The sequence below is a fragment of the Erythrolamprus reginae genome, assembly GCF_031021105.1.
Source record: "Erythrolamprus reginae isolate rEryReg1 chromosome 13 unlocalized genomic scaffold, rEryReg1.hap1 SUPER_13_unloc_4, whole genome shotgun sequence".
Classification (NCBI taxonomy): Eukaryota; Metazoa; Chordata; class Lepidosauria; order Squamata; family Dipsadidae; genus Erythrolamprus; species Erythrolamprus reginae.
In genome coordinates, this window is record NW_027248448.1 from 294,216 (window position 1) to 438,394 (window position 144,179).

Sequence of the window (144,179 nt, forward strand, 5' to 3'; positions counted from 1 at the left end):
TCCAATAGGTCTGTGGGGCGAGGGGGGGGGAGAGAAAGGCTGGCTCCAACTCCAGCCTCCAAGAAATCTCCTGGACCATAAAACCCATCACTCCCTGTTCAGGCCAGCCTCCTCCCCGGAAGAATCCACAAATGGGGGGAAGTGGCAGTCAGGCTCTTTTAGGGCCTTCGGGACTCCACCGCCAAGAGTCTCTGCCAAAGGGGGGACCCAGAAAGGCCCCTTGTTGACCCCCCCTGCCACCCCCAGTAAAAAGCCCCCAGCAGTACCTGCACGCCAAGTCTCCCCAGCACTTCAGCGAAAGGAAAAGTAATTGCCTGTCTGCCCCAGCTGGCCACTCCCTGTGTATTTGCTCCCAAATACAAGGGTGAAAAATGGTCCTGAGTCTCTTCTTTCTACAAACGGTCTCTGAGGGAACCGTCGTCAGTTGAGGGCTGCCTGTATTGATGCCCCCAAGGCGCCTCTAGATGGAAAGACCTTTTCATCACAGGGGCCACAAAAGGCCCAAAGCCCTTGAAGACGCTTCCCAGAGGGAGGGGGAGGGAGGGGGGCATGAGGGGGGAAAGGCCTCCCTTCTCCCCAATCTGTGGCCATCCTCAGACCCCAAAAGTCACCACAGGCAGAAATAGTGAGATTTTATTGAGACATGTTTCTTTAAGACATTTTCATTAGGGTGAATGTAGTGAAATTGCACTCTGGGTAATGTAGTTTTATATGTGACCACATCTGCCCCATTCCTATATTTATTTATCTTCAAACAAACATGTTCAAAAGGCCTTGTGAGAATGGGCCTAAAAAAACCATATGGGTCTTTGCCAGCTTTAGTTGTCCAACTCACTGCCTAAGGAGGCCAGTTATGATTTAAAGCAGGGGTCTCCAACCGCCGGTCCGCGGACCGGGACCGGGCCGTTGGGGGTTTTCAGCCGGTCCGCGGCGCCAGGGCCCCCTCGGCCTTTCCGCGCTGCCCACCGCCCGCCCGATTTGCCCCCTCTGCTCCTCTGCCACCTCCTGCCTTTCACCGCAGCTCCTCCCACACCCGGAACGCACGCCCTGCCCGCCTCACATTTGCCGAGAGGACTTTCGCCCCGGGCTCTCAGCAAGGGGGCTGCATGAGAGGCGGGGCCGGCGGAAGGTGATATTCAATGTCGGGGGCGCACGGGCGGTTTTGCGCGCGCTCCCTATCTCCCTGCTAGCCCACTCAGAATACTGTACAGTATTCAAAATAAGAAAAGCCTTCGCCGGGGGGGGGGGAGAGAAAGAGATAGCAAGAGAGAGAGAACAAGAGAGAGAAAGAGCGTGAGAAACAAAACAAGAGAGAAAGAGTGAGAGAGAGAGAAAGCAAAAGAGACAGAAAGAAAACAAGAGAGAGAAAGTGAGAAGAAGAGAGAGAAAGAGGGGGAGAGAGAGAGAAAGAGAGAGGGGGGGAGAGAGAGAAAGAGAGAGGGGGGGAGAGAGAAAGAGAGAGGGGGGAGAGAGAAAGAGAGAGGGGGGAGAGAGAAAGAGAGAGGGGGGAGAGAGAGAAAGGGGGGAGAGATAGCAAGAGAGGGAGAGAGAAAGAGAGAGGGAAAGGGGGAGAGAGGGGGGAGAGAAAGAGGAGATAAAGGAAGAGGAGAGAGAGAAAGGAAGAGAAAGAAAGAAAGAGGGATAGAAAGAGAGAGAGAGTGAGAGATGCTCAGTGAGCCTTTCTTTGAAGTTGCCTTTCTTTCTTTCTTTCTTTCTTTCTTTCTTGCTCTTTTTCTTTCTCTCTTTTACCTTCCCTTCCTCTATTTCTTCTTTTCTTTCTCCTTCCCACCTTCTTCCCTCCCTCCCTCCCTTCACTCATTCCTCTCTTACTCTCCCCTTTCATAAGTTTCCTTGCTTCCTTCCTCTGTTCCTGTCCCTTCCCTCTTTCCTTCTTTCTTCCTTCCTTCCTTCCTTTCCTCCCTTCCTTTCCTCCCTCCATTTCTTGCTTTCCTTTTCCTTCCTCCCTTCTTTCCTCCCTCATTCCCTTCTTTCACTCCTTCCTCTCTTACTCTCCCCTTTCACACCTTTCTTTGCTTCTTTGCACCCTTCTTCTGTTCCTGTACCTTCCCTCTTTCCTTCCTTCCTTCCCACCCTCCGTCCATTCATTCACCCATTCCTCTCTTGATCGCCCCTTTTACGGCGCCGCTGACAGCTAGCTCCCCCCCCCCACCGGGCCATGGAAAACTGGTCTAGCTGAAAGCCGGTCCCTGGTGCAAAAAAGGTTGGGGACCTCTGATTTAAAGGCCACAGCACAGACTGCCCCCTACAGGCAGTGAGAGGTACAGCTAAAGAATGAAAAGGCCCAGGGAAAGAAAGGCCCAGAGTGCTGACTGTGGAATTCTGGGAGTTGAAGTCCACTTATCTTCAGGTTGCTAAGCCAGCCAGTTTTTTCATCTAACTTCTCTCTGATTTTTGTGCATGTCTTTGTTTGTGTGTGTCTGTGTGTATGTGAGAGACAGAGAAAAATGCTTTTTTTAAAACCCTGCAAAGTTTTTTAAAAGTTTAAAGTTCACTAAAGTTGCATCAGCCCTTTTGTGTGTGTGTATCAGACAGAGAAAGGTGTTTTTTTTAAACTCTGCAAAGTTCTGGCAACTAATTTTTCACTAAAGTTGCATCAGCCCTTTTGTGTGGAGCCTTTGAGCTTTAACTTTCAAATTAAAGTTAAATACATGTTGTCTTTAACTCAGCAGGCAGCTATTTCAGATCTGTGAGATGCTCTGGCATTAATTGCCCCCTGGGATTTTGTCTTCATGCCAACAAATCTCAGATTTATTTGTTTCTTCAGCCACAGTTGCTGTGTATTCCCTCCAGGGTCAGTTTCAAGCATGGAGCTCCCAAACCTCTCAATTCTAGATGACCGATTTAATTCCATCTCTGCCCCTGCCATTATGTGCCATATGGGGATTATTTCCCTTTCATTCCTCTCAAGAGAATCCCCCAAAGTTGAATCATCCAGGGATCTCTCCTGAGAGGGAGAATTATGATCAAACTTTCAGCTCTGCTCTTTGGCTGAATCCTCCAGGGGAGACTTTGGGCAGAGAAATATGGAGTTTGGGGAGAGGCAGAGTCTGTGCTTTTGTATGTACAGTATATCTCTTTCCTTTCCAGGTGAAGCTGTGTTTCAATCAGGAAAGCAACTGGGTCATATTCTACCTTCTGAGAATCCGCTGAATTCTTCTAATTCTTCTTTAGGAACAGGAAGGAGATTGATTGAATCACCTCATGGATTATGGAGCTCCTGCTTCTGGTTGTGGTGCTGTTTTGGTCCCATCCAGTCTCTGGAAAGCTGAGAAGGAAATGCCCACTGAGTTTGGAGAACCAAGACGGAAAACAACCATGGAGCTTTTACAGCCCAGGAGACCATCTCATTGGTACAGTCCGCTCAGGAGTTGAGACATTGCATACAAAGTTGCTTTTCAACGTGGCTCCTTCTCTTCAGTTTGTTTTCCATGATCCGTAAGTCATTCAGGGTGATGGAGTTGCACTCCCTCCATTCTAACACTCTTCTTTTCTGTTTTTTCCTCATTTATTCTTATATTGTGAATATGTCTAATTTCCTGATTGATTTTGATTTCCACGGCTTCTCGTTCTTGTCTGATTTTGTAAAAGAGACTCAAAAAGGGGTCTGAGAAAAATCTGAAAGGGCTGCAGATTATTTTCCTCTCTCTGTTCAATCCTTAATTCATCATTTGAATCATGAATTTTATTTGAAGTTATTGGGGAATCAGTTGTAGTTGTAGTTGTAGTTGCCGTACCTCAGTCGATTTCCATATTTGTGTAACTGATCATTGATTTTGGTCCAGTAGGCATGTGGAAGATTATACACTGCTCCATTCATTCCAATCTAGGATGGGTTCTTTGAGTGTTCCCTTTATTTTTTTGAGTAGTATATATTAAAAGAAGTATTTGTTGTTGCTATTGATTATAATAACATATTTTTTACAATAGGGATATTTATAGTTTTTTATCTGGCATAATATTCATTTTCAACATTCAACTGATCAACAAGAATTCCCAGTTCATGCACAACCTCACACTTGGCTACAATATCCATAACAACTATGTGAGCACTTTCCACACTTCAGATGCCTTGCTGGACATTCTCTCCACTGGAGAAGCCAATGTCCCCAACTATGGCTGTGGAAGGAAGGAGAATCTTCTGGCTCTTCTTGATTCAGCTGCAAGGGAAATCTCCATCCAGATGTCAACGTTAGGAGGTACCTACAAAGTCCCACAGGTGTGTTTGTGCTTTTCTCCATCTGGTAAAAGTAAGTGGTGGGTGATGGTAGATGAGCAATAGATGCAATCATGTTTTCTGCATGGAATTCAGGAACTGATTTCCTCCATATTAGCCAAAATGTCAATATTCTAGCCCATTATGTTCATGTTGAGATTAATCATAAAAGGAATGATATTAAAGCAATACCTTCCCTGGAGAAGACATTCTACCAACTAGTTAATTGATCCAAGAATATCTCTAGTTGTTGGGGCCCCTATTGGCATCTTCATTTTAGAAGACAAGACCTGCCCTATCCACTCGGATTGAAGTTGGCAATAGTCACATTTTATGTAACTAAAATATGGAATAAAAAGGACTCTAGCAATTATAGGCCAAATGGACTAGCAGATATTGTGGCTAAAATTTATGCCATGATCCTCTTAGTTAAACTTGAGAAAAATGCATTCCTTGCAGAAGAACCAGAAGGTTTTAAGTAGAGTTAAAAGCTATGTAGATTTTAGAAGAAATAATGCATAAGTTAATGATCATATATTGGCTCAGATTGGTTGTGAAATATCTAATCTATATCAGTGAGAAAAAACAAGATTTGCAGGCTTTCTAGATGTTAGTGCAACATTTGACTCAATGAACAGAGAAATAGGATGGAGAAAATGGATTGTCCTCCAAATGGAGCTCAGCCTGTTGGCCCTTGTTGGAGAGGGAGGTTTGGGCTCTATGGGACCACGAGAAGAAGGATCTGTGCTTACCAAGCAGGGAAAGGAAAGATACATATTTGAACCCTTGCTATTCAGTATAGATATGAATGACTTACTAGGACTAAAACAGATCATAAATAAATGTTATTTCATTTACTAAATTAGTGGACCAGTGAAAGGCAGTGCACATAGTATACAGCACGTGGATTTCAGGAAGGCTTTGACAAGGTAAACCACAACCTATTTCTTGGTAAGCTAAAACTATGTGAGATAGGCAGCCTGATGCCCAGATGGAGTCAGCTGGTGGTCCTCAATGGAACTACGTCTGCCTGGAGAGAAACCAGCAGTGGGGGACCCCCAGGTTCCATTTTAGGCCCAGGACTCTTCAATATCTTCATGAATGATTTGGATGAGGGGAGAAATGGGGAAATCATCAAATCTGAAGACAACACTAAAGTGGCAGGAATAGCCAGCACCCCAGAAGATAAGATCCAGAAGGATCTAGATAGACTTGAACCCCAACAAGATGAATTTCAATGTAGAGAAATGTAAGGTTTTAGACTTAGGCTGGAGAAACAAAATGTACAATAACAGATTTGGTGAAATCTGCCTCAATTGCAGTAGTTGTGAGAGGGGTCTTGGAGTCTTAGTGGACAATCACTTAAAAATGGACCCACAATGTTTGGTACCAGCCAAAAAGGCCCAAAGCATTTGCATCAACAGATGGATACAATCATGTGAAGAAATAGTATAGCTTTATAATGCTTTGGCAAGACCATACTTGGTCCCTTCCATCTCTCTGATTCTCTAGAAATCTGCTTGAGATGGGGGTGGGACTAGATGATCTCTATGATTCTAGATGACCTCCTTAAGGTCCCATCCAATTCTGTAAGGGTCACCTGCTTGAGAAGGGGGTTGGACTAGATGCCCTCTAGTATGTTTTGTCATAACCGCCTGTTCCTTTTGCATCTGCCTCGACTTTAAGGAGGTCATCTAGAATCATAGAGATTATCTAGTCCAACCCCCTTCTCAAGCAGATTTCTACAGAATCAGAGAGATGGAAGGGACCACACAGGTCTTCTAGTCCAACCCCCTTTTCAAGTCGGTGACATCTACAGATTCCCAAACAAATTAACAAGTGTTGGAAGGGACCCTGGAGAGAGAAAGAGAGAAATGTAGCAGTGTGTTCCCCCGGCCAATTTAGCAGGTCAGAATATGACAAATGTGTATGGGTGGAAGGTCAGGGTGGGACTGGATGACCACCAAGGTCCCTTCCAACTCTTGTTAAATGTGTATGGGTGGAAGGCGGGGATGGCCCCCTATCCCCACTTCTGGAGCCTCCAAGTTTTTGCCTCTCTTGATACTTTCTTTAGTCATAAGTGCTCCACACATCGTAAAAATTCCAAAGATTACCATGAGGAGCAGGTCATAAAGGGGCCCCAGACTGTAACCAGTAACTTCACATCTGTCCTTTGCTAAGAGAATGCTACCTAGTGCTCTCTCCCACCCCTCTTTTGAGAGGACTGCTCTGATTGGGTTCCCAAATTAGCTTTTAAAGGATTAGCTTGTTGTGAGGCAGGGAGTTCCACCAGCCAATTTAGCAGCCCAATAATTTGACTGGAAGACCAATTCTCCTGCTTGCGAAGAGGGTTGGACTAGATGGTCTCTGAGGTCTCCTCCCTCTCTGTCATTCTGTTTCATTCTCCTGCTTGAGCTGGAGTTCAGACTAGATGGCCACTGAGGTCCATTCCCTCTCTATCATTCTGTAAGTCTCCTGAATGAGAAGGGGGGTCAGACCAGATGGCCACTGAGGTCCCTTCCCTCTCTATCATTCTGTAAGTCTCCTGAATTAGGAGGGACAGCCTAGAGGGCCACTGAGGTCCCTTCCCTCTCTATCATTCTGTAAGTCTCCTGAAGGAGAATGGTGGACAAACAAAATGGCCACTGAGGTCTCTTCCCTCTCTATCATTCTGTAAGGCTCCTGAATGAGAAGGGGGTCAGACTAGATGGCCACTGAGGTCCCTTCCCTCTCTATCATTCTGTAAGTCTCCTGAAGGAGAATGGTGGACAAACAAAATGGCCACTGAGGTCTCTTCCCTCTCTATCATTCTGTAAGGCTCCTGAATGAGAAGGGGGTCAGACTAGATGGCCCCTGAGGTCCCTTCCCTCTCTATCATTCTGTAAGTCTCCTGAATGAGGAGGGACAGCCTAGATGGCCACTGAGGTCCCTTCCCTCTCTATCATTCTGTAAGTCTCCTGAATGAGAAGGGGGTCAGACTAGATGGCAACTGAGGTCCCTTCCCTCTCTATCATTCTGTAAGTCTCCTGAATGAGAAGGGGGGTCAGACTAGATGGCCACTGAGGTCCCTTCCCTCTCTATCATTCAACTGATGAGTGTGTATGAAAGAGCAAACTCTCCCATTCTTTGCTTCCCAAAGTAGCATTTTGTAATAACCGTTCTGATTGGATCGCGGCAAAGTGTCCCATGTGGCCAAAAGGCTGTGGCTGAAGGTGGATTTGTGTGACGAAAGGGCTGGGGCCAAGAGCTAGGGGCCTTTGGGTGAGGGAGAGAAGGCAGCGACCGATCAGCTGCGGCGGAAGAAAGAACTTCGTCCAACTGGCCGAGGCAAAAAGTCCTAAACCCTCAGAGAGAAATCTCCAGCAGAACCAACCCCATTACGGCCTATGAGGTCTTGGGGTGAGTAAAAAGACTCCAGCTGCTACCCTCACAGTTGTACAGTATTGGGAATTTATACAATTTCTGCTATGTCTAAATTCAGAAAATATGGATATCGGCATAAATTCTAATCTATGAAAACTGACAGGCTCCGAAAAGATACAAAAGTTCAATGAAAGAGAAATCTTGGATTATACAACTGACAAATCGTATTAGGAACTGGGGTCTCCCTGTTTCTTTCTAACTGGAGAAGAAGCTAAAAAAAGTCCTCCAGAAAAAATCTGGGATACAGAAACAGAAAAAGATGCACGAATCCTCAAAAATTATAATAGGCCCTTTATTGGAATATAATACTTCACTCAGTATTTCAATATGTTAATCTAATTATGGTAAACTGCAGAGGTGGTACAGTAATATTATTCACAATGTTTATAGTTTTTAAAATTTATTCTTTTTCATTTTTATTATACAATCTTGCTAATATTCTGTCTTTAATATTTCAAAAAATGTCTAACTACAAATTGTTCCAATACATTCATGAGAAGCAGGTTGGATTTATTAAAATCTAATATTTTGGATTTGATCTGACCCGAAATATGACACAGAATTTTCATTGCTTTTTCAGATCAAATATGATGTTACTTCAGAGGCTCTGAGTGATAAAATCAAATTCCCCTTTTTCCACCAGATGGACATCAAAGAAGGGATCCACTACCCAGCCATTGTCCAACTGCTCCTCCATTTCAGATGGACCCTGATTGGCCTCTTTGCTTCAGACACAGAGAAGGGAGAGGATTTCATGAGGACTTTCCCTCCTGTGCTTGTCAGGAATGGAATTTGTGTGGTTCTATCACAACAATTCTCAACAACGGGATATACAGCTTATCTCAGGGATGCCCTCTCTAAGTGGAGACAAGTCAATGTCTTTGTTCACTTCATGGAATATGATTTCCTTTGGGGCAGAATTCTTCCTTTCCATTTAACATTTATGCGCTTGTCGGGACTCATTGAAGGGAAAGTCTGGATCTTCACAACTTTTGCAAATTATCCAATAAATAAGCGCAGACTTCTCAAATACATCCACAGTATTTTGAACTTTGGTTATCTGTTCAAAGAAAGGCCAAGAGATGAAGCCTTTGAACCTCGTTTCTTTGTGGAAATAAACTTTCAAGATCTTTATTTTCTCTGTTCTCTTTCAAAGAACGTCTTTTCTGTCAAAGGCCGCAGGAGATGCACCCAGAAAGCCCCACTGGAGACCCAGAGGAAAAGGAACAGAGGACAGGTCCCAAATTCCTATGACTTTTACAACCTCATGAAGACTCTGGCCCATGTCTTGAATGCCGCCTATTCCCCCAGATCCAGGAGGAGAAGGACGGAGGGAGAAAAGAGGTCGGGGTCTCCAAGGCTGCAGCCGTGGCAGGTAGGGGGTCCATGAATCTCAGATCCTTTGGAGGAGGAATCCAGAGGAGAAGGAGGGGAACCACCTCAACAGATCTGCCCAATTTAATTACTCAGGGAATAATGGTACCAAAGCAGTGTGTGTGCATGTGTGTGTGTGTGTGTGTATGTTTCCCAAGTATTTTACTACCACTGTGTGGGTGTGGCTTATTTTGTGGCTGTGGCTTAATGGTCATGCAACTGGGTGGGAGGGGCTTACTAGCCATGTGACCAGGTGGGGGGGTGGCTTCATGGTCATGTGATTCAGCAGGCGATGCTTGGTGGTCATGTCACAGAACAATTAAAAATAATACGATTTTTCTCTTTATCTTTCTTTTTCTTTCTCATCTATTTCTTCCTTGTTTCCTTCCTTCCTTCCTCCCTTCTTTCTTTCTTTACCTCCCTACCTCCCACCTATCCACCCAACCAACCTTCGTCTTCACTCCTTCCTTCCTTTCTCTCTCTTTCTCTTTTCCCCTTTCTTACTTACTTACTTACTCTCTCCCTCCTATCCCCTTGCCTCCCTCCTACCTTTCTTTCTTTCTTTCTTTCTCTTTCCCTTTCTTACTTACTTACTCCTCCCTCCCACCCACCCATCCAGCTTCCTCCATCCTTCCTTCCATCCTTCCTCTCTCTCTTTTTCCTTCCTTCCTTCCTTTCTCTCCCCCCCTCTTTCTTTCTTTCTTTCCCTCCTTTCCCACCAACCCACTCACCCAAAATTCCTCCTCAGTCCTTCCTTCCTGCTCTTTCTCCCCCTCTCTCCCCCTCTCTTTCTTTCTTTCCCTCCCACGCTCCCATGCTCCCACGCTCCCACCAACCCAACCACCCAAACCTCAGTTCTTCCTCCTTCCCTCCCTCCTTGCTTTTTTCTTTCTTTTCCTCCCTCCCACTCAATCTTCCTTCTCACTCTTTCCTTCCTTGTTTCCTCCCTCCCTCTTTTTTCTTTCTTTCTCTCCCCTCTCTTTCTTTCTCTCCATTCCTTCCACCCACCCACTCAACTTCTCCTCCCTCCATCTCTTTCTCTCTCCATTCCTCCCTTCCTTTCTCTTTCTCTCCCCCTCTCTCTTTCTTTCTTTCTTTCTTTCCCTTCCTACCACCCACCCAACTTCTTCCTCCCTCCCTCCCCCTCCCTCCCTATTTCCTTTCTTTCTTTCTATCCCTCCCTCTCTTTTCCTTTCCTGCAAACATGCACCTTCCCCCACCTCCGCCATTTTCTTTACTTTGTTTGTTTGTTTGTTTGACTTTTATGCCACTCCTCTCCAAGGACTCTTGGTGGCTGACAACATATAATAAAACAATGCATAAAATTTCAGGACCAATTAATTAAATATATATAATCTAAAACTAAAAACCCTAAGAAACTAGTCATTCCCATTCAATCAGTTTCTCTCAGTCCATCCATCGGCCACGGTGCAAGAATCGAATGGCCCCAGGCCTGGTGACATAGGTGAGTCTTGAGACTCTTGAGAAGGCAAGGAGGGTGGGGGCAGTACAAATCTCCAGGGGGAGATGATTCCAGAGGGCCAGGGCCCCCACAGAGAAGGCTCTTCCCCCAGGCCCCACCAACCGGCATTGTCTGGCTGACAGGACCCTGAGAAGACCAACTCTGTGGGACATGACCGGTCGCTGGGATTCATGCGGCAGAAGGCAGCCACGGAAGTATTCTGGCCCGATGCCATGTGGAGATATTGATATTTATCTGAAAGATATTGACAAACGGGAAGCATAGGGGGACACGGGGGGTGGGGGAGATCTGCTAAAACTCATAAGCTCAACTTATGCTACCAATGCGCCACTGTTTTCCATACTGGTAGCAACCCAATATTGCTCCACCCCAGAAAGAGGGTGAAAATTTGGGTCCATCTTACACACCCAATGTAGACCCACCCACCCACTGCCCCCCACCCTTTGGCCTCTGCCTCCCAGCAATTTGCCTCCTTGCAGCATACGGTAAACAGCCTGTTTCAGTTTCAGCACAGCCTGATGAACACAAGCATCCACACGACCCTCAGCTGTTTCAGGCTGAGAGATTCATATTGCTGCCTCCGTCTGGCCCATTTTCCTCCCATTCTGATCCCCACCACCCAGAAAATGGGGCGTGCAGAGGCGGCAATAGCCTATGACAATCCTTGCAGCCTGAAACAGCTGATGAGGCCGATCCAACCAACAATTCTCTGCTTGTGCTAATCAGGCTGTGCTGAAGCTGAAACGGGCTGTTTGCTGCAAGGAGGCAAATTGCTGGGAGGCAGATTTTTTCCCCTTGTTTTCCTCCCCCAAAAAAGTAGGTACATCTGATAATCCAGAGCATCTTATACTCATAATAATAATAATAATAATAATAATAATAATAATAATAATAATAATAATAATTATTATTATTATTATTATTATTATTATTATTATTATTATTATTATTATATTATTATTATTATTATTATTATTATTTATTAGATTTGTATGCCGCCCCTCTCCGAAGACTCAGAAATACTGTATTTGTCCTTCCCTGAACTTGATGTAGATTTTTTTGCAAATAATCCCCCAAACTTGGTGCCTGCAAGGGGACTTGGTCCTTGAGTTGATGTCTCCCCAAGCCAGAATGTTGTCTTCCTGGGATTCTTATGGCTGCCTTTGCCTTCTTTCCAAGAACATCTCCCTGCTGATTCATATTCTGTTTCCAGTTAACTACTATTTTGAGGTCATTTTCACAAACATGCATATCAAGTTTGGTGTCCCTCATCTTTCTTCCAGTCCACCATTAATGTTCTTATAGGAGACTCTATTGTTATGTGCTAAAAAAAAACCTAGATGATTTTTCTACTGCTTTTTACTCCTACACCCTTCTCTCTGTGAAAATCATTCATATTTTTTCTGCAAATTTTAAATTTTCTCTTATTTAAAAAGGTAAAAAACAACCTTCAAAAAATTGAACTATTACAAAGACAAAACAAAAGTAGATGAAACATATTTTAAAAATTGTATACAGTATTTAAAAACAGACAAACCCAAAGACATATACTGTATATTGTCCCCCAGTTGAATACTATAACCGAGGTCCTCAAACATAGGTGGGCGATTCTCAGTCCTTCAGATGGCTGGTGGGCGGGACAAGGTGGGTGGTCATGTGACTGGGTGGGCGTGGCCAATTTAACAGTCCAAATTTTTTTGACTTTCTCCTTCCTGAGCTGTACTTGCTCACCCCGAGGAATCTGTTTACTTAATAAGTCTTCGGAGAGGGGCGGCATACAAATCTAATAAATTATTATTATTATTATTATTATTATTATTATTAATAATAATAATAAGACCCACCCCCAAAGGGAAAAAGAGCACAAACTTTCTTGCCACTTGCCTAACTTCACTACAACTGCAGCTTCAGGCTCTTTAAAAAAGACCATTAAAAAAAGAATGAAAGAAAGAGGATTTCCTTCAAAATAACTCCTGATCACAGAGCACAGAAGTCCTGAGAGGCTGAGAGAAGCTGTCAATCAAGCCCCCAGCCCCTTCTCCTCTCTAGGGGCCCACATGGGTCCTTCCCCTTCGGTTCCAGCCAAAGGCTTCTGGCTTTGCAGAGCTGTGAGTGCCTGACAGCAGGGGAGGGGGCCAGGGGAGGGAGGGGAGACCAGCCTCCTTCTTTTAGTTATTTGGGATTTTAAACCAGAAAGAGAATTCACACTGATTTGCTTCTTGCCAGACTTGTGCCTATGTATCCACACACAGGAAAGCTACAAAAATTGTCCAGCAACCAATTGGGTGGATGTACTTTATATATGGCAAGAACCAAAGCAGTGGGTGAATTCTCCTTCAGGCCTTACGCTGTGGTTGCACTTCAGCTGATTTTGAAAAAGAAAAGAGACAAGGAGACATGTCCCCCACCCACCCACCCACCCACTTTGAAAGGGCTACTTTTCAAAGCAGACCCTCCCCTACTCACCCACCAGCAGCAGCTGTGTCATCAGAAGGGCAGCTCAAGCAGTGACAGAAGTGCCCATGAAGTAGATGCTCATGGGAAGATAAGGCCAATGGTGAGGGGAGGGGCAAGGGGCGGGGCTTAATTCCACCACTCCGTGCATGGGATACTTTGCATTGGTGGGCCATATCCAGTCCACGAACCCTAGTTTGAGGATTTCTGTATTAGAACATAGAATAACAGAGTTGGAAGGGACGTTGGAGGTCTTCTAGTCCAACCCCCTGCCTAGGCAAGAAACCCTACACCACTTCAGATAAATGGCTATCCAACATCTTTAGAACTTCCAGTATTGACTATAAGATGCACCTGTGCATAAGACACACCAAGATTTCAAAGAGGTAAATAAGAAAAAAAAGGTTTTGCCTTCCCTCAGCTCCCAGGATCATTTTCAGACCTCCCAAACCCTCTACACACCTGTTTTCACATGGAGCTGGCCTTAGGGAGGCCAAAAATGGCTGCATTCAGTGTATAAGATGCACCAACATTTCCACCCTCTTTTTGGGGGGGAGAAGAAATGCGTCTTATACTCCAAAAATATGGTATTTTGGAAGTGTAATGGTATCTGAGAATGACTTTAGGGATGAGGAGAAGAGAGGCTGCCTAGGGAAGGATCAGATCAGAGGGGAGAATCCTGCAGCTGCATAATGGGAGAGAAAGAAACTCAGAAAGGATCCTGGCTAACTTTTCAGGCTGAGAAAAGAGTTGGTGGGAGATTTGTTCTTTCAGATTTGCAACATTGGGTTAATGTCGCATTACCATCAAGTAGAATTAGCACATCTGGAGGTGTTTTCCATCAGGATGACCAGGGAGAAGATTAGCCTGACACCTTTCTTCTTGATAAACCCCGATGCTTTCTGGGAATCTACCTGTGGTTTCTAAAGAGTTTATGAATCATCTTTTTTCCCCTATCTATGCATTTTATTTCTCATCTGCTCTAGAATGTTCCCTATAATTGACCAATTGTGTCAATTATATTTTCTCTATATTTTGTCAATATATGATTGACAAATTTTTGTCAAACTTTTTCATTCATTTTTTGAAGATAATGGCAGTATTATTTAACCATATTTGGAGATGAGACAATTGTAGAAGAAAGACTGAATATGGGATATGAAACAATGTTTTCTGTATTTCAAATTCCTGGATGTTCCCATTTTAGTTTCATCCCTTTCTGGAGAAGAATGAATACTGGAATATTTCAGAATATAAACTGTACTTGGACCAAAATGGAGAGATAAAAGCAGATCTGGGCATTGGCTACTACTTGGTTCTCCCCATGGAGGATCCCAGCAGAAAGAATCTGGCGCGTTTTATAAGGCAGAGATTTTCAATCAACCAAGATGCTCTTTCACGGCTAAAGTTGCTTAATAAGGTGGGAGAAATTTTCCTGTCTTTTCTCTGTTTTCCCAAAGCCTGAGGTCCCATTTCAAGTGGGGAAAGCCTAGAGTCTCTGTTCTGCCGGCTCCTGGCATGAGCCTTCAATTAAATGTAAAAGTAGCAAAAACAGACACACACACAGGAAAAGGCAACAATAGTTTCTTTATCCAAAGAAAAATAGAAGAAAAACCCTCTTTTGAATTCAAAGGGCTCACTTGTAAAAACAAACAAACGTGAATGCAGTTAAATAACAAAAGCAACAAACTCAAGTCAATTAACCAGTAGCTGTGAATTCGTCACAGCTACGCCTCTTCAGGTGTTGTAAACTCACTATGATTTATGGTCAGAGTGCTGAAATCTAAACACAAGGTCCTGGGAAAATCCGGAACGGCAATGCAAAATCCACAAGCACAATCAGATAATCTTCCACACTGCGAGGCCGGCACACTGCCCATTTAACAGCAGCCCTAATTACTTGAACCCCATCCAACCACAAGTGAACTCTCTTATCTCTTGTAATACCTATGAAGCTGTTCTCTTCTATGCATAGCTCTACGCATGTGTGGGTCTATCACTGCTTCCTCATCAGAGTCTATCAAAGATAAAGAGGATGATGACTGGCTTCTTCCTGGGCTGCCTGCCAGGCCCCCCTCTGAAGGTCCCATCTCACAGTCACTCCCTTCTTCAGATGATAATTCGCTGCCCGAAGCTGTCAGCAGCAAAACAGACCTGTGACATTTGGATGTTTCACCCACATCCACCCCCACAATCCTTGGGGCAAGAGCTGGGCCATAGCTAACCACAACAGTCTCCAGGGTAGTTGGCCTTCAGTGCCAGTTGGTGTCATCTAATGGATGTTCTTCAAAAGACAGGACCAAAGTTGGGCAGCTTTGCCATATTTTATGGAAAACTTTCGAGATCTTACTGGTCAGAGGGTTCTTTCTTCATCACAGTTTTATTCTACATTAAAAAAACTGAATGAAATAAAAGTTTCCTAAACCTTTTACAGTAAACTTTATTCTCAGTTTTAATATGAAGATAGCATAATACCTAAATCTTTTTTCCGCAATTCCATCCTTCCAGACTTTATTAAATAGAAAAGTACTTTATCGCAATGTTAAATTCCAAAAGCAAAAGGGAGGAATTAAATGAAGAATCTACCCGTTGTTATACCTCCTGCATCTGTTTAGAAGAAGTCAGAGATTTCATATTAACCTCAGTGAAGACCAGAGGCTAATGGTCTCCTTCCATTTTTACCTACATTTTCTATAGAAGGAGAGTCCTAACCTATTTCCTAACACATTCTCTTTTTTCTGCTTAGTCTTTCCCTGAGTCCAAATGTGTGGAAAGTTGTCATCCTGGATTGGTCAAGAGGGCTCGAGAAGGAGAGCCCATTTGCTGCTACGACTGCGTTCCTTGTCCGGAGGGGACCTTCTCCACTCAGGAAGGTGGGTGACACTGAGGAAAATGGGAGGCTTGGTGGAACTGGATCCATCCAGAACATTTTCAAGAAAGTGCAAGTTAAAAGGAAGATTGAAGCAAACCTATTTTTTTCTTTATTTGAAACCTACACAATTTCTTATCTAAAAGGAAGTAAATCAAAAAGACTTTGAAGGAGGGCTGGGAAGAGACGGGAGGAGGGGGTGGCAGACTGGTCAATCTTTATTAACAGCAGAGGAAATATCTCTTCTACTTTTTAGTTTGGAGAAGTGCTGCTAAGTTTACCTTTCTAGGACCATCTGAGATCGTTGACACTTGATGAATTCTTTCAGGTCCACCTTCTGAAAGACCTGGCAATTCACTGTATATTGGCCTCCCCTTGAGGATCACTGAGAAGGTCCATCATGTGGTGTTGTGGATAGTTTTGGGGGGAACTCCTTACACAAATATTCTGGCTCTCATATCAATCCATCGATCAATGAAAATAGAGCTGGAAGGGACCTTGGAGATCTTCTAGTCCAGCTCCCTGCTCAAATAGGAGAACCTATATCAGTGATGGTGAACCTTTTTGGCCAACCGAGTGGCCAAACCAGAAGATGCAGATACAAATGCTGGAGCATTGGAAACTCAAAGACTAGCTGGACGCATGCAAATGCCTGTTTTGGCCATTTTTGGCCATTTTCTGGCTGTTTTTCAGGTCATTTTTGGTCCGAAAAATGGCATGAAAACTGTCTTTCTTTTGGCTGTTTTCTGGACCATTTTCCAGGCTGTTTTCAGGCTGTTTCTCAGTGCTCCACTGCCTGCACTGGAAAACAGAAGATCAGCTGGCAATGGCACAGATTCCCAGAGTGAGGGCTCTGCGTGCCACCTCTGACACCCGTGCCGTAGTTTGCTATCATGGATTTATATCATTTCAGATAAGTGACTGTCCAATACCTTCTTTAAAGCCTCCAATATTGAAGAAAACAAAACTTCTGGAGGCCAGCTGTTCCACTGGTTATGTGTTCTCACTGTTGGGAAATTTTTCCTTAATTGCATATTGCTTCCAGATGTTATAGGATACTCTAGGCATCCTCCAAGTCCCTTTAACTGCCATGGGGCAGGACTCAGGATGTTTGGCTAAAAGATGATATGATTCATTTTTAACCTCTAATAATGTAGGTTCCTATGAAGATTCTACACACTACACAGAAAATAATTAATATCATATGACTCCCCTCAACTTCATATAGCTAGCTACATTTTTAAAAATACCCTTCATAGCTCTTTTTAATGAAATAGTTCAGAAATGCTTATTGGAAAATGTTCCTGGAATTAGGTGTTCTCCAAAAAAATATTTATTGTAATGTAAAAAATCTATAAAAGAAATATTCCTTTTTATTTTTTAGATACTGAAAAATGCAACAAGTGTCCAGATGATAAATATCCTAATGAGCACAGAGTCCAATGTATCCCCAAAGTTATAACCTTTCTGTCTTATGAAGAATTTCTGGGCATAATCCTGGTCTCTTTTGCCCTACTGTTGTTCTTAATCACAGACCTTGTTTTAATCATCTTCATTAAATATCGAGAAACCCCCATTGTCAAAGCCAACAACCGGGACCTCTCCTACATCCTCCTGGTCTCCCTCCTGCTTTGCTTCTTGTCTCCTTCTCTCTTCATTGGTCAACCAAGAAAAGCCACCTGCCTTCTCCGACAAACAGTTTTCAGCAGCATCTTCTCAGTTGCCGTTTCTTCTCTCTTGGCCAAAACCATCACGGTGGTGCTGGCTTTTCTGGCCACAAAGCCAGGAAACCAAATGAAGAGATGGTTGGGGAAGAGCTTGGCCAACTCCATCATCCTCTCTTCTTCTGCTGTCCAAATTGTCATCTGCTCCATCTGGTTGGCAGTTTCTCCCCCCTTCCCTGAATCTGACCTCCACTCCCAGCATGGAGAGATCATCCTGCAATGCAACGAAGGGGATGTTGTCATGTTCTACGTCACCCTCAGCTACATGGGCTTCCTGGCTGCCATCTGCTTCACAGTGGCTTTCCTGGCAAGGAATCTGCCTGGGGCCTTCAACGAAGCCAAGCTGATCACCTTCAGCATGCTGGTCTTCTGCAGTGTCTGGGTGACTTTTGTGCCCACCTACCTGAGCACCAAAGGGAAATACATGGTGGCAGTTCAGGTCTTCTCCATCCTGGCCTCCAGTGCTGGTCTACTAGGTTGCATCTTCATCCCCAAGTGCTACATTATCCTTCTGAGGCCAGACCTGAACACAAAGGAGCATCTCACAGCCAGAACAAATGTAAAAACATGATATATAACACCATTGTTATATTGGAAAAATTATTAATGTGATGTTCATTTGATTTCCATTTAGATAGTATGCAGGAGTCAAAGAAAAACATATCTATATGTTTCAAAGTGGGAAATTGTTGAACAATTCGAATTCTTGCAGCTCCGTCCCCTTTCAATAAATCTTGCTCTGTAAAATTCAGAGGAATTCAGCTGTTCAGCAACAGCTACTGAATGTGAAAGCTTATAGAAAAAAATGTGGGCACTTGTTACTATTGACCACAGCTAAAAGTGTTTGTGAGAGAGAAAGAGCAGGAAAAGAGATCAGGATGAAGCTGTTGGCACCAAGTACCAGTCTGGTTGCCTGATCCTCTCCATGAAAATGCCAGAATTGTGTGAAATGCCATGTTTGATCGGTTCTCAGGTTGGAAGGGAAATCTTGATTCATCTTATATTTTAAAAGTTTTTTATTTTTATATAATTCTTTCTTGATTTCCTGATAAAACCTCCTTTACAGAAAGTGATCAACAGAACAGCTGTTTGGGATTTCAGTTTGAGATTATTATTATTATTATTGTTGTTGTTGTTGTTGTTGTTGTTTCTGTACTTTGTACCAAATTTTTTTTAAGTAAATTAAAAAAAATAAAGTTTGTAATGAAATTTCCACTGTTTTTTTCTTTCAAGCAGAGAAATAAAATAGCAGTTTTCAGATCGTTTAATTTTCCACTCTACAGTTTCTGCCTAAAGAATTTTCTCTGCTCCGCTTCTAAGCTTGTATTGTCTGTGAAGGGTTGGATACGATGTCCAGAGAAAGGAGACCTAGACACTCTCTGCAGGAGGAGGTTGAAGAGATCCTGTCTAAAGGCAGATCACAAAAGTTTAATGCTGCATAATATTCCTCCAGGTCCAAGAAGGGGTTGAATAAGGGTGGCAACCAGTGGTGGGATTCAAGTAATTTAACAACCTGTTCTCTGCCCTAATGATTTCCTCCAACAACCAGTTGGCCAAACTGCTCAGAAAGTTCACAACCGGTTCTCCTGAAGTGGTGCAAACTCGCCGAATCCCACCACTGGTGGGAACATATAGATTTCTGGAAGAGGCTCCCATGGAAACTGTCCTGCTCTCCAACCACACAGATTGCTGATCAATTGGGAATCAATGTCTAGGTCTCAAAATGGCTCCTAATAGCGAATGGAATCCCTTTGCAACGTCCATTTTAAGGAGATAAGAGATCAGATGAAGGTCAGTTCAAGATGCACAGTGACCACACAAATACTAGCCTTGTACAAGCCTCCCCGCTCCTGATTGTGTGTGTGTGTGTGTGTCTTGGATTCCTCTGTTGATAACACAAAGGCGTGACTGGATTATTGTTGGGGCAGTGTTTTGGTTGCGTGTTGTATGTGGGGGAAGGAGAACAGTGGAGGAAGAGGGGGGAGGAAGAGAAGGAGGGGGAGGAGGAAGAAGAGGAGGGGAAGAAGAGGAAGAGCAGGACGAGAAAGAGGAGGACGAAGAAGGAAGAAGAGGAGGAAGGGTGGGGGCTTAAAGCCCGGGAGGGAACTGAAGGGAACGTGGGAGCAGCAGGCGAGGGGTGGGCAAAGCGCCCAAGAAGGCAGGCAGAGGAGCCGCAAGAGAAACCAGTTCACGCAGCCAAAGATCTGCGGAGATTCTCCCGGAGCGGCTTCAAGGGCTCGGCCGGCAGCTTTGCCTGGAATGTCTCAGGTGCTAAGCAGGGAGGCTGAGGGTCCCACCTGGATGGGCCACCAGGACAAAGGCTGCAGAAAAGCAAGGAAGTCTTCTCTTCCCTTTCACTCCCCCCAATTTAACCGCCCCCCTTTCCAAAATAACTCTGCCTGAGTTTTAAAACTAACAACTCCGAGGCTTTTCGCCCTCTCATCACTGCCTCACCCACAGGGGGCGCTCGCCCTCCCTCCCAGGCCCTCTCACCCGCCATCCTTCGGACTTCAGCCACGCAGCCAAGTGGAGCAGAAGGGCCCTTTGGGGAAAGTGCAGACGGCCCCCTCTGGGCTGCAACTCCAGCCACTCCATTGTCGTCCCTAGGAGACTTTCTTCCTCCTGTCCAACTTCTCCCCCTGGCCCTCCCGCTGGGTCCCTTTCCCTTCTTCATCACAGTTTGATTCTAGGTGACAAAAACCGAATGGAATAAAAGTTTCTTCAATATTTTACAGTAAAACTTTCTTCTCAGTTTTAATATGAATATATCGTTGTACTTACATCTTTCTTCCGGCAACTCCATCCCTCCAGACTTTATTACAGGTGAAACTCAAAAGATTACAATATTGTGCCAAAGTCAAATTTATTTCAGTAATGTAACTTAAAAGGTGAAACATAACAGATGAGACCCATTACATGCAAAGCAAGATAATTTCGACATGATCGAAACATTTAAATATGTTAAAGGGTTAAATAAGGTCCAGGAGGGAAGTGTTTTTAATAGGAAAGTTAACACAAGAACAAGGGGACACAATCTGAAGTTAGTTGGGGGAAAGATCAAAAGCAACATGAGAAAATATTATTTTACTGAAAGAGTAGTAGATCCTTGGAACAAACTCCCAGCAGACGTGGTAGATGAATCCACAGTAACTGAATTTAAACATGCCTGGGATAAACATAGATCCATCCTAAGATAAAAGACAGAAAATAGTATAAAGGCAGACGAGATGGACCATGAGGTCTTTTTCTGCCGTCAGACTTCTATGTTTCTATGTTTCTATCCAAGCCGTGATTTGTCATAATTGTGATGATTATGAGGTGCAGTGCATGAAAACCCCAAATCCCCCATCTCAGAAACTTAGAATATTACTTGCAATCAATAAAGCAAGGATTGTACATAGAAGAATATCGGACCTGTGAAAAGTATAAGCATGTATATGTACTCAGTACTTGGTTTGGGCCCCTTTGCAGCCATTCCTGCCTCAATGTGTCATGGCATGGAAGCTCTCAGCCTGTGGTGTTATGGAAGACCATGAGGCTTCAATAGCGGCCTTCAGCTCTTCTGCATTGTTCAGTCTCATGTCTCTCAAATTTCTCTTGGCAATGCCCCATAGATTCTCTATGGGATTCAGGTCAGGGGAGTTTGCTGGCCAATCCAGCACAGGAATCCCAGGGCCATTGAAGTAGGTTTTGGTGCTTTGGGCAGTGTGGGCAGGTGCCAGGTCCTGCTGGAAAATGAAGTCAGCATCCCCATAGAGCTCGGCTGCGGAAGGAAGCAGGAAGTGCTCCAAAATCTCCCGGTAGAAGGCTGTGTTGACCCTGGACATAATGAAGCACAGTGGACCAACACTAGCAGATGACATGGCTCCCCAAATCAACACAGACAGTGGAAACTTCACACTGGACTTTAAGCATTTTGCAGTGTGTGTCTCTCCATTGTTCCTCCAGACTCTGGGTCCTTCGTTTCCAAATGAGATGCAAAAATTTCCATTTTCTATCCAGAGATGGGAGTGAAGGGTCTTTGGAAGACCTTAGGCTAAATGACTTGGGGAAGGAGAGAGAGATAGAGAGAGAGGAGGAAGGAGGGAAGGAGGGAGGGAAGAGAAAATACAGGGAAGGGAGGAGTGGTGGGACTTAGCCGGTTCTCCCTGGTTCATGAGGTTGGGAGTTCCATCCTAGGTAGAGGCAGATGTAGGTTCTGTTGCTTGGGCGGTGGGTTGGACTAGATGACCTGCAAGGTCCCTTCCAACTCTGTAGTTTGAACCGGCTGAATTGCCTGGCCCTTGCCTGGCCCCGCCCTGCCTCCCCCTCCCCTCCTGAGGGCCTCCTCCACCCAGAAAATGACCTGTCTCAAGATCCCATGGACCCCATTGGATCAGGCAGTGGGAATCCCGTCCGGTCCCCTCTCTGCGCCAAGAAAGGATCATGGAAAGGCTGTTGAGCCAGAATGGGGCTTCCCCGAAATTAGGAATTGGGAGCATCCAGAAAGAAACCAGTGGGGATTCTCCCTTCTGCAGCATCATATGTCTCCGGGCAGACTCTCTCCTGACTTCACCCCCTGGAGGAGAGAGTTCCGCCCAGAGAAGAAGCCCCGGTTGGTTCTTCAGGCCAAGATCCCCCTCCCTCCCCCTCCCCCTCTCTCCGCTTCTCTCTCTCCTCCTTCAGGTGAAGCCACAAAGGACTCTGCTTAGAAACCGATGACGCTTGAGCAGGGAGAATTCCCATTGGTGCTGTCCCTCGTTCTGGCCCCTCCCACCTCCAACGGCCGAGATAAACCCTTCTCTGCGCCCCCCTCCCCCCCAATGCAGAACCGCAGATTCTTCCTCTGGGGCTGGAAAGAGAAAAGAAAGGGAAAGCAAAGGAAAGAAGATAGAAGAAGGCCTGGAATTAAGACCGATTGTTAGTATTTATGTTCTTTTTAAATTATATATGTGATTTTAGTGATATTTTTACAGTTTTTACTTGTGTTTATCAATAAATAATCTGGCTGTACAAACACAGAAACAGACAGACAGACAGACAGACAGACAGACACAAACACAGGGAAATTTGCATAATCCATCCTAAAACAAAAGGTTCCTTTTTACTATTTTTATTATGATGGCATAAAATAGAAAATAAAAGTGGTAAAGAAACCAGAAAGGGGGGAAAGAGGGAAGAGAAAGAGGGTGGAATAAAGAGGAAAAGAAAAGAAAGGGAAATGAAGGGAAGATAGAATAAGGACAGAAAGGGAAAGGAAAGGGATTGGGAAGGAAAGGAAAAGGAAAGGAGTTAGAAAAAGAACAGAGAGGGAAAGGAAAGAAAAAGAAAGGGAAATGAAGGGAAGATAGAGTAAGGACAGAAAGGGAAAGGAAAGGGATTGGGAAGGAAAGGAAAAGAGGGGGAAGGGGAAGGGAAGGGAAGAAGATAGAAGGACAGAATAAGGGAAAGGGAAAGGAAGGGGGAGGGGAGGGAAATGGAAAGGAAAGAAGATAGAGGAAGGACAGAAAGGGAAAAGAAAGGGAAAAAGAAAGAGAAGGAAAGGAAGATAGAAGAAGGACAGAAAGTAAAGGAAAAAAGAGAGGGAAAGGAAACAAAAGGAAACAAAAGGGAAGGAAACAGAAAGGAAAGGACAGAAAGGGAAAGGAAGATAGATAGATAAAGGACAGAAAGGGAAAGGAGTGGATAGTTTAGTTTAGTTTAGTTTTATTGGATTTATATGCCGCTCCTCTCCAAAAACCGGGGCGGCTAACAACAATCATGAACAATGTACAATAAAATCCAATACTAAAAGCAAATTAAAACCCCTTGATATATAAAAACCACACATACATACAAGCATACCATATATACAGTTGTGACGGCCTTGGGGGAGAAAAAAGTCTTAATTCCCCCATGCCTGGCGGCAGAGGTGGGTTTTAAGTAGCTTACAAAAGGCAAGGAGGGTGGGGGCAATTCTGATCTCTGGGGGGAGTTGGTTCCAGAGGGTCGGGGCTGCCACAGAGAAGGCTCTTCCCCTGGGTCCCGCCAAGTGGCATTGTTTAGTTGACGGGACCCGGAGAAGACCCACTCTGTGGGACCTAACTGGCCGCTAGGATTCATGCGGCAGAAAGCGGTCCCTGAGGTAATCTGGTCCGGTGCCATGAAAGGCTTTATAGGTCATAACCAACACTTTGAATTGTGACCGGAAACTGAAACTGATCGGCAACCAATGCAGACTGCGGAGTGTTGGTGTAACATGGGCATATTTGGGGAAGCCAATGACTGCTCTCGCAGCTGCATTCTGCACGATCTGAAGTTTCCGAACACTTTTCAAAGGTAGCCCCATGTAGAGAGCATTACAGTAGTTGAGCCTCGAGGTGATGAGGGCATGAGTGACTGTGAGCAGTGACTCCCGGTCCAGATAGGGCCGCAACTGGTGCACCAGGCGAACCTGGGCAAACGCCCCCATCGCCACAGCTGAAAGATGTTTCTCTAATGTGAGCTGTGGATCGAGGAGGACGCCCAAGTTGCGGACCCTCTCTGAGGGGGTCAATGACTCCCGCCCCCCAGGGTGATGGATGGATAGATAGAATTGTCCTTGGGAGGCAAAACCCACAGCCACTCCGTCTTATCAGGGTTGAGTTTGAGTCTGTTGACACCCATCCAGACCCCAACAGCCTCCAGGCACCAGCACATCACTTCCACTGCTTCGCTGAATGGACAAGGGGTGGAGATGTAAAGCTGGATATCATCTGCATACTGATGATATCTTATCCCATGCCCTTGGATGATCTCACCCAGTGGTTTCATGTAGATATTAAATAGCAGGGGGGAGAGGACCGACCCCTGAGGTACCCCACAAGGGAGCAACCTAGAGGTCGACCTCTGACCCCCCCACTAACACCGACTGCGACCGACTGGACAGATAGGAGGATAACCACTGAAAAACAGTGCCTCTTACTCCCAACCCCTCCAGTCGGCGCAGAAGGATACCATGGTCGATGGTATCGAAAACCGCTGAGAGGTCAAGAAGCACCAGGACAGAGGATAAATCCCTATCCCGGGCCCGCCAGAGATCATCCATCAGCGCGACCAAAGCAGTTTCCGTGCTGTAGCCAGGCCTGAATCCTGACTGTTCCGGGCCTAGATAATCAGCTTCTTCCAAGGACTGTTGGAGCTGGAGCGCCACCACTTTCTCAACAACCTTCCCCATAAAGGGAAGGCTGGAGACTGGGCGATAGCTGAGAATGGCTGGGTCCAGGGAAGGCTTCTTGAGGAGGGGGTGCACAAGTGCCTCCTTGTAGTGTTCCAGAAAGGACCCCCTCCCCAAAGAAGCGTTGACAATCTCCTGGACCCAGCTCCATGTCACCTCCCTGCTGGCCGAAACCAGCCAGGAGGGACACAGATCCAGCAAACAGGTGGCGGAACTGTTTATAATGCAGACTTTATAATGCCTTGTCCACTTCATCAGGTGTCACCAGATCAAACTCTTCCCAGACAGGTGGACAAGTATGGGCCCCAGTCACCTCAACTGACTCATTGTCAGTCGACTCTGTTTTCCAATTGGAGTCGAAGTCTGCCCGAATCCGAGCGATTTTATCAGCGAAAAACGTGTTAAAATCCTCGGCACTACTCTGTAAGGGCTCCCCAACTCCCCCCTGGTTAAGAAGGGAGCAGGTCACCCTAAACAGAGTGGCCGGGTGGGATTCCGCTGATGCAATCAAGGTGGCATGATACGCGCATCTTGTCACCTTGAGCGCCACTTTGTAAGTCTTAATATGAGCTCTTACAAGTGTTCGATCGGATTCGGACTTACTCTTCCTCCATTGCTTCTCTAGATGTCTCTTCTGGCGTTTTAACTCCCGGAGCTCCTCGTTGAACCATAGAGCTCTACGGGGTCTAATGCTGCGGAGAGGTTGCAGCGGTGCAATTTGGTCAAGGGCCTCCGCTGCTGCCTTGTTCCAGGCCTCAGCCAGAGACTCTGCCGAACTGTGGATGAGTGCATCTGGAATAACCCCAAGCACCTTCTGAAAGCCCTCTGGGTTCATCAGGCGTCTGGGGCTGAACAACTTAATCTGTTCTGCCTCCCTGCGGGGAAGAATTGGAGCCAGGAAGTCAAGCCGCAGTAGAAAATGGTCTGACCATGACAAAGGCAACACTTCTAAGCCCCTTAGTCTCAGACCATTACTCAATTGCTCAGAGAGGAATACCATGTCGGGTGCATGCCTTCCCTCGTGAGTCAGACCCTGTACTACTTGGGTCAGGTCCATGGCTGCCATGGGGCCATGAACTCCTGTGCCAGTCCAGAGGATTCGCCGAGCGACGGCAGGTTGAGGTCCCCCAAGACAATAAGTCTCGGGAGCCCCATCGCCAGCCTGGGTACTCCTCGAGTAGCACAGGCAGGGATTGTGCCACGCAGCTGGGAGGCAGGTACGTGAGAAACAAGCCCACCTCAACCCCTAAGTCCAACTTCACCAGGAGGGATTCGCAATCTGCAAACTCCGGAGCAACGAGTCTACGCAAGCAAAGGCTCTTCCTGGCTACAATAGCCACTCCTCCCCCCCTTCCCCAGGGTAGAGGTTGATGCCATATCTGAAACCCGGCTGGGCAAATTTCAGAGAGAGGAACTCCTCCCTCCGGGCCCAGCCAGGTTTCAGTTACACATGCCAGGTCAGCCTCCTCATCCAGGATTAAATCCCGGATGAGGAGAGCTTTATTTACCACCGACCTGGCATTAAGTAGCAGCTTAACTATAACCAATATAAAATATTTGTTCAGGGGGGTGGGGGGAAGAAAAGGCGGGGTTGCTATCTAAAAATTCTCAGTCTTTGTTCCAAATTTTTGCAGAGCTCTTCCTTTTATACTATTAGCTGGAAATTTTTCTGTTGTGTTCCTGTCAATTATGAAGAACAGAGATAAATTAGACTCATTGGGCTTTTTTACTTGAAGCTCAGATTAAATAATATTAAACATAATGTCCTGTATTTGTGTGCAGTTGTGCATATAAAAATCCAATTTTGCTATTTCTGCTATGACAATCAGAAGCTTCTCCTTACAAAAAAAAAAAAGGTGAAACCATTTATCAGGTATATTAGAAATACTCAGGGAAACCGACAGATCAGGAAATGTTTGAATGGCCACATTTCTCAACTTTTTGATTCTTATTTTTCCACCCAAAAGATTTCAGATACATTTTCAGTTGAATTGAATAGCTTACTTGTTGTATTAAAGGTGGAGGGAAAAGTGATTTATTTTGGTTTGATTTTTTTTATTTGCATCTCTGAAACATCTCTGCAGACTTTCTATGTCCACCATGAAGGTCTTCCTTGACTTGCAACCACAGTGGAGCCCAAATTATCTGTTGCTAAGTGAGCCCATTTTTAAGCGAATTTTGCCCCATTGTACGACTTTCCTGCCACAGTTGTTGAGTGAATCACTGCGGTTGTAGAGTGACTCACATGGGATGTGAAGTGAACCTGGCTTCCCCATTGACTTTGCTTGTCAGGAGGTCCCAAAAGGGGATCACGTGACTCCCAGACAGTGTGACTGTCACAAATGTGAGTCAGCCACAAAGCCTCGGAATGTCAATCACGTGACCCTGGGGATGCTGCAAGGGTCCTAAGGGTGGAAAATGGTCCTGAGTCTCTTCTTTCTACAAAGGGTCTCCAAGGGAACCGTTGTCAGTTGAGGGCTGCCTGTATCGATGCTCCCAAGGCGCCTCTAGACGGAAAGGCCTTTTCCTCACAGGGGCCACACAAGGCCCAAAGCCCTTCAAGACGCTTCCCAGAGGGAGGGGGAGGGATGGAGGCAGGAGGGGGAAAAGGCCTCCCTCCCCCCCAATCTGTGGCCATCCTCAGACTCCAAAAAGTCTTTAAGACATTTTTGTTAGGGAGGATCTATCTATCTATCTATCTATCTATCTATCTATCTATCTATCTATCTATCTATCTATCTATCTATTTTGTCCAATACACAATACAGATTGAAGAGAATAGACACATAGTAATATATATAAAGAAAAGGATAGAAAAAAAAGATATAAAAGATAGAGAAGATATATGAAAGGAATAAAAGATAAATGAGATAAGGGGAGACAATTGGACAGGGGACGGAAGGCACACTAGTGCACTTATGCACGCCCCTTACTGACCACTTAGGAACCTGGAGGGGTCAATTGTGGATAGTCTAAGGGAAAAATGTTGGGGGTTACTTAGTCAGGTAATAGTTCCACAATTCGTCAACTCGATTGCTGAAGTCATATTTTTTACAGTCGAGTTTGGAGCGGTTAATATTAAGTTTAAATCTGTTGCGTGCTTTTGTGTTGTTGCGATTGAAGCTGAAGTAGTCATTGACAGGTAGAACGTTGCAGCATATGATCTTGTGGGTAATACTTAGATCATGCCTTAGGCGTCATAGTTCTAAGCTTTCAAGACCCAGGATTGTTAGTCTGCTTTCATAGGGTATTCTGATTCGAGTGGAGGAGTGAAGGGCTCTTCTAGTGAAGTATCATTGGACACAGAGCCGGGGTGGCACAGCAGGTAGAGTGCTGTACTGCAGGCCACTGAAGCTGACTGTAGATCTGAAGGTCAGCGGTTCAAATCTCATCACCGGCTCAAGGTTGACTCAGCCTTCCATCCTTCCGAGGTGGGTAAAATGAGGACCCGGATTGTGGGGGCAATATGCTGCCTCTGTTAAAAAGTGCTATTGCTAACATGTTGTAAGCCGCCATGAGTCTAAAGAGAAGGGCGGCATAAAAATGGAATAAATAAATAAATAAATAAATAAATAAATAAATAAATAAATAAATAAATAACTTTTCAAGAGTGTTGATGTCTAAGATGTGAGATGGGTTCCAGACAGATGAACTGTATTCAAGGATGGGTCTGGGAAAGTTTTGTATGTTCTGGTGAGTAGTGTGAGATTGCCGGAGCAGAAGCTGCGTAGGATCAGGTTAACAATTCTGGAAGCCTTTTTGGCGATATTGTTGCAATGGGATTTGGCACTTAGATCATTTGATATTAGTATTCCAAGGTCTTTTATTGAGTGGGGGTTGACTGTGAGATTTTGTTTATTCAGTTTATATATGAGGTTCGGATTCTTTTTGCCGATGTGGAGGGTAGAACATTTACTGGTTGATATTTGAAATTGCCAGGTGTTAGACCAATCTGAGACAAAGTCGAGATCTTTTTGGAGTCTATATGTGTTGTCTGTGGTGTTGAAAAGTTTTACATCGTTGGCGAAAGAATACACTTACTTGTGATATGATCGCAGAGGTCGTTGATGTAGAGAATGAATAGAGTAGGTCCTAGTAGGCTGCCTTTTTTTTAAACATGTGATCACATCTGTTCATTCCTATATTTATTTATTTATTTATCTTCAAACAAACATGTTCAAAAGACCTTGTGAGAATGGGCCTAAAAAAACCCCAACAGATGTGTCTTTGCCAGCTTTAGTTGTCCTACTCACTGCCTGAGGGGGCCAGTTAGGATTTAAATGCCAGAGCACAGACTGCCCCCTACAGGCAGTGAGAAAGGACAGCTAAAGCACAAGGCCCAGGGGAGGGAGGTCCCTGAATGCTGACTGTGGAATTCTGGGAGTTGAAGTCCATTCATCTTCAGGTTGCTAAGCTTGCCAGTTTTTTCCTAACTTCTCTCTGTTTGGGGGGGGTTGGTTTTTTGTTTTGTTTTTTGGTGTGTGTGTGTGTCTCTGTGTGTGTATGTGTGTGAGAGAAAGGTTTTTTTACCTCTGCAAAGTTCTGTTAACTAGTTTTTCACTAAAGTTGCATCAGCCCTTTTGTGTGGGACCTTTGAGTTTTAACTTTCAAAATAAAGTTAAATACATGTTGGCTTTAACTCAGCAGGCAGCTATTTCAGGTCTGTGAGATGCTCTGGCATTAACTGGCCCCTGAGATTTTGTCTTCATGCTTACAAATCTCAGATTTATTTGTTTCTTCAGCCACAGTTGCTGTGTACTCCCTCCGGGGTCAGTTTCAAGCATGGAGCTCCAAAACCTCTCAATTCTGGATAATTCCATCTCTGCCCCTGCCATTTTGTGCCATAGGGGGATAATTTCCCTTTCGTTTCTCTCCAGAGAATTCCCCAGAGTTGAATTATCCAGGGATCTCTCCTGAGAGGGAGAATTATGATCAAAGTTTCAGCTCTGCTCTTTGGCTGAATCCTCCAGGGGAGACTTTGGGCAGAGAAATATGGAGTTTCAGGACAGGCAGAGCCTCTGCTCTTGCATGTACGTCTCTCTCCTTTCCAGGTGAAGCTGACTTTCAATCAGGAAAGAAACTGTATCATATGCCACCTTCTGAGAATCCTCTGAATTATTCTAATTCTTCTTTAGGAACAGGAAGGAGATTGATTGATTGTGTCACCCCATGAATTATGGACCTCCTGCTTCTGCTTCAGATGCTGCTTTTGTTCCACGCAGTCTCTGGGAAGCTGAGAAGGAAATGCCCACTGAATTTGGAGTACCAGGATGGAAATAAACCACAGAGCTTTTACAGCCCAGGAGACCATCTCATTGGAATAGTCACCACTGGAAATGAAGCATTGCATGTACATTTGCATTTCAACGTGCCTCCTTCTCTTCAGTGTGTTTTCCATGATTTGTAAGTCATTCAGTTCTAACACTCTCCCTATTTTCTCCCCCACCCCATTTATTCCTATATTGGGGAATATGTCTAATTACCTGAATGATTTTGATTTTCATTCATGGCTTCTCTCTTTTTTCTGGTTTTTTGAAAGAGACTCAAAAAGATGTCTGAAAAAAAGCTGAAAGGGCTGCAATTATTTTTCTCTCTCTGTTCAATCCTTCATTTACCACTTGAACAATGAATTTTATTTAAATTAGTGGTGGAATCTGTTGTAGTTGTCGTGCCTCAGCCAATTTCCATATTTGTGTAACTGATCATTGCTTTTGGTTCAATGCTGTCTTAAGGCTCAGTAGGCTCAAGGCTCAGTAGGCTTGTGGAGGATTATACAGTATAGTAAAAGAAGTATTTGCTGTTGCTATCGATTATAATAACATTTTTTTAAAACAATAGGGATGGTCGTGGTTTTTCACGTGGCTTACGATTCATTTTCAACATTCAACTGATCAACAAGAATTCCCAGCTCCTGCACAACCTCACACTTGGCTACAACTTCCATAACAACCACTTTAGCACTTTCTACACTTCAGAAGTCTTGCTGGACATTCTCTCCACTGGAGAAGCCAATGTGCCCAACTATGGCTGTGGAAGGAAGGAGAACCTTCTGGCTCTTTTTGATGGAGCTGACAGGGAAATCTCCATCCAGACGTCAACATTAGGAGGTACCTACAAAGTCCCACAGGTTTGTGTCTGTTTTTCTCCATCTGGTAAGTGGTAGGTGATGCAATCATGTCTTCTCCATGGAATTCAGGAGCTGCTTTTCTCCGTATTAGCAAAAATGTCAATGTTTTACCTCATTTTATTCATGTTGAGATTAATCATAAAAGGCCTGAAATGCAAGTAATACATTCCATGGAGAAGATATTCTACCACCTATTTAACTGATCAAAAAATATCCCTGGCTGTTAGGGCCTCTAGTGGCATCTTCATTTTAGAAGGCAAGACCTGCCCTATCCATTCTGGTTGAAGTTGGCAATAGTAGCATTTTATCTATCTGAAATGTGGAATAAAAAGCACTCTAGCAATTATAGACCAAATGGACTAGCAGATATTGTGGGTAATATCTATGCCATGATCCTCTTAGTTAAACTTTACAAAAATGAATGCATAAGTTAATAATCATATATTGGCTCAAATTGGTCTTGAAATATCTAATCTATATCAGTGAAGTAAAACAAGATTTGCTGGCTTTCTAGATGCTAGTGTAGCATTTGACCCAATAAATAGAGAAACATGATGGAGAAAATGGATTGCCCTCAAAATGGAGCTCAGACTGTTGGCCCTGATCGAAGCCCTTGTTTGAGAGGGAGGTTTGGGCTCAATGGAGTCACGAGAAGAAGGATCTATGCTTACTAAGTGTTGTGAGTGCTCCTTGTCCACCTCAGGACTCATGTCAGTCAGAGTCCGAGGAGGATGAGCCAGGTCCCTCTGGATACCCTGAGCCAGGGAGGTTGCCAGCTGAAGCAGAGAATGACAGTGAGGGAGAAAGTGACCTGAGTGCCTGAGGAACCATTAGAGGGGGCTGATATTACAATGGGTATATATATATATATATATATATATATATATATATATATATATATATATATATATGTTAAATGTTTGGTTTTTTTTTTTTGTTAATGTTTTTTAGCATAACATACAAAATATAGTTTGTCGGCTATAAATATATTACTGCCTTGCAGTGGCCCGGGTTGGGCCTAGAGGCAAAAAAGGAGCTGTGACGTTCCTTAAAAATATACCAGGGTGATCCGACATAAGATATATATATATATATATATATATATATATATATATATATATATATATATATATATATATATAATTCATGATCCGACATAAAAAACATATAGCCCCTCCCTGGTACAGAGCTGAAGGGATCAGGTCTGGTGGCACAGCTGTTAGGCAGAAGCTGGCAGATCAAATCCCAGTAAGGGTGTGGCTAGCTGATAAGGCCAGAACAAGGCCAAAATGGTGCCATCCTAGTCTCCTTTAATTTTAAAATTTCAGCAAAAAACATGTGATACATACAGAATATAGTTGTTGGCTATGAATAAATTAACTGCCCTGAAATGGCCCTGGGTTGGGTGTAGCGGCAAAAAGGAGCTGTGACGTTCCTTCAATATACCAGGGTGATCCGACATAAAAAACATATATATATATTTTTCTCAACATACATACAAACAATACAGTATACCATCTAATTTTCCATGAATAAAATGCAATATTTTGGAAGTAACTAATATCAATCATTGAAAAAGTTGCAATTTCCCCCCTAATTTTGTCATCCAGTTACATACATTTTCTTTTAATTAAATTCCCTCCTTAATGTTCCTTCAAACAATATAACACCAATCATATTTCTAACTTATTAACCATTATGCCAAAGTGCTTCCTTCTTTCCTTTATTCATTTTTCTATAAACTAAGACCTTGTATAACCAATCAAATGTTGACAAAAGGAAATTAAAAATAAAACGTAACAAATTAACAAAAAATTCAGACTTCTTCCCCCCCTCTAATTAGTACATTTACCTAATCTCAAATGTTGAAGTTATTTCAACCCATATAACATTTAGCCAATTAATACTTGTCTACATTTCTTACTTAATTGTTAATCTTAAATTTCAGTCAATTGAAAAATGGAGGAAAAAAATTCTAAATATTCTCTATTTTTAATCAATTAAGAATCATTAACATCATTAATCTCACCAACAATCCTAAATTCAACTCCACTTATACATTAATCTAAATCAGTACCTCCTACTACTTATGTTATTATAGTCAATGCTAATAACTCTATTAAGACTTTAATTGATGAGAGGTCATCAATTCCTAAATCCATGTATCTAAATAAGAAAATAGTTAAAGTTAAAAAAAGAACAATTAAAAATATTCCAAACTTAATCGGCCCTTCTCAAACTCTAATTTCTTTAATCTGAGCAGAACTTTGAATCGAACCCCTTTCTTTCTTTTTTCTTTGTATTCCCTTTTAAACCCTCTCTCCATTTAATTCTTTCTATTTCTTCTCTTACCACATTCAATTTTTGCGAATATCAGCTTTTTATATTTTTCCACCCAATCGCTTTCAATGTTGCACTCTTTTTGAGTCCGGTCAACTCATGGCTCCCAATCACATCCTTTCAATTTTTCCTTTGTGCTAGTTTCAATATATTCATAGTAAAGCATGCAATCAACAGCCTGATCATTGACCAAACAATTCTTAATGCTTTTTTCAGTATCATTTGTTAAAATAACAGAGTCATCCAATTTAATAACATGTCCTTTGATCTGTCCATTCTCCATCTTGCCAGTATCTTGTTTTCAATATGGGGGTTGATATGACAATGGAGGAGTGGTCCCAGTCCGAGGATGAGGGAGACATGAGAGTGGATAGCCCGTGGATAGATCCTCGCTATAGGAGATTGCTCAGAAGGCAGGGAGTTACATAGTAAAAGGTATTAGTGTATTGACTTAGCCTTTTTGTGGTGTGATGTCACTTCCAGGCATTATAAAGTCAAAGGATTTTGGGAAATGGGCTGTGGAGTTTCAACGTCGTTCAATGGAAGAGATGTGAAACTGGGGGTCTGCTTGAACAAAGCTTTAAAACCATGATTTCTGCCTCAATAACACTCAGTTTCTGCTGAATGCTTGTTGCCAGGACTCTGATGAGGGAAATTCATATGCTTAAATGATAAATGGACTTTGTTATCTATTGCAATGATGATTAGGCCGAATTTGGTGCTTTTCCCAGACCTTGTTGACATTTAGCTCCCAAAAAGAAAATCATCTTTTCTCCGAGTCTTTTAAAACATGTTTTTTATTCTGTGTGTAATAACACAGTTTGATTTATTCATAAAATAAAGGATTTTTGAGTCGGGGGTTTTGCTCCAAGGCTGAGCACAGAACACCAAGGAGGAAGGGAAAAATGAATATTTGAACCCTTGTTATTCAGTTTAGATATAAATGACTTACTGGACTAATGCAGGATAAAAAAAACACATCATAAATAAACATTATTTCATTTTTTGACAAAAAATATTATATTAGTGGACCAGTGAAAATGCAGGCCCAGGACTCTTCATGAATGATTCGTATGAGGAGGGAAATGGGGAAATCCCCAGACCTCCATTTTTGACTGACAATGAGTCAGTTGAGGTGGCTGGGGGCTGTACTTGTCCACCTGTCTGGGAAGAGTTTGATCTGGTGACACCTGATGAAGTGGACAAGGCCATTGGAGCTGTGAGTTCTGCCACCTGTTTGCTGGATCTGTGTCCCTCCTGGCTGGTTTCGGCCAGCAGGGAGGTGACACGGAGCTGGGTCCAGGAGATTGTCAATGCTTCTTTGGGGAGGGGGCCCTTTCTGGAACCCTACAAGAAGCCTTCCCTGGACCCAGCCATTCTCAACAACTATCGCCCAGTCTCCAACCTTCCCTTTATGGGGAAGGTTGTTGAGAAGGTGATGGCACTCCAGCTCCAGAGGTCCTTGGAAGAAGCCGATTATCTAGGCCCTCAACAGTCAGGATTCAGGGCCGGCTGCAGCACGGAAACTGCTTTGGTCGTGCTGATGGATGATCTCTGGTGGGCCCGGGACAGGGGTTTATCCTCTGTCCTGGTGCTTCTTGACCTCTCAGCAGCTTTCGATACCATCGACCATGGTATCCTCTGTGCCGGCTGGAGGGGTTGGGAGTGGGAGGCACTGTTCTTCAGTGGTTCTCCTCCTACCTCTCTGGACGGTCACAGTCGGTGTTAGTGGGGGGTCAGAAGTCGACCTCTAGGTTGCTTCCTTGTGAGGTACCTCAGGGGTCGGTCCTCTCTCTCCTGCTATTTAATATCTACATGAAACCGCCGGGTGAGATCATCCAAGGGCATCGGGTGAGGTATCATCAGTATGCAGATGATACCCAGCTCTACATCTCCACCCCTTGTCCAGTCAGCGAAGCAGTGGAAGTGATGTGCCAGTGCCTGGAGGCTGTTGGGGTCTGGATGAAACTGTTTGAGGGCTGGTTTCCATCTGGAAACCAGCCCTCAAACGTATCCCAGCCATAGAAACCAGACTCAGAGCACACATTGCAAAATAATCAAGTAGCCTGCAAGCTCCAACTACTCAGGATATCACACCTAATCTACAACCATTAACTAATCAGCATACCTCAGCTACATCAACGACCTCAGATGTTACCCCACTGACTCACCAGGAAGTTTCTACACAGCAAGCAATTGCTGAGCCATCAAACCACACCCAACCACCAGTATTTATAGAAGGAAGGCAGCTCAGGTCTCGCAGTGTTCGCTCTAGAACAAGGACAGAAACACCAGCCTGAAGATGACGAGTGGGACCTTGTCGAAACGTCGCCAGAAATTTCCAAATCCTACACGGGAAGAAACCCAATATACCAAGACCGTCATACCTGTACCCTTGAAAATCTACGAAAACAAATATACCAATTGTGAATCTACAATGTCCCAGTAGTGTTTTTTTAAACCCCCATTTAATAACAATAGTGGTTAGAAGTGCCAATAAATCTTAATTTCTATTAATTAGAGTTATAAAGCAGAAACTATTGTATTAATTAGAATGGTAAAAAAGAAACTAATCAACAGTTAAATATGGTAAATATGGTACAGGTATTATATATACAGTTATTCTATATTTTATATAGTATCAAGTAAATATAATCAATTAATCTTGGTTTAAATCACAATTAAGTAAAGAAGAAGTCACAATATAGCAAAATACTCTATCAAAACTATAAGTGTCTAAGTCCTTTATGTAACAATCAGGAATAAACCAGAAATAAAAGAGCAAGTGAATTTCTTAGCTTTTCCAGATAATCTCTTCAATATGCCTGTATATGTCAAGTTACATAGGCTGTAGATGTTGTTCTTTCCTTTCTCTTTTATAGAAGAGGGGTATAGAGTCCAAAGTCAGGTTGACAATATCAAATATATGCAAAAGGGTTTAATTCAGTTCATTCAGTCAATCAGTCTGTCAATCGGTCGGTAGTAGAAAGATGATTATTTCACAGTTATAATAAGTCAGTATAATCCAGGTTTATATGGGTTAATCCCAGAGTTAATATAGAAGGGAGGAATGCGGAATAGGGAACGGGGCAATCACAAGAAACCAACAAGACAGTGTTAGGAAAAAGGAGGGTGAGAGCGGGAGGAGATTTAAAGGGAATCTCCACAGTTTCAGAAAAATAATCAGGAAGTCCTGGAAGAAAGGTTTCACACCGTCACAAAAAAAGGAAAACAAGAGGGGGGGGGGAAGCCGAGTGAAGGGAAGGGAAAAAAGAAAAATAGTAAGCGATGCAACATTCAAGGGAGAACGATAAAATACAATGTCTTCCGGTTGTTAATCTCAAGCACTCCGACTCAGTTCGCTTCTCGGTTCTTCAAAACGACTTAGCAGTTATACCAAAGCAACACCTTAGGCTTTCCTTCTACACTTTCTGGGTGCCTTCCACCTTTTGTAGAGTCTAGTTTCTTTCCTTCGCAGTGGCTACGATGTTTTTTTTTTTTTAGTCAGGGACCAGCAAATAGCCGCAAATATGATCTTTACCGTCTCCAACTGTCCCGGCGAAGATTACTGCTGAGTCACTGCCGTCACACCAGTAAAAAACTTAAGGTCGCCACCATTTAATTTCGCTGGCACACTCTCAAACTTGCAAGATTTCTAGGTCTACAAAAGGGCTACTCTCCTATCCATTCCAAATACCAAACACTCGCAGTCTCTCTCTTACTTTCTAATCCATCAATGCTTTTGTTGTCATCGTGGCTTCCATGAAAAAGTCAGGAGCGTCGCACTTCCGGATCGGCTAGGAAGCCAATCTCTTTGAAAGTCGGCAAAGGGAATTTCCCCGCTGTCTGAGGGGCCCACCAGCCACCCCCAGGTGCGCTGGAGATTCCCCTAACGAATCGTAGGCTCTATGGGTCCACGATCACCCGCATGGGTGGCCAAAAACTTTCAAAAGCCAAGGCTTCCTCGGAACTGTCGAGAGAAGTGAGGCACCAGCACAACATCACAACCGGAAGTCTCCAATAATTACACTTTTTATATAAAATACATGTCAAGATCTGGAGACTCTGGATTTGCATGCAAAATATAGACGGTTCTGTCATTAGAATTGGGGTGATCTATAGGCCTCCAGGGCAATCTGAGGAATATGACAACAAGATGGTGGATGAAATTACCCAAATGGCAGTAAAGGGAGATATTGTGGTTATGGGTGATTTCAACATGCCTGATGTTGACTGGAATATCCCCAGTGCCCTTACATGCAAAAGTAAGAATATAGGAGAGGCCTTTACAGGGGCAGCTCTGGCACAGCTGGTTAAAACACCAACTAGAGGGGAGAATATTCTAGATTTAGTTTTTACGAATGAGAATTGGGTTTCAGAGGTCAAGGTGGGAGAAAATTTAGGTTGCAGTGACCATCTATGTTTGTGGTTTGGTGTAAAAACTCATTGTGAGCAATCCTATAATGCAACCAGAGTATTGGATTTCAGAAAAACAAATTTTAATGCAATGGGGGAATATTTAGATAATGAATTAAAGGGGAGGGATAAAATGGCAGGAGCGAGCACCCAGTGGACTGTATTTAAAAAGGCCATCTTAAAAGCCACTGGACTGTATGTAAGACAAATAACTAAAGGTAAAAGGAAGAAGAAACCGCTATGGTTTAGCAATGATGTAAGGGCTATACTCAATGAAAAAAAGGCTGCCTATAGGAGGTATAAAGAGTCTGGAGGTATAGCTGATAGGGAGGTGTTTAAAATGAGGCAGAAGGAGGCGAAACAGATAATATATGCTGCTAAAGCCTCAAAAGAGGAAGAAATTGCCAAATCTGTAAAGAAGGGGGATAAAACCTTCTTCATATATATTAGTGATAAGAAGAAGAAAAACTGCGGCATCACGAAGCTTAGTACCGGGAATAATACATGCATTAATGGGAATAAGGAGATCGTTGACCATTTCAATAGCTACTTCTGTTCAGTTTTCTCAAAAGACACCTTACAAAATAATACTATAGAGGGATATAGCATTGCTTCCAGCTGTACGGATTCAGTTCCAGTGATCTTAGAAGCCGATGTCTTAGAAGAATTTGAACGATTAAAGATAAATAAGGCAATGTGTTCAGATGGCATCCACCCCAGAGTTCTTAAAGAACTCAGATCTGTCATTGCTACTCCCCTGACTGATTTGTTTTACCAATCCTTGTTAACAGGAGAGGGTTCCCGAGGGTTGGAGAATGGCCAGTGTTGTGCCTATCCACAAGAAGGGCAGTAGAGAAGAAGCTGGTAACTACAGGCCAGTTAGCTTGACATCAGTTGTAGTTAAAATGATGGAGACTCTACTCAAAAAGGGGATAAATCAGCACCTAAAAGACAATAACTTATTGGACCCAAATCAGCATGGCTTTACTGAAGGCAAATCATGTCAGACTAATCTCATTGATTTTTTTGACTATGTCACAAAGGTGTTGGATGAAGGTGGTGCCGTGGATATTGCCTACCTGGACTTCAACAAAGCCTTTTATACGGTTCCACATAAAGAGCTGATAAATAAATTAGTGAAGATTGGACTTAATCCCTGGATAGTTCAATGGATTTGCAGCTGGCTGAAGTGTAGACATCAGAGAGTTATTGTTAATGGCGAGTATTCTGAGCAGAGTCAGGTTACAAGCGGTGTGCCACAAGGGTCTGTTCTGGGTCCTATTCTTTTAAATATGTTTGTGAGTGACATAGGGGAAGGTTTGGTAGGGAAGGTTTGCCTATTTGCCGATGACTCTAAAGTGTGCAATAGGGTTGATATTCCTGGAGGCGTCTGTAATATGGTAAATGATTTAGCTTTACTAGATAAATGGTCAAAGCAATGGAAACTGCAGTTTAATGTTTCCAAATGTAAAATAATGCACTTGGGGAAAAGGAATCCTCAATCTGAGTATTGTATTGGCAGTTCTGTGTTAGCAAAAACTTCAGAAGAAAAGGATTTAGGGGTAGTGATTTCTGACAGTCTCAAAATGGGTGAACAGTGCAGTCAGGCAGTAGGGAAAGCAAGTAGGATGCTTGGCTGCATAGCTAGAGGTATAACAAGCAGGAAGAGGGAGATTATGATCCCGCTATATAGAATGCTGGTGAGACCACATTTGGAATACTGTGTTCAGTTCTGGAGACCTCACCTACAAAAAGATATTGACAAAATTGAACGGGTCCAAAGACGGGCTACAAGAATGGTGGAAAGTCTTAAGCATAAAACGTATCAGGAAAGACTTAATGAACTCAATCTGTATAGTCTGGAGGACAGAAGGAAAAGGGGGGACATGATCGAAACATTTAAATATATTAAAGGGTTAAATAAGGTCCAGGAGGAAAGTGAACACAAGAACAAGGGGACACAATCTGAAGTTAGTTGGGGGAAAGATCAAAAGCAATATGAGAAAATTTTATTTTACTGAAAGTGTAGTAGATCCTTGGAACAAACTTCCAGCAGACGTGGTAGATAAATCCACAGTAACTGAATTTAAACATGCCTGGGATAAACATATATCCATCCTAAGATGAAATACAGAAAATAGTATAAAGGCAGACTAGATGGACCATGAGGTCTTTTTCTGCCGTCAGACTTCTATGTTTCTATAACCTTTTTTCTTAATATATCATTGGAAGTGGGTTTTTTTTACATAGAGAGTTATAATAGATATTTCTAAATATTCTCTGTATTGATTCAAATAACAATGTTATATCTTTTTCTTTTTTGTACTATGAAGACCTCTACACTGAGCAGAGCGATAGTCGCTCCTTTCTATGTTTTATGTTATGTTTGTAATGTTTGTCTTTGAAAACTATTAAAAATATTTTTTTAAAAAAGATGGATAAAATCGAGATCATGTGCAGTATTAATACCTCCTTATAATACCTTGGCAAGACCACACTTGGAATACTGCATCCAATTTTAATGGCCATATTATAAAAAAAGATGTAGAGACTAAGATAATTAAGGGTCTGGAAACTAAAAAATATGAAGAACAGTTGCAGGAATTGAGTATGTCTAGTTTAATGCCGGGTGAAGGGCCTGCATGGAGAGGCTGGGCCAGCTGTGGCTGTTGAGGAGGAGGCCCGTGAGAGGAGATAGGAGGCCGGGGAGGATGTCGAGGTGACGCCGAGGCTGTGTTGAGAGTGCTTGGAGGCCCTGCAGTACCGTTTGGTGGACGGAGAGCCAGAGATGCCGCCTGGAAATCAGCGACGCCATCGGAAGCCTAGCAAGGGGTGACCAGTGAGAGCCGTGGGTCCTGTGGGAGCCAAGGAGCCAGAGGCAGAACCGGGACAGAGAGAGAAGACTTGGGAATTGGGGAACAGAGTAATTAACATCTAGAAGAGACTATTTTACCCAAGACATTCCCCCACTGGACATTGAACACTCTAACAATCCAGAACTTAGCAATTGAGAACTTGATGCTAATTTGCTGCTGACCTAAACTTCTATATATTTTTATTTTTTGTTTTAAATAATTAATACATACAATTTAAGGGATTAATTATAGTAACTGATATTAATTAGTATTAATTATTAACATGTTGTTAATTATTAATATTTTACATTTTTAGCTAATTAGGTTTTTTTTAAATTGATGGATAATTGAGGTGGATGGGGCGATATATATGGAATGAATGATTGGGTGGGGTGGGATGGTATGTATGAGATGAATGGGAATATTATGAATGATAAATTTGGCTTACCAGGAGGGAAGGAGACACCTATCTCTGGGGTGGCAGAGGGTCAGAATTTTCTGGTGCTGCTGGGGAGAGGCAGATATGACAGGAGCCATGGGGCTAGCCATTCTGGGGGAAGAAGAGATCACTGCTTAAAAGTGATCCCTTGTTCTGGCCCCGCGAGCTCAACCTGGGGCACTGATGACAAGTGTAATCCGGGCCCTGGGCTCAAGCTGCTGCTACTCAATGCCAGGTTGGTGGTAAATAAAGCTCTCCTCACTTGGGATTTGATCCTGGAGGAGGAGACCAACCTGGCATGTGTGACTGAAACCTGGCTGGGCCCAGAGGGAGGAGTCATCCAAGGGCATGGGGTGAGGTATCATCAATATGCCGATGATACCCAGTTATACATCTCCACCCCATATCCAGTCAACAAAGCAGTGGAAGTGATGTGCCGGTGCCTGGGGGCTGTTGAGGTCTGAATAGGTGTCAACAAGCTCAAACTTAACCCAGACAAGACAGAGTGATTATGGGTCTTGCCTCCCAAGGACAATTCCATCTGTCCGTCCATTACCCTGGGGGGAGGGGAATTATTGACCCCCTAAGAGAGGGTTCGCAACTTGGGCATCCTCCTCAATCCACAGCTAACATTGGAACACCATCTTTTGGCTGTGGCGAGGAGGGCGTTTGCCCAGGTTCGCCTGGTGCACCAGTTGCGGCCCTATTTGGACAGGGAGTCATTGCTCACAGTCACTCATGCCCTCATCACCTCGAGGTTCAATTACTGCAACGCTCTCTACATGGAGCTACCTTTGAAAAGTGTTCAGAAACCTCAGATCGTGCAGAATGTGCCTGCGAGAGCCATCGTGGGGCTTCCCAGATTCGCCCACATTTCTACAACACTCCATGGCTTGCACTGCCTGCCGATCAGTTCCCGGTCACAATTCAAAGTGTTGGTTATGACCTTTAAAAGCCCTACATGGCATTGGACCAGAGTACCTCCGGAACCGCCTGCTACCGCACATATCCCAGCAACCAATAAGGTCCCACAGAGTTGGCTTTCTCTGGGTCCCATTGACTAAGCAATGTCGTTTGGCGGGCCCCAGGGGAAGAGCCTTCTCTGTGGCGACCCCTGCCCTCTGGAATCAACTCCCCCCAGATATTAGAACTGTCCCCACCCTCCTTGTCTTTCGTAAATTACTCAAGACCCACCTATATCGCCAGGCATGGGGGAACTGAGACACCTCCACCAGGCTTTTTATATTTTATGTTTGGTATGCATGTGTTGTTTATATTTTATGTTTGGTATGCATGTGTTGTTTAGTTTTAAACAATGGGGTTTTATATGTTTTCTCTTTTTTAATATTAGATTTGTTCCACTGTAACATTGTTTTTATTATTGTTGTGAGCCACCCCGAGTCTTGGGAGAGGGGCGGCATACAAATCTAATAAATTATTATTATTATTATTATTATTATTATTATTCAGAAATTTATTATTATTAATTCAGAAATTATTCAGAAATTATTATTCAGAAATATATTATTATATTTCAGAAATTTACCCACCCGGGTTTCAGGTATGGGGGGGGAGGGGCTATTATACACAAGGAGAAACTTTGCCTACGTAGACTTGTTGCTCCCGAGATTGCAGATTGTAAAGTTGGACAGGGGTTCAGGTGGGCTTGCTGCTCACGTACCTGCCTCCCAGCTGCGTGCCAACAGCCCTGCCTGTGCTGCTCAAGGAGGTGGCCGGGTTGGCAATAGAGTTCTCCACACTCATTGTCCTGGGGGACCTCAATCTGTCATTACTTAGCGATTCCTCTGGGTTAGCACAGGAGTTCATGGCCACCATGAGAGGCATGAACCTGACTCAAGTAGCTCAGGGTTCGACTCACGAGAGTGGACACGCACCCAACATGGTATTCCTCTCGGAGCAATTGAGTAATGGTCTGAGACGAAGGGGCTTAGAAGTGTTGCCTTTGTCATGGTCAGACCATTTTCTATTGCGGCTTGACTTTCTGGCTCCAATCCTTCCCAGCAGGAAGGTGGAACTGACTAGGTCGTTCCGCCCCAGATGCATGATGGACCCAGAGGGCTTTCAGAGGGCACTTGGGGTTATTCCAGATGCACTTGTCCACAGTTCAGCAGAGTCTCTTGCTGAGGCCTGGAACCAGGCTGCAGCGAAGGCTCTTGACCGGATTGCGCCGTTGTGACCTCCATTGTTCAACGAGGAGCTCCGGGAGTTGAAACACCAGAAGAGAAGTCTAGAGAAGAGATGGAGGAAGAGTAAGTCCGAATCCGATTGAACACTTGTAAGAGCTCATATTAAGACTTACAAAGTGGCTCTCAAGGCGGCAAGATGCGCGTACTATGCTGCCATGATTGCATCAGCGGAATCTCGCCCGGCCACTCTGTTTAGGGTAACCCCTCCCTTCTTAACCAGGGGGGAGTTGGGGAGCCCTTGCAGAGTAGTGCCGGGGATTTTAACATATTTTTCACTGATAAAATGGCTCAGATCCGGGCGGACCTCGGTTGGATAACAGAGTCTACAGACAACGAGTCAGTCGAGGTGAGTGGGACCCGTCCTTGTCCATCTGTCTGGGAAGAGTTTGATCTGCTGACACCTGGTGAAGTGGAAAAGGCCATTGGAACTGTGAGTTCCACCACCTGTTTACTGGATATGTGTCCCTTCTGGCTGGTATCGGCCAGCAGGGAGGTGACACGGAGCTGGGTCCAGGAGATTGTCAATGTTTCTTTGGGGAGGGGGTCCTTTCCGGATCCCTACAAGGAGGCACTTGTGCACCCCTTCCTGAAGAAGCCTTCCCTGGACCCAGCCATTCTCAACAACTATCGTCCAGTCTCCAACCTTCCCTTTATGGGGAAGGTTGGTGAGAAGGTGGTGGTGCTCCAGCTCCAGCCGTCCTTGGAAGAAGCTGATTATCTAGGCCCCAAACAGTCAGGATTCAGGCCCGGCTACAGCACGGAAACTGCTTTGGTTGCGTTGATGGATGATCTCTGGCGGGACCTATAAAGTCCTTCATGGCATCGGACCAGAATATCTCCGGGACTGCCTTCTGCCGCACAAATCCCAGCGACCGGTTACGTCCCATAGAGTGGGCCTTCTCTGGGTCCTGGCGACAAAACTATGTGGTCTGGCAGGACCCAAGGGAAGAGCCTTTTCTGTGGAAATTGACATATCCCTTGGCTGATTCACTTTATGCTTGATTTGTTTGGATAGTATAATTGTTTCTTAAAGAGTTTTAAATATTGTTTTTTAATATTGAATTAGTATTTTTTATTGTCTGTTGTGAGCTGCTCTGAGTCCCCGGAGGGGGCGGTATACAAATCTAATAAATTATTATTGTTATTATTATTATTATTATTATTATTATTATTATTATTATTAATGAAAAGACTGGGGGTGACTGAGAGGAAAATGTAAAGATGGGTTATTTTGTGTAAAGAAGGGAACCAAAGTGCAGCCATGTTGTGATATCAAGTTGTCTTTTATACTCAAATGACTTTTCCTCTGTGCCATTATGAAACCATGTGTGTGAAATACAAATATTGTATTTTTAGCTCATTGTGTGAAAAACAGGATATAAAATCGGGGCTAGTCCCTAAGTAAGAGGGAAAAAACACATTAAGAACATATGTCATTGCTTACGTCATGACTAATGAGAGTGTTCAATATACTGGGAGTTATGTATGTATTGTTGATTTGGTATAAAAATGGATGTGTGTAGATGTCAATTGCCCTCTTCAGGTGTGATTCTCTACCTGAGTTGGCTTCTCCTGGATTAGCAAGATAGTAAATATCTGTTCCTGTTCACCTGGCTCCTGTGTCATTATTTTTCCTTTTCTCACAGTGACATAATAACAGTGTGCAAAATTTCAGGGGCTGCCACAAAGAATAGGGGGATGGGGTAACCTATTTTCCAAAAACTGGAAAACAAGACAAGAAACATTGGATTGAAACTAATCAAGGAGAGAAACAACCTAGAACTAAGGAGAACTTTCCTGACACTTACAGCAATTAATCAGTGGAATAACTTGTCCCCAGAAGTTGTGGGTGCTCCAACACTGCAGGTTTTTAAAAAGAGACCAGACAGCTACTTGTCTGGAAGAGTGTAGGATCACCTGATTGAGGAGGAGGTTAGACTAGAAGACCTCCAAGGTCCCTTCCAATTCTTTATTCTGTTTTAGGTTCTGTTATAGGTTCACATATTTAGCATGCTAAATACCTATTGGAACTCACTAATTTACACTAACAAAATGATATTATCATACTTACACTTTGGATTGTATATCCCGTGAACAAGACTTGGATTCTTTTGTCATAATAATTATCTGACAATTAATCAATGGTCATTGGGAAATGACATGGTAGCTACAGTTGGTCAGCCACTAGAGCATGTAACTCTTTTCCTTACCTGGGGTCAGTGTTCCCTCTAATTTTTTTTTGGGGGGGGGCGGAAAAGTACAGTGTCTGAGCGGCAGTCCCTTTGGGACTGGGCGGCACAGAAATAATAAATAAATAAAATAAAATAAAATAAATAAATAAATAAAAACCCACCCTGTTTTGCCTCAGAGAATTTCAAAATAAAATACTGTGCTGTGTGTCTATAAGAGTGAGCTCATAATAGGGCAACTCTATCAATATCAAAATGCCACTTAAATAGTTGAGCTAGTTTCAAACTAGATTTTGATTTTCTTTCTGTCTTCTTTACTCCCATTCTTTTTCTTTCTTTTCCTTCCTCTTTTTTCTATCTGTTTCTCTCTCTTCCTCTCTCTCTCCTTCCCTCTCACTCTTTCCCTCTCTTTCTCAGCCTCCTTTCCTTTGAATTTCTCTCTCTCTCCATTGTGCTGTGGGGGGGGGGGTAGCTGTAAGCCCCTCGCCTCCACCACCTCCTCTTTCAGCACCCTGCTGCTTGAGCCTGTTTACAGGGTGCTAGTGGAAGATCCGGTGGGAGAACCTTTTGCAAAAGATAGGCAATCTGCTTTTGCAAAAGGTTGGCGATCGGCTTCTGGGCAGGTTTGAAAAATTCTGAGTTGGTGATGATTTTTAAGTGCACCATGGCTCACTGCTCAGCTTAGAGGGAACTATGCCTGGGGTTGTTTTTTTTGAGGCTGAATTTGGGACCCTCATCATCAAAGGAGCTCAGTGAGAGAAAGGGCAGGAGTGAAAGTGTTGCTTAAATGAAAACCTCATAGCTCTCCAGCTTCCTCAGCTCCAATTATTAAAGTATAAGAGACCAAGGTTTCTCCCATGTTCTTACATCCATCTGATGCTTGGGGCTTGAGAGAGAAATCACGAGCAGAACCAACCCAATCACAGCCTCTGAGGAGTATCTTGGGATAAAAGGACTCCAGTTGCTGCCCTCACATTTGTATTGAGAATTTATACAATTTCTCCTTTGTCTAAATTCAGAAAATATGGATATTGGCATAAAATTTAGTCTATGGAGATTGAGAGACTCTGAAAACAGACAAATTTCAATTGACAAATTATATTAGGAACTGAGATCTCGCTGTTTCTTGTATAATTGGAGAAGAAGCTAAAAGGAGCCCTCCAGAAAAAAATTGGGATACAGAAACAGAAAAACATCCTCAATATTTATAATAGTCCCCTTATTGGAATATACTAGTCAGTCAGTATTTCAATGTGTTATTCTAATTTTGGTAAATTGTAGAGGTGATGCAGTAATATGATTTGCATTGTTTATAGTTTTTAAATTTTATTATTTTTCATTTTTATTATACAATCTTGATAATATTCTGTCTTTAATATTTCAAACAATGCCTAGCTACAAATTGTTTTAATACATTCGTAAGAAGCAGGTTGGATTTATTAAATCTAATATTTTGGATTTGATCTGACCCCAAATATAACACAGCATTCTTCATTGCTTTTTCAGATCAATCATCATACAGCTTCAGAGGCTCTGAGAGATAAAAGTAAATTCCCCTTTTTCCACCAGATTACTCCCAAAGAAGGGTTCCACTACCCAGCCATTGTCCAACTGCTCCTCCATTTCAGATGGACCTTGATTGGCCTCTTTGCTTCAGACACAGAGAATGGAGAGAATTTCATGAGGACTTTCCCTCCTATGCTTGTCAGGAATGGAATTTGTGTGGTTATATCACAACAATTCTCAACAACTGAACCTACAGCCTCCCTCAGGGATGCCCTCTCTAAGTGGAGGCAAGTCAATGTCTTTGTTCACTTCATGGAATATGGTTCCTTTTGGGACAGAATTCTTCCTTTCCATTTAACATTTCTGCGCTTGCAAGGACCCATTGAAGAGAAAGTCTGGATCCTCACAAATTTTGCATGGTATAGAATGAACAAGCGTAGACTTCTCAAATACGTCCACAGTGTTTTGAAGTTTGGTTATATGGACAAAATAAGACCAAATGATGAAGCCTTTGAATCCCATTTCTTTGTGGAAGAAAAGTTTCCAGATCTTTATTTTCTCTGTTCTCTTTCAAAGAACGTCTTTTCTGTCAAAGGCCGCAGAAGATGCACCCAGAAAGCCCCACTGGAGACCCAGTGGAAATGGAACAGAGGAAGGCTTCCAAATGAATATTACTATTACAGCCTTATGAAGACTCTGGCCCATGTCTTGAATGCTGCCTATTCCCCCAGATTGAGGAGGAGAAGGACGGAGGGAGAAAAGAGGTTGGGGTCTCCGAAACTGCAGCCGTGGCAGGTAGGGGGTCCCAATATGAATCTTAGATCCTTTGGAGAAGGAATCCAGAGGAGAAGGATGGGAACCACCTCAACAGATCTGCCCAATTTAATTACTCATGGAATAATGGTTCCAAAGCAGGGGGGGGGTTCCTGTTCCTAATTTTTTTACTACCACTTTGTGGGTGTGGTTTATTTTGTGGATGTGGCTTGATGGTCATGTGACCGGGTGGGACTGGCTTACCAGCCATATGACCGGGTGGGGGTGGTGGCTTGGCAATCATGACTGGATGGGAGTGGCTTCATGGTCATGTGATTCAGCAGGCAAAGCTTGGTGGTCATGTGAGCGTGGCCAACTCCATGTCACTCATGTCAAGGAGTCCCTTGCCTGGCCCCTCCCCTCCCAGCCATTCCTCAGCCTCAATGAATCTGCAGTTCTACAACAATATTCTTTGCCTTTTTTCCAACTTCACATACTCTAGATGTCCTTTCACGGACTCCTGAAAGGAGGAAATGGCTCCCTTGCTTTGCCCAAGAGTGTGAGAGGCAACAGTCTCTTAAGGGGCTTCCAGAAAGAAGGGGGGGGGGAATGTATTTTCCAAAGCATCTGAATGCCAAATACGAAGCAATGGATGGAAACTGAAGAAAGAGAAAAGCCACCTAAAACAAAAGAAACATTTCCTGACAGTGAGAAGCAATATAGGTGTAGAAATATTTCGGTCATAATTTCACAGACAAAATTGGTATTCGTGGAATAGAACCTGCATATGTGCCAGTGTCTGGAGGCTATCAGGGTCTGGATGGGTGCCAACAGGCTCAGAATCAATCCAGACAAGATGGAATGGCTGTGGGTACTGCCTCCCAAGGACATGTCCATCTGTCTGTCCATCACCCTGGGGGCTAGGGAATAATTGACCTCCTCAGAGAGGGTTCACAACTTGGGCGTCCTCCTCAATCCACACCTAACTTTAGAACATCATCTTTTGACTGTGTCGAGGGTGGCATTTACCCGGGTTCACCTGGTGCAACAGTTGCGGCCCCACTTGGACAGGAAGTCTTTGGTCATGGTCACTCATGCCCTTATCATCTCGAGGTTCAACTACTGCAATGCTCTCTACATGGGGCTACCTTTGATGAGTGTTCAGAAACTTCAACTCATCCAAAATGCAGCCGCGCGAGCAGTCTTGGGCCTTCCAAGAAATGACCACATCTCACCATCACTCCGCGGACTGCATTGGCTACCAATCTGTTTCCGGACACAATTCTAAGTGTTGGTTATGACCTATAAAGCCCTACATGGCATAGGACCAGACTATCTCCAAGACGCCTTTTGCTGCATGAATCCCAGCGATTGGGGAGATCCCACAGAGTTGGTCTCCTTAGGGTCCCGTCGACCAAACAATGTTGGCTGGCGGGACGTAGGGGAAGAACCTTCTCTGTGGTAGCCCCGGCCCTCTGGAATGAGCTCCCCCTGGAGATTCGCACTGCCCCCACCTTCCTCACCTTCTGAAAGAGTTTAAAACCTCATATTTGCCACCAGGTTTGGGTTTTTAGATCTTCCCCCTGACCAATGAATGTTTTCAGTATGATTGTTGAATGATTGGTTTGCTAGGTTTTCTTTTAATTGAATTTAATGGTTGTTTTAATGTATTATTAATTGGATTCATATTATTGTTCTGTTTTTGTACTTGCTGTCCTCGGAGAGGGGCAGCATACAAATACAAACAAACAAACAAACATAATGTTATGACTGATGTGGCTGATTATGGAATGGAATAGCATATTAAGTTGGACTTATGCAGCCTGATGTACAAAGTAAACACACCCATATTTATACTCTGGACTATAAACACTGAATGCACCTAAATCCCTGAAAAATATTTGGTAGCCATGGGCAAAAGAAAGGCAGTAAAACCACTCTCTTCTTTTTTCTTTCTTTCTCTTTCTCATCTATCCCTTCCTTCCTTCCTTCCTTCCTTCTCTAAAGTTCCTTCTCACAAATCTTCCTTCCTTTCTCCCTCCCACCCACCTCCCTTCCTCCCTCCTTGCTCCATCCTTCCCTCCCCCTTCCTTCCTCCTTCCCTTCATCCCACCCACCCACCCAACCTTTCTCCTCCTTTCTTCCTTCATTCTTTCATCCCTTCATTCCTTTTCCTCCCAACTCCCTCCCTTCTTTCTATCTATCTTTCTTTCTTTCTTTCTTTCTCTCTCTCTTTCCCTCCCTCCCTTCATCCTACCTACCCGCCCACCCATCCTTCCTCTTCCTTTCTTCCTTCATTCTTTTGTTCCTACATTACTTCATTCATTCCTTTCTTCCTTCCTTTTTTTTCCTCCCTCCCTCCCTCCATCTCTTTCTTGGTGCCTCCCCAAGGACCGGTTCCAGGTGTGGTGACGTCACCAACAGGCTGCCTGTACTGGACAGGTACGAAACCGCCCCCCTTGTCAAAGACTTGATACCATGGCATTGCGATATTAAACACTGATAATTGAAAATACTGTATTCTTTTTAAAAATCAAATCCTGTATGCAGGGCCGCGGATAGGCCAGTATTACTGCTACTGGCATCAGGGGCCCAGTCAAATTGAAAAATGAGGGGGCGGTTTTGGCCCGCTACCATGTGCCGGCCCCCTGGCGCCCACAGTAGTCATTGTGGCCAACGAACAGTGCCGAGCTCCAGCTCTTTGCACAGGTGCAGTACTACCCCACTCTTCCATATTCCCTTTTGTTCTGAGGCGATGTTGTAAGCCGCCCTGAGTCTAAGGGCGGCATAAAAAAATGAATGAATGAATGAATGAATGAATGAATGAATGAATGAATGTACAAGTGAATGTAAGGGGGGGAAAGTGGGGTGAGGGAGAAAGAAAGGGGGACGTTCATATGGGTTTTCTCCATGCTTTGAAAGTGCTCTTTGGGAGTTAGTGCGTCAAGGAAAAAGCTCTGCATGTTGAAGCTTCAGTAATTTTTCCTCTGGTTTCCTCCCTCCCTCTCTCCGTTCCCCTCCCGGTCGTCTTCAGCTTGGCAAAAGGGGGGAGTGGAAGAGAGGAGGAGGAGCAGGAAAACGACACTATTGACAAGGGAAAGCAGGAGGTACATGTATAGGTTTGTGATAAGTGTTGTGGAATTTATAAATTTGGAGGAGACCCTGAGACCATCTAGCCCAACCCCTCCTCTCTGCAGGAATCCCAGTTAAAGCCTGGTGCCTGCATGGGGACCGTTTCCTTGAGTTGGGGTCTCCCCAAGCCAGAACGTCCACTTCCTGAGATTCTTAGGGCTGCATTTGCCTTCTTTCCAAGAACATCTCCCTGCTGACTCATATTCTGTTTCCAGTTAACTATGATTTTGACGTCATTTTCACAAACATGCACACCAAGTTTGGTATCCCTCATCTTTCTTCCAGTCCACCATTAATGTTCTTATATGAGACTCTATTGTTACTCAAGTCCTATGTGCTAAAAAAAAGCAGATGTTTTTCTACTGCTTTTTGACCATGCATCCTTTCCTCTGTGGAAATCATAAATATTTTTTCTGCAAACTTGATATTCCGCTCATTAAATTTTATCTTATTCTAAAAGGTAAAAAACAAGCTTCAAAAAATTGAACTATTACAAAGCCAAAAATATTAGAGGAAATATTTTTTGAAAAAATTGTACATTAAAAACAGACAAAATCACATACACATATATTTCCCACAGTTGAATACTAAGGCTCCTCAAAATACGCCAGTGTTTTTCAACCAGTGTGCCGTGGCACATTAGTGTGCCGCGAGGCATGGTCAGGTGTGCCGCGAAGCTCAGCAAGAGAGAGAGAGAAAGAAAGAGAGAGAGAGAGAAAGAAAGAGAGAGAGAGAAAGAAAGCAAGAGAGAGAGAAAGAAAGCAAGAGAGAAAGAAAGAAAGCAAGAGAGAAAGAGAGAGAAAGAAAGCAAGAGAGAGAGAGAAAGCAAGAGAGAGAGAGAGAAAGAAAGCAAGAGAGAGAGAGAGAGGCAGGGAAGGAGGGAGAGATAGAAAGAGAGCAAAAAAGACAGGAAGGAAGGAAGAGAGAAAGAAAGAGGGATGGACAGAGGGGAAGGAAAAAAGAGAGAGAAAGAGAAATCGAGCGAAAGGGAGGAAGAGAGAGAATTTTTTTTGTCCAAAGTTTTTTTAGCCCCCCCACTCCCCCCTGCTCAAAGTGCCCCATGATTTTGTATATGTAAAAAATGTGCCGCAGCTCAAAGGTTGGAAATCACTGAAATAGGCCATTAAAAAAAGAATGAAAGAAACAGGATGTCAGGCCAAAGTCTTCATGTGGAGTAGGAGAGTTCAGCCTAACACAACACAAGGGGGGATGGGAGGGGTAGTGAGTAATCAGAGGGGAAAGTTACTAGACACAACCAAAGATTCCTTTCTCCATGCCAAGGCCACCATTTGTTCTGCCTCAACTGAAGAGAAGAGGAAGTTGATAAGCTCCTACTCACAGACTGGCTCTCGTGGTGAACTTGTGGGTGTGGGAGATGTAAGATGATCCTTAACCTAGGTGGGATTCTGGGAAGTACTCAGAGTCGGAATGACAATGGCGTAGCTAACATGGTTCTGTTAATAAATCAAGCTCTGATTGAGAGAAATGGACTCGGACTTGTTTTATTTCTCAGATGCTATTTAGAACGCTGACACAGGATTTCCTTCAAAATAACTCCTGATCATAGGGCACAGAACTCATGAGAGGCTGAGAGAGGCTGTCAATGAACGCCCCACCCTTCTCCTCTCTAAGGGCCCACGTGGGTCCTTCCCCTTCGGTTCCAGCCAAAGGTTTCTGGCTTTGCAGAGCTGTGAGTGCCTGACAGCAGGGGAGGCAACCAGGGAAGGGAGGGGAGACCAGCCTCCTTCTTTTAGTTATTTGGGACTTTAAGCCGAAAGGAGAATTCAAACGGGCAGAACTCAAGAGACGCTATGAACTTGGTGAAACAAACCTTTACATAGATTACCGCACGGAATGCATCAAATCCAAAACCCATAATCCTTCCAACATCTTCCGGTCTAACTTCTTTCAACCTACCATCTCACAACATCAAACTGACACCTGCCAGATCACCATCCCACAAGAACAAATGGACAACCCTACCACCTCAAACAAAGAATAGGAAAGTGTGCCCCTTACTTCCTCTAACCACCCCAAAACCAATCCCCAGCACAAAACCAATCTCAATCTATTAAATGCTAGAAGTTTAGTCAACAAGACGTCTGAATTCCTCCTTCTACTTGACACCTCCAACTTCGATATAATTTTTATATGTGAAACATGGCTAAATGCTTCCTACCCAGACTCCATTATCACATCAAAAAACTACCATTTTTTCCGCTCAGACCGTGAATCCTACAGAGGAGGTGGAGTAGCTATATTCTACCCAAAAAATCGCTGAACCTAAAAAACCTCAAAGTTGCACAGGATTTATTGGTACCTGAAACTATTGTCTGTGATTTATCCCTAAATACCACAATTCGCTTCTTACTCTGCTACAGAGCCCCGGACTATGACATTGAACATGCAAACAAATTATCCACATTACTAACGTGGGCAATCAACTGCCCATACCCTATTATCTTCCTTGGAGACCTCAACCTACCACACATTAACTGGTCCTTAAATGAATGCAGCATGGAACCCATCCATTTTACTATATATAATACCGTCACCTATCTGGGACTCGACCAACTAGTAACTAACAATACCAGACTTGATATCTGTCTGGATCTCATCTTCTGCAACAGCAAAAGTGCAATATATGGCTTACAAATAACAGAACCATTTTCCAACAATGACCACAGCATGATAAACGTCAGTCTCAACCTAAGCCAAACTATGATCCACCAAAATAATGCAACACCAAAATTCAATTTCAAAAAAGTGAACTACGAACTCATTGAAGCCCACCTCTCAACATTAAACTGGAAAACTCTATTCTCTGAATGTTACACTACTGATGACCTTTACAACACATTCCTACTTGAAATGAAAATTATTATCAGACTTCATGTACCTCTAACATCTACCACACACAAAAAAATAACCTCCCCATCTCAATAAGACCCTCTGGAACCAACTCCTCCCAGAGATCAGAGTTGCCCCCACCCTCCTCGTCTTTCGTAAGCTCCTTAAAACCCACCTCTGTCGTCAGGCATGGGGGAGTTGAGATATTCCCTTCCCCCTAGGCCTATAAAATTCATGCATGGTATGTCTGTGTGTATGTTTGGTTTCTTAAATAAGGGTTTTTAAAATTAATTTAAATATTAGATTTGTTATATATTGTTTCATTATTGTTGTTAGCCGCCCCGAGTCTATGGAGAGGGGCGGCATACAAATCTAATAAATAAATAAACAAATAAACAAATAAATAAATAAAAAATTAAGTTCCAGTCAAGTTGGCCATCCATCCATCCATCCATCCATCCAATCTATCTGATTCAACAATTGTTGCTTGCTTCTAATTATCATCTTTAAGTTGATTTAAAACCATTGTTATTATATCAATCTTTTAGAATAGAATTGGGCAAGTGTGATTGGACACACAAGCAATTTGTCTTGGTGCATATGCTCTCAGCGTACATAAAAGAAAAAGATACATTTGTCAAGAATCATGTGGTACAACACTTAATGATTGTCATAGGGGTCAAATAAGCAATGAAGAAACAATCAATATTAATAAACATTTTCGAATACAAGCAACAAGTTACAGTCATACAGTCCTAAGTGGGAGGAAATGGGTGATAGGAATGATGAGAAAAACTAGTAGAAATAGAAGTGCAGATTTAGTAAAAAGTCTGACAGTGTTGAGGGAATTATTTGTTTAGTAGAGTGATGGTGTTCTGGAAAAAGCTGTTCTTGTGTCTAGTTGTCTTGGTGTGCAGTGCTCTGTAGCGACGTTTTGAGGTAGGAGTTGAAACAGTTTGTGTCCAGGATGCGAGGGGTCAGTCAATATTTTCCCCACCCTCTTTTTGACTCATGCAATATACAGATCCTCAATGGAAGGCAGGTTGGCAGCAATTGATTTTCCTGCAGTTCTGATTGTCCTCTGAAGTCTGTGTCGGTCCTGTTGGGTTGCAGCACCAAACCAGACAGTTATAGAGTTGCAGATGACAGACCCAATGATTCCTCTGTAGAACTGTATCAGCAGCTCCTTGGGCAGTTTGAGCTTCCTGAGCTGGCGCAGAAAGAACATTCTTTGTTGTGGTTTTTTTAATGATGTTTTTGATGTTAGGTGACCATTTTAGGTCTTGAGATATGATAGAACCTAGAAATTTGAAGGTCTCTACTGTTGATACTGTGTTGTCTAGTATTGTGAGAGGTGGAAGGGTGCAAGGGTTTCTCCTAAAGTCTCCCACCATTTCTACGGTTTTGAGTGTGTTCAGTTTTAGCTTGTTCTGGTCACACCACAAGGATAGTTATTCAACTTCCCATCTGTATGCGGATTCATCATTGTCTCAAATGAGTCCGATCACTGTTGTATCATCTGCAAACTTCAGTAGTTAAACAGATGGATCGTTTGAGATGCAGTCATTAGTGTATAGAGAGAAGAGAAGTGGTGAGACTACACAGCCTTGGGGGGCACATGTGTATCTGATGTGATTTTTCCTAGCTTCACCTGCTGCTTTCTGTTAGGAAGCTTGTGATCCACTTACAACTGTGTTCAGCCAGCACTAGCTGATTTAGTTTGGTTAAGAGAATGTCCGGTACGATGGTATTGAATGCTGAACTGACGTCTACAAAGAGGACCCTAGCGTAGGTCATTGGAGATTCAAGATGTTGAAGGATGTATTGTAGAGCCATAATAACAACATCATCTGTTGATCTATTTGCTCGGTATGCAAATTGCAGGGGCTGTAAGAGTGGATCCGTGATGGCTTTCAAGTGGAACATCACTAGCCTTTCAAAGGTTTTCATAACTACTGATGTTAGAGCAACTGGTCTGTGGTCATTCAGTTCCTTGATGGAGGGCTTCTTCGGCACTGGGATGATAGTAGAGCATTTGAAGCAGGAAGGAACATAGCACAACTCTAGTGATTTGTTGAAGATTTGGATGAAGATGGGGGCCAATTTGTCAGCATAGACTTTTAAACAAGAAGTAGTTATCTTGTCTGGGTCTGGTGCTTTTCCAGGCTTCTATCTGTGAAATAGATCTTTCACTTCCTTTTCTGTGATCACCAAGGGTTGTAAACCTAATGGGATGGGTTCAGTTGTAGAAGATTTAGCTGTTGTTGGTGTGTCTTGGATGGAGGTTGTGCAGAAATGTGGTTGTGGTTTCAAACCTGCAGTAGAACACATTCAGGTCATCTGCCAATTTATTTATTTTATTTATTTATTTTGTATAACAATTATAGGGTGGTAATTTGTACAAATAAAACATTAGATAAGTAATGATAAAAAGTAACAAAAGAAGACAATAGCTGATCTCTTTCAGTTGGGAAGATGGTTTGCTGTAACCGGTAATGTTTTTGAGAGTTTTCCTCATTTATTGAGAATTGATTCTTTAGCTTTTCAGAGTAGTTCCTTTTTGCTGCTCTGATCTCCCTTGTTAATATATTTCTGGCCTGATTGTACAGCATTATATCACCTTTTCTGTAGGCTTCCTCTTTGGAATGACGTAACTGCTTAGTTTGGCTGTGAACCAAGGTTTATTGTTACTGTATACTTGCAAGTTCCTACCTAGTTGGTACACATAGGTCTTCACAGAAGCTGACATATGATGTTACAGTATCTGTGAGTTCATCTATGGATGATCTCTGGTGGGCCCGGGACAGGGGTTTATCCTCTGTCCTGGTGCTTCTTGACCTCTCAGCGGCTTTCAAAACCATCGACCATGGTATCCTTCTGCACCGGCTGGAGGGGTTGGGAGTGGGAGGCACTGTTCTCCAGTGGTTCTCCTCCTACCTCTCCGGTCAGTCACAGTCAGTGTTAGTGGGGGGTCAGAGGTCGACCTCTAGGTCGCTCCCTTGTGAGGTACCTCAAGAGTCGGTCCTCTCCCCCCTACTATTTAATATCTACATGAAATCACTGGATGAGATCATCCAAGGGCATGGGTTGAGGTATCATCAGTATGCAGATGATACCCAGCTTTACATCTCCACCCCTTGCCCAGTCAGTGAAGCAGTGGAAGTGATGTGCTGGTGCCTGGAGGCTGTTGGGGTCTGGATGGGTGTCAACAGACTCAAACTCAACCCTGATAAGATGGAGTGGCTGTGGGTTTTGCCTCCCAAGGACAATTCCATCTGTCTGTCCATTACCATGGGAGGGGAATCATTAACCCCCTCAGAGAGGATCCGCAACTTGGGCATCCTCCTCGTTCCACAGCTCACATTAGAGAAACATCTTTCAGCTGTGGCGATGGGGGCGTTTGCCAAGGTCCGCCTGGTGCACCTTTTGCGGCCCTATTTGGACCGGGAGTCACTGCTCACAGTCACTCATGCCCTCATCACCCCGAGGCTCGACTACTGTAATGCTCTCTACATGGGGCTACCTTTGAAAAATGTTTGGAAACTCCAGATCGTGCAGACTGCAGCTGTGAGAGCAATCATGGGCTTTCCTAAATATGCCCATGTCACACCAACACTCCGCAGTCTGCACTGGTTGTCGATCGGTTTCTGGTCACAATTCAAAGTGTTGGTTATGACCTATAAAGCCCTTCATGGCATCGGACCAGAATATCTCCGGGACCGTCTTCTGCCACACGAATACCAGCGACCCGTTAGGTCCCACAGAGTTGGCCTTCTCCGGGTTCCGCGACTAAACAATGCCGTTTGGCGGGACCCAGGGGAAGAGCCTTCTCTGTGGCAGCCCCAGAGTTGCCCCCACCCTCCTTGCCTTTCGTAAGCTTCTTAAAACCCACCTCTGTCATCAGGCATGGGGGAATTGAGATATTCCCTTCCCCCTAGGCTTATAAAATTTATGCATGGTATGTCTGTATGTATGATTGGTTCTTTAAATTGGGGTTTTTAAAATTACTTTTAATATTAGGTTTGTTTATATTGTCTTTGCACTGTTGTTAGCCGCCCCAAGTCTGCAGAGGGGGGCGTCATACAAATCTAATAAATAAATAAATCTAGGTCTGCAGAGGTGTCTTTAAAAATATTCCAGTTTGTTCAATCAAAGCAAGCCTTTAGCTTTAACTTTGCTTCTTCAGTCCAAGTCCTCATTGATTTAATTGTTGGTCTTGTGGCTTTAAATCTTGGTTTGTAAGCAGGTACAAGGTGAATCATGCAATGGCCAGAGTGGCCCATAGCTGCTCTTGGTAAGGCCCAGTAAGATATTATTGGCCCAGTAAGATATTATTGGTGTAAGATATTATTGCCTCTGGTGGGACAATTTACATGTTGAAAGTATTTTGGTAGCTCATCTCTTAAATTTGCCTTGTTTAAATCTCCGAAAATAATGGCCAGTGAATCAGGGTATTTGGCTTCAGCCTCCCTAATCTGATCAACTAGGGTTCTTAGTGCCTATTTTACAGATGCCTGCGGAGGAATCTAAATCACAGATATTAAGGAAGAATGCATCTCACCAGGAGAATAAAAGGGTTTGCAATTAATAAAGATTCCAAGTTTTCATCACAGAATTTTTGTATAATGGTGATGTCTTGAGACCAGCTGTTGTTGATATATATACATAAGCCTCCTCCCTTTCCCTCCCCCCCCCTGATAATTCTGCATTCTGATCTGTGTGAAAAATCTGGAAACCCAGTATATGCATATTATTATCATTAATTTCCTCGTTTAGCCAGGTAAAGCATAGGGCAGATGCATTGTGAAAATCAGAATTGCATCTACAGTGGAACCCCGACATACGAAATTAATTGGTTCCGGAAGGAACCTCGTATGTCGAAGAGCTCGTAGGTCGAAGCATTGTTTCCCATAGGAAACAATGGAAAAGTGATTAATGCGTGCAAGCCCGAGGGCTGAGGGGAAAAGACGTCGGCTGAGGGGTGCCCGGTGCTTCGGAGCCAGCATGGGGGGGCTTTCCATGCTGGCTACGAGCTTTTCAGACAGGCGTGCCGATTCTCCGCTCACTCCGGGTGAGCGGCGAATCGGCGCATCTGTTTAAAAAGATCGTAGCCGGCATGGAAAATCCCCCCATGCTGGCTACGATCTTTTTAAACAGATGCGCCGATTCGCCGCTCACCCGGAGTGAGCGGAGAATCGGCACGCCTGTCTGAAAAGCTCGTAGCTGGCATGGGGGGATGTTCCATGCCGGCTACGATCTTTTTAAACAGATGCGCCGATTCGCCGCTCACCCGGAGTGAGCGGAGAATCGGCACGCCTGTCTGAAAAGCTCGTAGCTGGCATGGGGGGATGTTCCATGCCGGCTACGATCTTTTTAAACAGATGCGCCAATTCGCCGCTCACCCGGAGTGAGCGGAGAATCGGCACGCCTGTCTGAAAAGCTCGTAGCTGGCATGGGGGGATGTTCCATGCCGGCTACGATCTTTTTAAACAGATGCGCCGATTCGCCGCTCACCCGGAGTGAGCGGAGAATCGGCACGCCTGTCTGAAAAGCTCGTAGCTGGCATGGGGGGATGTTCCATGCCGGCTACGATCTTTTTAAACAGATGCGCCGATTCGCCGCTCACCCGGAGTGAGTGGAGAATCGGCACGCCTGTCTGAAAAGCTCGTAGCTGGCATGGGGGGATGTTCCATGCCGGCTACGATCTTTTTAAACAGATGCGCCGATTCGCCGCTCACCCGGAGTGAGCGGAGAATCGGCACGCCTGTCTGAAAAACTCGTAGCTGGCATGGGGGGATGTTCCATGCCGGCTACGATCTTTTTAAACAGATGCGCCGATTCGCCGCTCACCCGGAGTGAGCGGAGAATCGGCACGCCTGTCTGAAAAGATCGCCGCCGGTCTGGTGGGGTTTTGCAGCAACCTCCGAGCCCAGGTTGCTCGGAGGTTGCTGCAAAACCCCACCAGACTGGCGGCGATCTTTTCAGACAGGCGCGCTTTCTCGAAAGGGCGGAGAAAGCCCTCTCTCGCAGCCTCCTGGCTGGGAGCACTTTCGCTGCGAGAGAGGGCTTTCTCCGTCCCTTTCGGGAAAGCCCTCTCTCGCAGCGAAAGTGCTCCCAGCCAGGGAGAGCGTTCAGATCCCCCCACCCCCAGCAGAAAGCGTTCAGATCCCCCCACCCCCAGCAGAAGCCAAGGACTCACCAAGCGCTGGATACGAACGGAGAAGAGCCAGGCTGGTTTGCTTTGCAGAGCCGAATAAAGCGTCACGCCCCCCTGACGCTTTTGGCGGCAAAAGAGCCCAGCATCGCTTCGGAAGCCGCCGAAAGCGTCAGAGGGGCGTGACGCTTTATTCGGCTCTGCATCAGCTCGGAAGCAAAGCAAGCCAGGCCGGCTCTTCTCGGCTCGTATCCCGAATGGAAGCTCGTGAGTCGAGCAAAAATTTCTCTACTCTCCCAGCTCGTATCTCGAGTAGCTCGTAAGTAGAGCTGCTCGTATGTCGGGGTTCCACTGTATTTAAAAGCAGTATTTCATCCATCTTGTTGGCAAGTGAACGTAAATTGGTAAGAAAGATGGAAGGGAGCGGGTTTTTTAAAATTCCCTTGTTCCTTAGTCTATTTAAAATTCCCGCCCTTTTACCTCTTCATCTCTGCCATCTGCGGTTTTTTTGGTGATCCATAATCGCTGAGAAATGGCTTCCTCCTGTGCTAAAATCTCCTCCGTGTTTGTAAAGACAGGTGGTGGTGAAGTTGCAGATAGCTGCTCCTTAAAGAAATGTTCCTTAATTCTTAGCAAATGGTCTCTTGAGTAGGAAATCTGTTGAGAATTGCAGGGAATAGTAGAAAATGAAGAAACTGTTTGAGAGCATTTCACCAAGGCAGCCTTTGTCGGCGCCATCTTGGTAAGAATTTTTTAAAAAAATATTGTTATTGATTTTTGTAAAAAAACATACAACACAAACAAACATTTAACATAGATAGGGGCTACAATTGCCCCGCTCAAATTAGAAGTCTTCTAGTACAGAAAAGAAAAGCTTTGAGATTCTTAAAAATATAGAACATAGAAAAGAATAAAATAATCTAATCATATACATATTACTTTGTGTACCAATCACTTAACATTGTTTTTTTTAACCATATATAAATCCTTTCCCAGATTCTATAAAAATCTGATTTTTCTTGATTCACCTTGTCATCATATCCACCTCTGCACAGTCTATGATTTTTCTTATTACTTCATCATCCATAGGAATGTCTTCTCCCTTCCATTTTTGTGCATAAACGATCCTGGCAGTTGTAAGAATATGTGTTATTAGATAAAAAATCTCTTTTTTATTTTTTTGGTTTGTTATACCTAGTAAAAAAATTCTGAGAGGTAATTTATCTTATCCACTTTTCTATTTTATTCCAATAAAGCTTTTTGGCAAGTCCACCACTGATGATAAAAAGAACCTATTTCTTTTTTACATTTCCAGCAGTTTGGGGATAAATTTGGGAACATCTTTGCAATTCTGCTGGGTGGTAAATGCCACCTATAAAACATCTTAATCTGATTTTCTTTCAGTGAAACTGATTTGGTTATTTTCCAATTGTATGTCCAAACCTTTTCCCAAGTATCTAAGTCCATTTCTTTTCCTACATTTTTACACCAGCTTATCATGTTATCTTTTAAAATGTATTCAATAGTTTTGAAGCTGATAGAAACATAGAAACATAGAAGGCTGAAGGCAGAAAAAGACCTCATGGTCCATCTAGTCTGCCCTTAAACTATTTTCTGTATTTTATCTTAGGATGGATATATGTTTATCCCAGGCATGTTTAAATTCAGTTACTGTGGATTTATCTACCACGTCTGCTGGAAGTTTGTTCCAAGGATCTACTACTCTTTCAGTAAAATAATATTTTCTCATGTTGCTTTTGATCTTTCCCCCAACTAACTTCAGATTGTGTCCCCTTGTACTTGTGTTCACTTTCCTATTAAAACACTTCCCCCCTGGACCTTATTTAACCCTTTAACATATTTAAATGTTGCGATCATGTCCTCCCTTTTCCTTCTGTCCTCCAGACTATACAGATTGAGTTCATTAAGTCTTTCCTGATACATTTTATGCTTAAGACCTTCCACCATTCTTGTAGCCTGTCTTTGGACCTGTTCAATTTTGTCAATATCTTTTTGTAGGTGAGGTCTCCAGAACTGAACACAGTATTCCAAATGTGGTCTCACCAGCACTCTATATAGTGGGATCATAATCTCCCTCTTCCTGCTTGTTATACCTCTAGCTATGCAGCCAAGCATCCTACTTGCTTTCCCTACCACCTGACTGCACTGTTCACCCATTTTGAGACTGTCAGAAATCACTACCCCTAAATCCTTTTCTTCTGAAGTTTTTGCTAACACAGAACTGCCAATACAATACTCAGATTGAGGATTCCTTTTCCCCAAGTGCATTATTTTACATTTGGAAACATTAAATTGCAGTTTCCATTGCTTTGACCATTTATCTAGTAAAGCTAAATCATTTGCCATATTACAGACACCTCCAGGAATATCAACTCTATTGCACACTTTAGAGTCATTGGCAAATAGGCAGACCTTCCCTATGTCACTCACAAACATATTAAAAAGAATAGGACCCAGAACAGACCCTTGTGGCACACCGCTTGTAACCTGTCTCTGTTCAGAATACTCGTCATTAACAATAACTCTCTGATGTCTACGCTTCAGCCAACTGCAAATCCATTGAACTATCCAGGGATTAAGTCCAATCTTCACTAATTTATCTATCAGCTCTTTGTGTGGAACCGTATCAAAGGCTTTGCTGAAGTCCAGATAGGCAATATCCACGGCACCACCTTGATCCAACACCTTTGTGACATAGTCAAAGAAATCAATGAGATTAGTCTGACATGATTTGCCTTCAGTAAAGCCATGCTGATTTGGGTCCAATAAGTTATTGTTTTTTAGATGCTGATTTATCCTCTTTTTGAGTCTCCATCTTTTTAACTATAACTGATGTCAAGCTAACTGGCCTGTAGTTACCAGCTTCTTCTCTACTGCCCTTCTTGTGGATAGGCACAACACTTGCCATTCTCCAATCCTCAGGAACATCTCCTGTTAACAGGGATTGGTTAAACAAATCAGTCAGGGGGATAGCAATGACAGATCTGAGTTCTTTAAGAACTCTGGGGTGGATGCCATGTGGACCCATTGCCTTATTTATCTTTAATCGTTCAAGTTCTTCGAAGACATCGGCTTCTAAGATCACTGGAAATGAATTCATACAGCTGGAAGCAATGCTATATCCCTCTATAGTATTATTTTGTAAGGTTTCTTTTGAGAAAACTGAACAGAAGTAGCTATTGAAATGGTCAGCGATCTCCTTATTCCCATTAATTCATGTATTATTCCTGGTACTAAGCTTCATGATGCTGCAGTTTTTCTTCTTCCTATCACTAATATATCTGAAGAAGGTTTTATCCCCCTTTTTTACAGATTTGGAAATTTCTTCCTCTTTTGAGGCTTTAGCAGCATATATTATCTGTTTCGCCTCCTTCTGTCTCATTTTATACACCTCTCTATCAGCTATACTTCCAGATTCTTTATACCTCCTATAGGCAGCCTTTTTTTCATTGACTATAGCCCTTACATCATTGCTAAACCATAGTGGTTTCTTCTTCCTTTTACCTTTAGTTATTTGTCTTACATACAGTCCAGTGGCTTTTAAGATGGCCTTTTTTAATACAGTCCACTGGGTGCTCGCTCCTGCCATTTTATCCCACCCCTTTAATTCATTATTTAAATATTCCCCCATTGCATTAAAATTTGTTTTTCTGAAATCCAATACTTTGGTTGAACTATAGGATTGCTCACAATCAGTTTTTACATCAAACCACAAACATAGATGGTCACTGCAACCTAAATTTTCTCCCACCTTGACCTCTGAAACCCAATTCCCATTCGTAAAAACTAAATCTGGAATATTCTTCCCTCTAGTCGGTGTCTTAACCAGCTGTGCCAGAGCTGCTCCTGTAAAGGCCTCTACTATATTCTTACTTTTGCATGTAAGGGCACTGGGGATATTCCAGTCAACATCAGGCATGTTGAAATCGCCCATAACCACAATATCTCCCTTTACTGCCATTTGGGTAATTTCATCCACCATCTTGTTGTCATATTCCTCAGATTGCCCTGGAGGCCTATAGATCACCCCGATTCTAATGACAGAACCTCTAATGAACTTCTAATTCTAATGACTGATCAGATATTTATACGCTTTCCCTATTAATTTTCTCTGGTTTGTAGTTAATAAATTTCCTAAATAATTTTTATCCTTCCTAAATATATATATTTTAATATCTCTTTGATATCTTGATTGAATCTGCATATACTGCCCCCAATCAATTATTACTCCTTCTTCGTGTAATTTTTGCCTAGATTTTAATCCCATTTGCTCATCTATTAATTCTTTATACTTCAGTATTTTTCTTTCTTGAATTAGATTGGGGTGGCTAATTGCTTCAATTGGGGAAATCCAATCTGGAATTGTCAAAAAGTGATTTTTCCTTATATCTTTCCATACCTCTAGTAAGGCTTTTTTCATTGTGGGTTTATTAAAATAGGAATGTGTTTTTTCCTTATCATACCAGATAAAGGAGTGGCAACCCAGCATAAGATCGTAGCCCTCCAAATTTAATAATCATCTATTTTCTAGAGTTATCCAATCTTTAATCCAAGTTAGACCCGCTGCCTAGTAATATAACTTCCAATTAGGTAGGGCAAAGCCTCCTCTTTCTTTAATATCTTCTAAGGGACTTAATTTTATTCTTGCCTTTTGCCTTGCCATATAATTTTTTAAACTATTTTTGTTAGTTTATTTTTTTTAAAAATTCCCAGGATTTATAGGTATTACTTGGAATAAAAATAATACCTTGGGCAAAATATATATCTTAATTGTTGAAATTCTCCTTAAGAAGGATAATTGTAAGTTGTTCCATATTTCTAGATCTTAATTTCACAAATAAGTTTCATATAGTTATCATTTTTTAAAGACATTGTTTTGGCTGTGATCCAAATCCCTAAATACTTCACTTTCTTAACTATCTTCATGTCCATCAAATTTTCTAATTGTCTCATTTCTATATCCATTATATTCTTAATTAATAATTGTGTCTTATTTCTATTAATTTTTAAACCTGCCACCGCTTCATATTCTTCTATCATTTCTATTAACTTTGGAATTGATATTGGAGGCTTTTCCGCTACAAAAACCACATCATCTGCAAAAGCTTGAACTTTATAGGTTTCTTTTCCTATATCTAATCCTTTGATTCCATTGTTTGCCCTTATCTTAATCAATAACACTTCCACTGTTAGTATAAACAATAAGGGTGAAAGAGGGCAACCCTGTCTTACGCCTTTAAAAATCTCAAAACTTTCTAATTGTTCATTATTTAATATAATTTTAGCTGTTTGATTGGAATATATTGCGTCTATTACATTTACAAATTTTGTCCCAAATCTCATTTTATTTAATTGCATTTTAATGTCCAGTCTACATTGTCAAATGCTTTTTTCGCATCTACAAATACCAGTGACATCTGCCTTCCTGGGTGTTGTTCATAGAATTCTAATGTGTTAATTATTGTTCTTAAGTTATTTTGTATTTATCTGCCTGGTAGGAAGCCATTTTGATCTTCATGTATTATTTCATTTAGGATCTTTTAAAGTCTTAGTGCATATATAGAAGTGAAAATTTTATAATCAACATTTAATAAAGATATTGGCCTATAATTTTGTACGTTATCTTTTTTTATACCTGTCTTATGTATTAAAGTTATTAATGCCTCTGACCAGGATCTGGGAATTTTGCCATCCATTATAATCCTATTAAAAATCTCTAACATGTTCACCATTAATACGTTACTTTCTATTTTGTACCATTCTGCCGGTATGGCATCAGGACTGGTAGCTTTATTATTCTTTTGATTTTTTTAAAACCATCTGTAGTTCAGACATAGTAAATGGACTATTTAAACTTGTTTGTTGTTCTTCTGATAAAATTGGTAGGTCAATAGAATTTAAATACTTAAAAATCTCTTCTTCTATTTCTTCCTTCTTATATAAATCTTTGTAAAATTCCTCAACTATTTTTATTATTTCTTTTGTTCTAAATTTTGTCATTCCTTTCTCATCTACCAATTTCTTTATCATTTTTGATTGTCTGTGTTTTCTTAATTGAAATGCTAACCATCGTCCGGGTTTATTAGCATGCTCAAAATATTCCTGTTCAACTCTTAATTTTTCAGCTATTTGTTCTTGTTCTATGAGATTTATTTTATGTTTAACTAGCTCTCTTTTTCTTTTTATCTTTTCGTCATATGAGTTTTCTTGTAATATTTTTTCTAAGTCCTTTAATTCTTTTTCTAGTTGTTCACGTTGTTTCCTTTTTTCTTTATTTTTCTTTGCCATGTAGGAAATTATTAATCCCCTAATATATGCCTTAGTAGTATCCCATAAATTTTGTGGAGATGTTTCAGAGTTTTTATTAATTTAAAAATATTTTTTTAACTCTTTCTCCATCCATTCCCTATATTGTGTATCTCGTAGAATATTCCTATCCATCTGCCATTTAATTTGGGTTTTTTTTTGTCCTTTCCAATAAATTACTAAAGGGTTGTGATCTGCCCAGGTATTTATATCTATCTCAATATCTTTAATATGTTCTGCGGTTGTTGTCGGTACCCAAGCCATGTCTATCCTTGTCCAAATTTTGTGAGGATTTGAATAAAAGGTGTATTGTGCAGTTAGAGGATGTCACTCCTGCCAGATGTCATTTAATAATAACTCTGACCTCATTTTCTGAAAAGTAGTTGGTAAAATTGTTGTTGTTTTTTGTCTTTCTTTTTACCTGAATGGTCCATTGATCTATTTGAAATTGCATTAAAATCACCGATTATAATCATAATCTCAATAGCTAATTTGTTTATCTTTTCATGTAATTGTTTATAAAATTCTTTTTAATTATTGTTCGGTGCATAGATAGAAACAATGACAAGAGGTTTTTGATCTATATTCAATTGTACAATTCAGATTCTGCCATTCTGATCACTATAAAGTTGTTTGGAGTCCATTTTATTATCTATATACATTACAATGCCTCTTTTTTTTAATCTGCTAAACTAGTAAATATATTCCCTAATTTCGAATTACATAGTAATTTTCTGTTGGTTTTTTTAATATGCACTTCCTGTAATATCATTAATTTGTGCCCTTTGCTTTTTGAGTTTTGAAAATATTTAATTTCTTTTTCTTGGTTCATTTAGTCCATTCACATTAACAGAGAATATTTTCCTATTCTCTGACATAACTATTTATGGTATTTCTTGGTTTCCTTCACTTCTCACTGTGGTTGTTTCCTTCTTGTACCCATGGCCTCCTCCTACTCCTGGCTGGTAGCATCCAGCTCATCTTCTTTCCTTATGGATATTTCCTGTCTCGGTTGCTCAAATTTTCTAATACCACTTGTTTCATAAAAATCTTTTGCGTCTTCTACATTCTCCAGCTTGACTCTTTGGTTTTGCCAGTACAGAGAAAGACCTTCTGGAATAATCCAGCAGAAAGTTATCTTTTCTTTAATTATAATTGTAGTCAAAAAGTGGTACTGTCTTCTGCTTTCTCATACTCTTCTCGGAACTTGTTTCAATATTATAATTTCTTTCCCTTTGATTTCAAGTGTTTCATTTCTTTTCCATTTCAAAATGTCATCTCTTATAGTTTTCCTCACAAACTTAATATGGACCTCTCTCGGTAGGTTGTGTATTCGGATGTAGCTTGTTTGAATTCTATATAGTTCATCGATTTCTTTTATAAGTTCCTGCGGGTCATCCTGAAGTATTTCTCCAATTATTTCCACCATCTTTACATTTAAATCTTCATCTTTCTCTTATTGAATACAGTGATCCCCCGATCATTGCGAGGGTTCCGTTCCAGGACCCCTCGCAATGATCGGTTTTGCGCGAAGTAGCGCTGCGGAAGTAAAAACACCATCTGCGCATGCGCAGATGGTGTTTTTACTTCCCAGCAGCGAGGAGCCGAAGATTGGGGTTTCCCCACCGCCCATGCAAACTCCTCGCTGCCGCTCGCCCGCCCTTCGCCCGCCCACGCCGTTCGCTCGCGCCGCTTCCCAGCTGAGTCCTGAAGCCAATTCGCTTCAGGACTCAGCTGGGAAGCGGCGAGAATGAACGGCGTGGGCGGGCGAAGGGCGGGCGGGTGCGCGGGCAGGCAGGCAGCGGACAAGCCGTTCGCTCGCGCCGCTTCCCAGCTGAGTCCTGAAGCCAATTCGCTTCAGGACTCAGCTGGGAAGTGGCGAGAATGAACGGCGTGGGCGGGCAAAGGGCGGGCGGGCGCGCGGGCAGGCAGGCAGTGGACAAGCCGTTCGCTCACGCCGCTCGCTCGCGCCGCTTCCCAGCTGAGTCCTGAAGTCAATTCGCTTCAGGACTCAGCTGGGAAGCGGCGAGAATGAACGGCGTGGGCGGGCGAAAGGCGGGCAGGCGCGCGGGCAGGCAGGCGGTGGACAAGCCGTTCGCTCGCACCGCTCGCTTGCGCCGCTTCCCAGCTGAGTCCTGAAGCCAATTCGCTTCAGGACTCAGCTGGGAAGCGGCACGAGCGAACGGCGTGGGCGGGCGAAGGGCGGGCGAGCAGCAGCGAGGAGTTTGCGTGGGCGGTGGGGAAACTCCTCGCTGATGCCCGCCGCTCGCCCTCCCGCCAGCAAGAGGGGGAAGACCTAGGGAAGCCGCCCAGCAGCTGATCTGCCCGGCGCCATCTACGCATGCGTGCCCATAGAAAAAAGGGCACGCATGCGCAGATGGTGTTTTTACTTCTGGGTTGCAAAATCGCCATATAGCCGTTTCACAATGATCGGGATCGCAATACCCGGGGGATCACTGTATTCTGAAATCTTAGACCATAAGATGCACGTTGTAACTCTAAATGAGTTATGGACTCGTTGTATCCTTTATTAAGTATGCAACTTCGGTCTTCAAATTCTTCCATTCTCTGCTCAACTTTATCTATTTTACTTCCAACCGTCTTAATCCTTTGTTTGTTCTCTTTCAAGGTTTGTTGTATTTCTACGACTCTGACACCTTTCTTCTTGATAAACCCATGCTTTCTGGGAATCTTCCGGTAGTTTCTAAAGAGTTTATGAATATTTTTTTTCTCTCTGTTCATTTTATTTCTCATCTGCTCTAGAATGTTCCCTATAATTGACCAATTGTGTCAGTTATATTTTCTCTATATTTTGTCAGTATATAAGTGAGAATCTTTTCTCAAACTTTTTCTTTTTCTTTTCAATTTTTTTAAATTTTTATTTTAATGCACAATACAAAACTAAAATAGTCTATAAATATTGTGGCATGACTGGATTAAGGAAAAAAGGTCTTAATTTCAATTTTGGTAAAAATCCTTTTTGTGATGTGGGCAAAAGCTAGTTGTTCTCTGTTGTGGTTGGCTCTGGGCCAACTCCTGCCCCAAAGACTGTGGGGGTGGATGTGGGTGAATCCTCCCAGTGTCAGAGGCCAGTTTTACTGCCAACTGCTTCTGACAAGGAAGCATCTGAAGCAGAGTGAATGTGAAATGTGAAATGTGATCCTCAGAGGGGGTAAGGGCAGACAGCCCATTAGGTAGTCACCCCCTGAGTGATTCATCATCATTATTATCACTGGATTTGGAAGGAGAAACATTTATTGATGTACGCAGGCACAGGGCAATGTCTAAGAAAGAGCAACTGCGTAAATACTACAGGAAATAAGGTAGAGCACCTGTGGATGGGACTAATTGGAGCTGCTGTTAAATAGTCAGCGTTTTGGCCTTTGAGTGTGGAAGTTTATCCATTCAGTGAAAGAGGAAGTGGCTTTTGTCTCAGGATTCTCCAAGGACTCTCTTTGCATTGATTCCAGGACTCTGAACCTAAACCATAGTCAAGTGTGTGAGTTGAAACGTTTGAAGGAGAGTAGTTGTGATGTCTTCACAGCTGCTTGTTAATTCCTTTGTTTGTTTATTGTTTTTCACAGCATTCAAGTCTGTTGCTTTGAAGGTGAGCCCTTTGACTACCAAAAGGGTGTTTTGCTTGACTTTTCAAATGTGTGTGTCTGAATTCCTACCTTTGCACTTAATTGGGGGCTTGTGCCGTGAAGCCCGCCAGAACATTCTCAATTCTTCTCATTTTTTGTACCCAATTATACCATTTGTCCCAAATTTTGTAGAAGACTGTATCTGTATTTGTCTTTGATCTGCATAGTTAACCGATTCATTTCAGCCAATTCCATTATTTTATTTATAATATGTACATTTGTGGGTATGTCATCCTTTTTCCAATTTTGGGCATAGCATATTTTAGCGGCAGTAATAAAGTGTATAATAAGGTATTTATCCTCTGTTTTAATATTGCTATCAATCACTCCCAGTATAAAAATTTCCAGTTCAAATTTTATCTCAACTAATGTAATTTCTTTTACCCATTTCCATATTTTCATCCAGAAATGTCTAGCCTCCCCACAGGTCCCCCACATATGGTAGTATGTTTTTACCTCATCTTGTACTCTGTGTGTTTTATTGTTGTTGTTGTGAGCCACCCCGAGTCTTCAGATATGTAATAGTATTATTTATCTCAACTAAATTTGGATATATTATTGCTTCTAAGGGGGAAAGCCATTTTGGAATATTAAAATATATATTTTTTAATTTCTAGCCAATTTTGTATCAATATGCCTCTAATATAATGATTTTTAAAATATCTATGTATTTTTTCTTCCTTGTTCCACAAATATTTATGCCACCCATATTGCAGGTCATGGCCCTTGATAGTTAAGAGTCTTTTATTTTCCAAAGTTATCCAATCTTTTAACCATAAGGCCATAGTCGCTTGATAATATATTTTCCAATTCGGTAGACCCATACCTCCTTGACTTTTTATGTCTTGTAAAAGTTTTTATTTAATTCTGGGGGTTTTCCCATCCAACTAAATTTCCTGACTGCTTTATCCAGTTGATTATAAAATTTGTGTTCATTTCTTATTGGGGCGGTTTGGAATAAATAAAGAACTATTGGAAGTACATTCATTTTTTTTCCATCATAAATTTTTTATTTTTCTCCAACACAAAGTTAAAAAACAATACATAGTTTCCAAAACGAAGTCCAGCTTATTGTCAAACATATATAACTTTTTCCTTTTTCCTTTGTAATCATTCAATGGAGGCTCTTGTATCTCTTTATTTCTTTCACAAAGTAATTGTGAAAACATATCATATATTATATATTCAAAAACCTCTTAAAGTATAGCTTTTCATTATCTAATATTAAAACATTACAATAACCTTTACATTAATCGCTGGTCATTAAATTCATTTCTTATTTGAATCTTACAAATCTGTTAAACTCATTTTAAAAAAACCAATTTTCTTATAATCTTTTAAGCCAAGTAAATTATATATAAAATAATTCTTCATAATAATATTCTACCTAATAATGATATTTGTAATTTGGACCATCTTGCTAAGTCAATTTCTCATAATTATTCTCTTTTATCGAATTACATTTAGCTGATAGCCAAATTCCTAAGTACTGTACTGTATTTCACTTTTTAAATGGATTTAATTCCTATATTCTTCCAATTCCTGTATATGCTTTTTTGACATGTTTTTAATTAGTATTTTTGGTTTGTCTTTATTAATTTTGAGACCAGCTACTCTTCCAAAATTTTCAATTTCTTTTAATAATTCTGGACCGGATATTAATGGATTTTCTATAATATAAACAATGTCATCCGCAAAAACCTGTGCTTTATAATGTTGATCTTTAATTTTTGGACCTCTGATTTCTTGATTTGCTCTTACTCTGTTGAGTAGAATTTCAATGTAAAGAATATATAATAAAGGGGAGATTGGGCAACCTTAGGTAATGTTAATTCTATCTGTTTATCTCCATTCATTAAAATAGTAGCTGTTTGACCCGAATAAATATTTTCTATCAATCTATTAAATTTCTCTCCAAATTGCATCATTTTAATTAGTATAATTTAAACAATTCTGTTTACATTATCGAAGGCTTTTTGCACATCGATAAAAAAGAGAGCCAATTGTTTATCCGATCGTAATTCGTAATATTCTAATGCATTCATTACTATTCTAGTGTTGTTTCTAATATGACGGTTAGGGAGAAAGCCATTCAGATCAGGATGTATTAGCTCATTTAATACTATGTTAAGTCTTTCTGCAACTATTGAAACAAATAGTTTATAATCCACATTAAATAACAAAATGGGTCTATAAATTTGAATTTGGCAATCATCCAATCCTTCCTTCTGAATTAAGGTAATATATGCTTCCCTCCAGGAATTTGGAAATTTACCTTCTTTTGAGATTCTATTAAACAGTTCCAACAATTCTTTTTCATATATATTAATAAAAGGTTTATAAATTTCAACCGGAAGGCCGTCTGGGCTCGGGGTCTTGGGGGTTTTTTTGTTTTTGTTTTTGCAGTGCTTTCTGTATTTCTTCTTGTGTGATGTCTCTGTTTAAATTTATTCTCATATCTTCAGTCAAGATAGGTAAGTGCTGTTTTAACAAGTAATTTCTGGTCCCTACTTCACTAATTTTCTTTTTTTTTATATAAGTTTTGGAAAAACTTTGGATTATTGTTTTTTTCTTGGCCAAATCCTGATGTCGTTGTCCCTGATCATCTGCAAGTTGTTGAATTACTCTATTGGCTTTCCTTTTCCTTAGTCTATAAAATAATCCCAGCTTTATTAGCGTATTCAAAGTGATTTTGTTTCATTGTTTTTATACTTAAAGCTAATTCTTCTTGATTAATTAAATTTAATTTATGGGTTATTAAATCACTTTCTGTTTGCAACTTTTCATTTGCAGTGTTTTCCCTGTTTTGGTTTTCTATATCTTGCAATTCTCTTTGCAATTTAATTGTTTTCTCTTTACATTTTTAATTTTTTCTTATTTGATAAGTAATGGATATGCCTCCAAAATTCGCTTTCATCGTATCCCATACAAAATGAACAGATGTGTCTTCATTTAAGTTATCTTTAAAGAAAAAACTCAATTCTTTTTCCATTTTAACCAAGAATTCTTTTTCCTGTAATATATTTGAATTTAAAATCCATCTATTCTTACCTCCCACAGGATTTCTAAGCTTTAATAAAATCAAAGAACAGTCTGACCATTTGTTGTTCTGTATCTCCATATTCGTAATCTGTGAAAACAAGGTTAAATTGGTCCACACCATATCTATGCGTGACCACGATTCACGTGGGTGTGAAAAGAATATATATTGTCAACTTTTAGGATTCATTTTTCTCCAGACATCATACAAATCCAGTTCTTTAATCATGGCCATACCCGAAATTGGAAGTCTCCTTTTAATATGGTTTTTGCCTTTCCCTTGCTTGCTCGTTTTCGACCACTTTTTCGGGCTTATGATCCCACCAGTTCTTTGCCACTGATAGATGGTAGTTCTGGCACAAGTTCCAGTGGATCATCTATGCTACAGCATTGTGTCTATGCTTGTAGTCAGTCTGTGTGATCTTTTTGCAGCAGCTGAGTATGTGATCGATTGTTTCATCTGTTTGTTTACAGAGTCTGCACTTTGGATCATCTGTTGATTTTTCAATTCTGGCTTTGACAGCATTTGTTCTAATGGCCTGTTCTTGTGCAGCCAATATTAGTCCTTCTGTCTCCTTTTTGAGTGTTCCACTTGTAAGCCATGACCAGGTCTTTTCTTTATCCACTTTGCCTTCAATCTTCTCCAAGAACTGGCCATGCAATGCTTTGTTCCACCAACTGTCCATACGACACTGAGTTACGGTTTTTCTGTACTGGTCCTTAGTTTGCTTCACCTTGAGAGGCTTCCAATTGTTGACCTCCATCAACACTGACTCTTTGCTCTCCTTCACATAGTCAGCTAATGCATGCTTCTCTTCTTCCACTGTCTGCTTCACTTGCAAAAGTCCTCTGCCGTCTATTTTCCTTGGTAAATACAGCCTGTCAATGTCACTGCAGGGGTGTAGTGCATGATGGATCATCATTAATTTTCTGGTTTTCCTGTCCAAGTTGTCCAGCTCTTCTTGAGTCCAGTTCACTATGCCAGCTGTGTAACTAATGACAGGTATTTATTTATTTATTTATTTATTTATTTATTGGATTTGTATGCCGCCCCTTTCCGTAGACTCCGTATGGCCCAAGTATTTATCGCCTTGATAGTGTTGCCACCATTCAGGTTGCTCCTCAAAATTTTTCTGATCCTCTGGATGTACTCTTTGCTGATCACAGTTTTCACATGGCCATGCTTGATATTATCCAGTTGCAAGATGCCCAAGTATCTATAGGCTTCTGGCTGGTGGCACTTGATGGTTTGACCATTTGGCATTTCAATGCCCTCACTTTCAGTGATTTTCCCCTTTTTCAGTGCTACTGTGGCACATTTATCCAAGCCAAACTCCATGCTGATGTCATTGCTGAAGATTCTCACAGTGTTGGTTAGTGACTGTATCTCATTTTCTGATTTTCCGTACAACTTCAGGTTATCCATATACAGCAGGTGTGAAATTTTTGGTGAATTCCTAGCAGTTTGGTAGCCTAGGTTTGTTTTCTGTAGGATGAGTGACAGTGGGATTATAGCGATGATGAATAGCAATGGGGACAAAGAGTCCCCCTGGAAGATTTCTCTTTTGATGTTGATCAATCCATAGCTTTCATTCCCAAAAAAACGCTCAGTCTTCCAATATTTCATCGTCTTTTCTATGAATTTCCTGATGTTTTCATTGACTCCAATGACTTTGAGGCATTTTATGATTCAGCTATGTGGCAATGAGTCAAAGGCTTTCTTGTAGTCAATCCAGGTCATGTATAGGTTTGTTTCCTGTTTTTACAGTTCTCTGAAATCATTTTATCATTTAGGAGCTGGTCTTTTGTACCTCTGCTTTGTCTTTTATTGCCCTTTTGCTCTACTGGCATGATGTCATTTTCTTCTAGGTAGTCCTGAATTCTGTCAGCTATGATACATGTCAGCAGTTTGAGCATGGTTGGCAAACATGTTATTGGCCTGTAGTTTCCTGGTATGGCTCTTTTTGCTGCATCTTTCTGTATTAATATGTTCTGCAGTTGTAAACCATTCACTGATATTTCCTGTCTGCAGCATTTTGTTGAACAATTCGGCCATTTTTGCATGCAGGCTGGTCAGGTATTTCAGCCCAAACCGATGCACCTGATCAGTGCCAGGGGATGTCCAGTTCTTTACTTTCTTCACTCTTTTTGCAATCATTTCAGGTGTTATTTCCAGCTGCTGCATATTGCTCTTTGAGAATTTTTTCTCAAACTCCTTTATCCACCCAGCAGTTTTGTTATAGTCCTTTTCAAATTCCCAGAGATCTTTCTAGAACTTTGTTGTTATTTTCACCTCTGGCTTTTCAATTTTCTTATCCGTTTGCTGATGCAGGTTCTGGTAGAACTGCCTCTGGTTGGATTGAAATGTTTGATTCTGCCTGTACTGGGTGATCCTAGCTTCATATCACTCAATTTTCCTGGCTGTCGCTGTCATCTGCTGCTGTACAATTTCCAGAGCTTCCTCGATTTTTCTTGTACTACGCCAGTACTTTTTTGTCAAATAGTCTTTGAGCTTCTGATTGTTCAGTTTCTGCTCCTTAATGTTCTTCAAGTTACTTGCATCTGATCTCAAGCTTTTGATTTTCAGTTCTAGTTGGATTTTCCGTTTTGGTTTTCAAGTTGGTTTTCCGATTGGTTTCTTTTGCAGTAACCCTAGTTCTCCAGTTACTATCACAGCTGTGCTGTAGGCAAGCTGATTCAATTCTTCAATTGAAGTTACACTGCCAATTGCAAGTGCAGAGTTAATATCTTCCATCAGTGGGACAAGTCGTTTCTTGCTTATGTTTTTTCAGGCTGGCAGTCTCTTTCGCTCTGCATTGGGCCCTGCATGAGCAAGTATTTGGTCCTTCAGTTCTTGCTGCCTTTGAGTCATAGTGCCAGGTGTCTCATCTGTAGCTTCTTGCTGTCTTTCCAAATTTTCATCAGGTTTCAGTTGTTCAGTGGTTCCAGATCTTATTGGAGCTTCTACTGGTGCCAGATCAGATTTTGGTGTTTCTATTTTGCAAATTTTATGTATTTCTTCTAATTCGACTTCACGGAACATTTGGTTCCTGATTATGAGTCATCGCTGATCGGCCAGTCAAAGTTCCATTATTTTTGAGTCTGCATATTCTTGTTTCCATAATTGGTAGATCAGTCTTTGATATCCATGTTTTTCAGGCTCCGAGTTGTAATAACACTTCATGATTGTGTGATTCTTTGACATTGAGAATTTCTGCCGCTTTTTGATTTATAAGCTTTGTTTGTTTTGTTCCTGTAGCTAATTTGTCAATGGCTGCCCAGGTTCCACAGCACCCGCCGCCGTCCTTTTTATCCTGGGCGATGACCGAGCCAGTATGGACTTCTTTTTGTTTTGTCTCTCCATTAGATTAAATGTTTTAGATAAGTTTAGTCTGGCTCCTCTGCTTTGACCACTCCGGCAAGGTTAGACCTACCAGTAGTTTACACTACTGCCGTCACATCTCTCAGCTTTATTATTATTATTATTATTATTATTATTATTATTATTATTTATTTATTAGATTTGTATGCTGCCCCTCTCCGAAGACTCGGAGTGGCTCACAACAACAGAACAGTTCAAATCCAATGATTAAAACAATTTAAAACCCTTAATATAAAAACAATCATACATGTCATACAAACCATACATAAAGCGGAAACGGCCTAGGGGAATCAAGTTCCCCATGCCTGATGACAGAGGTGGGTTTTCAGGAGTTTGCAAAAGACAAGGAAGGTGGGGGCAGTCCTAATCTCTGGGGGGGAGTTGATTCCACAGGGTCGGGGCCTCGACAGAAAAGGCCCTTCCTCTGGGTCCCGTAGGTGACATTGCTTCATCGACGGGACCCGGAGAAGACCAACTCTGTGGGACCTAACCAGTCGCTGGGATTCATGTGTCAGAAGGCGGTCCGGGAGATATTCTGGTCCGATGCCATGAAGGGCTTTATAGGTCATAACCAACACTTTGAGTTGTGACTGGAAACTGATCGGCAACCAATGAAGACTGCGGACTGTTGGTGTAACACGGGAATACCTGGGGAAGCATATGATTGCTCTCGCAGCTGCATTCTGCATGATCTGAAGTTTCCGAACACTCTTCAAAGGTAGCCCCATGTAGAGAGCATTACAGTAGTCGAACCTCGAGGTGATGAGGGCATGAGTGACTGTGAGCAGTGACTCCAGGTCCAGGTAGGGCCGCAACTGGTGCACCAGGCGAACCTGGTCAAACGGCCCCCTCGCCACAGCTGAAAGATGGTTCTCTAATGTGAGCTGTGGATCAAGGAGGACGCCCAAGTTGCGGACCCTCTCTGAGATGTCAGTAATTCCCCTCCCCCAGGGTAATGGATGAACAGGTGGGATTATCCTTGGGAGGCAAAACCCACAGCTGCTCCTTCTTACAAGGGTTGAGTTTGAGTCTGTTGACACCCGGCACCGGCACATCACTTCCACTGCTTTGTTGACTGGACGTGGGGTGGAGATGTACAGCTGGGTATCATCAGCGTACTGATGATACCTCACCCCATGCCACTGGATGATCTCACCCAGCAATTTTATGTAGATATTAAATAGTAGGGGGGAGAGGACCAACCCCTGAGGTACCCCACAAGGGAGCGACCTAGAGGTTGACCTCTGACCCCCCACTTACACCGACTGCGACCGACCAGAGAGATAGGAGGAGAACCAGTGGAGAACAGTGCCTCCCACTCCCAACCCCTCCAGCCGGCGCAGAAGGATACCATGGTCGATGGTATCGAAAGCCGCTGAGAGGTCAAGAAGCACCAGGACAGAGGATAAACCCCTGTCCCGGGCCCACCAGAGATCATCCATAGATGAACTCACAGATACTGTAACATCATATCTCACCTTCTGTGAAGACCTATGTGTACCAACCAGGAACTTGCAAATATACAGTAACAATAAACCTTGGTTCACAGCCAAACTCAAGCAGTTACGTCATTCCAAAGAGGAAGCCTACAGAAAAGGTGATAGAATGCTGTACAATCGGGCCAGAAATATATTAACAAGGGAGATCAGAGCAGTTGTATGCGTTTGATTTATTCATATCTAAAAAAACACGTTTCAAACATTTTCATTCACGTTTGAAGATAATGGCAGTATTATTTAACCATATTTGGAGATTAGACAATTGTAGAAGAAATAATAATTTCTGTATTTCAAATTCCTGGATGTTCCCATTCTAGTTTAATCCCTTTCTGGAGAAGAATGAATATTGGAATATTTCAGAATTTAAACTGTACTTGGACCAAAATGGAGAGATAACAGCAGATCTGAACATTTACAGCATCTTGGTTCTCCCCAAGGAGGATGCCAAGAGAGATACTCTGGCATATTTAGAAAGGCAGAGATTTTCTATCGACCAAGATGCTCTTTCACGGCTAAAGTTGCTCAATAAGGTGGGAGAAATTTTGCTGTCTTTTCTATGTTTTCCAAAGCCTGAGGTCCCATTTCAAGTGGGGAAAGCCTAGAGTCTCCAGGGTGGTTGGCCTTCCATGCCAGTTGGTGTTATTTAATGGAAGTTCTTCAACAGACAGGACCTAAGTCGAGCAGCTTTACCATGTTTTATGGAAATCTTTCAAGATCTTATTGGTCAGAGGTTTCTTTCTTCATCATAGTTTTATTCTACATTAAAAAAACTGAATGAAATAAAAGTTTCCTAGACCCTTTACAATAAACTTTATTCTCAGTTTTAATATGAATATATCCTCATACTTAAATCTTTTTTCTGCAATTCCATCCCATCAAACGTTATTAAATAGAAAAGTACTTTATTGTAATGTTAAATTCCAAAAGCAAAAGAGAGGAATTGAAGAATCTGCCAGTTGTTATATCTCCTGCATCTGTTCAGAAGAAGTCAGAGATTTCTTTTTTTAAAAAAAAGATTTTTATTGATTATATAAATTTAAAAAACACAAGACAAACAGCCACCATGTGAAGTTAGAGGCTTTAGACCTGCCACGTACATAACAAAAAAGAAGGGGGAAAGGAGAAAGAAAAACACACACATAAAAAGAACAACCAAAAAAAACCATTAAATGAACATTTCCATAATGTGAATTATACATGGTACACATCATAAAAGTGAAAAAAAATAATATTATGACTATAAGTGATTGCTTTTACGATACATTGGGTTTGTTTATTGTAACTTATCACTAAGTACACAATAAAGGTATGGATATCTATAAATGGTGATTAATATAGTTTACATTTTGACCCTTATTTTTTATGTTTAAGTCTCGTACAGTCTAATTAAACTCCGTAGATTTATGATGTTATCATCCAAACCTTTTATCAGTACTACTAGTTTGTCAACTGTGTTGTTGACCGCTAGCTCGTGACTTTTAAGATTTAAATCAAATTATTTCAAACCAATTTCATTTTATTCGTTCTTTGTGATGTTTGGATAGCCATGTGTCAATCGGTTTGTAGTTCCCCTTATCTTTAATATTCAACTTTATCTTTTTGGAATATTTCTGAAAAAAGAAAAAAAAAGAAAATGTCGATACTGTTTTGATGATAATATGAAAATGTTTCCAAATGTATTGAAGGATTTTGTATGGAGAAAAATAAAAAAAATACCCAAAAAAGTAGGCAGAGATTTCATATTTACCTCAGTGAAGACCAGAGGCTAATTATCTCCATCCATTTTTACTTCTGTTTTCCATGAATGGGGAGTCCTAACATATTTCCTAACACATTCTCTTTTTTCTGCTTAGTCCCTGCCTGAGTCCAAATGTGTGGAAAGTTGTCATCCTGGATTTGTCAAGAGGGCTCGAGAAGGAGAGCCAGTTTGCTGCTACGACTGCGTTCCTTGTCCGGAGGGGACCTTCTCCACTCAGGAAGGTGGGTGACCCTGAGGAAAATGGGAGACTTTGTGGAACTGGATCCTCCCAGAACCTTTTCATGAAAGTACAAGTTAAAGGGCAGATTGAAGCAAAGCTGTTTTTTATTTTTAACCTGCACCATTTCTTATCTAAAAGGAAGTAAATCAAAACGACTTTGTAGGAGGGGTGGGAAGAGAGGGGAGAAGGGATTGGCAGACTGGGCAAACTTTACTAAGAGCAGAGGAAATATCTCTTCACTCTTTAGTTTGAATAAGTGCTGCTAAGTTTGTCACGCTGAGAATTGCCAGCCAACAAAGACATTCAGTAGTTAAAGAGTTAATGTGTGTTTTCCCTCTGATCACACCCCCTCATACATCACTCCCACAATTCATATCTTTCCTACATGTCACATCCGCCTGCCTACGTAAGCAGGCACATTCCAATGTATTCTCCATTCTGTTCAGCCATGATTTAGGCTGCTTTATAGAAGTGCCGCTGCTGGCACAATGTATTTCTTTTTACTTTCTAAATAAAGTTTGTTTTTACTTTGATTCCTGCCTGCCGAGACTCATTAAAATTCACTCCATCCCGACAAAGTTTACCTTTCCAGCAACATCTGAGATCTTTGAAACTTGATGAATTCAGGTGGCATATAACCCCCACAAAATTAGCTAAAATAGACAAAAAGTATTCACCTAAATGTTGGAGGTGCCACAAAGAATTCAGATCATATTACCATATGTGGTGGAGTTGTGCCATCACGAACCTATACCATTTCAGATAAGTGACTGTCCAGTCTCTTCTTTAAAACCTCCAACACTGAAGAACACAAAAAAACCTCTGGAGGCCAGCTGTTCCACTGGTTAATTGTTCTCACTGTTAGGAAGTTTCTCCTTAATTCCATTTTTCTTCCAGATGTTACAAGATAATATAGGTATTCTCCAAGTCCCAGATATTAACTGCCATGGGGCAGGATTCAGGATATTTGCCTAAAAAGATGTTATGATTCATTATTAACCTCTTATAATGTAGATTCCTATGAAAATTCTACACATCACACAGAAAATTAACATCCTAGGACTCCCCTCAACTTCATATACCTAGCTACATTTTAAAAAATATCCTTCTTAGCTCTTTTTCATGGAATTGTTTAGAAATATATCTTGGAAAATGTTCCTAGAATTAGTTGTTGTCCAAAAACAGTATTTCTTGCAACATAAAAAAACAAAATATTAAAGAAATTTTGCTTTTTATTTTTCAGATACCAAAAAATGCACCAAGTGTCCAGATGATAAATATCCTAATGAGCAGAGAGTCCAATGTATCCCCAAAGTTATAACCTTTCTGGCTTATGAAGAAGATCTTGGCATTATCCTGTGTTCTTTTGCCCTACTTTTGTTCCTAAGCACAGGTCTTGTTTTAATCATCTTCATTAAATACCTAGAAACTCCCATTGTCAAAGCCAACAACCGGGACCTCTCCTACATTCTCCTGGTCTCCCTCCTGATTTGCTTCTTGTCTTCTTCTCTCTTCATTGGTCAACCAAAGAAAGCCACCTGCCTTCTCCGACAGACAGTTTTTAGCATCATCTTCTCAGTTGCCGTTTCTTCTCTCTTGGCCAAAACCATCATGGTGGTGCTAGCCTTCCTTGCCACAAAACCAGGAAACCGAGTGAAGAGATGGTTGGGGAAGAGCTTGGCCAACTCCATCATCCTCTCTTCTTCTGCTGTCCAAATTGTCATCTGCTCCACCTGGCTGGGAGTTTCTCCCCCCTTCCCTGACTCCGACCTCCACTCCCAGCATGGAGAGATCATCCTGCAATGCAACGAGGGGGCTGTTATCATGTTCTATGTCACCCTCAGCTACATGGGCTTCCTGGCTGCCATCTGCTTCACGGTGGCTTTCCTGGCCAGAAATCTGCCTGGGGCCTTCAACGAAGCCAAGCTGATTACCTTCAGCATGCTGGTCTTCTGCAGTGTCTGGGTGACTTTTGTGCCCACCTACCTAAGCACCAAAGGGAAATACATGGTGGCTGTTCAGGTCTTCTCCATCCTGGCCTCCAGTGCTGGTCTGCTAGGTTGCATCTTCATCCCCAAGTGCTACATTATCCTTCTGAGGCCAGACCTGAACACAAAGGAGCATCTCACATCCAGAACTAATGTAAAAACATGATATATAATACCATTGTGATATTGGAAAAATTGTAAATGTGACTTTCATTTGATTTCCATTTAGATAGTATGCAGGAGTCAAAGAAAACCATATCTACAGTATATGTTTCAAAAAGGAAAATTGTTGAACGATGGGAATTCTTGCAGCTCCGTCCCCTTTCAATAAATCTTGCTAAACTGATCTCTGTAAAATTCAGAGGAATTCAGCTGTTCAGGAACAGCTACTGAATGTGAAAGGTTATAGAAAATAATGTACATGAAAATAATACCCAAAATGAAAGTAATACCCAAAAAGAACGCTTTCTCTCATAACGCATATATAGTCACTGCAGTAAGAATCTCAATTGCACAACAGTGGAAAAAAGAACAGACCCCATCTGAAAATCTAATCAGGGAAAAAATTTACAAATGCGCAAAAATGGACCAAATGACAAATGCAATTAAAGGAAGAAAAAATAAAGAAACCAAAGAGACATGGCAAAAATGGCATGATTAGGTCGGTAAAAAAAACCAAATGTGGCAATACAAAGTATCAGTGTACACAAACAAATAAAAATCAAATATAGAATTACAAATATACATAGACCAATGAAATAATTATATCTCTTGAACTGTTACTCTTTATAGAAGCAAAAATATCTAAGCTTGGTTCTTGTATGTAAGCATAGGTTAGTATAATATTAAGAAAAAGAAACATAAGATGTAACAGAAATGGGGTGTGATCTGTTCTATAATGTATATGTGACATATATTCTGCTGTTGTGTTTTCTTCTTTATTTTCTTCAAAGAAAAAATTAATAAAAACTATTTTAAAAAAAGAAAATAATGTGGCCATTCTTTCCTATTGAAAGCAGCTAAACGTTTCCGGTCACAGTTCAAAGTGTTGGTTATGACCTATAAAACCCTTCATGGCATCAGGCCAGAATATCTCCGAGACCGCATTCTGCCGCACGAATCCCAGCGACTGATTAGGCCTCACAGAGTTGGCCTTGTCTGGGTCCCGTCAACTAAACAATGCCATTTGGCGGGACCCAGGGGAAGAGCCTTCTCTGTGGTGGCCCCGACCCTCTGGAACCAGCTCCCCCCAGAGATTAGAACTGCCCCCACCCTCCTCACCTTTCATAAACTCCTTAAAACCCACCTTTGCCATCAGGCATGGGGGGATTGAAGCATCTCCCCCGGGCTTATACAGTTTATGTATGGTATGCTTGTGTGTATGTTTGCTTTTAATAATGGGGATTTTAGTGTTTCTTTTAAATTATTAGATTTGTTATACTGTATATTGTTTATTATTGCTGTGAGCCGCCCCGAGTCTACGGAGAGGGGCGGCATACAAATCAAATCAAATCAAATCATCAGATAGATAGATAGATAGATAGATAGATAGATAGATAGATAGATAGATAGATAAATTTGTGAGAGTGAATGAGTAGGAAAAGAGGCCAGGAGGAAGCTGTTGGAACCAAGTACCAGCTCTGTTGCCTGATCCTCTCCGTGAGAATGCCGGAATTATGTGAATTGCCATGTTTGATCGGTTCTCAGCTTGGAAGGGAAATCTTGATCCCTCTTGTATAATTCTTTCTTTTTTAAAAGAGATTTTTTTATTTTTATATAATTCTTTCTTGATTTTGCGATAAAACCTCATTTGCAGAAAGTGTTCAGCAGAAAAGATTTTTGGAATTTCAGTTTGAGATTATTATTTTTCTGTTTGTGTACTTCACACCAAAATTTAAAAAAATAAAGTAAATTTAATAAATAAAGTGTGTAATGAAATCCAAACTCAACTACCCCCTTCCCCAACTACCTACACGCATCCCCTGCCCCATCTGCCACCCTCAAATTCTGCTCGAACATCTTACCAGAGTCTGGCAGCTCTCTGCTTCTGTTTCTTGGCCGGTCTTTGCAGTTCCTTCAAATGTGAAGAAAAGAAAATGGAAAGAAAAACTTTTCACGAGTGAGAGAAATTAACAACTTCTGACATTCATGATGTTTTTTTTAATTTCAAGGAGTTTCCCTGCAAAGACCTGCCGAGAAAGAGAAGCAGTGAAGCTGTCATATGCTGGTAAGATATTCGGGCACCATTTGGGGGTGGCAGGTGAGACAGGGGATGGGGAGGGAGAGAACATGTATCTTACCAGCATCTTTCTTCTCTCTGACACTACTCTCTCTCGGCCGGTTTTAGCAGGGAAACTCCAATGTCGAGAATAACTTCTGAAGGAGTTGCTGCCACCCAGAAAAAGAATGTGAGTAAGGGGCTCTCTACCAGCACCTCTTCTCTCTCTTCTTCTCCCGAGTGGCAGCTGTGTGTCCAGAGATTGGCAGGCCAGATTCAGTGGGCCAGACGCACTTCTGCCACTCAGGAGAAGGAGAGAGAGGGGAGGGGCTGCCCATGTCTCCTGTTCTTCTCTTTCTGGCTGCTGGCAGCGCATTCAGCTCCCCAAATCTAGCCTGCCAATCTTGGCCGGTGAGAGGGAGTGACAGGTGGGGAGGGAAGGGACAGCGGAGAAAGGAGACACAAGGAATCTTTCTCTCTTCCAAGCTCTGCCAGAAACGAGCCTTCATGAGACTCATGGCATCTGCGCAGCCTCTTGGGTTGAAAGGGGGGAAAGATTTCTTGCATGTAGCCAAAAGATTCCTTGTCCTGGTGCTGTGTCTCACCTGCGCTCTCCCCACCACCACCACCCGAAAGGTTTGCTCGCTGGTGGTTTCTGCTGCTGTGCCCAGCTAGAAGTTTGGCTGTCAGCTCAGGTTTGGTCACCGGTTGCTTCTGCTTGGTGGGGATGGCTGAGGTGCTGCAGGTGTTGCTGCGGCCTTTGCTGCCACTGTGTATAAACATAAAAACATAGAAGATTGACGGCAAAAAAAGACCTCATGGTCCATCTAGTCTGCCCTTCTACTATTTCCTGTATTTTATCTTAGGATGGATATATGTTTATCCCATTCAGTTACTGTGGATTTACCAACCATGTCTGCTGGACGTTTGTTCCAAGCATCTACTACTCTTTCAGTAAAATATTTTCTCATGTGGCTTCTGATCTTTCCCCCAACTAACCTCAAATTGTGCCCCCTTGTTCTTGTGTTCACTTTCCTATTAAAAACACTTTCCTCCTGAACCATATGTTCCCCACTTTTCCTTCTGTCCTCCAGACTATACAGATTGAGTTCATGAAGTCTTTCTTGATAGAATGCTTCCACCATTCTTGTAGCCCGTCTTTGGACCCGTTCAATTTTGTCAATATCTTTTTGTAGGTGAGGTCTCCAGAACTGAACACAGTATTCCAAATGTGGTCTCACCAGCGCTCTATATAGTGGGCTCACAATCTCCCTCTTCCTGCTTGTTATACCTCTAGCTATGCAGCCAAGCATTCTACTTGCTTTCCCTACCGCCTGACCGCCATGTTCACCCATTTGGAGACTGTCAGAAATCACTACCCCTAAATCCTTCTCTTCTGAAGTTTTTGCTAACACAGAACTGCCAATACAATACTCAGATGGAGGATTCCTTTTCCCCAAATGGAGGCCCCACCTGGCCCCCTGCAGGGCAAGCTCAGCTTCAGTTAGGGAGCCCTGGCCATGGCCGAGTCAGCTCAGCTGTGACTGTCAGGGCTGCCCGGTGTCTCCCTGCTGGGCGCCTGGGAAGAGTAAGTGGGGCCTGCGGGAGGAAGGGAGGGCAGGCAAGGGTCCTGCGAGGCTCCCCTCCCCAGGAAGAGTCTGGCTCCATCGCCATCCCAAGATGGAGGGGCTTCCTGGGCAGGCTGGTGGGGGCTCCGGTCAGTCAGTGCTGTTAAGGAGTGTGCAGAGTGACCTCTGACTGGTCCATGGTAGAAGGACACAGAGGAAACGTGGAGTAGCAGATATCCAGCTGACAGCCCAGAGGTAATGATTCAGTCATACAATTAGAAACATAGAAACATAGAAGTCTGACGACAGAAAAAGACCTCATGGTCCATCTAGTCTGCCCTTATACTATTTTCTGTATTTTATCTTAGGATGGATATATGTTTATCCCAGGCATGTTTAAATTCAGTTACTGTGGATTTATCTACCACATCTGCTGGAAGTTTGTTCCAAGGATCTACAACTCTTTCAGTAAAATAATATTTTCTCATGTTGCTTTTGATCTTTCCCCCAACTAACTTCAGATTGTGTCCCCTTGTTCTTGTGTTCAGTTTCCCATTAAAAACACTTCCCTCCTGGACCTTATTTAACCCTTTAAATGTTTCGATCATGTCCCCCCTTTTCCTTCTGTCCTCCAGACTCTACAGATTGAGTTCATTAAGTCTTTCCTGATACGTTTTATGCTTAAGACCTTCCACCATTCTTGTAGCCCGTCTTTGGACCCGTTCAATTTTGTCAATATCTTTTTGTAGGTGAGGTCTCCAGAACTGAACACAGTATTCCAAATGTGGTCTCACCAGCATTCTATATAGTGGGATCATAATCTCCCTCTTCCTGCTTGTTATACCTCTAGCTATGCAGCCAAGCATCCTACTTGCTTTCCCTACCGCCTGACTCAGTTTATTTATTTATTTATTTATTTATTTATTTATTTATTTATTAATAAATAAATAAATAAATAATGATTCAGTCATACAATTTAGTTACATTCAGTGTATAAAATATTATTTATTTTTGCAACTATCTTAAGTCAAGAACAATGCTAGTCATACACAATTACATCAATCAGTAACTCTCAATACAGTACATATACAATACTACAAGCTAACTTGTTCAGTTTACAAATACACAAACCATCATTTAAACACACAGTTCTACAGCATAGTCACAAAGACAAACAACAAATAGCAATGAATAGGAGAGAATAGGAGAGGGAGAGAGAGAGTTAGACTTCTAGCTCCTCTTATGGCAATCTGTAACACTAGTTCTTAAAGCAATAGTATTCTATTACATGGAAGCCTACATTGTTGGTTTGTGTTATATATTAACCCAACTGGTTATGTGTATAGGACTAACCAGCGTTCGGGTGGGGGAGATTGGAGCTGAAGGGAGCAGGGGGAAAGGGGGAACCGTCACCATAGAATGGGAGGTGCACTCACAGAGCGGCCCCTGCCCCGGCTGAAGTTTCGCAGCCGCAGAGTCGGAGTTTGCGAGAGGGGCAGCGAAGGAGAGAAGCGCCTGTCTGGGATCTGTGGGCGGGACTTGCAAACCCCCCAGGGAACCTCCACCAGCCTCTTGGCCAGAAGCTGAAGAAGGCAGCCCTGTTCTCATTGGCTGGGAGGGTCACCAAGGGACAGATGGTGGATGGCCTGGACTGCCCTTTTGCAAGGAAGGGAGGAAGCCGGAACTCCTTTCCGCTCTAGGACTTCACACCTCTCTAGCCTTAACCTTTGCGCTCCGCTTCCATCAGGCGTAGGTGATGCCGTCTCTGTCCGTGAACTGCCCGGTGTCAATTGGCAATGGGCCCATCACTGAGCCGAAATGGGCCCATCAGTGACCCGTCATCCACTCCCTCCACCCGTCAGATCTCAGCCTCGCTTGGATTGTGATGCCAAAGAGGCAAAGGCGCGTCTCTCTTGCCTCCGGCTCGCAAGGGAGGCTGCCGTGGCTGACCACCAGGGGGCTCCCTCCGCAGGCGGTGCTGCCCTGGCAAGTCGTTAGCCTCAAATGGGAAATGAGCATGCGCCTCCATCTTTTCCCGCTGAGAAGGCACGGAGGGGGGATTGGAGGGAAGGCTTCCCCGGAGTCCATCCCCTCCCTCACCATTTGCACCGAGACACCCCCTTCCTCCCAGCCAAGGGGCTGCAAGGAGGTCTGTAGAATGTATTTATAGATAGAAACATAGAAGACTGACGGCAGAAAAAGACCTCATTGTCCATCTAGTCTGCCCTTAAACTATTTCCTGTGTTTTATCTTAGGATGGATATATGTTTATCCCAGGCATGTTTAAATTCAGTTACTGTGCCTTTACCAACCACGTCTGCTGGAAGTTTGTTCCAAGGATCTACTGCTCTTTCAGTGAAATAATATTTCCTCACGTTGCTTTTGATCTTTCCCCCAACTAACTTCAGATTGTGTCCCCTTGTCCTTGTTTTCACTTTCCTATTAAAAACACTTCCCTCCTGAACCTTATTTAACCCTTTAACATATTTAAATGTTTCGATCATGTTCCCCCTTTTCCTTCTGTCCTCCAGACTATACAGATTGAGTTCATTAAGTCTTTGCTGATACGTTTGATGCTTAAGACCTTCCACCATTCTTGTAGCCCGTCTTTGGACCCGTTCAATTTTGTCAATATCTTTTTGTAGGTGAGGTCTCCAGAACTGAACACAGTATTCCAAATGTGGTCTCACCAGCGCTCTATATAAGGGAATTACAATCTCCCTCTTCCTGCTTGTTATACCTCTAACTATGCAGCCACGCATCCTACTTGCTTTTCCTACTGCCCAACCACACTGCTCACCCATTTTGAGACTGTCAGAAATCACTACCTCTAAATCCTTCTCTTCTGAAGTTTTTGCTAACACAGAACTGCCAATACAATACTCAGATTGAGGATTCCTTTTCCCCAAGTGTATTATTTTACATTTGGAAACATTAAACTGCAGTTTCCATTGCTTTGACCATTTATCTAGTAAAGCTAAATCATTTACCATATTACAGACCCCTCCAGGAATATCAACCCTATTGCACACTTTAGAGTCATCGGCAAATAGGCAAACCTTCCCTACAAAACCTTCCCTACCAAAGGGAAAGGTACACGGTTAAGAAATAGCTCCAAAGTTGGAATGAATTTAGGGGTTTTGAATTAGTCTGCTAACCATCGAATGGACTTGGGGAAGGATAAGAGGGAAGAAGTGAAAGTAGATAGGAAGAAGAGAGGAGGATGTGGAAAGTAGGAGAGAGAAAGAGGGAGGAAGACGGCAGAGGGAGATAGAGGGAGGGGAGTAGTGTGAAATATAGGAAGAAAGCAGAAATATAGGAGGGAAGTATAAAAGCAGCAATTCAGGAGGTTATATTATGATATTTGGGATAGAAATATATCACTATGGGTGTTTTGATGATATGGTATACTGTATGTATGTACAGTATATTTGTGTATGTTTAGTGAAAAAAGGACTTTTTGTTTTAAAAAACCCCCACACTCTTTCATTTATTATTATTACTATTACTATTTTGTTCCTTTAATATCCCCCCACAGGCTACTAATTGTGAGTGTGTGTGTTTGTGAGTGAGAGAGAGAGATGGAGAGGGAGAGTGGGAAAGGGAGAGAAAGAAAGAGAGGATGAAGGTAGGTGATAACTACCAAGGACAGAAGAAAAGCACCCCAAATCGATCAAGGTGGGTGAGGACACCAGACCTCTGTGGACAGCTGGAAGCGACTGGCTGGACACACGCACACACACACACAAATACACTAAACACAAATACACAATACACAAACACCTGTTTCATTTCCCAGATGAAGATTCTGCCAAAGGAAAAGTTACAGCACTGGATGACAAGGGGGGGAGGGGAAGCCCCTCAGCCAGCGAGGACTTGGAGGTCACAGACACCCCCCCAATCCAAGGGAAGCTCAATCAGAAAGAGTCGGAGAGGATCTGCAGGGATCCCTCCTAGACAGCCGGATCCTCCCCCTTCCCTCCGTAAGGCTCTCTTGGGAAAGGCGCAGCTTCGCTTTATGAGAGACAAACCCAACTTCCATAATGGAAACATGCGTCTCTCTTGTCCAGAACATCTAAAGGAACCGGCTCCTTCAGATTCTCCGCCCCTCAACCCAAGATAGGAAGGAAACGCCCCCCATTCCCTTTGTGGGTCGGGAAGAAATTTTGCCTGTTTTTCCCCTGCGAAATTTTGCATATTCTAGTTGTGGAACAAGAAATCGTCCTAAAACCACTTCTATTATTTTTTTTACTTTTATTATTTTTTATTATTATCATCGCATAAAATAGAAAATAAAGGTAGTAAAGAAATGAGAAAGGGGGGAAGGGGGTGGCAGAAAAAAGGTCCAGGTCCTGTCGACGAAACAATGCTGTCTGGCGGGATCCAGGGGAAGAGCCTTCTCTGTGGCGGCCCCAGGCCTCTGGAATCAGCTCCCCCCGGATATTAGGGCTGCCCCTACCCTCCTTGCCTTTCGCAAACTTTTGAAAACTCATCTATGTCGCCAGGCACGGAGGAATTGATATATCCTTAGCTGCCTTTGATTTTATGGATGGTGTGTTTGGGCTGTATGACTGTTTTTAATAGGGTTTTTTTAAAGACTGTTTTAACATTGGATTTGTATATGATGTTTTATTGTTGGGAGCCTCCCTGAGTCCTCGGAGAGGGGCAGCATACAAATCTAATAAATTATTATTATTATTATTATTATTATTATTATTATTATTATTAAAGGAAGCTCAGATGTTCTTGAAAGCAAATTCAGGCGAGAGCGCAATTAACGCGACCCAACAAAACTCTTCAAGCTAAAGCATCTCCCCCACCATAAAAAATAATTTTATTACTCGATCTACCTAATTTAACAATCCTCTTCATTCCCCTTTTGTTCATCCTCACCCACCTTGACCGCTTTGGGGTGCTTCAATGTCTAATTTAGGCATGAAAATCTTCTGGCTCACCGTTCTAATTCTCCCTTAGCATATAAATGTCTTGGATGACTTTGGGCCAATCATCAGCAGATTCCTGAGTTCTAGTCCCGCCTTAGTGCTTTTTGATTGGGAGTATGAAACTTACAAAAAAAATCAGATTAGCATGGGATACCAGAATTGGGGATTCCTAGACCTAGAATGTAAGATGACTGAGTGTTCGATCCTGTGTGGTGAGATGGAGGAAAGTGAAATCGAGGGAAAATGCCTGTTCCATGTTGGGCAAAGACATAAGTCTCCAGCTGCTGCTTGTGGGAGAACCAAAGGTATTTGTGTGTTCACTGTGCATCTTGGACTAACCTTCATCTCATCCATCAGCGCTTTTCTTATCTCCTTAAAATGGAAGTTGCAAATGGATTCCATTCGCTATTAGGAGCCAATTTGAGACCTAAACATTGATTCCCAACTGATCAGCAATCTGTGTGGTTGGAGAGCAGGACAGTTTCCATGGGAGCCTCTTCCAGAAATCTATATGTTCCCACCAGTGGTGAGATTCAGCCAGTTTGCACCACTTCAGGAGAACCGGTTGTTAACTTTCTGAGCAGTTTGACAAACTGGTTACTAGAAGAAATCATTAGGACAGAGAATAGATTGTTAAATTACTTGAATCCCACCACTGGTTCCCACCCTTATTCACTCCCTTCTTGGACCTGGATGAATATTACGCAACATTGAACTTTTGTGAGCTGCCTTTAGGGAGGGTCCCTTCAACCTCCTCCTGGGAAGAGTATCAAGGTCCTTTTTCTCTGGAAATCTTCTCCAGCCCTTCACAGACAGCACAATCTTGGAAGAGGAGCAGAGAAAATGCCTTAGGCAGAAATTGTAGAGTGGAAAATTAAAGGGCCTGTAAACTGCTATTTTATTTCTCTGATTGAAAGGGGAAAAAAACACAGTGGAAATTTCATTACAAACTTTATTTTTTAAATTAACTTATTTTATTTTGGTGCGAAGTACAGAAACAATAATAATCACAAACTGAAATCACAAACAGCTTTTCTGCTGAACACTTTCTGCAAAGGAGGTTTTATCAGGAAATCATGAAAGAATTATATAAAAATAAAAAAAACTTTTTAAAAGAAATAATTATATAAGAGTGATCAAGATTTCCCTTCCAAGCTGACAACTGATCAAACAGGGCATTTCACATGATTCTGGCATTCTCACAGAGAGGATCAGGCAACCAGGCTGATACTTGGTTCCCAAAGTTTTTCCTACTCATTCTTTCTCACAAACACTTTTAGCTGCTGTCATTAGTGCCCACATTATTTTCTATAAGCTTTCACATTCTGTAATGTTGTTGAACAGCTGAATTCCTTTGAATTTTACACAGATCTCTTAAACAAGATTTATTGAAAAGGGGCAGAGCTGCAAGAATTCCCATACTATCTAATGGAAATCAAATAAAAGTCACATTAGCATTTTTTCCAGTATCACAGTGGTGTTATATATCATGTTTTTATATTTGTTCTGGCTGTGAGATGCTCCTTCGTGTTCAGGTCTGGCCTCAGAAGGATAATGTAGCATTTGGGGATGAAGATGCAACCTAACAGACCAGCACTGGAGGCCAGGATGGAGAAGACCTGAACTGCCACCATGTATTTCCCTTTGGTGCTCAGGTAGGTGGGCACAAAAGTCACCCAGACACTGCAGAAGACCAGCATGCTGAAGGTGATCAGCTTGGCTTCATTGAAGGCCCCAGGCAGATTCCTTGCTAGGAAAGCCACCGTGAAGCAGATGGCAGCCAGGAAGCCCATGTAGCTGAGGGTGACATAGAACATGACAACAACCCCTTCGTTGCATTGCAAGATGATCTCTCCATGCTGGGAGTGGAAGTCAGAGTCAGGGAACGGGGGAGAAAGTCCCAGCCAGATGGAGCAGATGACAATTTGGACAGCAGAAGAAGAGAGGATGATGGAGTTGGCCAAGCTCTTCCCCAACCATCTCTTCACTCGGTTTCCTGGTTTTGTAGCCAGGAAGGCCAGCACCACCATGATGGTTTTGGCCAAGAGAGAAGAAACAGCAACTGAGAAGATGATGCTGAAAACTGTCTGTCGGAGAAGGCAGGTGGCTTTCCTTGGTTGACCAATGAAGAGAGAAGAAGACAAGAAGCAAAGCAGGAGGGAGACCAGGAGGATGTAGGAGAGGTCCCGGTTGTTGGCTTTGACAATGGGGGTTTCTCGGTATATAATGAAGATGATTAAAACAAGGTCTGTGATTAAGAACAACAGTAGGGCAAAAGAGACCAGAATGTTGCCCAGAAATTCTTCATAAGACAGGAAGGTTATAACTTTGGGGATACATTGGACTCTGCGGTCATTAGGATATTTATCATCTGGACACTTGGTGCATTTTTCAGTATCTAAAAAGTAAAAAGCAATATTTCTTTTATATATTTTTTACATTACAAGAAATATCTTTTTTGGACAACACCTAATTCCAGGAACATTTTCCCAAAACTATTTCTGAACTATTTCATTAAAAATAGCTAAGAAGGGTATTTTTTAAAATGTAGCTAGGTATATGAAGTTGAGGGGAGTCATAGGATGTTAATTATTCTCTGTGTAATGTGTAGAATCTTCATAGTAGCTTACATTAATAGAGGTTAATAATGAATCATATCATCTTTTTAGGCAAATATCATTAGTCCTGCCCCATGGCAGTTAATATAAGGGACTTGGAGGATGCCTAGAGGATCCTATAACATCTGGAAGTGATATGCAATTCAGGAAAAACTTCCTTACAGTGAGAACAATCAACCAGTGGAACAGCTGGCCTCCAGAGGTTTTGGGTTCTTCAATGTTGGAGGTTTTTAAGAAGAGACTGGACAGTCAATTATCTGATGGTATAGGTCCATGATGGCAAACTATGGCACGGGTGGCAAAGGTGGCAGGCAGAGCCCTCACTGTGGGCACATGTGCCATTGCCAGCTGATCTTCTGATTTTCAGTGCACGTGTCAGTGTTTCCAGGCACTGGAGCACTGGGAAACAGCCTGAGAAATTGTCCAGGAAACAGCCAAAGGAAAGACAGTTTTCACACCATTTTTTGGACCAAAAATGACCTGAAAACCAGCCAGAAAATGGCCTGGAAAATGGCCAAAACAGGCATATGCACACTGGACAGCTGATCTTTTAGTTTTTGATGCTCCAGCATGTGTATCTCCATGTTCTAGTTTGAGCATTTGGTGCCAAAAAGTTTTGCCATCACTTGTATAGGTTCTCCTGTTTGAGCAGGGGGCTGGACTAGAAGACCTCCAAGGTTCCTTCCAGCTCTATTTTGATTGATTGATTGATTGATTGATTGATTGATTGATTGATTGATTGAGCGATATGACTGGTAGAGTATTTGTGTAATGAGTTCCCCCCAAAACTATCCACAACACCACATGATGGACCTTCTCAGTGATCCTCAAGGGGAGGCCAATATACAATGAATTGCCAGGTCTTTCAGAAGGTGGAGATGAAAGAATTCATCAAGTTTCAAAGATCTCAGATGTTTCTAGAAAGGTAAACTTAGCAGCACTTCTCCAAACTAAAAAGCCGAACAGATATTTCCTCTGCTGTTAGTAAAGCTTGCTCAGTCTGCCACCCTCTCCTCCTATCTCTTCTCATACCCTCCTTCAATGTCTTTCTGATTTACTTCCTTTTAGATAAGAAATTGTGCAGGTTAAAAAAACAGCTTTCTTCCAATCTGCCTTTTAACTTTCACTTTCATGACAATGTTCTGGATGGATCCAGTTCCACCAAGCCTCCCATTTTCCTCAGTGTCACCCACCTTCCTGAGTGGAGAAGGTCCCCTCCGGACAAGGAACGCAGTTGTAGCAGCAACCTGGCTCTCCTTCTCGAGCCCTCTTGACAAATCCAGGATGACAACTTTCCACACATTTGGACTCAGGCAGGGACTGAGCAGAAAAAAGAGAATGTGTTAGGAAATATGTAAGGACTCTCCATCCATGGAAAACGGACGTAAAAATGGATGGAGACAAGTAGCCTCTGGTCTTCAGTGAGGTAAATATAAAATCTCTGACTTCTTCTGAACAGATACAGGAGATAAAAAAACACTGGTAGATTCTTCATTTTATTCCTCCTGTTTGCTTTTGGAATTTAACATTACAATAAAGTACTTTTTATTTAATAAAGATAGAATTGCAGAAAGAAGATTTAACTATGATGATATATTCATATTAATACTCAGAATAAAGTTTACTGTAAAATGTTTAGGAAATTTTAATTTTAGTCAGTTTTTTTAAAATATAGAATAAAACTATGATGAAGAAAGAAACTTCTGACCAGTAAGATCTTGAAAGATTTCCATAAAACATGGCAAAGCTACTTCACTTAGGTCCTGTCTGTTTAAGAATTTCCATTAGATGACACCAACTGGCATGGAAGGCCAACCACCCTGGACACTCTAGGCCAGGGGTCCCCAAATGTTTTACACACGGGGCTAGTTCCCTGTCCCTCAGACTGTTGGAGGGCCGGACTATAAAAAAACCCTATGAAAAAGTAAAATACCAATAGAAAAATAATGCATCAATTAATGTATTTGCATAAATTATACTTTTCTATAATCTCGTTCAATATTTCCAAGCTCAATTAATTTTCAGGCATTTATTATTATTAACTTTCATCAATCTTCTACATTTCCAAGTATATTTTAATTTCATAATGCAAACTCATAAAATCATACAGTACATATCATAAACCCCTTGTTTATCATATGCATCTTCCATTAATTTTACCTATGTAATTCTATATAGTTCTAAAATTCTAATCCAATTTTACAAATTAATGCATCCTAATAATAACACCTAAATATATCTTTTACCAATATTCCCTAGTCAATCCATATTTAATAATCAATCATCCCTCCTCACATTTCTACAACTGTTCTCATTTCTGGGTATCTCTCCTGTCTCTCCCCCTTTTATCTCTCATTTGTTTCTCATTTCTCCCTCTTCCTCCCTTTTTCTCTCATTCCATTCCCCTCTCACTTCTCCTCTCTTTTTCCATCCCTCTTTCCCCCCTTGTGTGTGTGTGTGTGTGTGTGTGTGTGAACTCTTGAACCATTTCCAAAACCAGGTGAGGGCTGGGGTTTTTTTTCTCTGTTATTATTTGGGTGCTTTTTACCATATGCTTAAATCAAGAGTCATTTCTCTCTCTCTCTCTCTCTCCCTTCCTTTCTTCCTTCCCATCCCTTCCTTTCTCTCTACCTCTATCTTCCCCCCTCACTTTCTCTCTCTTTTCCTCTCCCTCTCTTTCTCTCTCCCTCTTTCTTCCCCCTCTCTTTCTCTCTCTCTTCCTCCCTCCCTCCCTTTCTCGACACAGCAGAGCCGTTCGCTTTCCCTCTCTGCACAAAAGGGCAAAGGCAAGTCTCTCTTGCCTCCGGCTTGTACGGGGGCTGCTGTGGCTGTGGCTGACCACAAGGGGGCTCCCTCCGCAGGCGGCGCAGCCCTGGCAGCTCGTTAGCTTCCGAGGGGAACTTTTGCCCGTCTCCGCTTCTCTCTCTCCCCAGCCGAAAAGGCACGAAGGGGGGAGGGGAGGCTTCCTCCGCATCCGTCTCCTCCCCCCACCCTTTGCACCGAAACACCGCATCCCCTTAGTCAATAGGTTGCAGTGGGGTCTGGCTGGGAGTGAGGGGCAGGAGGAGCATCCCCGGGAAGGGTGTCCCACCAGAGAGCAGGCAACTGTGGAAGGGAGAGAAGGGGGTCTTTCAAGCAGGCAACTGTGGAAGGGAGAGAAGGGGGTCTTTCAAGGAGGGGTGGGGGCTTCCTATCTCCTCCGAGCCACAATTGCAGCCAGCACAGGAATTTCTTCCCTTTGAGGCTTCTTTCCCACTTGGTGCCAGGAAAGTTTGGATGCTCTTCGGGAGCCCCAGGAAGGGACCCCGCCTTTATAAGGGGCCTCCCCAGCGTTGCCATGCAAAGGGTGGGTGGTCTTTCTCTCCTCTCCCTCCAACCCAGGATTTCACTACAGGAAAGAAGCTCTGGCAGCATTGCTGGCCCGAGTCTATGGAGATGGGCGGCATACAAATCTAATAAATAATAATAATAATTGCTGGGGGTTCCCTACAGGGGGCTGGTGGGGGTGGGCATTTTGGGCCCCCTCCCAGGAGGGAGAGAGATACAAGCCTCCCCCCTCCTGGTTGTGTGCATGTGTGTCGATCTGGGAATCCCGTATTCTTAAGATGAAGGGGTAGGTGAGATATTGTTGGTGTGGTGTTGTGGTTGCGTGTTGCATATGGGTGAAGGAGAGCAGGGGAGGGGGAGGAGGGGTGGCCCTGAGCGCACCAACACCACGACTGACCCCCTTCCCTCTTTTTTTTCTCTTTCTCTGTGTGCGTTTGTTGTGGCCTCGGTCTCTTCCATCTTATTCCTCCCTCCTTCCACTCTCATCCCTCCACAGGCTGGATAAATGGCCGCATGCATCCCGCGGGCCGTAGTTTGGGGACCGCTGCTCTAGGCTTTCCTCACCTGAAATGGGATCTCAGAGAAAAGACAGCAAAATTTCTCCCACCTTATTAAGCAACTTTAGCCTTGAAAGAGCATCTTGGTTGATAGAAAATCTCTGCCTTTCAAAATACGCCAGATTCTTTCTCCTGGGATCCTCCTTGGGGAGAACCAAGTAGTAGCCAATACCCAGATCTGCTTTTATCTCTCCATTTTGGTCCAAGTACAGATTATATTCTGAACTATTCCAATATTCATTCTTCTCCAGAAAGGGATGAAACTAGAAAGGGAACATCCAGGAATTTGAAATACAGAAAACATTGTTTCTTATCCCATATTCAGTCTTTCTTCTACAATTGTCTAATCTCCAAATATGGTTAAATAATACTGCCACTATCTTCAAAAGTGAATGGAAAAAATTCAGAAAAATGTGTCAATCATATACTGACAAAATATAGAGAAAATATAATTGACACAATTGGTCAATTGTAGGGAACATTCTAGAGCAGATGAGAAATAAACTGAACAGAGAGAAAAAAGATGATTCATGAACTCTTTGAAAACCACGGGTAGATGATGATGATGATGATGATGATGATGATTTATTAGATTTGTATGCCGCCCCTCTCCACAGACTCAGGGCGGCTCACAATAGTGATAAAAACAGTATACAATGAGAAATCTAATACAGTATTAAAAGTCTATAATAATAAATCTAACATTAAAAGTCTAAAAAACCCCATTGTTTAAAAATCATACATACAACATACCATACATAAAACTGCATAGGCAAGGGGAGATATCTCAGTTCCCCCATGCCTGACGGCAGAGGTGGGTTTTAAGGAGTTTACGAAAGGCAAGGAGGGTGGGGGCAATCCTAATCTCTGGGGGGAGCTGCTTCCAGAGGGTTGGGGCCGCCACAGATTCCCAGAAAGCATGGGGGTTTATCAAGAAGAAAGGTGTCAGGCTAATCATCTCCCTTGTCATCCTGATGGAAAACACCTCCAGGTGGGCTAATTCTACCTGATTGTAATGCAACATTAACCAAATGTTGCAAATCTGATAAAACAAATATGCCACCAACTATTTTTTCAGCCTGAAATGTTAGTGAAGATCCTTTCTGAGTTTCATTCTCTCCCATTAAACAGCCTCTCTTCTCCTGATCCCTAAAGTCATTCTCAGACATCATTACACTTCCTAAATACCATATTTTTGGAGTATAAGACACACTTCCTGTCCCCTTAAAAAGAGGATGGAAATGTTGATGCATCTTATAAACTGAATGCCTCCCTAACACCAGCTCCATGGAAAACAGATGTGTAGAAGATTTTGAAGATCTGCAAAGTGATCTTTGAAATCTTGGTGTGTCTTATGCACAGGTGTATCTTATAGTCCCATATTGGCCATTCTAAAGATGTTGGATAGTTGTTGTTGTAACAGAAGTCACACTTTGTGCCCTGTAGGAACCTTTCATATCTCAAAAGTTTGCTCTTTATTGTACAATATCTTAGTAAAGTTTCTTTTACTTTATAATTAAAATAATAGTTATAAACTGTTTAGAAAGAGAAATTTAACAATCCTTAAGATTCAATTTTAATAATATTATAAAAATATTTAATGAAGAAATAGAAAAACAAAGAAAAAGAATGAACCAAATGCTTACTATATATTTAAAGAATAGAGGATAGAAAAGGTTAGAAAGAATAACACTGGCAGAATTTGGAAGAGAAAAAGCGAAAAATAATAAAGAAGAAAGGATAATACGAAAGGGAGAGAGAAAGAAGAGAAAAAAATATTCACTTGGCTATACAATAAACGCTTTACTATTATTAGTTTAGGGGAATATACCAAATAAGGGAAGGGGAGAATAGAGTTCTAGCACATTTTAAGTGTGAAATTTAACTTTTAAAAAATCCAGAAAAAAACAACCCAAGTAAGTATTAAAAAAATATAAGAGTATAAGAATATAGAAATGTGAGAAAGAACGAATTTAAAAATTTAAGGATTTAAAAATTATAAAAAGAAAAATACTAATATCAAAAATACGAATATTTTTTTTAAAAAAATACGTTCCAATAGCTTTAAAAATATGAAAAGAAAAATAAAAGGGAAAAAAAAAGAGAAAACCAGATTTTAAATTTCTTCCAGGATACTCTGTCTTGATTCTCAGTCTTTTGTCAAGCAGAAAATAAAGAAAATAAGTCCAAAAATAAGTCCAAAATCCACAATCCACAGAGAAATGTTAAAAAAAAATATCTATATAATAATTATGTTGCTGATATAAAATTCAAAAGATATAAAATCCGGAAAAACTGAAGCAAAACAATTCTAGTCCATCTTTTTAAACTTGATCCTTACGCTCTTGTCATCAGGAAAAATAGTCCTTCAATGCATATCTCCAAATTAATACAAATCTATTCTTCTTATTTTCTTAATTATGAATAGTTATAATTGTCTAATATAGTCCAATTTCAAAAAAGGAAAAATAAATAAAAAGTCAGAAAAAAGGATTTTAATTTGATAGTTCATTAGAAAGGATTAAAACATCTATCAGGATTTCTTCCGAGTTTGTCAAATTAAAAATTCATTTCAATTGTTTATTAAAATTGTCAGTCAAAATATTTGAAAATTTTAAAAAAATTATAAATCCTAGATCAATGTATATTAATTAAAATGTAAGTACAGTGGTACCTCGTGATGCGAACACTTCAAGATACGAACCCGGGGTTCAAACAAATTTTGCCTCTTTTTACGAACTTTTTTCGCCTTACAAACTGCCAACATGGCGCTCATCTGGGAGCGCCATTTTTGCGATCAGCGGTTGGACCGGTGAGACGTCTTTGTGACCTCAAAGCTCCACCCATGGAATTCCCTATTGGGACTCCCCACCTCCTTTCCAGCCTCCAAATCGCTGAAAACGCCGCCGCCGATTGCAAAAATGGCGCTGCCTGGCTGTAACCTTCTGAAACAGCCGGGCACTTCTCGGCGGCCTCCGGAACCCAAACCTGAACTTCTGGGTTTGGCATTCGGGAGAATGCCAAGAAGCCCCCCGGCTGTTTCCGAAGGTGACAGACAGGCGGTGGCACTTCTTGGCGGCCTCCCGAACCCGAACCCAAAAAGTTCGGGTTCGGGAGAATGCCGAGAAGTCCCCCGGCTGTTTTAAAAGGTAGTCTAAACTAAAGTCCAACTAGACACAAATAAAGAAGTAAAAAAATACTTTGAAGAAATGAAACAAGAGATGAAAAATGAAATGGGTACTTTAAAAACTGAACTTAAGAAGGAAATCGGCGAACTTAAAATGAAATGAGTGAAGTTAAAGGGAGCATGAATGAGATAGATGGAAACATGAAAGTAATACAACAGAATTTACAAGAAAATGAAAAAAGAATAAAAGCAACAGAAGAAAGAGTTCAAGATATAGGACAAAAGGTGGAGGAATATGAAGAATACAAAGTAGAGGCTTTGATGAAGCGATAACCAACCTGGAACTTCAATCAGCATCTCATGGTTTGAGATTTCAAAATATTGAGGAAGAAAAAGATGAAGATTTATCCGCAAAGATGGCAGAGTTAATAGGAGAAATACTGCAAGCAGACCCACAAGAACTTATCAGAGAGATAGACGAAATTTACAGAGTCCAAACGGGCTATGCAAGATGACACAACTTACCAAGAGAAGTCCACATTAAGTTTGCAAGAAGAGTAATCAAAGACGACATCTTAAAACAGGCGAAAAATCAGACATGGAAATACAAAGGGAAAGATATCACAATTTTGAAACAAGTCCCAAAGAGGGTAAGAGAAAGTAGAAGAGAGTATTATTTTCTTACAAGTGTCTTAATCAAAAAGAATATAGTCTTCCGATGGTTGGTACCAAAATGGCTTACCCTGACTTAGCAAGCAATGAAAGTCAAGATAGAGAGCGTGGACAAAGCAAGAGCTTTTTTCGCCCAAAGTGGACTGAGTAAAATTGACCAACTACAGATAGAACTTAAGGATAAAGAAGACGTGCGGGGAGCAACCAGTAAGGATGGGGGAGAAACGCAAGATGTCAAAAAGAAACAACCAGAAGCACAACAACAATTGGTGTTAGACAGTAGATTACGTGAACCGAAAGAAATAAAAAAATATTATAAATAGAAATGTCACAAGATTTGAAAATATTTTCAGTTAACGTTAACGGTTTGAATAACCCTAGGAAAAGAAAGCAAATATTAGCTAAACTTAGAAAACAAAAAGCCCAAATAAACATTCTACAAGAAGTCCATATTAAAAAATCAAAGAGAAGCCTTCTCAACAACCCTAAATTGGGAAAACTTTATACTAGTTTGGCGAATCAAAAGAAAAGAGGGGTAGCAATGTATATCAATGAAATAATTGAATCAAAACAAATATATAGTGATAGTGAAGGCAGAATTTTAATGGTACAACTAGAGCAAGAAATTAAATCTCTTGTAATTATTTCAATTTATGCACCAAATGACAACCAAAAACAATTTTAGAAAGAATTGCATGACAAAATAATTGAACTAGCAATAGAAAATATGATAATAATAGGTGATTTTAATGCGATCTCAGATAGTCAAATGGATTATACAGGGGGGGGGGAAAGGAGAAGAAAAAAAAAGGTGATCTTACCTACAACGTTTTGGAAAATGAATACAGAATTGCTATTAAAAGATATATGGCGTGAATGCCATCCACAAAACAAACAATACATTTTTTATTCTAATCCTCATAAAACTTGGTCTAGGACTGATATGGCCTGGGCACCAGCACATACGATGGAAAAGATCAGAGATATTGAGATTGAAACCAATAGCTGGGCAGATCATAACCCTTTAGTCATATACTGGAAAGGTAAAAGAAAAGTAAACAACTGGTCAATGAATAGAAACATTTTACGTGACCCCAAATATAAGGAATGGATAGAGAAAGAATTGGATGTCTTTTTAAAAATAAATAAGAATAATGATACTACCCCACAAAACCTCTGGGACACAACAAAGGCATATATACGTGGGTTAACAATTTCCTACATGGCAAAAAAGAAGAAAGATAAGAAATTACAGTATCAAAGGCTGGAAGATGAATTTAAAAAATTAGAATTAGAAATGCAAAAGAATGAATATGATGAAAAAGTTAAAAATAGGTTAAAAATAAATCTGGAAACTTGAGAAAAGGTATATAACTGGAAAATAACAAAATCAATTTCCTTTAAAAAAAATCAAATTAAGATGTTTTATAGATAGCATCTTCCACCATATAGGATCTCAAAAATGTTTCCTAATATTTCCCCTGTCTGTTGGAAATGTAAAAAAGAAATTGGTACATATTTTTATATATGGTGGACCTGTCCTGAAGCCATGACTTATTGGAATAATGTAGAAAAATGGTTGAAGGAAATAACGAATAAGAAGATTAAAAAAACTCAGGAATTCTTCCTATTAGTCATCTGTGATACTAAATATAAAAAAGAAATATATTATTTAATAATTCATATTTTAGTAGCGACAAGAATTACGTTTGCGCAAAAATGGAAAGACAAGGAAATAACAAAAGACGAAGTATTTTTAAAATTATGGAATGTGCAGAATTAGACATGATGACAAGACGGTTAAACAACCAAACGGAAACAGAGTTTTATAAAATTTGGGAAAAAGTGTACAATTGGTGGAATATTTTAAAAGTGTTTAAATAATATATGAACAAATTTCAAAACATTTGAATTTATTAAATCAAATAAATGATATATTGAAGTATTAAAGATAGATGTATATTAAGAAATTTAAAGGATAAGTTTTTTTAGAGTAATTGATTTTAAATATTTTATTATATTGTTAAATTAGATATAATGAAGTAGATTTTAAATTAAATAAAAGATATATTGAAGTTTTAAGGATAGTTTTATATTAAGAAAAGACAAGGACAAGGGTTTTTTTTGGAGTAAGCAATTGATTTTAAATATTTTAATATATGGTTAAATTAGATACAATGAAGTAGATTTTAAATAAAGCGAAAATACAAAACTAGAATGTTATATTGATATTTGAATTGATTGAACTATAATACTAAAATGGAAATTTTGATGTGGAATGTTGTCAATTATTTTTCTGTATGGATTTGATTATAGTTAGATTTTTTTTTTCTGTATTAGCTAGACTTCCATGACTAGTGGAGCAAATGTAGCTCCTTTAAATGTTAAATGTTGTTCGTGTTGTTTGTCTGAAGAAAAATTCAATTAAAAAAAGTTTTTAAAAAACTAAAGATGTTGGATAACCATTTGTCTGAAGTGGTGTAGGGTTTCCTTCCTAGGCAGGGGGTTGGACTAGAAGACCTCCAAGGTCCCTTCCAACTCTGTTATCCTATGTTCTAATACAGGGATCCTCAAACTACAGTCCAAGGCCTGGATATGGCCCACCAATGCACGAAGTGGTGAAATTAAGCCCCGCCTTTTGCCCCGCCCCTCACCATTGGCCTTATCTTCCCGGGAGCATCTACTCCAGCGGCACTTCTTTCACAGGTTGAGCTGCCCTTCTGATGACACAGCTGATGATGTCACCCCACGTGGAACCGATATTTAGGGGGCACCATTTCCCCCCCAATTTTTGGCGAATAGTTTTCCATTTTGGGGGGAATTTTTTATTTTTTCTTCTTCTCCTGAGCATGTGCAGAAGCCAGGTTTTCAGCAGTGCACTTGCATCACCATTTTGTTTTGGGTGGGTTTTTATTTTTTATTTTTTTCCTTCTGAGCATGTGCAGAAGCTGAGTTCCAGCACTGTATATGTGGCTGACATTTTTTTTGGCTTTGTTGGTTTTTCTTGCCACACTGTGCAGGAGGAAGCAAACTGGTAGCAAGCTAAGTCACAACCCACCCTTGCTTCCAAGTCCCCCGGCACCATTCCCGCTAAGCTGCGCGCGCGTGCGCAATAGCGCAGGGGGAAATAGACCCCTGTGCACCAATCAAAATCCCCGCACAGAGGGAGGTAAGCCAATTAAACTGCTTCTCTCCTCAGTGCTGGAATTTTTGGACGCACCCCCCTTTTCAGAGAATCTGCAAAGCCTTGGCTGGCAGCCAAAGAGGCTTTAGTTTGGGAGCTCCCCGGATCCGGTTAAGGTAAGTAGGGGCGCTGCTGAAGTGCTGGGGGGGACTGGGGTCCCCTTACTGCCACCGCACCACAAATGTCCTGGAGGGGTGGTGGCCCCTTACCACCACCGCGCTGTGCTGCACCTGGAATGTCCTGGGGGGCAGGCTCGAGCCTTGCCATTACTGCCGCCACGCCGTGAATGTCCGGGGGGGGGGCCTTACTGCCGCCGTGCTGCGCTATGCCTTGAATGTCCTGGGGGGGCCAGGCTCGAGCCTTGCCATTACCACCACTGCGCCATGCCGTGAATGTCCGGGGGGGGCTGCCTTTCTTTCTTTCTTTCTTTCTTTCTTTCTTTCTTTCTTTCTTTCTTTCTTTCTTTCTTTCTTTCTTTCTTTCTAGTCTACGCCGCCCAGTCCCAAAGGGACTGCCACTCAAACACTATACTTTTCCGCCCACGCCGAAAAAAAATTAGAGGGAACACTGTCCCCCGGTGCTCCTTTTGGCTCCCAGGGAGATGTAGGAAGGCTTCCTAGACACAAAACCGGGCAGCGAGAGGGAGGGTATAAGCTACTTGATGTGTGGGTATGGCAGTCCCCTCAATTTCTGAACTTCTTACACACCCTATTGTAGTAGGAGAAGGAAAGGAAAGGAAAGGAATGGAAGGAAAGGAAAGGAAGAAAGGAAAGGAAAGAGAAGGGAAGGGAGGGAAGGAATGAAGGAAGGAAAGTTGGAGGGAAGGAAGGAAGGAAGAGACAGATGAGAAAGAGAAAGAAAGAAAAGAAGAAGAGAGAGATTTTACTGCCTTTCTTTTGGGCTACAACATATTTTTCAGCAATTTATGTGCATTCAGTGTTTATAGTCCAGAGTATAAATATGGGTGTGTTTATTTTATACATCAGGTTGCATATGTCCAGCTTAATACGCTATTCCATTCCATAATCAGCCACATCAGCCATAACACTAATGACTGTTTTGAACAATATGCAGGTTGTATTCCATAAATGGCAATTTTATATGTGAAAGTATGACCAAATTATTTCTGCACCTATGTTAGTTCTCACTGTCACGAAATGTTTCCTTAGTTTTAGGTGGCTTCTCTCTTCAGTTTCCATCCATTGCTTCTTGTTTGGCCTTCTGGTGCTTTGGAAAATACATTTCCCCTCCTTCTGTCTGGCAGCCCCTTAAGAGCCTGTTGCCACTCACACTCTTGGGCAAAGCATGGGAGCCATTTCCTCCTTTCAGGGGTCCATGAAAGGACATCGATAGTACGTAACGTTGGAAAAAAGGCGAACAATATTTTTGCAGAACTGTAGAGTCATTGAGGCGGAGTGTGACAAGGAATGGCTAGGAGGGGAGGGGCCAGGCAAGGCAGCCCATATTGAGAGTGACATTTAGTTGGCCACACCTACCCAGTCACATAGCCACCAAGCCTCACCTGCTGAATCACATGATTATGAAGCCACCACCACCCAGTCACGACTGCCAAGCCACCCCCACGCGGTCGCATGCCGGGTAAGCCACTCCCACATGACCATCAGGCCACACCCACAAAATAAGCCACACTCACAGAATGGTAATAGAAAATTAGGAAACCCCCGCTCTGCTTTGGAACCATTATTCCCTGAGTAATTAAATTGGGCAGATCTGATGAGGTCGTTCCCCTCCTCCTTCTCTGGATTCCTTCTTCAAAGGATCTAAGATTCATGGATCCATATCGGGACCCCCTACCTGCCATGGCTGCAGCCTTGGAGACCCCAACCTCTTTTCTCCCTCCTTCCTTCTCCTCCTCGATCTGGAGGAATAGGCAGCATTCAGGACATGGGCCAGAGTCTTCATGAAGCTGTAACATTCGTAGCAATGTCTGATCCTTATTCTGTTCCTTTTCCACTGGGCCTCCAGTGGGGCTTTCTGGGTGCATCTTCTGCGGCCTTTGACAGAAAAGGCGTTCTTTGAAAGAGAACAGAGAAAATAAAGATCTTGAAACTTTTCTTCCACAAAGACATGGGGTTCAAAGGCTTCATCTTTCGGCCTTCTTTTGGGCAGATAACCAAAGTTCAAAATACTGTGGATGTATTTGAGAAGTCTGCGCTTGTCTAGTTTATACCCTGCAAAATTTGTGAGGATCCAGACTTTCCCTTCAATGAGTCCCGGCAAGCACAGAAGTGTTTCATGGAAAGGAAGAATTCTGTCCCAAAGGGACTCATATTCCATGAAGTGAACAAAGGCATTGACTTGTCTCCACTTAGAGAGGGCATCCCTGAGGGAGGCTGTATGTTCAGTTGTTGAGAATTGTTGTGATATAACCACACAAATTCCATTCCTGACAAGCACAGGAGAGAACGTCCTCATGAAATTCTCTCCCTTTTCCGAGCCTGAAGCAAAGAGGCCAATCAATGTCCATCTGAAATGGAGGAGCAGTTGGACAACAGCTGAGTAGTGGAACCCTTCTTTCTGTTGCGTCTGGTGGAAAAAGGGGAATTTGCTTTTATCACTCAGAACCTCTGAAGTAACTCCATATCTGATCTGAAAAAGCAATGAAAATACTATGTTATATTTGGGTCCGATCCAATCCAAAATATTAGATTTTAATAAATCCAGCCTGCTTCTCATGAATGTATTAGAATGATTTGTAGTTAGACAGTGTTTAGAATATTCAAGACAGAATATTAGCAAGATTGTATAATAAAAATGAAAAATAATAAATTTAAAAACTGTAAACAAAGTGAATAATATTACCGTATCACCTCTACAATTTACCATAATTAGATTAACACATTGAAATACTGACTGAAGCATTATATTCCAATAAAGGGCCTATTATAAATTTTGAGGATTAGTGCATCATTTTCTGTTTCTGTATCCCAGATTTTTTCTGGAGGATTCTTTTTAGTTTCTTCTCCAGTTATACAAGAACAGGCAGACCTCAGTTCCTAATACAATTTGTCAGTTATATAATCTAAGATTTCTCTTTAATTGAACTTTTGTCTTTTTTCGGAGACTGTCAGTTTCCATAGATTAAATTTTATGCCAATATCCATATTTTCTGAATTTAGACAAAGCAGAAATCATGTAAATTCCCAATAAAACTGTGAGGGCAGCAGCTATAGTCATTTTACTCACCCCAAGATACTCCTCAGAGGCTGTGATGGGGTTGGTTCTGCTAGTGATTTCTCTCTGAAGCCCCAAACATCAGATGGATGTAAGAACATGGGGGAAACCTTGGCCCCATTACTTTGATAATTGGGGCTGAGGAAGCTGGAGAGCTATGAGGTTTTCATTTAAGCACCACTTTCACTCATGCCCTTTCTCTCTCTGAGCTCCTTTGAGATTGTGGTTCACTTTGTCAAAACCTTTCTGAAATCCAAGTGCTATATACTATGTGCACTGCATTTCACTGGTCCATTAATTTAGTAATCTTTGTGAAAAAAATGAAATAACATTTATTTATGATCTATTTTTTTATCCTGTGTTAGTCCTCGTAAGTCATTTATATCTACACTGAATAACAAAGGTTCAAATACGCATCTTTCCCTCTTTGGTAAGCATAGATCCTTCTTCTTGTGGCTCCATTGAGCCCAAACTTCCCTCTCAAACAAAGGCTTCAATCAGGGCCAACAGGCTGAGCTCTGTTTTGAGGGCAATCCAGTTTCTCCACCATATTTCTCTCTTCATTGAGTCAAATGCTGCTCTAACATCTAGAAAGCCTGCAAACCTTGTTTTACCTCACCGATATAAATTAGATATTTGAAGACCAATTTGAGCCAATATATGATTAATAATGTATGCATTATTTCTTATAAAATCTATACAGCTTTTAACTTTACCTAAAACCTTCTGGTTCTTCAGCAATGAATGCATGGTTTCGGCCAGCAGGGAGGTGACATGGAGCTGGGTCCAGGAGATTGTCAACGCTTCCTTGGGGAGGGGATCTTTTCCAACACCCTATAAAGAGGCGCTCCTCATCACCTCGAGGTTCGACTACTGTAATGCTCTCTACATGGGGCTACCTTTGAAAAGTGTTTGGAAATTTCAGATCGTGCAGAATGCAGCTGTGAGAGCAGTCATGGGCTTACCTAGGTATGCCCATGTTTCACCAACACTCCGCAGTCTGCATTGGTTGCCGATCAGTTTCCGGTCACAATTCAAAGTGTTGGTTATGACCTTTAAAGCCCTTCATGGCATTGGACCAGAATATCTCCAAGACCGCCTTCTGCCACACGAATCCCAGCGACTGATTAGGTCCCACAGAGTGGGCCTTCTCCAGGTCCCGTCAACTAAACAATGTCGGTTGGCGGACCCCAGGGGAAGAGCCTTCTCTGTGGTGGCCTCCACTCTCTGGAACCAGCTCCCCCCAGAGATTAGGACTGCCCCTACTCTCCTTGCCTTTCGTAACCTCCTTAAAACCCACCTTTGTCGTCAGGCATGGGGGAACTGAGACATCTCCCCCGGGCATATACAATTTATACATGGTATGTTTGTAAGTAAGTTTGTTTAGTAAATGGGTTTTTTTAAATATTTTAAATTATAATTTAGATTTGTCATGAATTGTTTTGTTTTGCTGTGAGCCGCCCCAAGTCTGTGGAGAGGGGCGGCATACAAATCTAACTAATAAATAAATAAATAAATAAATAAATAAATAAATAAATAAATAAATAAATAAATAAATTTTTCTCGAGTTTAACTAAGAGGATCGTCGCATAAATTTTAGCTGCAATATCTGTTGGTTCATTTGGTCTATAATTGCTAGAGTCCTTTTTATTCCACATTTTAGAAAGATAAAATGCTACTATTTCCAACCTCAATCTGAGTGATAAGGCAGGTCTTATTCATAAGTGAAATACATAAAACGCTACTATTGCCAACTTCAATCTGAGTGGATACAGCAGATTTGTCTTCTAAAATGAAGATGCCAATAGAGGCCCCAACAACCAGGGATATTTTTGATCAGTTAACTAGTTGATAGAATGTCTTCTCTGTGGAATATATTGCTTGCATTTCAGGCCTTTTATGATTAATATCAGCATGAACATAATGGGGTAAAACATTGACATTTTTGCTAATATGGAGAAAAGCAGCTCTTGAATTCCATGGAGAAGACAGGATTGCATCTGTTGCTCACCCACCATCACCCACCCCTCACTTTATCAGATGGAGAAAAACACACACAAACCTGTGGGACTTTGTAGGTGCCTCCTATTGTTGACATCTGGATGGAGATTTCCCTTCTAGCTAGATCAAGAAGGGCCAGAAGGTTCTCCTTCCTTCCACAGCCGTAGTTGGGGACATTGGCTTCTCCAGTGGAGAGAATGTCCAGTAAGGCATCTGAAGTGCGGAAAGTGCTCATATAGTTGTCATGGGTACTGTAGCCCAGTGTGAGGTTGTGCAGGAACTGGAGATTCTTTTGGATCAATTGGATGTAGAAAATTAATTCTAAGCCAAGTACAAAACCATAAATATCCCTATTGTAAAAAAATGTTACTATAATCCACAGCAACAACAAATACTTCTCTTAATATATAATCCTCCACAAGCCTACTGGGCCTTAAGCCAACATTGAACCAACATTGAACCAAAAGCAATGATCAGTTACACAAATTGTTTGAGATACGACAAGTACAACTGATTCTACCACTACTCCAAATAAAATTCATTATTCAAGTGATAAATTAAAGATTGACACAGAGAAGAAAATAATCTGCAGCCGTTTCAGCTTTTTCTCAGATGCCTTTTTGGATTTGAGTCTCTCACAAAATCAGACAAAAGAGAAAAGCCGTGAAAATCAATATCATTCAGGAAATTAGACATATGCTGTGTAGGAATAAATGCGGGGGAAGAACAGAAAAGAAGGAGAGTGTTAGAATGGAGGGAGTGCAACTCCATCACCCTGAATGACTTACAGATCATGGAAAACAAACTGAAGAGAAGGAGGCATGTTGAAAAGCAACTTTACACGCAATGTTTCCTTTTCATTGGTGACTATACCAATGAGATGGTCTCCTGGGCTGTAAAAGCTCTGTGGTTGTTTTCCATCCTGGTGCTCCAGCCTCAGTGGGCATTTCCTTCTCAGCTTCCCAGAGACTGAATGGGACAAAAGCAGCCCCAGAAGCAGAAGCAGGAGGTCCATAATTCATGGGGTGATTCAATCAATTTCATTCCTGTTCCTAAAGAAGAATTTAAAGGATTCAGAGGATTCTCAGAAGGTTGAATATGATCCAGTTGCTCTTCTGTTTGAAACACAGCTTCACCTGGAAAGGAGAAAGATGTACATGCAAGAACAGAGACTCTGCTTGTCCCCAAACTCCATATTTCTCTGCCCAAAGTCTCCCCTGGAGGATTCAGCCAAAGAGCAGAGCTGAAATCTTTATCATAATTCTCCTTCTCAGGAGAGATCCCTGGATAATTCAACTTTGGGGAATTCCCTGGAGATAAGTGAAAGGGAAATAATCCCCATATGGCAGATAATGGCCGGGGAAAGAGATGGAATTAAATCGGTCATCTAGAATTGAGAGGTTTGGGAGCTCCATGCTTGAAACTGACCCCGGAGAAAATACATGGCAACTGTGACTGAAGAAACAAATAAATCTGAGATTTGTTGGCATAAAGACAAAATCCCAGGGGCCAGTTAATGCCAGAGCATCTCACAGATCTGAAATAGCTGCCTGCTGAGTTAAAGCCAATATGTATTTAACTTTATTTTGAACGTTAAAGCTCAAAGGCTCCACACAAAAGGGATGATGCAACTTTAGTGAAAAACTAGTTACCAGAACTTTGCAGAGTTAAAAATAACTTTCTCTCTCTCACAAAAGTGCTGATGCAACTTTAATGAACTTTAAACTTTTAAAAAACTTAGCAGATTTTTTAAAAAAACTTTCTCTTTGTCTCTCACACACACACAAACACACAGACACACACAAACAGAGACATACACAAAACACAGAGAGAAGTTAGAAAAAAACTGGCTAGCTTAGCAACCTGAAGATGAATTTGACAGTTAGCATACAGGGACCTTCCTCCCTTGGGCCTTTCCATTCTTTAGCTGTCTTTCTCGCTGCTTGTAGGGGGCAGTCTGGGCTCTGGCCTTTAAATCCTAACTGGCCTCCTCAGGCAGTGAGTTGGACAACTAAAGCTGGCAAAGACCCATCTGATTTTTTTTAGGCCCATTCTCACAAGGCTTTTTGAACATTTTTATTTGAAGATATATAAATATAGGAATACACAGATCTGGTCACATGTAAAACTACATTACCCAAAGTGCAATTTCACTACATTCCCCCTAATGAAAATGTCTTTAAGAAACATGTCTCAATACAATCTCAATATTTCTGCCTGTGGTGACTTTTTGGGGTCTGAGGATGGCCACAGATTGGGGAGAAGGGAGGCCTTCCCCCCCCTCCTGCCTTCGTCCTTCCCCCTCCCTCTGGGAAACGTCTTGAAGGGCTTTGGGCCTTTTGTGGCCTTTCCGTCTAGAGGGGCCTTGGGGGCATCAATACAGTTGGACCTCAACTGACGATGGTTCCCTTGGAGACTGTTTGTAGAAAGTAGAGACTCAGGACCATGGTCCACCCTTATGACCCTTGCAGCATCCCTAGAGTCACGTGATTGACATTCTGAGGCTTTGCGGCTGACTCACATTTGTGACGGTCACAGTGTCTGGGAGTCACGTGATCCCTTTTTGGCACTTCCTGACAAGCAAAGTCAATGGGGAAGCCAGGTTCACGTCACATCCCGTGTGATTCACTCAACAACCACAGGGATTTACTCAACAACCGTGGCAGGATAGGTCATACAAAGGGGCAAAATTTGCTTAACAACGGTCTTGCTTAGGAACAGATAATTTGGGCTCCACTGTGGTTGCAACTCAAGGACCACCTTCATGGTAGACATAGAAAGTCTGCAGAGATGTTTCTGAGATGCAAATTTTAAAAAAATCAAACCAAAATAAATCACTTTTGCCGCAACCTTTAATACAACAAGTAAGCTATTCAATTCAATTGAAAATCTATTTGAAATATTTAGGTGGAAAAATAACAATCAGAAAGTAGACGAATGTGGCCATGTAAACATTTCCTGATCTGTTGGTTTCCCTGAGCATTTCTAATATACCCGATAAATGGTTGCACCTTTTTTCCTGTAAGGAGAAACTTCTGATTGTCATAGCAGAAATAGCAAAATTGGATTTTTATATGCACAACTGCACACAAATACATGAAATTATGTTTAATATTATTTAATCTAAGAGTTTCAAGTAAAAAAGTGCAATGAATCTAATTTCTCAGATTTCATGGACTCGGCCATCAAATAATATCTATCACCCACGGCAGAAACCTAATTCCTCCAAAACAGGCCTGGCAGGTTCACCTCCTATTTGCCAAGGGAACCTCAGGCAAAAGACCCGAGGTGCAGCCTAAAAGAAAGGCTCTTCCACTTCATCCCTTTTCCTTGTTCAGGGACGGAAGAGACTCCAAAAGCCCCCTCCCTCTTTGGGGCATCTTCAGTGCAGATCCAAAAGGGGCTTTTCAAAAGACAGCTGTGATTTCTTGGGTTTTTTACCTTGAAAACGTTTCCCTTCCCATGCCAGAAGCTTCTTCAGTTCTGACTGAAAGGTGGGGAAGGGAAGGATTGGTCCCCTTTGCAGGTGTTTGGTGGTGACCATTGTGAAGGTCAGCCGTGAGCTCTCTGAGAGGTCTTGAGGCCCCCTGGGAGTTTATCTGAACCCTCAGGGTCTCCTGAATCAGAGGGCGAATATGGGGCAGGGGGACCTCCTTGGAACTGGGGAGACTCTCTTGGGAGAGAGCAAAGTCCACCCTCTGGACAGAGGAGACCCCTGGTTGGAAAGAGGGCTCAAAGATGCCACCTGCATTACAAGGAACAGCCCACTCACAACAAATTTAGATTTAGATTTATTGGATTTATATGCCTCCCCTCTCCGTAGACTCGGGGCGGCTCACAACAATGGTAAACAAAACATAGTAACAAATCTAATATTTCACAATTTAATTACAGTTTTAAGTTAAAAAATCCAAAAAAGCCCCAATATATAAAAAACAAGCACACAATCGAATCATACACAAAAACTACATGGGCAAGGGGGAGATGGGTTCTAAGGAGTTTCTGAAAGGCAAGGAGGGTGGGGGTAATCATAATCTCTGGGGGGAGCTGGTTCCAGAGGGTCGGAGCCACCACAGAGAAGGCTCTTCCCCTGGGTCCCGCCAGACGACATTGTTTAGTCGACGGGACCCGGAGAAGGCCAACTCTGTGGGACCTAATACAGACCCCCCTCTCTCTTGTCTGCCACACAGTCCTGTGGACTAGGGATTTTGGGGGTCGTCCAGTCTGTGTGCAAGGAGTCGGATGGGTCTCTGCAGGTTTCCAGAACTGAGAGGATTGATCCCAGCCTGGCCTGCTTTCTGCCTCCATCCTCCAATGCAGAACGCAGGAAGACTCCTTGGTGGGAGGAGGAAGGGGACCCCAGAGATCCCTTGGGCCCCTCTTTACATGATTAGCTTAACATTGAGGGCCTTTCACTCAAAACCTGCCATGCACAAGTGGCAGAACTCTTGGCTGACCCACAAGTATGGTTTTATACATGTTATTGCAGGAAGTCCTGATTATTCTTCCTTGCAAAACTGAAAAAAAAAGTTCTTTAAAAAGAGAAACTTATTGACATCCATTAAGGACATTCATAGCCCTTGTCATGCCCCCCTCGGAGTCTGAATCTGCAGGGGAGGATGAGTTGAAAGAACAGACGACAGAGATGGAGAGGGGAGCTCCTTTGGCCTTGGAGGGAACTGGGGAAGGGCAGAGTCAGTCCAGGCAAGGCTGTTCAGGATTAGAAAGGCTTGCAGACAGGGGGGAGGAGGAGGGGGAAGAGGAGGAGGAGAAGCAGAGCTCAGGCGAAGAGCAAGGATCACCCCCTCCTGATCCCAGAGCATGGAGAGAAGAGAGAAGGGGAGATCAACACAGACTGAGCCCTAAGTGGGAGGAGAGCCCCACCCCCCTTCGCAAGGCACACCTGGGGACTGAGATGGAAGAAGGGGGCAATGGTGGGGCATTTTTCAGGAACAAGCCTTGAATCTGTGGAATCTCATGGATCCTTACCAGTGATAGGCTTCTACAGGAACGGTCAGGAATGCAGTTCCAGTAGCAAAATTTGGAGCTCCCCCCCAAAGCACCCAATTTACACTGAAGGTTTAATGAATTATGTGAATATAGATAAGTCTTATAGGTACACAGAAAATATACCAATATACAGCATTGATAAATGAATATTGTTTAGTGTTTAGGTCTTGTTATGTAATGTAATGTGGTGTTTTTTGAAATATGGTTTTGTACATATGTACATTTGTATTTATATGTTTTAAAACTGTTCAATAAAATATATTTTCCTTTAAAAAAAGTATATGGAATAAAAAAAACGGGGAGTGAAAGGCCTTGGGAAGTTCTGGGGCTAAATGATTTGGGGAGGGAGAGAGAAGGAGAGAGAAGGAGAGAGAGAGGAGGGAGGAGGAAAGGATGGAGGAGGGAAGAGAAAAATACAGCAAGGGAGGAGTGGTGGGATTTAACTAGTTCTCCCTGGTTCAGGAGGTTGGTATTTCGATCCTATATAGAGACAGATGTAGGTTCCGTTGCGTGGGCTGAGGGTTGGACTAGATGACCTGCAAGGTCCCTTCCAACTCTGTTCATGTGTTCAGCTGAACCAGCTGAATTGCCTGGCCCTGGCCCCTCCTTCTGGCCTCCCCTGCCTGGCCCCGCCCTGCCTCACCCCTTTCCTTCTGAGCGCCCTCCCTTCCCCCAGAAAACGACCTGTCTCAAGATCCCGTGGATCCCTTGGGCTCAGGCAGTGGGATTCCCCGCCGGTTCCCTCTCTGCGCCAAGCGAAGGAATCGAAAAAAGGCTGCTGAGCCCAGAATGGAGTTTCCTCGAAATTAGGAATAATGAGCTTCCAGAAAGGAGTAGGACCAATGGTAATTCTCTCTTCTCCAGCGTCATCGGTCTCCGGGCAAACTCTCCCTTGACTTCAGCCCCTGGAGGAGAGAGTTCCGCCCAGAGAAGCCAAAATCCCCCCTCCCACTTTCCCCGCTTCTCTCCTCCTTCAGGTGAAGCCACAAAGGACTCTGCCCAGAAGCCGATGACGCTCAAGCAGGGAGATTTCCCATTGGTGCTGTTCCTCGTTCTGGCCCCGCCCACCTCCAACGGCCGAGATAAACGCTTCCCCGCGACACCCGCGACACCCCCTCCATGCGGATTCTTTCTCTGGGGCTGGAAGCATCTGGCTGCACACACACACAGAGACACACAGAAAGAGAGAGAGAGAGACGTTTTCCCTCAGGGAAATTTGCATAATCCATCGTAAAACAAAAGGTTCCTTTTAATTATTTTTATTATCATGGCATAAAATAGAAAATAAAAGTAGTAAAGAAACGAGGAAGGGGGAAAGAGGGGGGGAGTGGAATAAAGAGGGGGGGAAGAAAGGGAGAGGAAAGGGAAAAGGAAAGGAAAGAAGATAGAGGAAGGACAGAAGGAGAAAGGAAAGGAAAAGAAGGTGAAGGAAAAGCAAGGAAAGAAGATAGAAGAAGGAGAGAATATGCAAAAAAGAAAGGGAAAGGAAAGGAAGGTAGAAGAAGGACAGAAAGGGAAAGGAAAGAGAAAGAAAGCAAAAGGAAAGGGAAAGAGAAATGAAGGGGGAGAGTGGAAAGGAAAAGGAGCTAGAAGAAGGACAGAAAGGGAAAGGAAAGAAAAAGAAAGGGGAAGAATAAGCGAAAGGGAAAGGAAGGGGGAGAGGAGGGAAAGAGAAAGGAAAGAAGACAGAGGAAGGACAGAAAGGGAAAGAGGTGGAGTGGAGCGGAAGGGCTGAAGAGCCAAGTATCAGGATCTCCGGGATCCCTTTGGATCAGGCAGTGGGTCCCGCCGCTTCCCCCTCTGCCCAAAGGGAAGGGGTCGCCGCGGGAAGAATGCATAGATTCGGGGGTTGAGAGGGGAAAGGGGGGTTTCATTTCAAAGCCTGATCTTAGCTGGCCTGCCCTAACTGGTGATGGGGGGGGGTTTAAAAAAAAAGAAAAAAGAGAGAAACGGAGGGGTGGGCGTGGGCTGATGAGGAGAGAGAAGGCAACTCGCACCCCCCCCCCCCCCCATCCACGGCTGCTCCCAGTCCAGGGAGAGGGCACAACCGAGAGGCGCCCTGGATCCTAAGCTCTGAGTTGCCTCCAAAGTAAAAAAAAAGCTCCTTAGCTGCTGACTGGCCTTTGGCTTTATGCATCTCGGGAAAGCGGTGCTGATTGGCCATCACAGCCTGCTTGATTCTCTCTCCTCGCCCTCCCTTTGCCCCATCCCGGCTAGCCTGCTGGCTAGCATAACAACGCATGCGCAAATGATTTTAAAAAATAAATTTAAAACTTTATTTTTTTTTTAGATGTGATCCTGCCGGTCTGCTAAAATTTCATTACTCCCATAGCGTTCCCTCCCCCCTTGTGGGCAGCAGCCCATGACGGGGTCTCGGGTGTTGCGGGCGGGGACGGAGACGGAGGGTCACGGAAGGGGGAAGGAGGGGAAGGGGGTGGATGGGCTGCTTGCTCTGGCTGGGCCTTCACTCGCCTGCCTGCCCTGCCTGTCACAGTGGATGCAAAGCCCCGTATGATGCCGTGAACTCTCGAGGCGAAAGAAGCAGGGCCCCTCCCTTCTCTTAAAGGTGCAGCCGCCGCTACCACGCGCTTGACGGGGGCAAAAAATAGGAGGGAGAGAGAGAAAAAATCCTGTCAGGTTGTTTGGATGGGAGGGGGGGAGAGAATGGTCATAGTCGGGAAGCAGCCCTTGCAAAGGAGAGAGCCCCAAAAGGAGGGAGACCCCCACCCACAAAAACAAAAGAGGCAGGAGGGATCCCTGTACGTCACCCGAGCGGAGGCCCCCTCACCTCGGAGACATGTTTCCTCAAGCCGCGCCATTGGCCTGCGCGCTAGCTTGGCGCGTCTTTTAAGACGCTCTCCACTGCCGCCCAGGCCTCCCACAGCACTGCCGGGAAGAGAGTTTGGAGAGGGCGACCCTGAGGCAGACATGGCGTTGTTGGCTTCCGGTTTACCATCAGCCGCCATCTTCCCAGGTGACGGTTGGCCTCACAGACGGTTCGGGGCGGGTGGGTGGGTGGGGGTGGAACAGCGCGCGCTCTGCCCGCGCTCAGAGGCAGCGTCACTTTCTTTGGGAGACGGGGGGGAGGTAACCCCATGCCTTGGGGGGAGGATATCTCTGCTCAAACCTGAGAGAGGGGCCTCGCTTAACTCTGAGGAGGGGGGACTCCCTTTGGCGGAGTGGGGTGGGGTCTCTCACAGGAGCACCGGGGAGGGAGGGGGGATTCGTGGGAAGGCGCCCTCTCTTCTCCCTCACTCCTTTGTGAGGTGAATTTTTGTGACGTGTTCAAAAGTAATCAAAAGCAACCAAGGCTATAATTTGAGTCTCATGTTTAGTTTACTTGACAGCTATTTTCGTAGCACCCTCAAAACTCTTCCAGATGTAGATACAACTGTGCCAGCAGTAAACCTGTGGGCGGTTTTGCTTGGTTTTTTATTTTATTTTTAAATTTTAGAACGTAAACAACTGCTTTTCAGTAATTATGGGTTTTTAATGCACAGTCTTTTCAATGTGCCCTCAAATGCTTGGAGGCAGGATAATTAAGTCATAAAAATACACCTTTAAAACAAGCCCCAATTTTTAGAGCTCACTGTTTTTAACTGGATGTTAGTTAACCAAAGTTGTATAACTAGTAGATGGCCATATAAATCCAACTGAATAAATAAGATACTATAACCATTATTCAATGCTTCAAGTTCTAGTATTAGAAGAAAGTGCAATATTTATGGACTTTGCTCAGAATTCTCTAAGCCTTCAATTTGCCCTTCTTTTCTACATGTTTCCCCCAAAATAAGACATCTCCTGATAATAAGGCCAATTGGGCTTTTGAGTGCATGGCAATAAGGCCAAGTGCATATTTTAGGGTCCCAAAAAATGCAAGACAAGGTCTTGTTTTCAGGGAAATACAATATGTATGTATGCATGCATGCATGTTGATCTATTGGAGAACCCCATCTGATTCGGGAAAAATAAGCATTCCCTTTAAAAAATGAAGAGAAAAGAAAAAAAAATCCATATTTAAGAAAAGAAGAAAAAAAATCTTTTCACCCCATCTTTTAATTTTTCTAAAACCTATACTTTTTATTACTATCTATAAAAATTGTGGATGAACCAGGTCATATTTCCCTAATGTTATTTATATTCCTTAATATAAAATAGCCTATACTGTACTAGTATAGGAATTTTTGGTTTGTAGCTTACACAACTATTTACAGTAGATCAGGCTAGGGATTAGTCAGAAAGATAATGTTATTTGGATAATTTCTGTTTATGCAAACAATGTTAATACATTATATTTTGCATGCTGTGTGCAAATATGATCTTTTTGATAATGAGCTGAGAGAATGGAGGAAAACTTGAAAACTAAAACTAAGGACATAAAAGATTATAAATATTTTAAAATTGTTTATTAATTAATATATTAATTATTATTTAGTATATAGCAATAGCTTTGGGGATGGTATGGTTATCCACTGACTGAGCTGCTTTGTTAGGCAGGGATAATAGCAATTGATGGAAGCCCCACCACCTGCCTTCCTGCTGAAGAATGGCTGTCTATTAAGGTGATGGACAAGATCCAGGTACCAAGTTCTCCGGAAAGCTTTGAGTGTAGAAATATTATTGATAAGATAAAAGTCTTAGCAAACCTGGTAAGCTTTGGTTGAACTATGTTACTACTAAAATGTATGCAATACCGGTATTAATTTTGACTGTTTAGGTCTTCTTGTGTTATGTAATGTCTTTTCAAAGTTGATTTTGTACATATGTATATTTGTATTTATATGTTTTAAAACTTTTTTTAATATAGTTTTTTATTGATTTTTTTTAACAAAAAACAGAAAACATAAGTGTACCATCACCATACAGAAAAAAAAAACCCTTCACCAGGGAAGAATCAATTTTTGTCCTTCATATGCTTTGTCTCTGGGTTACATTGTTCATTCTTTATAGAGTGATTGAATTTTATTTCTTACATTTGCATCGCTTACTGATGTTAATATATAATTTTTTACCTTTTCCCACCGCCTCATTGTTGCTGCTAATTTCCCTTCATTATAATTATGTAGTCTAATTTCCATAATTTCATAGTGAATGTGATCCATCATATATTTGCACCAATTTTTTATCGTCCATTTATTGTCATCTTTCCACCCAAGCACTATAGTTGCCTGGGCACTTTCTATCGCTGCAATTTTGATTTCTTCGTATTCTTTTACCTCACTATTTTTTATCAATAATGCTGCTTCCTTGGTTATTTTCCAATTACCATTTGTAATTTTGTTCACTTCCACTTGTATTTGTTTCCAAAATTTTTGAACTTTATTACATTCCCAAAACATATGCATAAATACTCCTTTTTCCTTGCACCCATGCCAACAATTTCCTTTCTTCGTTATTTGAAAACGTGCTAACTGTACTGGTGTATAATACCATTTATGTAATATTTTTCTTCTCATCTCTCTTATTCTTGTATTTTTAATTTTTTTAATATTTTCAATTATACCCTCCATATCCCATTCATCAATTTCTAATTCGTCCTGCCAATATCTTGTCAATCCTTTTACTACTTGTTCTTCCACTTGTAATAATTCTCTATATATATTACCTGTTTGTGCTTTTATATTCTTACATTTGTCCCTTAATATCTTTTCTAAATTTGTTTCTTGTCTCATAAATATTTCTTTATTTTCCCTTTTACTTGAATATGTACTTATCACATTAATTTGTAACCAGCTTTGTTGTCCCAGGCACCTCTCTATTTCATTTCTATTGATTCTTCCGTCCCTTTCATATAACTGTTCTAATCTCTGTATCCCTTTCCTCCTTAGTTCCCATATTATCTTTGTGAGGTTACTTTCTTTGTATTTATCACATGCAGCGTTGCTAATTTAGAGTTTGTCATTTTCAATTTATCTTGCCATTTCATCCAACTCTCTATTATCGCTTTAGTAGGATCTAATAGTCTATTTATTTCTACCTTATTCCATTTCCTAAATAATAATTCCTGGTTCTTAATATCATTAATTTCTTTCTCTAATTCTACCCACGGTTTTTCCTCTAATAATTGTAATTCCATTAGCCTATCAATATGATATGCGTCCCTATAATACTCCAGGCTTGGATTTCCCCAGCCTCCCTCGTCCTCCGTTGCTATCAGCCATTTTTTTTTAATCCTTGGTCTTTTATTACCTTCTATCCACACATTCAATTTAGTATCCCATTCTCTTATCTTTCTTATTGGCAAGGTTCCATGCATTACCTGTAAAATATATAGCATTTTTGGAATAATCATCATCTTTAAAGCTCTTACTTTAGCCAATCTTCTCAGATTTTTATTTCTCCAGTTCTTAATTTGTTTCTGAATTTTTTTCCATATTAAATTATAGTTAAATTCCACCATTTTTTTCGGATTCTTTAATAACCATACTCCTAAATATTTCATTTTCTTGCTACCCAATTTTAAACCTGATACCTTCCGTATTTCAATTTGTTCTTTAGGCCCTGTATTTGAACAAATGAATTCTGATTTTTCCATATTCACTCTTAACCCTGATTGGTTTTTAAACTCCTGAAGTACTGTATTGTGATCATTCTTTTAATCATATCTATTGGTGTTTCTGTAACTATTATAGCATCGTCTGCAAATAAATTTAATTTTAATTCCATGCTTCCTATTTGATATCCCTTCCATTGTGTATCTTTTCTAATTTTGTTTGCCAATATTTCAATTGCCATTGCGAAAAGCATTGGGGATAGGGGGCATCCCTGCTTGGTCCCATTATTTATTTCTATCTTCTCCGTTCTATTTCCGTTCACTCTGACGTAGGCTGTATTGTCCTTATATATTTCTTTTATTATTTGACAAAACCTTTTCCCCATATTCAAACTATTGCATAATTGGAACAAATACTCATGATTTATTTTGTCAAAATCTTTGTAAACCTCTAACTTTAGTGTTCTGTCTGGGTTCCCCCAGACGTCAACACCAACTAAAAAGAGTAGCCAGACACGCTGGTAAAAAGCAAAGTCATTTTATATCTTTGAAAACAAACACAGATAACAAAAACTGTTCTTACAAACTGGAATGCTATGAAGCTTCACAGAAGAGTCACGACGGCCAGACAATACAACGGGCTTCTTGCTGGCACACACACCACTGTAGATAATAAAACCCACGCCTCCCCCAAGTTTTCAGCCTTCAAGGCCACAAGCCAGAATCACAGACGCCAAGGATCGAAGCAAGGTCACAGGACTCCCAAAAGATAACTCTCCACAATACAGGAAGGGCGGGCCTGCCTTTTCAACCTTTCTGGGGAGAACCACACCCAAACCCAGCTGTTGCATATTAGGGATGGAAATACCTGGCTAATTGTCCCCTTCGTTGTGCTGCCTTTCTCTGCCTCATATCTATGATGGCTTGTGCGTTCTCATCTAATGATTCCAGGATACTCGCTGGGGAGAGCTCCCCCCTGGGGGTCTCAGGCTGTTCTCCCTCCTCCTCGTCCTGACATTCCTCTTCCCCGTCTGCCTGGTCCTCCTCCTCCTCCTGTTCCTCGTCCTCCCCCTCTGAGCATGGGGCCGGCAGAGTTCCAGCCGTTCCCTGAGGAGCCTCAGACTGAATCACAACATTTAGTAATCCCATTTTCCTTTTAGTTTTGGTAGCATGGTGCAGCACATTCACTACATTTCTAATTGGCTCATATATTCTTCTTCCTTTTATAAAACCATACTGGTCTTTCCCAATTATCCTTGGCAATATATTTTCCAACCTATTTGCTAAAATTTTCATAAAAATTTTATAATCTTGATTTAGCAGACTAATTGGGTGGTAGGACCCTGGTTCTTTTAAGTCTCGACCTGGTTTAGGAATTGTTACAATTTCAGACACCTTCCATGTTTGTGGAACATCTAGTGTTATGAGGATATTATTATACAGTTTCTCCAGATGCGGCAACAGAATTTCTATATACGTTTTATAATATTCACCTGTAAATCCATCGGGGCCTGGTGCTTTACCGGGTTTTAGCCCTTTTACCACTTTAATTATTTCATCCCTTGTTATATTTGCATTTAACATTTGTCTTTCTTCCTCATTCAGCCTTTCTTTAACCTCTATTTCTTGTAACATAACATGTTCTTTTTTATATAGTTTTGCATAAAATTCTCTTATTACATTTTCTAATTCTCTGTTACCATATCTCATTACTCCATCCTTATCCTTCAGGCCATTTATTATTAATTTTTCTTTTCTTTTTTTAAGGTAGTTCGCCATTTGTAATGCTGATTCCCCGCCCCCCATATTTCAATTCTCTGTTTCACTGCTATTCTCATATTATTTCAATTTTCTTCCTCTATGTCCTTTAATTGTCTTTGTTTAATTAAGTTTTAACAAGTCATTCCATTCTTTATTTCTGGTTATTCTCAAGTTTTCTCTTATTGATTCTATTTCCCTTATTCTTTTTTCCCTTTCCATCCCCCAACTTTTTCTGATATAAGACTCTATACTAATTAAATTACCCCTAATAACTGCCTTCTTCGTGTCCCAGATAACTGATTGTCTCATTCCATCATTTTGATTTATTTCATAAAATTCCTGAATATCTCTCTGAAGTTTTTCCTTATTTTCTTCACTTACTGAGACAATTGTATTATATCTCCAAATCCTTTGTCTACCAGTAGGGTCTATTTTTATAATTGCCGTTATGGTTGCGTGATCAGATATCCAATTACTTTTAATTTCTGCCTTTTTAACTTGAATGTTTCCTGTTTTGTTCATGAATATATAATCAATACAACTAAACTTATTGTGTCTTGCTGAATAATATGTTTCTCTATTTGAATTATCAGTGTATAAATCTATCATATTTAACTTATTGCTTCTTTTCTTTGTTATTAGTTGTTATTTCTACATTGAAATCCCCAGCAAATATCACCATCCCCTCTGAAAATAAATCCAGTTTACGTTTTGCATTCATAATAAATTGTTTAGCATTTACATTTGGACTGTATATTACTGCTAATGTTATCATCTTTTGATTCATTTTTCCTTTTACAAATAATAATCTTCCTTCTTTATCCCCTTTTGTTTGTATCACCCGAAAAACATTTCTTTGATTTATTAATATGGCCACTCCTTTACTATTTGTTTCTCCTCTGCACTCAAAAATATATTTCCATTCTTTACTCTCAATCAATTTATCTGTTTTTTTCCTTCCCTTATGAGATTCAGTAAGAAATAAGAAGTCCACATAGTTTTCTTTCGCTAATTTCAATAATCTATACCTTTTCACTGACGATGCTAAACCATTTATATTCAATGCCATAATTGTTCGATCACCCATAATATTTCCATTTAACCTTTTTCCTTCTTGCAACCCAGAGTTCTGTTAATTTTTTCAGTTCTCCCCACCCAGGTGCCTCCCCCCAAATTTCTCTCGCAAGGAGAGAAGAGCGGGGGAAAAAATCCGCTACTTTGGCTAGGCACCGTAAGGGGCATGGTTCCACTGAAGCTAGTGCCCCCCCAAACACCCTTTTAAAGTTGGAAATAAAACCCCACCCTCCCCTCCCTAAGTCTCCCTTAATTTGGTTAGAGTTAAAACAGATATTTAAGTTGAAACAGACCTTAACCCTTTTCCCCTTAATATATAAAACCATTAAAACAGTAAAGACAGAGATTTTTACAAACATTTCATTTCTTTTTTTGCCTCGTAACTCTTGCATCTATCTTGGGTTCTGGTGCTTCTTTTTCCTTCCCCAAAAGAGCCTGTTTGTCGAGGAATGTTGATTGTAAAAGTTCCATAAGATCTTTAATCCCACCTCCTCCTGTTGTCCCCCCTTCTTCCAGCTCCTCTGTTGCTCTTCCTGTCTGTTGCTGTAGATCTAGATTCAAGCCGAGTTTCGCCAGCATTTCTTTTCCTTCTTGGAATGTTTTTGCTCAATACATCCTCCCTTCATGAAACACGATGACAATGGCGGGATACTGCCAACTGAAACGCATATTTCCTTTGAACAGGGCCTCCGTTATCGGGCGCATTTGACTTCTTGCTTGTAGGGTTGACACTGACAAATCTTTTAACACCCGAATTGGGGCTCCATGTGTGTGTGTGTTTCCCAAGTACTTTACTACCATTCTGTGGGCGTGGCTTATTTTATGGCTGTAGCGTTTTCTTTTCTCTCTTTCTTTTTCTTTCTTTCTCATCTATTTCATCCTTGTTTCCTTCCTCCCTCCCTCCTTCCTTTCTTTCTTTTTTCTCTTTCTCTCCCCTTTTCTTACTTTCCCACCCTCACTCCCACCCACACAAACTTCCTCCTCAGTCCTTCCTCCCTCCCTCCCCCTCCCTCCCCCTTCCTTCCTTCCTTCCTTTCTTTTTTCTTTCTTTCTTTCTTTCCTTCCTTCTTTCCTTCCTTCTTTCTTTCTCTTTCTCTCCCCCTCTCTTTCTTTCTCTCCATTCCTTCCACCCACACACTCAACTTCTCCTTCCTTCCTCCTTCCCCTCCCTCCCTCTCTCTTTCTCTCCCTCCGTTCCTTCCTTCCTTTCTCTTTCTCTCCCCTCTCTTTCTTTTTTCCCTCCCTCACTGCCACCCACCCAAACGTCCTCCTCAGTCCTTCTGCCCTCCACTCCCTCCCCCTCCACTCCCTCCCCCACCCTCCCTCCATCTCCATTTCTCTCTCTCTGTTCCTTCCTTCCTCTTTCTCTCCCCCTCTTTCTTTTTTCTTTCTTTCTTTCTTTCTTTCTTTTCCTCCCTCACTGCCACCTGCCCAAACTTCCTCCTCAGTCTTTCCTCCCTCCACCCCCACTCTCCCTCTCTTTCTTTTTCTCTCCCCCTCTTTCTTTATTTCCCTCTGTCTTTCCCACCCACCCAAACTTCCTCCTCAGTCCTTCTTTCCTCTTCTCTCTCTCTCTCTCTTTCCCTCCCACGCTCCCACCAACCCAACCACCCAAACCTCCTCAGTTCTTCCTTCCTCCCTCCTTTCTATTTCTTTCTTTTTTTCCTCCCTCCCACTCAATCTTCCTTCTCCCTGTTTCCTTCCTTGCTTCCTCCCTCCCTCCCCCTTTCTTTCTTTCTCTTTCTCTCCCCCTCTTTCTTTCACTCCATTCCTTCCACCCACACACTCAACTTCTCCTTCCTCCTTCCCCTCCCTCCACTCACTCCCCTTTCTTTCTTTCTTTCTTTCTTTCTTCTTTCTTTCTTTCTCTTTCTCTTTCTTTCTTTATCTTTCCCTCCCACTCTTTCTTTCCCTCCTTCTTTCCCACTGACCCACCCACACAAACTTCCTCCTCAGTCCTTCCTTCCTCCTGTTCCTCCTTCTCTCTCTCATTCTCTCCCCCTTCTCTTTCTTTCCCTCCATTCCTTCCACTTACTAACTCAGCTTCTCCTTCCTTCCTTCCTCCTTCCCTCCCTTCCTCCTTCCCCCTTCCTCCCTCTTTCTCTCTCTCCATTCTTTCCTTCCTTTCTCTTTCTCTCCCCCTCTTTCTTTTTTCCCACCCTCACTGCCACACAACCAAACTTCCTCCTTACTCCTTCCACCGTCCACTCCCTTTCTCCCTCCCCCTCCCTCCCCCTTTCTTTCTTTCTCTCCATTTCTTCCACCCACCGACTCAACTTCTCCTTCCTTCCTCCTTCCCTCCCTCCCTGCCTCCCTCCCCCCTCCCTCCCTCAATCTCTCTTTCTCTCCCTCCGTTCTTTCCTTCCTCTTTCTCTCCCCCCTCTTTATTTCTTTCTTTCCCTCCCTCACTGCCACACACCCAAACTTCCTCCTCAGTCCTTCCGCCCTCCACTCCCTCCTCTTTCTTTCTTTCTTTCTTTCTTTCTTTCTTTCTCTTTTTCTCCCCCCTCTTTCTTTCTTTCCCTCCTTTTGCACATGCTCAGAAAAAGAAAAAAATTAAAGAAATCCCCCCAAAAGCAAAAAATATTCAAAACAAGTTGGGGGAAAATGGCAGCCCCGGAGGACCAGTACGAGGCCAGTACGAGGCTACCGTTGTGCCTGGACTGGACTGGACCGGTAGGAACCCGCCCCTGTTCCAAAGACTAGATACCATGGCATTTCAATATTAAACACTGTTAATTTGAAAGTGCTTTACAGGTTTGTGATTAGCATTGTGGAATTTTACCTTTATAAATTTGGAGGAGGCCCCTGAGACCATCTAGCCCAACCCCTCCTCTCTGCAGCAATCCCAGTTAAAGTTTCTCTAACTGATGGCTGCTCCACGAAGGGGAGACTGAACTTCTCTGCTTTCCTGGCTCAGCTCTAAAAAAGCTCATCCTTTTAGGATATTTTTCTCTCTCGTTCAGCTAAAGTCTCCTCTCCTGTAACTGAGTTCATTTTTCCCTGTGTGACACCCTGGAGTAACAGTGAGCAGATCTTAGGCTGGTGTGTGACGTGTGTCAGTGATCGGAAGAGGACTGCATCCTCCCCTCCTCAATCGAGAGATGGTGTCCATTGGAAAAGGGGCTCCCAGACTCCTCGTGATCTTCAGCTCTCCTCCTTCTTGTCTTTCCTCAAGGCTATGAGCAGCTCCTTTGATGTATTCCTTGCCTTACTGTACATCACAAGCAACTGTGTCCTATTTGCCAACGATGTAAAACTCTTCAACACCACCGATAACACAACTATTCTCCAAAAAGACCTTGACGCTGTTTCTGAGTGGTCTAACACATGGCAACTCCAAATTTCAACTAGCAAATGCTCTGTCCTACACATTGGGAAGAAGAATCTGAACTCCAAATACGAACAGAATAATCAAATTATCACAGATAATCCCCACTCGGTTAAAGACCTTGGTATACTAATAACAAAAGATTTAAGTGCCAAAGCTCACTGCAACAATATAGCCAAGAAGGCTTCAAGAGTTGTAAGCCTAATCCTACATAGCTTCTGCTCTGGCAATCTCACACTACTTACCAGAGCTTACAAAACTTTTGCCAGACCCATCCTCGAATACAGCTCATCTGTTTGGAACCCATATCGCATCTCAGACATTAACACCCTTGAAAATGTCCAAAGATACTTCACCAGAGGAGCCCTTCACTCCTCCACTCGAAATAGAATACCCTATGAGACTAGACTTTCAATCCTGGGCCTAGAAAGTTTAGAACTAAGACACCTTAAACAAGATCTATGTATTGCCCACAAGATCATATGCTTCAACCACAACAACACAAGAGCACACAACAGATTTAAACTTAATATCAACTGCTCCAAACCTGACTGTAAAAAATATGACTTCAGTAACTGAGTTGTCGAAACGTGGAACTCATTACTGGACTCCATAGTGTCATCCCCAAACCCCCAACACTTTACGCTTAAATTATCTACGGTTGACCTATCCAGATTCCTAAGAGGTCAGTAAGGGGCGAGTACAAGTGCACTAGAGTGCCTTCCGTCCCCTGTCCTATTGCTCTCCTATATCTCCTATTCCTTTCTTCTATTCCTATATCTCTTCTTCGGTTCTTTCATTGATATGTTCTATTACAATATCTTCTTTTCTATTCTTTCTTAGATATATTTTACTATGAGTATCTCCTCTGTAACCTTCATCATGTATTTTACTATGTGTATATAGATATATACCCACCAAAACCCTGATTGTGTATTGGACAAAATAAATGAATGAATGAATGAATGAATGAATGAATGAATGAATGAATAAATAAATAAATAAATAAATAAATAAATAAATAAATAAATAAATAAATAAAATTTTTGGAGTATAAGGTGCACTCTCCCCCACCCAGGGCAGATTCCCATTCTGCACGCACACAAGCAAAATCTCACTGGGACACACACGCACAGCTCAACTTATGCTACCAATGCACCACCCTTTTCCATACTGGTAGCAACCCAATATTGCTCCACCCCAAAAAGAGGGTGAAAATTTGAGTCCATCTTACACACCAAATGTAGAGCCACCCACCCTCCGGCACCCAAACTTTGGCCTTTGCCTCCCAGCAATTTGCCTCCTTGCAGCAAACGGTAAACAGCCTGTTTCAGTTTCAGCACAGCCTGATTAACACAAGCATCCACACAGCCATCAGCTGTTTCAGGCTTAGAGATTCACATTGCTGCCTCCGTGTGCCCCATTTTCCACCCATTCTGATCCCCACCACCCAGAAAATGGAGCATGCAGAGGCGGCCATAGCCTATGGCACTCCTTGCAGCCTGAAACAGCTGATGAGGCCGATCCAACCCACAATTCTCTGCTTCTGCTAATCAGGTTGTGCTGAAGCTGAAACGGGCTGCTTGCTGCAAGGAGGCAAATTGCTGGGAGGCAGATTTTTTTCCCCTTGTTTTTCTCCCCCAAAAAGGTAGGTGCATCTGATAATGTGGAGCATCTTTTACTACTACTACTACTACTACTACTACTACTACTACTACTACTAATAATAATAATAATAATAATTTATTAGATTTGTTTGCCGCCCCTCTCCGCAGACTCGGAAATACTGTATTTGTCCTTCCCTGAACTTGATGTAGATTTTTTGCAAATTCTCCTCCAAGCTTGGTGCCTGCAAACGGACATGGTCTTTGAGTTGATGTCTCCCCAAGCCAGAACATCCACTTCCTGGGATTCTTATGGCAGAGGGGAGAATCCTGCAGCTGCATAATGGGAGAGAAAGAAACTCAGAAAGGATCCTGGCTAACTTTTCAATCTGAGAAAAGAGTTGGTGGGAGATTTGTTCTTTCAGATTTGCAACATTGGGTTAATGGCACATTACCATCAAGTAGAATTAAGATATCTGGAGGGGTTTTCCATCAGGATGACCAGGGAGATGATGAGCCTGACACCTTTCTTCTTGATAAACCCCCATGCTTTCTGGGAATCTACCTGTGGTTTCTAAAGAGTTTATGAATATTTTTTCCCTCTCTGTTCATTTTATTACTCATCTGCTCTAGAATCTTCTCTATAATTGACCAATTGTGTCAATTATATTTTCTCTATATTTTGTCAGTATATTAGTGACAAACTTTTTCATTCACTTTTGAACATAATGGCAGTTTTATTTAATCATATTTGGAGATCAGACAATTATAGAAGAAAGACTGAATGTGGGATAAGAAACAATGTTTTCTATATTTCAAATTCCTGGGTGTTCCTATTCTAGTTTCATCCCTTTCTGGAGAAGAATGAATATTGGAATATTTCACACTTGAAACTGTACTTGGACCAAAATGGAGAGATAAATGCAGATCTGTTAATTGGCAGCTTCTTGGTTCTCCCCAAGGGGGATGTCAAGGAAGAGATTCTGGCGTATTTTATAAGACAGAAACTTTCTATCAAACAAGATGCTCTTTCACAGCTAAAGTTGCTTAATAAGGTGGGAGAAATTTTGCTGTCTTTTCTCTGTTTCCCAAAGCCTGAGGTCCCATTTCAAGTGGGGAAAGCCTAGAGTCTCCAGGGTGGTTGGCCTTCCATGCCAGTTGGTGTCATTTAATGGAAGTTCTAGACAGCAACTAAATGGAGAATTTTTGCCATGTTTTATGGAAAACTTTCGAGGTCTTACTGGTCAGAGGTTTCTTCTTCATCATAGTTTTATTCTACAATAAAAAAATACTAAATGAAATAAAAGTTTCCTAAACCTTTTACTATAAACTTTATTCTCAGATTTAATATGAATATATCATCATACTTAAATCTTTTTTCTGCAATTCCATCCCATCAGACTTTATTAAATAGAAAAGTACTTTATTGAAATGTTAAATTCCAAAACCAAAAGGGAGGAATTAAATGAAGAATCTGTCAGTTGTTATACCTCCTGCATCTGTTTAGAAGAAGTCAGAGATTTCATATAAACCTCAATAAAGACCAGAGGATAATTGTCTCCTGCCATTTTTACCTACATTTTCTATAGGTGGAGAGTCCTAATGTGTTTCCTAACACATTCTCTTTTTTCTGCTCAGTCCCTGCCTGAGTCCAAATGTGTGGAAAGTTGTCACCCTGGATTTGTCAAGAGGGCACGAGAAGGAGAGCCAGTTTGCTGCTACGACTGTGTTCCTTGTCCGGAGGGGACCTTCTCCACTCAGGAAGGTGGGTGACCCTGAGGAAAATGGGAGGCTTGGTGGAACTGGATCCATCCAGAACATTTTCATGAAAGTGCAAGTTAAAAGGCAGAATGGAGCAAACCATTATTTTTCCTTTATTTGTAACCTGCACAATTTCTTATCTAAAAGGACTTAAATCAAAAAGACTTTGAAGGAGGGCTGGGAAGAGACGGGAGGAGGCGGTGGAAGACTGGTCAATCTTTACTAATGGCAGAGGAAATATCTCTTCTGCTTTTTAGTTTGGAGAAGTGCTGCTAAGTTTACCTTTCTAGGACCATCTAAGATCTTTGAAACGTGATTGTTCTGTCTGGGTCACTCCAGAAGCCAATACCAACCCAAAAAGAGAAGCCAGACACACTGGTAAAAGGCAGAGGCAGTTTTATAAAATTCAAGAAAAACACAGGTAACAGAAAATGTCCTTACAAACAGGAAAATGCTGTATCTTCAGATATATCCACGAAGGCAAAAGTCCATGCAGCAATACAGAATTCTTGCTGCCAAGCCGAGGCTGTAGATAGCAGATCTATACCTCCCATGGGTCTTCCAAAGCTGCTGGGCCACAAGCCAGGAATAGAGACGCCGAGAAACAAGACAGGATAACGCAACTCCAAACTGATAACACTCCACATGGCTTCAAGGGCTTGCCTGCCTATTAAACCCTGCTAAGGAGGACCACACCCAAACCCAGCTGTTCCTAATTCAGTGCTGATAATACAGTGATCCCTCGATTTTCGCGATCTCGATCTTCACGAAACGCTATATCGCGATTTTTCCACCCGATGACGTCACTCTCTTCCTTCCTTTCTCATCTTTCTTTCTCTCTCTCTTTCTCTCTCTTGCTTCTTCCTCTCTCACACTCTCTTCCTCCCTCTCTCATCTCTTTCTTTCCTTCTCTCTCTTTCTCTATCTCTCCCCCTCTTGCTGGCGGGCGGCGGGCGGGCGGGCGAGCGGGGGCATCAGCGAGGAGCCGGGGTTTCCCCTTTGCGTGGGCGGCGGGGAAACCCCGATCTTCGTCTGCTCGCTGCTGCTGCGCTGCCGAGCAGATCAGCTGCTGGGCGGCCGCAGCAGCAGCGAGCAGACGAAGATGGGGTTTCCCCGCCACCCACACAAACTCCACCATCTGCGCATGCGCGGCCAAGGAAAAAGGGCGCGCATGCGCAGATGGTGTTTTTACTTCCGCAACCCTACATCGCGAAAAATCGATTATCGCGAGGGGTCTTGGAACGGAACCCTCGCGATAATCGAGGGATCACTGTACTTCTTTAATTGCTCCTTTCTTTGATCTGACCGTCTCTGTCGCATGTCAATGACGGCTTGAGCTTCATCACCTAATGACTCCAAACTACTGGCTGGGGAGAGCCCCCACCCCCCCGGGGCTCTCATGCTGTTCTCCTTCATCCCATTCCTGATTTTCCTCTCCCCCGTCCAACTGTTCAGCCCCCTCCTCTTTGCTGTCATCCTCCTCCGGGCATGGAGCCAGTAGAGACACAGCCAGTCCCTGAGCAGCCTCAGGCTGAACCACAACAGTGATGAATTCTTTCAGGTCCGCCTTCTGAAAGACCTTGCAATTCACTGTATATTGGCCTCCCCTGGAGGATCACTGAGAAAGTCCATCATGTGGTGTTGTGGATAGTTTTGGAGGGAACTCCTTACACAAATATTCTGCCCGTCATATCAATCCATCCAACAATGAAAATAGAGCTGAAAGGGACCTTGGAGGTCTTCTAGTCCAGCCCCCTGCTCAAATAGGAGAACCTATACCAGTGATGGTGAACCTTTTTGGCACTGAGTGCCCAAACCAGAACATGCAGATACACATGCTGGAGCATCGGAAACTCAAAGACTAGCTGGCCAGCGTGAACATGCCTGTTTTGACCATTTAGGGGGGCATTTTCTGGCTGTTTCTGGCTGTTTTTCAGGTCATTTTTCGTCCGCCAAACGGCGTGGAAACTGTCTTTCTTCTAGCTGTTTTCTGGACCATTTTTCAGGCTGTTTTCAGGCTGTTTCTCAGTGCTCCACTGCCTGCACTGGAAATCAGAAGATCAGCTGGCAATGGCACACATTCCCAGAGTGAGGGCTCTGCGTACCACCTCTGGCACCCGTGCCGTAGTTTGCCATCATGGATCTATATCAGTTCAGACAAGTGACTGTCCAATATCTTCTTTAAAACCTCCAATATTGAAGAACACAAAACCTCTGGAGGCCAGCTGTTCCACTGGTTAATTGTTCTCACTTTTAGAAAGTTTTTCCTTAATTGCATGTTGCTTCCAGATGTTATAGGATACTCTAGGCATTCTCCCTTTAAGTTCCATGGGGCAGGACTCAGGATGTTTGGCTAAAAGATTATACGATTCATATTAACCTCTAATAATGTAGGTTCCTATGAAGATTCTACACACTGCACAGAAAAAAATTAACATCGTATGAGTCCCCTCAACTTCATATACCTAGCTACATTTTTAAAAATACCCTTCTTAGCTCTTTTTAATGAAATAGTTCAGAAATACTTATTGGAAAATGTTCCTGGAATTAGGTGTTGTCCAAAAAAATATTTATTGTATTGTAAAAAATGTATAAAAGAAATATTGCTTTTTATTTTTTAGATTCTAAAAATTGCACCAAGTGTCCAGATGATAAATATCCTAATGAGCACAGAGTCCAATGTATCCCCAAAGTTATAACCTTCCTGTCTTATGAAGACTTTCTGGGCATCATCCTGGTCTCTTTTGCCCTACTGTTGTTCTTAATCACAGACCTTGTATTAATCATCTTCATAAAATACCGAGAAACCCCCATTGTCAAAGCCAACAACCGGGACCTCTCCTACATCCTCCTGGTCTCCCTCCTGCTTTGCTTCTTGTCTTCTTCTCTCTTCATTGGTCAACCAAGGAAAGCCACCTGCCTTCTCCGACAAATGGTCTTCAGCATCATCTTCTCAGTTGCCGTTTCTTCTCTCTTGGCCAAAACCATCATGGTGGTGCTGGCTTTTCTGGCCACAAAGCCAGGAAACCAAATGAAGAGATGGTTGGGGAAGAGTTTGGCCAACTCCATCATCCTTTCTTCTTCTGCTGTCCAAATTGTCATCTGTTCTATCTGGTTGGCAGCTTCTCACCCCTTCCCTGAATCTGATCTCCACTCCCAGTATGGAGAGATCATCCTGCAATGCAATGAAGGGACTGTTGTCATGTTCTATGTCACCCTCAGCTACATGGGCTTCCTGGCTGCCATCTGCTTCACGGTGGCTTTCCTGGCCAGGAATCTGCCTGGGGCCTTCAACGAAGCCAAGCTGATCACCTTCAGCATGCTGGTCTTCTGCAGTGTCTGGGTGACTTTTGTGCCCACCTACCTGAGCACCAAAGGGAAATACATGGTGGCTGTTCAGGTGTTTTCCATCCTGACCTCCAGTGCTGGTCTGCTAGGTTGCATCTTCATCCCCAAGTGCTACATTATCCTTCTAAGGCCAGACCTGAACACGAAGGAGCATCTCACAGCCAGAACAAATGTAAAAGCATGATATATAACATCAGTCTGTTATTGGAAATATGTTTAATGTGACTTTTATTTGATTTCCATTTAGATAGTATGCAGGAGTCAAAGAAAAAAATATCTATATGTTTCAAAGTGGGAAATTGTTGAACAATTCGAATTCTTGCAGCTCCGTCCCCTTTCAATAAATCTTGCAAAAGAGAGCTCTGTAAACCTCAGAGGAATTCGGCTGTTGAACAACACTACTGAATGTGAAAGCTTATAGAAAATAATGAGAGAAAGTGTTCAGCAGAACAGCTGTTTGTGATTTCAGTTTAAGATTATTATTATTTTGTTTCTGTACTTCGCACCAAAATAAAAAAAGTAAATTAAAAAATAAAGTTTCTCATGAAATTTCCACTGAATTTTTTCTTTCAAGCAGAGAAATAAAATAGCAGTACAGTAGATATTTTTTCGAAAAAGACAGGGAAACTGTTTGTTATTTTAATTTCTGCCTTGCTTCTAATCAAATTAAAATATAAAGCTCCCGCTGCTCCTTCTCCTAAAAACACACACGCAGGCAGAGTGGAAGGGGATGAAAAGGAACGAATCTTCTGATTGGCTGACAGGAAAGTGTCCCCTGCGTTCAAAAGACCAGGGCAAGAGTGCTTTTGAGCCCCTTCCATAAAAGGGCCAGGGAGAAAAGGCAGCACTGAATGGCTGGGGGGCAGAATGGGGGGCGGAAGGCTGGGGACGAAACAGGCTCGGAGAAGTGGTGGAGGGAAAAAATCCCATTCCAGCTCCAGCCACCCTCCTGATCAAGTTAGTGGAACTGCAGATGTCACCTCTGTACAGACTATGGGAAAAGGTGCTGTGTCTGTTTAAATGCTGGCCTTTTCTAGCTAAATCCCTCTCACCTGCATTTAAGTACAGTTTGCTGTCTCTACCTTGTTGCTCTTTCCCCCCTTCTCTTCTCCTCCTTATTGCATACACGCAGGGCTGCCAATAGGGCGGTACTACTGGGAGTGGTGTCACGGGCCCGGCCAAATTGAACAATGAGGGGGGGCTGGTTTTGCCCGCCGGCCTCCTGGCGCCTACAGTAATTTGTGCCCAGTGAGCAGCTCCTCGCACATGCGCAGTACCGGCCCTCTCTTGCCGGCCGCCTGCCTCACCAACGAAAAAGGTGGGCCCTCTGGCCCTCCCGAGGCAGGACTCGAAGCCCCGATGGAGCCTTTGGCAGCGCGGTCCTCCAGTCCCAGAATAAAGCGTGCGGCGAAGGTAGGAGCCCCTTCGGGGTGGCGGTTGCGCTTGTGTTAGTTGCACTTGTGTTAAATTTTGTTTTTTTCCTAAGCAGCCTTCTGTGTAAAAAAATCCATTTGGGAACGAGTCGTTCCCAAATGGATTTTTTTACACAGAAGGCTGCTTAGGAAAGAAACAAAATTTAACACAAGCGCAAGTTGTAGGCTTCGCACGCGTGCGCCAGCGTCCCCCAAAAGCCCCCCCCCCGTGCACCCTTTTCCAAGGGCGCGCACGAAGCCGCAGCCGCCCCCGCCCCCCTGCGCCTCTAGCCCCCTCGTGCCCCCGTGGCTACTGGCCGCTGCCCTCGCCCGCCCGCCCGCCCGCTCCGCCTCTCTTCCCTGCAGGCATTGTCACAGCGGGGGCCGCCGGCCGGCGAAGGCGATTTTCAATGTCGGGCGTGCGGGCTGACGCGCGCTCTCTCCATCTCCCTGCCAGGCTGCCCGGAACATTCAAAGTAAGAGCGAAGGTTTTTCTTACTTTGAATTTTCCGGGTTGGGCTGGCAGCAGGGGGATGGGGAGAGCGCGCGTCAGCCCGCGCGCCCGACATTGAAAATTACTTTCGCCAGCCTCCGGAGAACGAGAGAGAGTGAGAGCGATGACAGAACAAGATAGAGAGAAAGTGAGAGAGAGAGAGAGAGAGAAGGGGAGGGAAAGAGATAGCAAGAGAAAGAGAATGAGAGAGAGAAAGAGTGTGAGAGAGAAAGAAAACAAGAGAGGGAAAGTGAGAAAAAGAGAGAGAGAAAGAGGAGGAGTGATAGAGAAAGAGAGAGAAAGAAAAGAGAGAGAGATGAGAGAGGAAGGAAGAGAGAGAGAGGAAGAAAGCAAGATAGAGAAAGAGAGAGAGAGAAAGAAAGTAAGAGATGAGAGAGGAAGGAAGAGAGAGGAAGAAAGCAAGATAAAGAGAGAGAGAGAAAGAGAGAGAGAGATGAGAGAGGAAGGAAGAGAGTCAGAGAGTGGAAGAAAGCAAGAGAGAAAGAGAGAGAAAGAAAGAAAGAGAGAGAAAGGGGGGAAGAAAGCAAGATAGAGAAAGAGGGAGAGATAGAAAGAGAGAGAGAGAAATGAGAGAGGAAGGAAGAGAGTGAGAGAGAGGAAGAAAGCAGGATAGAGAAAGAGAGAGAGAAGGAAAGAAAGAAAGAGATGAGAGAGGAAGGAAGAGAGGAAGAGAGAGGAAGAAAGAAAGAGAGAGAAAGAAAGAAAGAGATGAGAGAGGAAGGAAGATAGTGAGAGAGAGAGAGAGAAAGCAAGAGAGAGAAAGAAAGAGATGAGAGAGGAAGGAAGAGAGTGAAAGAGAGGAAGAAAGAGAGAGAGAGAAGAGTGGAAGGAAGAGAGAGAGAAATTATAGAAAAAAAGGGGAGAAAAAAAGAGAAATGAGAAAATGATTGAGGCAGAGAATGACAGGAAAGAGAGAGAAACAGAGAGAGAAGTGATTCTTGATTTAAAGCATATGGTAAAAGCACTTAAATAATAACAGAGAAAAAAACCCAGCCCTCACCTGTTTTTATTAATAGTTTCGCTGGTTGTTTTAGTTTTAATAGTAATGGATTTTGGTTTTTTTAAATTATTATTGACAAAATTGAACGGGTCCAAAGACGGGCTACAAGAATGGTGGAAGGTCTTAAGCATAAAACGTATCAGGAAAGACTTCATGAACTCAATCTGTATAGTCTGGAGGACAGAAGGAAAAGGTGGGACATGATCAAAACATTTAAATATGTTAAAGGGTTAAATAAGGTCCAGGTGAGAAGTGTTTTTAATAGGAAAGTGAACACAAGGACAAGGGGACACAATCTGAAGTTATTGGGGGAAAGATCAAAAGCAACCTGAGAAAACATTATTTCACTGAAAGAGTAGTATATGCTTGGAACAAACTTCCAGCAGACGTGGTTGGTAAATCCACAGTAACTGAATTTAAACATGCCTGGGATAAACATATATCCATCCTAAGATAAAATACAGGAAATAGTATAAGGGCAGACGAGATGGACCATGAGGTCTTTTTCTGCCGTCAGTCTTCTATGTTTCTAAAATGAGAAAATATTATCTCACTGAAAGAGTCGTAGATGCTTGGAACAAACTTCCATGCCTGGGATAAACATATATCCATCCTAAGATAAAATACAGAAAATAGTATAAGGGCAGACGAGATGGACCATGAGGTCTTTTTCTGCCATCAGTCTTCTATGTTTCTATGCTTCTATTAATTTCTTTTAATAAAAAAGAAGGGATTTATTTATTTATTTACTTATTTATTTATTTATTTCTATGCCGACCAGTCCAAAGTTTTTCCTTATTTCCAGATTGCATTTCTTCTTGGTGAGGTTCCGCCCATTGCTTCTTGTACTACCTTCAGGTGGCATGGAGAATAAATAGATGCCATCTGCTCTGTGGCAGCCCTTTAAGGATTGGGAAACTACTATTATATTCCCCCTCAGTTTTCTATTTGTTGAGCTAAACATACTCATTCTCTTAGCCCTTGTTCATAGGATTTAGCCTCTAGGCCAGGGGTGTCAAACTCAATTTCATTGAGGGCCACATCAGGGCTGTGTTTGACCTCAGAGGGCCGGGGGAGGGCTTGCCCAGAGTGTGTGGCCATGGTGGGCATGGCACCGGATTTGGGGGGCAGTAGTTTTAAAATGGACAGGGGGGGGCCCAGACACAAATTCCTGATGGTGGCCCTGCCCCTTGTTCTTGGGTTCACTTTCCTATTAAAGACACTTCCCTCCTGGCAAAACATCCAGCGTCTAATTGGACTTATATATCAGAAGTGGGGGAATTGTCCTCACTCAGAACTAGAGACTTGAGGGCAAAACACCCAGCGTCTAATTGGACTTGAAAATCAGAAGTATTCTGCCGTCAGCCTTCTATGTTTCTAACATGAGAAAATATTATCTCACTGAAAGAGTCGTAGATGCTTGGAACAAACTTCCATGCCTGGGATAAACACAGATCCATCCTAAGATAAAATACAGGAAACAGTATAAGGGCAGACGAGATGGACCATGAGGTCTTTTTCTGCCGTCAGTCTTCTATGTTTCTAACATGAGAAAATATTATTTCACTGAAAGAGTAGTAGATGCTTGGAACAAACTTCCATGCCTGGAATAAACATATATCCATCCTAAGGTAAAATACAGGCCATAGTATAAGGGCAGACAAGATGGACCATGAGGTCTTTTTCTGCCGTCAGTCTTCTATGTTTCTAACATGAGAAAATATTATTTCACTGAAAGAGTAGTAGATGTTTGGAACAAACTTCCATGCCTGGGATAAACATAGATCCATCCTAAGATAAAATACAGGAAACAGTATAAGGGCAGACGAGATGGACCAGGAGGTCTTTTTCTGCCGTCAGTCTTCTATTTTTCTGACATGAGAAAATATTATTTCACTGAAAGAGTAGTAGAGGCTTGGAACAAACTTCCATGCCTTGGATAAACATAGATCCATCCTAAGATAAAATACAGGAAATAGTATAAGGGCAGACGAGATGGACCATGAGGTCTTTTTCTGCCGCCAGTCTTCTATGTTTCTAACATGAGAAAATATTATTTCACTGAAAGAGTAGTAGATGCTTGGAACAAACTTCCATGCCTGGAATAAACATATATCCATCCTAAGGTAAAATACAGGCCATAGTATAAGGGCAGACAAGATGGACCATGAGGTCTTTTTCTGCCGTCAGTCTTCTATGTTTCTAACATGAGAAAATATTATTTCACTGAAAGAGTAGTAGATGTTTGGAACAAACTTCCATGCCTGGGATAAACATAGATCCATCCTAAGATAAAATACAGGAAACAGTATAAGGGCAGACGAGATGGACCAGGAGGTCTTTTTCTGCCGTCAGTCTTCTATTTTTCTGACATGAGAAAATATTATTTCACTGAAAGAGTAGTAGAGGCTTGGAACAAACTTCCATGCCTTGGATAAACATAGATCCATCCTAAGATAAAATACAGGAAATAGTATAAGGGCAGACGAGATGGACCATGAGGTCTTTTTCTGCCGCCAGTCTTCTATGTTTCTAACATGAGAAAATATTATTTCACTGAAAGAGTAGTAGATGCTTGGAACAAATTTCCATGCCTGGGATAAACATATATCCATCCTAAGGTAAAATACAGGCAATAGTATAAGGGCAGACAAAATGGACCATGAGGTCTTTTTCTGCCGTCAGTCTTCTATGTTTCTAACATGAGAAAATATTATTTCACTGAAAGAGTAGTAGATGCTTGGAACAAACTTCCATGCCTGGGATAAACATATATCCATCCTAAGGTAAAATACAGACAATAGTATAAGGGCAGACGAGATGGACCATGAGGTCTTTTTCTGCCGTCAGTCTTCTATGTTTCTAACATGAGAAAATATTATTTCACTGAAAGAGTAGTAGATGCTTGGAGCAAACTTCCATGCCTGGGATAAACATAGATCCATCCTAAGATAAAATACAGGCAATAGTATAAAGGCAGACGAGATGGACCATGAGGTCTTTTTCTGCCGTCAGTCTTCTATTTTTCTAACATGAGAAAATATTATTTCACTGAAAGAGTAGTAGATGCTTGCAACAAACTTCCATGCCTGGGATAAACATATATCCATCATAAGACAACATACAGAAAATAGTAGAAGGGCAGACCAGATGGATCATGAGGTCTTTTTTTGCCGTCAGTCTTCTATGTTTCTAACATGAGAAAATATTATTTCACTGAATGAGTAGTAGATGCTTGGAACAAACTTCCATGCCTGGGATAAACGTATATCCATCCTAAGATAAAATACAGGAAATAGTGGAAGGGCAGACAAGATGGACCACGAGGTCTTTTTCTGCCGTCTGTCTTCTTTGTTTCTAACATGAGAAAATAATATTTCACTGAAAGAGTAGTAGATGCTTGGAGCAAACTTCCATGCCTGGGATAAACATAGATCCATCCTAAGATAAAATACTGGCAATAGTATAAAGGCAGATGAGATGGAACATGAGGTCTTTTTCTGCCGTCAGTCTTCTATGTTTCTAACATGAGAAAATATTATTTCACTGAAAGAGTAGTAGATGCTTGGAACAAACTTCCATGCCTGGGATAAACATATATCCATCCTAAGGTAAAATACAGACAATAGTATAAGGGCAGACGAGATGGACCATGAGGTCTTTTTCTGCCGTCAGTCTTCTATGTTTCTAAAATGAGAAAATATTATCTCACTGAAAGAGTCGTAGATGCTTGGAACAAACTTCCATGCCTGGGATAAACATATATCCATCCTAAGATAAAATACAGAAAATAGTATAAGGGCAGACGAGATGGACCATGAGGTCTTTTTCTGCCGTCAGTCTTCTATTTTTCTAACATGAGAAAATATTATTTCACTAAAAGAGTAGTAGATGCTTGGAACAAACTTCCATGCCTTGGATAAACAAAGATCCATCCTAAGATAAAATACAGGAAATAGTATAAGGGCAGACGAGATGGACCATGAGGTCTTTTTCTGCCGTCAGTCTTCTATGTTTCTAACATGAGAAAATATTATTTCACTGAAAGAGTAGTAGATGCTTGGAACAAACTTCCATGCCTGGAATAAACATATATCCATCCTAAGGTAAAATACAGGCCATAGTATAAGGGCAGACAAGATGGACCATGAGGTCTTTTTCTGCCGTCAGTCTTCTATGTTTCTAACATGAGAAAATATTATTTCACTGAAAGAGTAGTAGATGTTTGGAACAAACTTCCATGCCTGGGATAAACATAGATCCATCCTAAGATAAAATACAGGAAACAGTATAAGGGCAGACGAGATGGACCATGAGGTCTTTTTCTGCCGCCAGTCTTCTATTTTTCTGACATGAGAAAATATTATTTCACTGAAAGAGTAGTAGAGGCTTGGAACAAACTTCCATGCCTTGGATAAACATAGATCCATCCTAAGATAAAATACAGGAAATAGTATAAGGGCAGACGAGATGGACCATGAGGTCTTTTTCTGCCGCCAGTCTTCTATGTTTCTAACATGAGAAAATATTATTTCACTGAAAGAGTAGTAGATGCTTGGAACAAATTTCCATGCCTGGGATAAACATATATCCATCCTAAGGTAAAATACAGGCAATAGTATAAGGGCAGACAAAATGGACCATGAGGTCTTTTTCTGCCGTCAGTCTTCTATGTTTCTAACATGAGAAAATATTATTTCACTGAAAGAGTAGTAGATGCTTGGAACAAACTTCCATGCCTGGGATAAACATATATCCATCCTAAGGTAAAATACAGACAATAGTATAAGGGCAGACGAGATGGACCATGAGGTCTTTTTCTGCCGTCAGTCTTCTATGTTTCTAACATGAGAAAATATTATTTCACTGAAAGAGTAGTAGATGCTTGGAGCAAACTTCCATGCCTGGGATAAACATAGATCCATCCTAAGATAAAATACAGGCAATAGTATAAAGGCAGATGAGATGGACCATGAGGTCTTTTTCTGCCGTCAGTCTTCTATTTTTCTAACATGAGAAAATATTATTTCACTGAAAGAGTAGTAGATGCTTGCAACAAACTTCCATGCCTGGGATAAACATATATCCATCATAAGACAACATACAGAAAATAGTAGAAGGGCAGACAAGATGGATCATGAGGTCTTTTTTTGCCGTCAGTCTTCTATGTTTCTAACATGAGAAAATATTATTTCACTGAATGAGTAGTAGATGCTTGGAACAAACTTCCATGCCTGGGATAAACGTATATCCATCCTAAGATAAAATACAGGAAATAGTGGAAGGGCAGACAAGATGGACCACGAGGTCTTTTTCTGCCGTCTGTCTTCTTTGTTTCTAACATGAGAAAATAATATTTCACTGAAAGAGTAGTAGATGCTTGGAGCAAACTTCCATGCCTGGGATAAACATAGATCCATCCTAAGATAAAATACTGGCAATAGTATAAAGGCAGATGAGATGGAACATGAGGTCTTTTTCTGCCGTCAGTCTTCTATGTTTCTAACATGAGAAAATATTATTTCACTGAAAGAGTAGTAGATGCTTGGAACAAACTTCCATGCCTGGGATAAACATATATCCATCCTAAGGTAAAATACAGACAATAGTATAAGGGCAGACGAGATGGACCATGAGGTCTTTTTCTGCCGTCAGTCTTCTATGTTTCTAAAATGAGAAAATATTATCTCACTGAAAGAGTCGTAGATGCTTGGAACAAACTTCCATGCCTGGGATAAACATATATCCATCCTAAGATAAAATACAGAAAATAGTATAAGGGCAGACGAGATGGACCATGAGGTCTTTTTCTGCCGTCAGTCTTCTATTTTTCTAACATGAGAAAATATTATTTCACTAAAAGAGTAGTAGATGCTTGGAACAAACTTCCATGCCTTGGATAAACAAAGATCCATCCTAAGATAAAATACAGGAAATAGTATAAGGGCAGACGAGATGGACCATGAGGTCTTTTTCTGCCGTCAGTCTTCTATGTTTCTAACATGAGAAAATATTATTTCACTGAAAGAGTAGTAGATGCTTGGAACAAACTTCCATGCCTGGAATAAACATATATCCATCCTAAGGTAAAATACAGGCCATAGTATAAGGGCAGACAAGATGGACCATGAGGTCTTTTTCTGCCGTCAGTCTTCTATGTTTCTAACATGAGAAAATATTATTTCACTGAAAGAGTAGTAGATGTTTGGAACAAACTTCCATGCCTGGGATAAACATAGATCCATCCTAAGATAAAATACAGGAAACAGTATAAGGGCAGACGAGATGGACCATGAGGTCTTTTTCTGCCGCCAGTCTTCTATTTTTCTGACATGAGAAAATATTATTTCACTGAAAGAGTAGTAGAGGCTTGGAACAAACTTCCATGCCTTGGATAAACATAGATCCATCCTAAGATAAAATACAGGCAATAGTATAAGGGCAGACAAGATGGACCATGAGGTCTTTTTCTGCCGTCAGTCTTCTATGTTTCTAACATGAGAAAATATTATTTCACTGAAAGAGTAGTAGATGCTTGGAACAAACTTCCATGCCTGGGATAAACATACATCCATCCTAAGGTAAAATACAGACAATAGTATAAGGGCAGACGAGATGGACCATGAGGTCTTTTTCTGCCGTCAGTCTTCTATGTTTCTAACATGAGAAAATATTATTTCACTGAAAGAGTAGTAGATGCTTGGAGCAAACTTCCATGCCTGGGATAAACATAGATCCATCCTAAGATAAAATACAGGCAATAGTATAAAGGCAGACGAGATGGACCATGAGGTCTTTTTCTGCCGTCAGTCTTCTATTTTTCTAACATGAGAAAATATTATTTCACTGAAAGAGTAGTAGATGCTTGCAACAAACTTCCATGCCTGGGATAAACATATATCCATCATAAGACAACATACAGAAAATAGTAGAAGGGCAGACCAGATGGATCATGAGGTCTTTTTTTGCCGTCAGTCTTCTATGTTTCTAACATGAGAAAATATTATTTCACTGAATGAGTAGTAGATGCTTGGAACAAACTTCCATGCCTGGGATAAACGTATATCCATCCTAAGATAAAATACAGGAAGTAGTGGAAGGGCAGACGAGATGGACCATGAGGTCTTTTTCTGCCGTCTGTCTTCTTTGTTTCTAACATGAGAAAATAATATTTCACTGAAAGAGTAGTAGATGCTTGGAACAAACTTCCATGCCTGGGATAAACATATATCCATCCTAAGACAAAATACAGAAAATAGTATAACGGCAGACGAGATGGACCATGAGGTCTTTTTCTGCCGTCTGTCTTCTTTGTTTCTAACATGAGAAAATAATATTTCACTGAAAGAGTAGTAGATGCTTGGAGCAAACTTCCATGCCTGGGATAAACATATATCCATCCTAAGATAAAATACTGGCAATAGTATAAAGGCAGATGAGATGGACCATGAGGTCTTTTTCTGCCGTCAGTATTCTATGTTTCTAACATGAGAAAATATTATTTCACTGAAAGAGTAGTAGATGCTTCGAACAAACTTCCATGCCTGGGATAAACATATATCCATCCTAAGGTAAAATACAGACAATAGTATAAGGGCAGACGAGATGGACCATGAGGTCTTTTTCTGCCGTCAGTCTTCTATGTTTCTAACATGAGAAAATATTATTTCACTGAAAGAGTAGTAGATGCTTGGAGCAAACTTCCATGCCTGGGATAAACATAGATCCATCCTAAGATAAAATACAGGCAATAGTATAAAGGCAGACGAGATGGACCATGAGGTCTTTTTCTGCCGCCAGTCTTCTATTTTTCTAACATGAGAAAATATTATTTCACTGAAACAGTAGTAGATGCTTGCAACAAACTTCCATGCCTGGGATAAACATATATCCATCATAA

General features: G+C 42.0%; 1 pseudogene; it reads left to right on the plus strand.

The window, feature by feature from the left end:
• The first annotated feature begins 29,904 nt into the window (after positions 1 to 29,904).
• Positions 29,905 to 81,727, plus strand: LOC139155171 (vomeronasal type-2 receptor 26-like; annotated as a pseudogene).
• The last annotated feature ends 62,452 nt before the right edge of the window (positions 81,728 to 144,179 follow it).